The 144,179-nt window shown below is 39.1% G+C and overlaps 2 protein-coding genes and 1 pseudogene across 2 annotated transcripts in view; 2 read left to right on the forward strand and 1 right to left on the reverse strand.

Annotated features, from left to right (window-relative positions):
- Positions 1–22,924: 22,924 nt before the first annotated feature.
- Positions 22,925–55,076, forward strand: LOC122729665 (RAB3A interacting protein). The gene is given in 18 exon segments (XM_043968636.1): positions 22,925–22,973; positions 22,976–23,031; positions 23,034–23,191; positions 23,566–23,666; positions 23,669–23,710; positions 23,713–23,753; positions 23,755–23,823; positions 35,391–35,486; positions 39,161–39,197; positions 39,200–39,237; positions 39,820–39,927; positions 39,930–40,023; positions 41,323–41,324; positions 43,987–44,115; positions 45,398–45,510; positions 51,606–51,705; positions 51,803–51,875; positions 53,952–55,076. Coding segments are annotated over 18 exon segments (1,371 nt in total). The 5' UTR covers positions 22,925–22,942; the 3' UTR covers positions 54,035–55,076.
- Positions 55,077–99,656: 44,580 nt separating this feature from the next.
- MYRFL (myelin regulatory factor like) overlaps positions 99,657–144,179 on the forward strand; it is a 150,272-nt gene continuing 105,749 nt past the window's right edge. The window contains exons 1-8 of the mRNA XM_043967689.1: positions 99,657–99,717; positions 100,371–100,423; positions 101,919–102,067; positions 125,428–125,495; positions 125,780–126,008; positions 127,786–127,883; positions 135,831–135,981; positions 141,670–141,865. Coding sequence (XP_043823624.1) covers positions 99,657–99,717; positions 100,371–100,423; positions 101,919–102,067; positions 125,428–125,495; positions 125,780–126,008; positions 127,786–127,883; positions 135,831–135,981; positions 141,670–141,865 — 1,005 coding nt within the window. The remainder of the gene's footprint in view (positions 99,718–100,370; positions 100,424–101,918; positions 102,068–125,427; positions 125,496–125,779; positions 126,009–127,785; positions 127,884–135,830; positions 135,982–141,669; positions 141,866–144,179) is intronic.
- On the reverse strand, positions 106,285–106,999 carry LOC122729497 (annotated as a pseudogene).

Raw genomic sequence — 144,179 nt, forward strand, 5'->3', positions numbered from 1 at the left:
TAGTTTATGGAGAGCTTGTGTCTGCACATGGCCAGCATGTGTCCGAAGGGAGACCTGAACTGGCCGCTTTATGAGTTTCACTATATGTCAGAGATGACACCTGAAGGCAAGTTTTACAGGCTCCAAGGTGTTCCTCTCAACCCCACTGTCATAAAAGAACTTGATAGCATACGACCATATATAAATAACATTGATAGGTGCTCCAGTAGGTTTTTCATAAAGTATTTCAATATATCAGTCTGGGAACTTTATTTATGACTCTTTTTTTGAGAGTTGCGCTTATTTGGCAAGATGAAATCACTAAGGCTTAGTTAAAGGTGACTCTCCTGAGGCTTCAACGAGTAAGATTCCTGGGGGAAAAATAAAGCTTTTAATCTTAGGAAACTTTTCTGAGTGGGAGAAGGTGGGTAAAGGGGAGAAAGAACCATGGGCTTAAACTTTAGCACTAGCATTTCACCCCTGACCTGACTTTGTACGGTTTTTAAATAGGAAATTTGTAGAATGGTTTACTCTTTTTCATTTCCCATGGAGTATGATATATGATAGGTTAATACTTCAGTTTCTGAGAGCAAGGCAAATAATAGTTTGGAGGAAATTTAGCAGTTGTCATTTGCATCTACTCTACCTGTATTGACTGAATCCTTTTCTGATTGTCACCTTCTATGCAAAACGGTTACATAATTTTTAGAGAGATAATGGGATGTTCCAAACTCCTGGGTGGCTAAAAGCTTGTTTCCTCAAGGAACACCTTTGCTATTCCTTTTTATTTTGTTGCTCTTTTTTATTTTAAATTTGTTTCATTTAATTTTCATCTTAGTTTTTAAAAAAAAATGATAGCTTATTTACAAATTCAAGGAGAAAATAGCCTGAGTTTGGAGATCAGGCATAGTAAACAGTTGATACTGTTAAATATTATCCCAGTTTCATAAGGTCTGGTTATGGTAACATTTGTTCTTTATTGTACTGTGCATGTCAGTGTTGCTTGGGTATTTGTTGTATCTCAGAAACATAATGGTTTAGTAATGTGGTATGGTGCTAAATGATTCATAGAATTTGTATTAATCATTGTAATAATTATACAGTATTAGTTCAGTATTTCAGTTCCTCTAGAAGGGGAAAAAACAAAACCTCCTTGTTCTTGTTTTTGGTTATGCTACTCAAGAATGAAATAACGACACGCTCCTTTTTGGAGAAAAACTTTCTGTTATGTATCCATATGTGTGTTTTATTACCTGAGCAGTAAATAATTCACAATGTAGTGCCAAGTGACTACATTTCATTAGAAAAAAGCTGAATTTGTACAGTGTTTGAGATAACTCTGCTTCTTAAAAATCAGTGAATTTCAGATTAGGTCATACAGAAATTTGTGAATCCGTGTCCTCAATTCCTATGCTGCCTCTGGTTTATTTATGAATCACTATTGATAGATGTGGTTTCAATGCCGAATCGATCATAGGCTAATATGACTTAGAGCCACAAGAGACCTTGGAGACAATCTAGTTCAGGTCCAGTATTTTATAGTGGAAGAAAAGTGAAGCCCAGAGAGACAGAGGTAGATAGATGCTCAAGGTCATGGCAGGTGGTTAAAGAAAGAGAGCTGGAAGTCAAACCAGGTCTTTTGAGGATAAACCCTCTTTTCTTTACCTCTAAACTGTTCTTCCTTTTCCCTACAACCCTCAGGCACATTTTAAAAATTGTAAAATGAATATATTTTGGGTCTGTCCTTTTCACTTACTAACCTGTTATGTGGTTTGGGGAACAATCTATGTGATTCTTATTCATATCTTGGTGTACATTCTCCATAGAAGAGATAACCAATGTGCTAGAGATAATTCCTCTTTAAAAAAAATTCATTGATAGCAGTGTTGTGCTATGAATGTCCATATTCTTTTGTTGTCAGTACATAGGGAACTCACCTCCTATTCTAGTCACATAATAAACAGGCATCATTAAGCATGTTCTGTGTGCCAGGTGATGTCCTGGAGAAAAAACCAAAAGTGAAATAGCCTCTGCCCCCTAAGGAGCTTACATTATACTGGGGGAGACGTTTATACATATAATTATGTACAACTTACCCAATAAATACAAGGAAATTTTTGTTCTTTTTTTGGGGGGGGCCAATTTTTTCATCTGTCATCCATAAGTAGACAAAGCATTTATTAAATGGTTTCTGTTTCCCAGGCCCTGGGATAAAAATATATGCAGGCCAGGTAGCCCAGCCCTCAATGAGTTTAATTGTAATATGGGGAGAGAGTACATAAAGATGAGCCTAGTAGGGGAGAGGGATGGAGAGTGCATGTTGGAGGTCTAGTTCCCTGGTAAATTAGGTCAGCCTTCACCTATCAGAGCCAGGCTCAAGGTTTTGGTTAGGAAGTAATTAGTAATATGCTTACCTCTTAAACCTATCATGTGTTATCTGCAATTTGAGTATTTGGAGATCCTGAATTTCATGATTTTGCAGCCATATTATATAACTAGGAGAATATTAATGTTAAATAACTTTAAATCAAAGGTTCTTCACCTGTGGTCTTGGCTAGATTTCGGGGTATCGGTGAACTTGTATGGGAAAAAATTGAGTTTTATTTTAGTCTAATTGGTTTCCTTTCTAATCCTATGTATTTTATTTTATGCATTTAAAAATATTATTTTGAGGAGTCCTTAACTTTTCACCAGACTGCTGCACAACACAAAAGGTTACATGTAATTTTAAATTAATGTCAGGCTTGCAGCCTAGAAGTTAAGCCCAGCTGGTTTCACCTTTGCAAACAGCTTTTGTATATGCCACCTTCTCTCCTGTGGTCACCACCACTCTAGTGTAGGCCCTCATCACCTCACATTTGGATTATCATGAGAGCCTGCTGGTGGGCCTACCTGCTTCAAGTCTCCCCACTCCAATCCATTCTTCATTCAGGTGCCAAAGTGATTTTCCTAAAGTTATCACTTTTATTTATTGGAACATCATGTCACCCCTTTACTCAATAAACTCCATTTGGTTTCCTTTTGCTTCCAGGATCAAATACGAAATGCTCTGGCATTCAAAGCCCTTTATTTACAACCTAGCTCCTGCCTACTTTTCCAGTTTCTTTTCACCTCTCCCTCCTTGAAGAATACTCTTTGATCCAATGACACGAACTTCCTGGCTGTTCCAGGAACAAGCCATTTCATCCCTGGTTCCAGGTGTTTTCTCTAACTGCTCCCCAGGTCTGTAACACTCCCCCTCCTCTACTCTGTTTGATGACCTTCGTGATTTCTAAAAACCCTTTTAGTGGAAGCCTTCCCCAAAGCCTTTCTCCTTTGTTAGTTATTTCCTATTTATCCAGTATACAGCTTACTTTGTATGTTATCCTCTCCCTTAGATTGTGAGTTTCTTGATGGCAGGGACTGCCTTGCCTCTTTTTGTGTCCCTGACACTTAGTAGGATTCCTGGCACATAGTAGGTGCTTAATGCTTATTGATTTTCTTAGGAAAAAACTAAGAAATAGTAAAAAAAAAAAAAAAGCAAACAAACCCCTCAAAACCAGTAATATGTATGCTGATGGATTTTCCCTCCTGAACAATAACTTATATTTATATGGTGCTTCAAGGTTTATACAGTATTTTCCTTACAGTTAACTTGTGAGGTAGTCTGTATCTGTATTAATAGCTTTGTTTTATAGATGACAAGTTCTGAGTCTCAGATTAAAGGACTTGCTCACTTGTCACTCATCAGGTCTCTAACTACTAGTAAAGAGTTCTTTATAGTGTAACTTCTTCCATGGTGCCTTTCTTGAGTATTTGCTGAAATTCAAAGCATTCAAGAGCAAACATTCACAAACCTATAAATTGTTAAAGTGCAAATTAAATTGAGCATATTTAATTTTGCTTCACTTTTGAAAAGTAAAATTCTGGGGAAAAGAATATGTGCTTCACAATTTTTTGGTGATATAATCAGAATACATACATATGTAATGTAGGGACCAATTTTTAATTGGGGAGTGTTAGCTAGGGGGCTCCCCACAATGTTGGGGCAAGAAAGGAGACCGACAGCCTCCCTCAAAACAGAGCAGGATTTATTTAACAAGAACGAACTTAAAAAAACACAAACAGGATCAGTAGGATCAAGGGAAAGGAAATAAAATGGGGAAAGGGAAATTATACAACCTGAACACCACCGCCACCCAGGAATCAGCTGAGAATACACAGCAGCATCCTGTCGCTTTCCAGCTTCCAGCTAGAATGGCAGAAAAACCTCCCTACTTCCCAGCAGACCCCCAGGCTGACCACACACAGCCCCCAGCTAATGGGCTGGCCTCTCTGACAGTCACATGACTGCCCTCACTGGGCTTCTAATCATTATAATTTTGCCAGGCCCCTGTCTGGGAGTGGTGATGACGTGAGGTGCCAGCGCCGTGGCAACAGCTAAAACCAGTGGGTGGAGCACCATGCCATTTGTGGAGCCCCCAGGCAAGGCTTTTTTAAAAATTCTAGCCAAAAGATGGGACCATAAAAATCTCAAATAACAATTCTTTACAGTAAAATAATACCTTTGGCACAGTTGAAAACTGCTTTTGCTAAAAAAGTGAAATAAAAACTATTTCTAATAAAATGATGAAAGTTTGTTGCTCTTGTAATTTTTACCCAAGAAGTAATTGAAATGTAAAAGTCAGAGTCTTGTGAGTATCATTAGGTAGATTGAATTTTCTCTTATAAAATTTAGCCGTATTATAAATCACATAAGCAGATTATTTCTTCACTGCATTCCACTCCTAAACAAACATGCTTGATTAGCCCTGCATTTATTCTAGCATTCTATTCATATGGCCTTAATAAGCATCTGAAAAGAAATTCTTTGCTTACAGTGTACAAATTTTACCTTGAATTTATGGAAGAATTTCCCTTTAGAAGAGCTGAAGGAATTTTTGGGTTATCACATTTATTTATTGGAACATCCCCTGAAGGATAGTAGTATAAATATATAAAGTATGTAAACAATCTATTTTCATGGGAAAATCAAAGGAGAGGAATTAAATGAATTCCAGGAAATTACTTAATTGGTAACAGAGTTAAGGTTAGAATTCAGTTTAGAGGTAACATTTCTTTTTAGATTTGCTATTTCTGTGAACTACCTTTCAGATCAACACTTAGAAAGTTGTGTTATATAACTATCTGTAAGTACATTTGTGTTTTAAGGAGGATTGGATGTTGCCTGGGATTGATAAAGGTATACACATCTGGCTGAAGGAAGGGCCCTATGAACATTTAGAGATTGGATTGGTTCTGGCCTCGTCCCAGGAAAATCGGTCATTTTAATTCAGCATTTATTAAGTTCTTGCTGTGCTAGGAAGTAATTCTGCCCTCAGGGAGTTTATATTCCATTAGAGCTCCATGGGTCCTGATGGTTTTGCTGTCGGAAGGATCAGATTATTTATTCTCTGTCTCAGGAAGAGAATTCAGAGGTGTGTGATGATTGACTCAAGAGCATCGATTCCCCTTTAAAGTTGTACCAGGAATCAAATGACCTGGCTTCAAATGCCAATTCTGGCACTTACCAGTCATGTGGCTTTGGGAACAACCTGGCTCTGAACCAGCTTCCTAATCTCTAAAATGGAGAGGATCCTGTCATCTACTGTAGTGTTGTGTGGATAAATTGAATAATGTATGTGAAATGTCTTTGTAAAGTGTAACACACTATGCAGGGACTACCCCAGTGTAGAGTGAGAGGAGTGATTCACACCCTTCCTACTTCACTTAATGTAGTAGCAAGATGCTTTGTGCTCTGGTACCTTTATAAGTGAGAAGGCCTCTGAGTTACAGATTCAGTCAGATGTGTAAACTATGTGTGAACGTTCTCCAGACACCTCGATTTAAATCATTCAGTCACCAGTGTAAAATGGGTGTAAGGAATGAAGTACTCAAGCCTTGAGATGAAATTATTGGGATTGACTAAAAGAATTGTAAGCTGGACTTCTCAGAGTAGATAACACAAGTCAAGTGTAGCAGCTTCTTTGAGAATTAAGCTTTGGGAACATTTGGAGGGGTCAGACCCTTGCACCTTTAACTAGGGGTCATTAGGAGGGGTTGGGGGAGTGATACCAGCAGGAGTATTCAATTTCCTGTTCCCTCTTTGACAAGGTCATCAGAGAGACTGGACTAGTAACAAATAAGGAATCTAACAGGATGCCGAGTCAGGACAGACTAGTTCTGTCCTCAGGTAAGGCAGCTTCAGAGTATGGCCGCTTGGGGTGAAGAGAAGTTCAACTTCAGGATTCCCCAAGGCCTCTGACCCTTGGGGCTCAGTAGAGAAGTACACATACCTCAGGGAAACTTCACGAAGTCTCCAGGAACGGAGAAAACCTTCATTCAGCCAGTGTCTGTGAGGTATTCTTTTTTTTTTTTTTTAAGCGAGGCAATTGAGGTTAAGTGACTTGCCCAGGGTCACACAGCTAGTAAGTGTTGAGTGTCTGAGGCCGGATTTGAACTCAGGTACTCCTGAATCCAGGGCTGGTGCTCTATCCACTGTGCCACCTAGCTGCCCCCTGTGAGGTATTATTTTAACCACATGTAGTCTCTCAGCTTGAGCCCACCTTCCCCTGGATTCTCTTTGAGTTAGTAGGAGAGTATGTCACAAACCTGTGGGGGCAGCATTTTTGGTACAAACTATTATTCTAACTGCCACTTAGCTATTCCCAGCTGTTATCTTCAGGCTTATAAATTTAAGCATAGTAGAAAATGGAATTCAACATAGGAATATAGATTAATTATCTAATGAAAATATTCCTTATTCTGAAATGAAGAAGGGACCTGGAAAACAAATGCTAAAAGGACCCATAAGATAATAAGTTAAAAGACAAACCATTTAATTGCAGTTTGACCTGTCAAGAGAAAACGTTGGTGTTTGAGGTGTGTTTTGGGGGTGCCTGTTTGTCAGATGCTGGCACATCAGAAGTGCTGTGGGAAAAAGCAAACAAGGATGCCCATTTAAATGATAAAATATGTGGTTTAATAGGGACATAGGGACTGCGATTTCACTTGTGTAGAGGACACTGGCTATAGAAGCTCCCTTTGAAACTTCTCTGAAGGTTCGAGTTTTACAGACTGGCATGGCCTTGGAACTCAGACCTTAAGTGCCTTGCCCAGCGACACACAGACAGGTGTTGGAAGGTGAAATTTGAATCCAGGTCTTCTTGAATTGGAGGTCAGCTTTATCACTCCTATGCTATGTATACTGTTTCTCTAGCATGCAGTTTAATAAACATACTTGAAATTACAAATACTTTCAGGATCCTTTTAGTTTTGAAAAAGAAGTTGCATTGAAGTCAGAAGCTGTGGATGACTCTAGAGCTGTTGTAGGCTCTGATGATCCGGTGTCTGCACCAAATTTGATATCAGTAGGGCCACCAGCTTACCTTTCTAGACTAGGTTAGAAATGGGATAGGTCAAAGTTCCCAGGCCAAGCAGTAAGTAGTGGGATCAGTTCATGAATAGCCCTTGCATTACCAGCATGGGCGAGATGGAGAGACCCAGTATTTTTTTAATGTTGACAATGAAAAAATACTCATATCCTGTAATCGAAAGTATCTTTTTCTTGACTTTGCTAAACAATCAAGCTATGGTAGCACCTTCTTGTTGTATTACCTTTACTACCAAATTCCTAGAAAGAATGATTTGTACCTGGGTCCGCTTCATTGTTTATTTACTCCCTCCTCATCTTTTTACAATTTGGCTTCCATTCCTACTGCTCTACTGCAGCTGTTCTTTTCAGAGATATTAGGGATCTCCTAATGATAGTATTTAGAAGTGAAATGGGCCTTCTATTTGTGATAGGATGGTGGAATTAAGATTGGAAATGGTTTTAGAAGTCATTGAGACATGGCTTAGCATTTATATAGTGCTTTAAGTTTTATAAAGTGCTTTACAAGGATCTCATTTTCTTCTCACAAGGACCCTGGGGGAATTATCCAAACACTGAAGTAGGTGCTGTTATTATCCCTATTTTACAGATGAAGAAACTCAGGCAGACAAGTGATTTGCCTAGGGTCACACAGCTAGTAAATGAGGTCACATTTGAACTTGGTCTTCCTGACTCCATGACTAGAACTTTATACTCTATCCCAAATAGCTGCCTTATGTAGAGCTGGAAGGGACCTAAGAGGTCATTTAGTTCCGTTGAAGAAACAGAGGCCTAAAGAGGAAAAACGGTCACATAGGAAGTATGCCGGAATTTGAGTCCAGGTCTTTGTTCTTTCCATTGTGCTTTACTGCTTCTCATAACGTAGGTTTCCATGGAAGGTTAAATTGTACAAAGCATTTCCTCACAACAGTTCTGTTAAGTAGATAAAGCAAGGATCATTAGACTCATTTTACAGACGAGGAGACAGTGACATGACCAGAGTCACACAGTGAGTGACACAGCTGAGCCAGGTCCCCAGACTCTCTGGTCTTACTGCCTCATTCACAAATGAGGGGCCACCTGGGAGGATGCATCAGAGCTGGGTTTTGGTTTGGCTCCGCCAAAGCTGCCTTCTCCTTACACCATGCCAAAGGTACTTTCTCTGTCCTTTGATCATCCATGAGATTTCTCAGGCATTTGACACTTGAATAGAATGAAGGAAAGAAACAATTTGTGCAAAACGCCATTCCAGGACTAATGATACAAATGAAAAAGAAAGGCAGCCCTTGCTCTCAGGTGGCTCCCATTCTCATAGGAGGCTTCAGTTCCAAGTCAGTAGGAAGCCCCTTGGGGTCCTTCGGGTGCATTGACAAAGGAGATGGTGATGCATGGGAAGACTGCATAGATTTCCAATGCTGGGCCACTTGACAGTGCCAAGGACTTTGCTGAGGACTTTATTTTGCAGAGAAGAGCATGGGGCCCCCAGTTTCTCCACGTTTCCACATGGCTTGTGTGGGGGGCTGGATTGACCAGTGACCTGGGTTGGAGAGGAGGTGGTGCTGCTCATTCAGGGATCTGGGGCTCCAGGGACTGAGTCTGTCACTGTCTGGGTTTGAGGAGAGGTGGTGGTGGCGGCTTGACTTTGCTAGTCCTTGCCTGCCTCTGTCCATTTTCTTGATGCTTTCTCTTTCTTTGCATTCAGTAACACTCTCCTTGTTACCTCCTAAGTGTGGTAGTCCTCTGATCTTCTGTACTCCATTCTCTTCTCTCTCTACACTGTCATCTTTGATGATCTTGGTGGATCCCATAGGTTCATTTTTGACCAGTGTGCATATAATTATCAAATGTATGTCTGTCTCCTTAAACTCTCCTAAGCTCTTAATTTTTATTTCCAAAAGTTTGCTCAATATTTCTACCTGAGTTTCCCACTGGTACCTCAAACTTAGCAAGTCTAAAACTGAACTTATCACCAACTCCCCCAGAACTTGTCTCTCCTCTTTTTTGGGGGGAGGGCAGGGCAGTGAGAGTTAAGCGACTTGCCCAGGGTCACACAGTAAGTGTCAAGTGTGTGAGGCCGGATTTGAACTCAGGTCCTCCTGAATCCAGGGCTGGTGCTTTATTCGCTGTGTCACCTAGCTGCCTCCTGCCCTATCTCTTTTAAAACATTTTTATTATGAAATTGACAACAAATATGAAGGGTAGGAAAAAAGATTGGGTATGAACCACAATCTATTATCTATAGTTTATTTTTAAAAAATAATATATTTAACATGGTGATACCTATGGCTCTTTCTGAACCACATACTGCATGCTTCTGCAAATTTTAAAAATGTTTTATTAATGCTCTTTTCTTTTTCGCATCCTAGTATTCTCAGGTTCTTTGCCTCTGCCCCTTTCTAGAGCACGATACTATTTGCATTTATACATCATAATTTGTTCAACAATTCCCTAATTGTTAGGTATCTACTTTGCTGTAAAGAATATGGAAATGGCAAACCTCTTGAAGAAAACCCCATAGACAGTATTGTCCCAGGGTTCACAAAGAGTTGGGCATAACTGAATGACCAATCAATAGCTACAGATGTGCATTTTGGGGATTCTTGGGTATAGTTCCAAATTGCTTTTCTAGAGCTTTCACTCCTGCACCAGCAGTGCATTAGTGTTTCTGAGTTCCCACAGCCCTTCCCAACAATTGTTACTTTCCATTTTTGTTATCTTTCCCAACATTGGGTATGAGGCAGAACCTCAGATTGTTTTGATATGGATTTCTCTTATTAGTAATTTGGACCATTTAAAACATTTGGCTGTTGATAACTTGCATTTCTTTTGAAAACTGTTCATTTCCTTTGAAAATTTATTTCTTGGATAATGGCTCTTATTTTTATCTCTTTTTATTAATTCTCTATATCTTGGATATCAGACGTTTATTAGAGCAATTTGCTGCAGGAATTTCCTTGCCAGTCAACTCTGTGGGAAGGAATAAATAATCTAATCATAACTGGATAGATTTTGCATAATCAGAATTATCCATTTAAATTTTTTTTTCTTCTTGGTTAAATAAGGTTTTTGAGAATAGGGATGTTTCAGGGATTGTATTTGTAGCCCCAGTGCAAGAACGGTATTTGGCACATAGTAGGCACTTAATAAGCACATACTGATGGATCTTTATCCCATGTTTGTTTAGAAACTTGCCCTGGGAGATCTCCAAACTAGGGGGTGGCTTTGTATCCTGATAGATTTCTTACAAGCAGGAACTGAGATCCTCCTGGTTTGGGTGCTATTTACTGGTGATCCCTTTTGTTTCAGGCCTTCCTGGTAGGACCTTAACCAGAGCCATGTGCAGTCTTAGGCCATCTGGAAGAGTTGGCTGGTGTTTCTCTTTGGCTTTATTATTCATTCTTTCATCTGCTATTCTTTTACATCTCTGATGGGGACTTTCTTAGAAGAGCTAGGTTCATTTGTAGCCTTTCATCTCACCGTCTTTACTGGAAGTCCCAGAGATTTTTACTTTATATACAGTGTATAAGAAATGCGGCCAATGCAACTTTTATCCATATTTATTTTAAGTAAGTGTTGCTTTGCCAGTTGATACCACAAGCCATGTAAGTAATTTAAATGTGAAACAGCAGCAAAATAGAGATGGGAATAAAGATGGAAGGGCAAGTGAAAAACTGGGGGAAAGGACACGAAAGGAAGGAAGGAAGGGAAGTTTTGGTAAGTTTACTTGGCCATTGAGCTCCATCTAAGTACAAGAGAGTTGTTTTCGGACTGTAATCTTCATTCGTGTGGGAAGCGACTTAATAACCTTTTCTTACATCTACTTTTTGATTCCTTTAGTATAGAATACATAAAACCTAGTTTATAAAAGTAAAAAATGCAAATCCTGTTTTTAAATTAATTATATAAAACAAGCATATGAGAAATTTAAAAAACATTTTGAGTTAAAGCACATAAGTGTTATTATATAATTGGATTTATAACACTAGTTATATTATCTTTTGAGAAGTTTCTATAAGAAAATCCAACAGGTCATCCATTCACCAGCTCTGAGTCACTTTTTTGTCACTATTTCTTAATACCTGGTACAAGTGTCAATCAAGTGTTGATGATTTATTTGGTTCAGTAATCAGGTCATGAAGTATTGGCTAATTACTACTAGATGCTTAATATTTCATAATGCAGATATATGAGGCTAAGTAGAACCATCCAAGAGAACATTTGCTGATGAACTTCAAAAGAAAATTACATAACAAACCAAGCATTTATTAAGCACCTACTATATGCTAGGCACTGTGCTAGACTCTGGACATGAAAAGAACAGAAATGATATATCCTTGTCTTCAGAGGCTTACTTTTTTTATAAAAAACTTTTCTCAACTTAAACACAAATAAGATGGGTTATTTGCATTTACATTGTAGAACAGAAAAAATGTTTGCTTTTGAGAATTCCTAATCTCTGTCATGACAGCTTGCTTTTATTTTTAAGTGTATAATTTTTAACATTAGATAGCTTTCAAAGCTGTTCTGCTTGTCTGTGCTAATTTCTTGGCCTTCAAAAGTTGCCTCAGTGATCCTCTTTTCTTTTACCTTTGCACCTTTTTACTTACTTTGCTATCTTATGCCTTTCCCCCTATGAATTCCTGCTGTGCACTACTTTGGGTAAGAAAAAGAAAAGATAAAGTCCTCCGTCTGAAAAGTGCATGTTATTCTCTATCTTGAATCTATCACCTCTCTGGTGAGAGGTAGGGTAACACGCTGGAATCATACTTGGTTATTGTAGTTGATCAGAGTTCTCAAGCCTTTCAAACTTGTTTCAAGTGTGCCTGGTTTTCTCACGAACCCCTCTTTAACAATTGTCATTTCATATTTTTTATTATCTCTTCAAATCTGATAGTTCTGAGGCAGGAACTCAGAATTTGCTTCAAATTGCATTTCCTCTAATTATTAGAGTGAACATTTAAAAAAAAAATGCTTGTTCATAGCTTGGATTTCTTCCTTTGAAAAGAATCCCTTAGTATCCTTTAATCATTTATCTATCATGAAGCGGCTTTTGTTCTTATATATGTAAATAGTTCCTTACATTTTTTTGGATATGAGACCTTTATCAGAGAAACTTGCTGCAAAAAGCTTTTTCCCTAGTTATCTATTTTCCTTCAGTTTTAACTGCATGGCTTTGTTTTGCAGAAACTTATAACCAAAATTGCCCATTTTATCTTTTTGATCTTCTTTAGCCTTTGTTTTATCATAAACTTTTTTCCCCTATTCATGACTCAAAATTAATTTCTTCCTTACTCTAATTGTTTAAGATGTCCATTTTTTATATCTAAGTCATGTATCCATTTGGAGCTTACAATGATGTATAGTAGTAAGATCAGATTGCTTTAAAGTTAAGTAGCTTATAGTTTATTGACTTCTGAAGTGTAATAGTCTAAACCCGACCTCAGACTGCCCTTGGACCAAATGTGGGAGCCCTGTCACAAAGATGAAGAAAAAAAGTTCATCAAAATCAACTAACATCAGCCATTTCTGACAGTATATGAAATATTCCATACCCAATTCCTCCTCACCCCCCAACTTCTGCAATTAAGGTAGATGAATTACATTTTTCAACTTTCTTAGGAGCTAAGCTTGTTTATTAGAATTAAACAGCATTGATTTCATTTTATTGTTTTACTTTTTTTACATTGATGTAGTTATTGTGTATATGATATCTTGGTTCTGTTTACTTCCATCTTTATAAATTGATATGTCTTCCTGATATTTCACAGAATTCTTTATATTTTTTTACAATGCAGTAATATACTCATATGACCTTCCTATGTAATTTTATAAAAAACATAAAATAATTTAATATTTATAATAATAGCAAAAATGTAGAATTCTTCTAAGAAAAATACCTATGTTACATTAACTTATTTTGGATTACCTTAAATATTGATTAAATTTTTAGAAAGCAATTTAAAGGTTTACTATGTTCTTTGATAGTGTTATTTTAGTACAATATGGGAAATAATATCCCTAACTATTCTGATGCTCATAGAGTTTTAGAGATAGAGAGGTGATTCTAGATAAGAGTTTTGTCTAATGTTCTATTAGTTACAGATGAGAAAAAACAGGCTTATAGAAGTGGAAGTGATTTACCAAAGTCACAGAGGGTAATAATGGGTGGAGCAAAGGCTGGAACCCAGTTTCTTATGCCCAAATTTGTTGCTCTTTCTCTATAGACATGATCTCATTGTTGTTTGGAGATGATCGTTTTCCTTTGAGTTTTAATATTTTAAACGTTTTGATGATGTAAAATGTATCTTATTAATTTTGGATATGGCTATAAAATTGCTATGGAAAATGATAATAAGAATTATCAAAATAATTGCTTTCACGTGTAGTATATAGCTTTCTTTTTTTTTTTTTTTTGGATGAGGCAATTGTTGAGTGACTTGCCCTAGGGTCACACAATTAGTAAGTGTCAAGTGTCTGAGGCTGATCTAAACTCAGGTCCTCCTGACTCCCAGGGCTGTTGCTCTATCCACTTACAGCTTTCTAAAGACTGAAGAATTTTTAGATTGTGAATAAGATGTGTTTATGAGAGCACATTAAATAAGTGAACTTTTTCTAAGAAAAATTCATAGGATTATCACTTCAGAGGTCATCTAGACTAATCCTCTCATTTTTGCTGATGAGAAAACTGAGGCTTGTAGAGGTTTAACAAAGGTCGACACAGAATAGTAAACAACAGGGCTAGGATCTGATTCCATAGTCAGTTCTATTTACCAGTCCTTAACATTTTATTCTTTCTTATTTATATAGCGTTCCTGAATTTGCTTTCATTCATGTCCCTAATCATCCGAAGGATTTTTATTTAAAGAGGGAACAGTTTTTCCCCCCAGAGTTGATTAAATTCTCTTTTTTGGTGTCTTTGTCATTTTTAAATTTGAAAAATTCATCTTTATCAAAACAATATTGATGACTCAGGAATTTATTGAATATTTTCTTTCTTTATTCTTTAGTATTAAAGGCATTAAATTGTGTGAAATTAATCCATTGGTGCCACCAAAGTGCCATTCACCTAGAATTCGTGGTCTGGTGGAAAGTGTGATGGTGTGAGTTTGGAGGCTTGGCTCTGTATGAGATGATTATAGATTTGAGTCAGATTAAACTCTGAGGATGGGATCTGGAAGGTACCCAGCCCTGCCCCAGTATAGTTAGTTTAAAGTTTATACTTGTCAAATTCTCGACTGTCTCCTTTAAGGTTTTAGTGCCAATTAACAGTATTTTTACTTCTGCTCAGTCTCCCCACTTGTCAGCTACATCTTAGTTTTATCTGGAATCCATCATGTGTCAGAACCCCAGATCCCTGTTGAGTGGGTCGGGGAGTTTGCCCACCAATTCAATACTCGGGACTCAAGAAGAAAGGACGGGGCTCGGCACAGGATGCAGCAATTAAGTTGAGACCAGATGTTAAGTGACATGTCTCTTTTTCTCAGAGCAGAAACCCCTTGACCCTAGGGTCCCAACAATGGATTATTCTTTTATTCTTTATTCTATTTCTTTGATTTCCCAACTTAGCCGAAGATAAATTTTAACCCCGTCATCCTTCTAAAATTAACACGACTACAAAACAATGCTGAAACACCTGAGTGACTCTTCCTGTTATTGAAATTGAATATCTTTAGAGACAGGGGTTGGGAGAGGGGAAGGGGGAGTCAGTGGGAACTGTGAGATCTGAAACATCTGACTGTCACTCCCTCATTCCCTCTTCCTTCCGTTTGACCTTGTTCCCCCTCCCCTTTTCCCCCTTGTTCCTGGAACACGTATGCATGTCTCCATACATTGATCATGAGCTAAACACGAACCCTGGGTGAGACAGGATTGGATGTTAGATTGTGAGCTCGCCCTAGTGTGCGTGGGGACTTCCCCTCTGACCAACATTCCTATAAAAGGTCAAGGCATGTATTAGCTATCTTGACTCAGTCATTGAGTTTGCTCATTCTTGCAGAAATGTAATAAATCTGTCTCTGCTTGACTTGGTGGTCTCCTCGAGTTATTTGGGTAAACTGAGGCAGCTTGCCCCAAACAGCTCTATTTATGGGCAAGCTAGAAAGGACTTTAGAAGTCTTTGCCTTAATTTGCAGACAAGGAAACTGCTGTACAAAAAAGCCAGATGTCTTGTTCAAGAGCATGTATCTGAGATGTGAATCACCCTCATCAGAGTCACCCCCTTACTTTAATAAGGGAGAGGGATGGACTAGAGGATCCAACTAAAAAATTTCATGATTTTCTGAAATAGGGTTTACGCTTCAGCTACAGAAATGGAAGGAAAATTTCATATTTAGGGATCAGGTAGTAAGTCTTCTTAAAATAGTACATTGTTTCAGTGTATTTTTGTGGGTAAGTGTTCTCCACTTCTAATGAAGTAAACTTGATTATGCGAAGGTGAATAAACTGAGTCCTTGGGGAGTCATTTTTGAGGGCTATGTGGAGTGCAAGTTAGACTATGTGAGCAGAGTGGTAAACTGCCAGTCGCTTGCTATTTATTTACCCTGAAGGTACCCACAATCCTTTGCAAAGAGAAGCATGGAGGCACTCATATCTCTTTGGGTGCCAGGTTTGGTCCCTATAATTTCTCTCTCTCTCTTTTTTTATAACCAATTATGAACATTTCCCTATATTAATTCAGAAAAGACTGCATAAAACTCAAACCTTCCCTATGAACAGCTTGTTTTTTTAAAAGATGTATTTAACATGGTAGCTCTAGTACTTGCTACTTATTTGAATTCTCTTAGTTTTTTTTTCCATTTCACTTTTTTTTTAAGTGTCATTACCACTATGCCATACGTGGTTTTTTTTTGGCCCCCCCCCCCCCATATCTATCCATTTGGAGCTTATTGTGGTATACAGTGTGAGGTACTGATCTAAACCTAATTTTGGCTCACCTGCTCTCTAATTTTCCTAGCAGTCTTTGTTGAAGAGTTAATCCTTACCCAGACATTTGCACTGCTATCTCAACTGCTTCTGGGTCTGGCATTATTAATCTGCTCCACTGATCAACATTTCTATTTTTTAAGTAGTACCAAATAGTTTTGATCATTACTGTTTTGTAGTGTAACTATATACTAAAGATACTGCTGGTATTGGCAGGATTCCATCTTTTCCTCGACCTCTTGTTCCTCCTGATGAATATTATTTTTTCTATTTTAAGGACACCCTTTGAATACTTGTATTGGTATGGGACTGAATATGTAAGTCATTTTATTGTTATTTGTATTATATCGGTATGCCCTACTATGAATAATCTCTCTCCAATTATTTATGTCTGTATATTTTTGTAAAAGGTATTGTGTAGCTGTATTCATATACTTCCTGTGTGTGTCTTGTACTGGACCTCCCAGATTGTTTTATAAATTCTGTAGTTATTTTACATGAATTCATGTTTTTCTATCTCTTCCTGCTAGAGTTTGTTGGTATACATATATAAGGCTAATTATTTTTTGCAGGTTTATTTATATCTTGCTATGTTGCTGAAGATATTAATTCTTCTAAACCGTTATGCTTTCTGAAAGACGCAACTTTTTTCCCCTTACTTATTTTTAAATTTCTTTTTTCTTGGTTTATTGCTATTAGCTAATGGGGGCGGGGAAGGTCAGGGTGGGATTATTAGGTAAGGTTCTTGCAGAAGATGATGCCTGAGAGCTCTAGCTTAAAGAAAGGGACACACTTTCTGAGTGCCCTGAGAGGTGAGGAGAAAGTACATTTCAGGCTACTCAGGACAAAGGCAGAGAGGATGGAAGATGGAGCAGATAAGAAAAATCCCTGTGGATTAGGAGGATACTTTCTTTTAAAAAGACTCCTTAGTAATTACATACAGTCATCTTAGCGTCAATAGCAGAAAAAAAAAGAAATTCATTTAGGAAACTGCCAGATGGATCTCAGTAGTAAACCACTCCAGGTGAATTTAATTTCTTCTTGTCTTACATAACCTCATGGGTCCCTTTTCTGGTTATCCTCATGAGGTTACTATATCTTGATGGAGCAAACACCAGTCCTATTATTATAGTTGGAAGAGATTAAAGGTATTATCTAGTCCAATCCCCTTATTTTATAAATGAATACACTGAGGCCCAGAAGATAGAAGTGATTTGTCCAAGGTCACACAGCAGCTTACTAGCATAGTCAGGCCTTAAACCAGGTCTTTGTTTGTTTGTTTGTTTGTTTGTTTGTTTGTTTATTTATTTATTTACTTACTTACTATTTAGTTATTTATTTACATATTTATTTATTTATTTTTTTTTATTATTTTTATTATATCATTATAGAAAGAACATAGGATTTGTATTTAAGAGACCTGGGTTTCAAAGTGCCAGCTCAGGTGTCGTACTTTTGTGTGATTGTGGGTCTAGGCCTTAGTTTGCTCATTTTGTTAGAGAAAGACTTGAGCGAAAATGTTGGGAAAGTAAGTGATTGCAGAAGGCCTTGAATTCTAGCCAAAGGTGTTTTGAAGTTTCCTCTGTCCCCAATAAGGAGACACTAAAAGGTTTTTTGAGCAGATGAGTGCCCAGAAAAGATTATAGGCAAAAGGATGTTTCAGTCTTGGCTTTGCTGCCTCCTAGTTATGTGACCTTGGGCAATCATAATTTCCTTATCTTTATAATGAGGGGATTTCAGCTATTCTGCTATCTATAATCCTCTTATCCTTAAATTATTCCGGCCTAGGATAGGTTTGGTAATGGAAGAAGAACCAGGTAGAAAGATCTGCTACAAATAGGCTATGTATAGTCATCCAGACGTGTGGGTAAGGAGGACCAAACCAAGATTGGGACTATGTAAGGAAGTTTTGAGAGAAGTGTTTGGATGGAAAGGATATAAAGGGAGAATGGACAGGAGTTAGTGTCTCTATCAAAAGTGAGGGACATAGAAGAATTCAACATAGGAGACTTAGTGGCCACTGATAGATTTCACGAAGTCAGAAGAAGGAGCTGACTTAAGGGGAAATGTAATTGCTTGGTTTTGGATGTGTTGAGCCCAACTTAATTGAAACTTGGCAGGGAAGGGGAGGAAAAATGTAGGATGATTGAAGAGATAGCAGGGTCAAGGGAAGATTATTAAAACCTTTAGGAGATTTGGGCATCTTTATTGTCAGCAAGGAAGGAGCCAGTAAAAGGAATTGGGAGGAAAAATAATGCTTGAGGGATTATAATGGTGAAAGGTGGTTTTGTCATAGTGGCTAGAGATGAGATATTGGAGTCAGGAAGAGTTGGATTTTTAACAACTGGGTGACCTGACAGGCTAGCACAGGAAACATGGGGACATATCACTTAATTTCTTTTTAAATTTAATTTTGTTAATTAAATTTAATTTTCAGTTCTGAATTAACTCTTCCTCCTTTATTTTTAGTTCTGAATTAAAGCTCGTTAAAAATATCAATAGTAATGGCAAAATAGATTTCTGCATTAGGTGTGTCCAATAGGAATAAAAAGCAAATTTACCACAATGAACCAAAAAAACAGCCTCACAAAATAGGTAGGAAACATAATGTGGTAAACTGTTTGGGGACAAAAACTAGCAATGTAAATAGAGAGTGGGGAAAATATGACTAAAAGACCTGAGAATTTTAGCTGAACAAAACTTAGTGGTTCAACAATATAGTACCGTCATAATTCCCCAATTACAAATGTCTGATTTACCAATATGCTATATATTCAAATAGCCCATTGTAGACTACCTTTCTCTAAGGATGCTCTATTCTTCCCTCAGCACTTAGTTTGATAGTGGATAACTGGCCTTATGGGAGTAGGATACCATTCCAAATGAGGACCCCACAGTTTCAACTGACATTTTTCCCTTCCTATTTCTACAGGCTGTGGGAGCACATAAATCAAACCGTTTAAAACCATGTCAAGGTTCTTTGTGTGAAAACCAAATTATGTTTTTTGTCAGGACAGTTCACAGCACAGTGCTGTACATATAGGAGATGCTCAATAAATGGTGGTCAATTTGGATTGATCAGTAATAATGCCAATAGTGCACTGAGAGTGTATTTTGTAGATAAATATAGTTTCAAAATAAATGAACTGATTCCTTTTCATAATATTTTAAGTATAGTGAGAAAACCATGGAGTTTTTGTTTCTTCCCTTTCCAGGGCGGAAGAAAGCAGTTCTTGACGGAATTTAAACCAAAGAAACCCATTATCTGAAGGGGGTCATGGGAATGGTCTGATTGAACTCCAGTAAGTCTTTCCTAAAAGGGAAATAGAAGATGAATTAGGACATTAATTTGCAACAGTGGTACTCAAGGCCTCCTGAGTGTACAAGTGAACATTAGAGTATTGTATTTTGGATAGCCTTAGGAAAACCTCCCAAGACCCATATCCCTGATTCTATGGTTAGATTTGGGGAATCTCTAGATCAGTGGCATCAATATTGACTTAGAAAATCACAAATTAACATTATCTACGTTGTATTATATTTTTATTTATTTTTTAAACACTTTCCAATTACTTTTAATCTGTTTCTCAGCTAGGTAAGTTTGACACTTCTGCCTTTGACTATTTTTTTTTTTGGTGGGGCAATGAGGGTTAAGTGACTTGCCCAGGGTCATTTGTTAGATTTGAACTCAGGTCCTCCTGAATCCAGGGCTGGTGCTTTATCCACTGCGCCACCTAGCTGCCCCCTACCTTTGACTATTCTTATTGTATTAGTTGGTAATCAAGGGACATCAGGAACTTATGTCTTTCCTATAATTTAACCCAGTAGGGCCTTCACCAGTCTTGGAGCCACCCTTTGAAATCTCAAGGAGTATCTGAACTTGTAGTGAAATCATAAAACTATGTCTCCTATTAAGGGGTCCCTTAGGTTGATCTCCAGCAAGACTTTGAAAATTAGAGCTGGGTACTGGGCCATGATAACCTCTTCCGGTGCTTGAAGGGCTGTCTTAGGAGACTTGTTCTGATTGGCCACAGACAGCTGAGCGATGGGTGGAAGATGCAGAGAGGCTATTAGGGTCTAGATAAGGAAAATCTTGCTAACAGATGAACCGTAACCTGAAATGAGCTACCTCAAGGAGGCACAAGGTTCCTCTGCACTTGAGGTGATCAGATGAAAGCTTCTTGTTGAGATGTTTCAGAGAATTCTCCATGAGGACCTGGTTGAATTGTAGCCTTGAGCTCCCTCCCAATTCAAGATGGTTATTCTGTTCTGTCCCCTTGAGGAGTTGGCACACAGGATGGGGACGCTCTTCCCTTTTTACTCATAGCTCCATATGTGGACATGTACAGTGTCTTTAGCCTGCTTTCTGTTTGTTCCAGCTCTTGCCTTGTTTGAGGAAAATAAATGGGACCAGCATGGTACAGTGAAGGTACGTTGGAGTAGAAGTTAGGAGACCAGGGGTAGGGCATCCCCTGCCACCGTGTACCCTCGCATTACTTTCTTTGACCTTCATTTACAAAACGAGGGCATTGGACTGCTCTGGGAGCCACTCCAGTTCTGACAGATCCTATTGATGTGGGATGGATTTAGGGTCAAACTACTCATGATTTCCCCAAAAGAATTATAGAGACTCAGTGAACTCAGTTTCCCAAGTTCAATCGCAATACTGTGAGTGACCACAGGGAGAGCATCATGGAGGGGTGTCTCTTGAATAAGGAAAGGAAAGACAGTTATTTTATAGTATGGATTAAATTGATGATCAGTCTCATTATAATAATCTCCACTTTAGGGAGTACAGGGAGGGGTTTTAACCTAATTTTGGAGTTCCTGGGGGCTTAAACCAACCCCTGAGGCAGGTACCTTTTTTCCATGGAGGTGTGTTTTTGGGGTTTACTCGTCATAAGGTGAATCTGGGGACAAATTTGGCCTTTTCTGTGCATGTTACCTTTTCATTCCCATGCATAGTTTCAAAATATTTTCATTTATCAATTAGAATTTTTATACCCTGGCTGTGTATCATTGTTATAATTAAGGTTTCTGTGACCTGCCTCTTTATGTTCTTGTTATGAGTGCTGATTAATTGGGTAAAGAGAACCTAGGCCCTGACTTGTATTAATGAAGACTCAAGTCTTAAGTTATCCATTAACTGGGATCTGAATCCCTCTTAGAGATCAAATCTAAATTAGAGCTTGGGTCTTAGGTTTTTCTTTTACACCCCTTGTTTTGCCTCCTAAATCATTATGGTTTCCTAATAAAATACATGTGATACAAAAACTTGTGATCTGACTCTGGAAGGGACCTCAGGAGCTAATTATAGTTCAACCTCCTTATTTTGCCAGTGAAGAAACAAAGGCCCAGGAAATTAAGTGACTTGTCCAAGGTCACTCAAGTGTTACTGTCGGAGTGGGATTTAATCTGATTCCAGAGTTGTTGAGTACTTTTTTCACCATGTGGTTACAGCAGGCTCACGCTGACCTTTGGTCAGAAGTCGAAAAGTCTGGTTTGATTTCATGGTAAACAATTTATTGTTGATGGAATGAAAGTAAGAAAACAAAACCAAATAAAACACCTTTTAGTCAAGCTTCTCTGTTCTTTATTTATGCATATGTTGTGACTTTTCATGTCAGTGATGCATAAGGCTATTTAAAAGCAAAAACAAATTCACAAAATAGAGCATAATATAAATAAGAATTTATGGCAGTTTCTCTATACTTTGTATTTTGGACTACTGTTAATTGTTAAGAAATGCTATGCTGAACCTGAAATGAATAATGTACTGATATGTTTTTCATATGTAATAGTTTATAGTTTCTTATTATTTGATTTTTTTGTTTTTGAGACACTCAAATGACTTACTTGAAAAATTCTCCTGTCTGCCCCTTTGGGATTTTGGTTCCTCTTCTTTCCTGCTGTTGCATGTTTACTATATATTTATATGATTATATAAGGAAAATTTGATGTACCTAAATGTAAAAGACACTATTCCCACCATAACCTTGAGAAGCAAGAATCTTAAATTTGTTGAATAGCATTGCTATTATTTTTTACTTTGGATCTTTACACTAAAAACTTGTGATATACTCTTTAGTTCTCAGGAAGCTTAAAACATTTTGGTTTGGGGGCAGCTATTTTATTTTGCAGATGGGGAAACACTTGCATAATAGTTTAATTGACTTGGCCATGGTTATATATGATAGCAAAGCCAGTAGTATTCTGTTTTGTTTCTCTTTGTTTTACTCCATTAACTTATTTGGTGTTTACTTTCTTTTTCTTTTTCTTTTTCTTTGCGGGGCAATGAGGTTAAGTGACTTGCCAGGTCACACATCTAATAAGTGTCAAGTGTCTGAGGCTGGATTTGAACTCAGGTCTTCCTGAATCCACGGTTGGTGCTTATCCACTGGGCCACCTAGCTGCCCCCTTGGTATTCACTTTAGTAGGAAAATGTAGCTACCATCTCTTTCAGGTTATTGTTGCTTAAAAAAAATCAGAAAATCTTGTCTTTTATTTTTTCAATTCTTCGTAGCTTAAATATTAAGTTGAGTGTCTGTTTTTGTTTGATCTTTATAATTTTATTCAGATGAAAATGTGTATTTATTTTAATGCTAACTACCTGCTTTTTTTTTTAGGGTGTTATATAATGAGGCTTTTACTATGGCTAATGACCCCTTGGAAGGTTTCCATGAATCAACCTAGCTTCTCCTACTTCACCAGATCGTCTTAGTGTATATAGAGCCAGCAACTCAGGAGCAAAGCTACCTCACCGAAGGCGTTATCTACCGGCCATTATCCTCTATGCGCAACACCTGTTCAGCCCAACACATTAGATGTTTCTGACCTTCCTACACAGCCTGTTTATTCATCTCCTAGACATCTAAATTGTGGAGAAATATCAGGCATTAGGTAGGTAAGAAAAAACATTTTTTGTATTACAGCTTTTATAAAATACAAGGACAGTCTTTAGATAGACATTTTAGATTTGTGTTACCTAAAGCAATAGTATCAAACTCAAATAGAGAAGTGGGCTGCATATTTACTCAGAAAATAACAAATTAACATCTGGTGTACTATATTTTTATTTATTTTGTTAAATCTGGTTCTGCAGCAAACTGAATTTAATGCCAAAGTCTGATTTAAAGAATAGAGAATTATCTGGTGTAATTTACAAATTTATATGCAAATATATTAGCTGAATTCTAGTGTTACTGTATTTTACTGCTCACAATATGAGGACATGTTATTTTTGTGTGTTTAATTGTTATTTTTTTTCCTTACAGCTTCCATATTGCAGACTCAGTACCTTGTTCTGCCTCTGGAGTCACAACTGGTTCAACCAAACTGCCATTCAGAAAGGATGGCAACAGTGCCGAGAGAGAGTTTTGCAGGATGCCACGATAACAGATATTTCTGATGGCAATGATGACTTCTGGGATTGAGTACTGACAGTCTGTCTCGTTTACGGAGCCCCATCTGTTCTAGAAGTGAGGGAAAAGGGCTATGAAAGATTAAAAGAAGAACTTGCAAAAGCTCAGAGGGTAAGGAAAAAAATCTATCCTTTTTTCTTAGATAGAGTACTCTCAATTGTTTATGTTGATGAGTGGGGGGACAAGGTGACGGATGTTTCACAAAGAGAAGTCAGTATAGTCTTGTACGTATCCATTATCTTTGTACTCGGTGGACAGTATTTGGGAGGACCTCAAACCAACTTGATCTGTCAGACCTGGACGTTACAGAAAGATTACTCCCACTTGATTGAGCAAATATTCATGTGGTGTGGGCTCAGTTGGTCAGAGAATTGTAGAACTGTTTCAGTCTTAGTTCCTTAGATCTGAGGATTTTTAAAAGTTCTTTTTCAGTGTTCAAAATGATTTGAGATTTTTAGAACTTGCATGGCAACTTTCCTTAATAATCTGCTTCCATCTACTTTTACTATTTAAGATTCTTTTATGTTATGAGTAAACATTTGTTCCTAAGTTGGTTTCCATATTTTATGATTATATAGATTCAATAGATTGTCCCCATAGTTTTCATTAATGATCAGATTTAATAGTTCTAGCTTCTTTCCTCATGGACACTAATTTCTTACTTTGATTTTAGATTTTTCCCCTCCTTCCTCCCTTCCTCCATTCCTCCCTTCCTCCCCTTCCTCCCTTCCTCCCTTCCTCCCTTCCTTCCTTCCTTCCTTCCTTCCTTCCTTCCTTCCTTCCTTCCTTCCTTCCTTCCTTCCTTCCTTCCTTCCTTCCTTCCTTCCTTCCTTCCTTCCTTCCTTCCTCCCTCCCTTCCTTTCTTCCTCTCTTTCTTTCCTCTCTTTCTTTCTCTCTTTCTTTCTTTTTCTCTTTCTCTCTTCTTTCTTTCTCTCTTTCTCTTCTCTCTTTCTTCTCTTCTTTCTTCTTTCTTTCTTTCTTTTCTTTCTGTCTTCTTTCTTTTCTTTCTTTCTTTCTTCTTTGCTTTCTTTCTTTCTTTCTTTTCTTTCTTTCTTTCTTCTTTCTTTCTTCCCTTTCTTCTCCTTTCTTTCTCCCTTTCTTTCTCCCTTTCTTCTCCCTTTCTTTCTCCCTTCTTCCTCCCTTTCTTTCTCCCTTTCTTCCTCCCTTTCTGCTTTCTCCCTTTCTTTCTTTCTGTGAGGCAATTGGGGTTAAGTGACTTGCCCAGGGTCACACAGCTAGTAAGTGTCAAGGGTCTGAGGCCGGATTTGAACTCAGGTTCTCCTGAATCCAGGGCTGGTGCTCTATCCACTTTACCACCTAGTTCCCCCCCCCACCCCCAATTCTTTAAAAAAAAATGTGTGAGATAGTTGTATTTGCTATTTTCTGGAATGGTGGAAAGAACACTGGACATCTGAATTCTGTTCTCAAACTTTGTTAGCTCATGAATTGTATGATCTTAGGAAAAAAGTCTCTGAAGCTTTCTGAGCCTTAGGCTACTCTAAAACTGTCAGTTAGGATAAGGTTTCAATCCCTGTCAGAGAAGGGGGACATCCTATGCTGGTTAAATCTTAGGTCCTTCGTCTCAAGTCAATACATCATTTAGGTCCGTCTGTCTACCCACTTTGGTTGGAGGTCATGCATCGATGATATTACTAGTCCCAAATGTTGAATCCTAATATACCTAATATAAGAATATTCCTGTCCATTAGAATTCATAATCTTTTTCAGTAGCTTTATCTAAATCGATTCTTAAATACAGGGATGGAGAGAACATTTTTAAAAATTATAGAATCACAGCTTCCGAGGGTTGGAAGGTACATCAGGAGGTAATCTAGTCCAACTGTTATTGATTGAAAAAAGTCATGCCTACTCTATATCCTGTTTTTTTCTCTGGTCTTCAACACACTAATTTTTTTTCTTTTCTTTCTTTTTTTTTGCAGGCAGTGAGGGGTAAGTGACTTGCCCAGGGTCACACAGCTAGTAAGCATCAAGTGTCTTGAGGCCAGATGTGAACTCAGGTCCTCCTGAATCCAGGGCCAGTGCTTCATCCACTGCGCCACCTAGCTGCCCCCGACACACTAATTTTTACGAATAGCATATTTATGTTAATGCTTTTTAAAGTTCATGCTTCACTTATTTGAACTTCACAGCAATGCTGTGAGGTAAAAATTAGTATTCACAAATAAAATTTAATTTAAGGAAAAAAGATATTGTCCCAAAGTTGCAAACAAGGAAACTGAATGTATGAGGTTAACTGTCTTGCGCCTGGGTCACAGGACTAAGTGTCAGAGGTGGGATTTGAATCTTGGTCTTCCTGCCTCCATGCCCAGGACTTTTTACTCTGCCACTCTGTCTTCCTTCAACCGAACCTTCACTCTCCTGATGAGCTTGCTTGGGACCAACATTCAGGATTTCTCAGCATTCTTTCCAAAAGGTGACTTTGATCAGAGCATTTGATTCCAGATGTATCTGGTCAGAGCAGGGATTTCAATAGCACTTTCACATCCCTTATTCTGCATATTATTTTAACTTTTTTTTTTTGTTTTTTGGGTTTTTTTTGCCTATTGCACAACATTGTGGAATAATACTGAGTTTGTATTCTAAATCTCCTGGTCTTTTTCACATGCACGTTGGATATCAGTGCCTCCTCTTTCCTTTCCCTCTGTGGTTTGATTTTTCAACTCAGCTGTAGTACTTGATTTACGTTTGTCCCTAATTACAGTTCATCTCCTTCAATTTAGCCCATCATTATAAACTATCAAGATGTTTTTTGGATCCTGCTTCTGTCATCCAACCTGATAATTATCTCCCACCCCACCTTTGTGTCATCTGCATGTTTGATAAATATGCTCTCTGTGCCTTCATTGAAAGCACTGATAAAAATGGGCCAATTGAAGTCAGAACTGATCTCAATGCACTAGACTTGTGACTTCCTTCCAGTTGATATGAATCCATTCCTTAATCGCTACTTTTTGGATATGGTCATACCAACAGTTAGGATTCAATAACTGTGACATTATCTACCCCAATCTCTCCATTTTGTCCACAAGGTATTATTAAAGTCCTTGTCACATGCTTTGCTGAGTTACAGATGTACTATGTGGATGGCATCCCCTTGACTCACCATGTCCAGAAAAAAAGGATTTGTTTGATGTTACCCTAGTAATGATGCGTTCATGGTCAGCTCCCTGTTTTTATTCTGTTCTTCCCGGTCTAAGTATTATTCTCTTTGAAGGAGAAAGTGAAGGCCAAAAAAAAAAAAAAAAAAGAGTTGAGGAGCCATGTCCTGTCTCTCCAATATGTTATCCTTGTTCCATTCACTGAAGCTCCTACTTTTTTCTTTTCTTCTGTTCCTTCCTTGATCTTTCCCACCTTCATCATAACCTTTCCAATAACCTAAACTCTTTAATGCCTAAGACATTTTGAATATAACCTATTCTCACACTGTACACATAGGACCATGCTGCTCTTTGATGTTTATTGTCATTATCTGCCATCCCTGTCCAAGAGGCCTTTCATTGTTGTACCTTAAACATTTCATACAGTCTTTTTTTAAACTTTCTTTTTATTACTATTATTATTATTATTATTTTTGCAGGGCAATGAGGGTTAAGTGATTTGCCCAGGGTCATACAGCTAGTAAGTGTCAAATATCTGAAAGCAGGATTTGAACTCGGGTCCTCCTGAATCTGGGACCGCTGCTTTATTCCACTGTGCCACCTAGCTGCTCCCTTCATACACAGTCTTACTAGCTTGTTAACTTTTTTTTCTTTTTTTCGTTTTTTTTAGTGAGGCAGTTGGGGTTAAGTGACTTGCCCAGGGTCGCACAGCTAGTAAGTGTTAAGTGTCTGAGGCTGGATTTGAACTCAGGTCCTCCTGACTCCAGGGCCGGTGCTCTAGCCACTGCGGCTACCTAGCTGCCCCTAGGCTTGTTAACTGTTGAAGATTTTCTAGTCTGAAAACATCATTCATGCTCTAAAAATCTTTTCTTTTTTGCCCTGGGATACTGATGCATAGATAACAACTGAGGGACTGCTTAAGTAAAAATTAAAAGCGTGTCCATTATTTTACTTTCCCCTTCTCTGACAGGGAAATGTATGTCTATCTCCATTATGAAGCATTAAGAGCAATAACTATGAACTTTTATTCAACCAGTGACAAAAGAAGTGAAGTATGTTTTTTAGATGACTGGTTAAGGTAGAAAAAATCTTTATCAGTCATTGAATGCCTGCTGTGTATAAAATACTGTGCTAGATCGGTGTGTGTTATGGGGTGGATCAAAATAAGCAAAGGATACTGATTTTGTCCTGCCATAATATAATTAATGCTTTAGTAGGATAAAGGGAAAAAGAACAGGAAAGAGAAGGAGAGGAGGAGAAAAAAAGGGAGATGCTGGGATGAATAGCCATTTTGAATTAACTAAACCTACCAAATCGTTCCCTATCTTGACCTATTTCCATGAAGAGGTGACCCTTCTCCTTACCAAGGTAAATCTCTGTCCATATTCCATCCCATCTACTTCAGCACATTGCCCCCTCTATCATCCCTGCTCCCTCACTTATTTTCAATCTTTTCTTGTCTATTGGTTACTTTCCTACTGCCTATAAACATGGCCATGCCTCTCCTGTCCTCAAAAATTACTCACTTGATTTGTCTATTGCCACTAGCTCTTATCTCTTATCTCCTCTACCCATTGTGACTAAAATCCCTGAGTTGTAGGCTTCCACCAGTTGCATACGACCATGGATCAGCACCTTGAAGAGCCACAGGCCACAGTGTGGCTGTGCAGTCCAGGCTGTTTACAATAGATGCCGCCACTTCTCTTCTCAACTCTTTTAAACTATATTCTGGCTTCTGACCTCATTATTCAACTAAATCGACTGTCTCCAAAGTTACCAGTGATCTGATGATAATTTTTTCAGTCCTTAGCATCTTGATCTCTCTGCAGCCTTTGGGGAAAGACCCTTGTCCCACTGGACCCAGTGCTGGTTTGTTTTAGGATTTGGTACCTAACTGAGCCCAGAGCAGGAGAGTTCTTCTGCAGGAAGAGGAGGGAGGGGATGTACCCCAACCCCAAACCCTCGGAGCCAAGGAGATCAGTGTTGCTATACAAATATCATCCAATCTCAGTGAGTGAGGAGCTTCTTGGTGATCCCAGGTTCTTAATTCCTGCGGGAACAACTCTCACATACTTGAGAACTCTATAGTAATCAGGACTTTCTCTTTGAGATGGGAGGCTTGTTTTTCTTCTCCTTCCCTCTCGCCCTTTCCTTATTGCTTTGTCTTGGGGAAGGTAAGTACCCAGATAGTTAGTTAATCTGTCAGAACTTTATAAAATTATGTTTATTCATTAAATTGTATCATGATATATTAGAAGCATCAAAGAATGCTTATTTCTTGAATGTTTATGAAGTATGGCACCTCACTGGGAAAGGCATTCAAAGAGAGTAATGCTGAACTTCCCTGAATCACTGGCGTGCTCTTCAGAAGTTAGGTCTTTGGGGGCAGCTAGGTGGTACTGGATAAAGCCCTGCTTCAGGAAGACCTGAGTTCAAATCCAGCCTCAGACACTTGACACTTACTACCTGTGTGACCCTGAGCACTTAACCCTCATTGCCTTGTCAAAAAAAAAAAAAAGAAAGAAAAAAAAATTAGGTCTTTGAATTTTGCCAGACACCCTTCAGTAGGTTTGCTGAAGATAATAACTATTAAACTGAGGGAAAGGGCACACTGGTTAATGAAATTGACAGTGAGAACCCCCTGGATAGAGGCTCACCAACAGAGTAATAAGCACCCTTAGCCCTTCAGGGTTGTTCCAAGAACCCTGAGTGAAGAAGTATATAACTGCCCCCTGCGGACCCAAGCTGTTCAGGTTTGTGAGTCAACACTAGCACAGAGCCTTTGTTTCAGTGATTTTCAGCAGAAATAAGGAAAGTAAGTTAGTGGAATGATAACTTTTGACAGAAGGAGATTAGATAAATATGAGTTCTTTGGGGACGTATTGAGTTTGGAACACCTAAGGGATATTCAAGTGGAGGAGTTCAGTTGGCAGTAAGGTTAAGTGAGTTGGGAGAGAAATTAGGGCTCTGTACATATATTTGGGCGTAGTGATTCATTTTTACTTGTACATTTACTTGTACATATCACGCCAGCTAAAGAACCTGTCTTGAATTGTAGGGTGGAGGTTTGGAGATCAATTTACTTCTTATGCCCGTTAAAGTCCCTGGTATATTTGAGAGTGAGTGTTCAGCATGGCACCTGTTTACTTATTTAAGAATTGGAACCGGGCATAAATAACTTGAAAAATAAATCGTTGGAAGAAATGTGTTGAAGCACAAATCTTCATGAGACATTTAGGGTAATTTGATCTTTTTTCTAATATCAAGGGAGATGTTAAGGGCGGTGTTTGATTTTACACTTTAAATAAAATTCATCCATTTTGGGTGATATCCAGAGGGAGAGGGTAGAGTAAAAAGCTATCGTTTTGTGACATTAAAAAATCGGGGAAAGGAAAAGAGGGGCTAGTTCTTTTATTGTCTGACATTTAACTACTTCAGTGCTTTTTTAACCAGTGCTTTTTATTAGTGGGGCATTGTGGTACTGGAGGCAGGATAGGTCGCTTTACTTGCTGGCCCTAACACTACCAGTGTGGTGTCTCCTTGACCATGCTAATTCAGAGCAGTGTTTTAGGAGAAACAGGTCTTTTTACTTATATCGCATAAATTCCCCCGAACCTTCCTCTCTTCCTCCCAGAGAACCATCCTTTATAACAAAGACTTTTTATTTTTAAAGAGGAAGAAACACCACAGTCTTCTGCTTGCACAGAATAGTGAGACATGCTGTCTTCTCCCTCTCCTTTGGGGGCCAGCTTTCCTCTTTAATTTACAAGGTTCTGTTTCAGATGTTTTGGTTCTTTCCATTTCTTTTGTTGTGATTGTTGTGCATTTTGTTTTTCTGGCTTTGCTTCCTTAACTTTGCATCAGTTCATGCTTCTCTTTATTGTGTTCGTTGTTTCTTACAGTATGGCAATATTTCGTATCATTCATGCATCACAGTTTATTTAGCCTTTCCAAAATCAGTTGAAACTTCCCTTTGCTACCACAAAAAGACATATCCATGTTTTTGAGCATGTGGTGCAAAGGACATGGATATTTTAACCACTTTATTTGCAAAATTCCAAGTTGCTTTTTTAGATTGATTGGACCCTTTTATGGTTCCACCAACAATGCATTAGTGTTCCTATCTTTCAGCAACCCTTCCAACATTGACTAATGATCATGATATTTAACATATGACATTGGTTATGCAACTAGCAACATTTAAAGATTGCTATTGGGCTCCACACTGTAATATTCTCCCCTGCTTTTTTTTTATTAAGGGGAGGGCATAAAGTACCTCTTACTAGGGACATTTTTTGAAAAAGATCCAATGAATAACAGCTGTCTTTGAAGTCATCCTTCCTTTGATATACCAAGGTTATTCTTAAGATATATTTGATCTTTTCTTAAATATTTTCTAAGTGGGCACTTGATATCTTATATAGAATCAATATTAAAGGGTTTTTTTGGGATAAGACACTATTGCTGATTTTTGCAATCTCAAAACAAAACTTTGTGAACTATAAATGATCTATAAATGCCCCATTAACAGAGAAACTGGTATATGCTCCCTCTGGGGTATCTCATTTTACAGATGAGGGAGGCAGAGTTTAAGTGACTTGCCCAAAGTCACATAGCTAATAAGTGTCCAGGGCCAGATTGAAACTCAAGTCTTGCGGATTGCTTAGTTCAGCGCTCTGTGTATTAGTTGTCTGTCACAACATTGTTCACTGAACCATCTCTGCTTTTGTAGTCAACAGAATTTAAATGGCCACAATGAATAAACGATCAACAGTGATCACAGGTGTCTTGGAACATGTGTTCTTTGAAAGAATGGTGTATTTCAGTGGCTCTGTGGTCTCATGGAGGTGGGCACATCTGCAGTCATGTTGATTGCAAAACATGTATGTATGCCTTCTCATCCTGTGTGGCATTTCCCCCCATTTGTTGTTCAGTTATTCACTGGCATCCGACTCTTCTTCTGTAATGTGCTTAAGATCCAGAATCTCACAGTACCCCTAATTAAACTGGCTGCCCAAGCACCCTTTGAGAACCACTTTGCTGGAGGCTTTGTGTCCAGCTGCTTATAGGAATTTCCATGTTTCTCCTGCGTAGACAAGTATGCCCATCTCTTGAATGTCTATGGATTTCATGAGAAGAGAATCTTTTCTTTAACTGTTCACTTGTTCATTGCAGTTAGAAGAATGTGGTATGCAAATAGTATTTAGAGAAAGAACCTTGCCATCATTAAACAGGAATCTTTGTTTTTGGACTTGATGCAGAATGTCAGCTGTGTACTATCAGGATGATAGTGAATTTGAACATATTTCCCTCTTTAATACTTAATGCTACTCTTCAGCAGATGATTGAACAAAGTTATTTTAGTTGTGACTTCTGGTGTAGTCTTATGTGATTTTAATTTACAAGTAGGAGATGCCTGGTTTGACAAGAGCCTTTAAGACTCCATTTTGCCCTGAGGCAAATGATTTTTTAAAATTCAATAAACATAGTGGGATTTTAGATTCTCTATTGCTCTTATTCAATTATGTGATTATAAAGATATAGAAAATAGACTTTAAATCCTTGTCTCTTACTTTCTTATATCACCAATAGAGATAAATGATTTTCATAAAGATAGGAGAAAGAAGGCATGTAATTTAATAGTTGCTGATGTCTTTTAGGTCACGAGTTTTGTTTTGTTGTTTGGGATCCCTTTCATACCTTTAAAAATTGTGTTGTCTTCACCATGGATTTTTGTTGTTGTTTTGTTTTGGTGAGGCAATTGGGGTTAAGTACTTGTCCAGGGTCACACAGCTAATAAGTGTTAAGTGTCTGAGGCCGGATTTGAACTCAGGTCCTCCTGACTCCATGGCCAGTGCTCTATCCACTGTGCCACTTAGCTGCCCCCACCATGGATTTTTAAAAAATATGCATTTGATTAGTTCTTGCCCCTCTTTCTGGCATAATCTTCTGTACTATGATCCTAATCTCATATGAGCACATATATGTGTGAAGGTTCTACTCTTATTGTCCATGAGAATTGATTGCATTTTATATTTGGGTAATTCTATTTAATATTGAAGCTCATTTATGTGTAATTTGAAAATAATTGCTTTAGTTGTCCCTTATGCCAACCTTGTAGGTCTATGGGTCTAAAATTGTAGCTATACTGTCTAAAATATCTAACGAGTGGTTGCCAATAAATTATAAGCTTTAGCAATAGTTTAGACTTTTAAGTATTTATTAAGGAGAATAAGAATTTGGTGACGAGAGAGAGAAAGGCCTAGATTCATCTATGTTTTAAAGGGAGAGCGCATTTCTAGCTGCCTTCTCCACCAGAGTCCTCAGGAAAGAGAGCAAGCCAGTGTGCCAGCCTCCCCCTTCTTCCTCCCACAAGCCAAAGTCACTTCCTGATGCCCAGGAAAAGCCACATGGTCCTGCCCTCAGAGGCCCTCCTCCTCATGTTGGAGCTTTCCTACAGTAAGTCTCCAGCAGGTGGCGACATTCCAATCATTACATAGGCTAATTTTCTTTTTGTCTGACATCTTCCTTTATAGTTTCTTTCTTGCTTTTTTCTTTCTTGTTGTTTGTTTCCCTCCCTCCTTCCCTCCTTCCTTCCTTTCTTTCACAAATGAATTTATTCTCTCTCTCTCTGGGGCAGTGAGGGGTTAAGTGACTTGCCCAGGGGTCACACAGCTAGTAAGTGTCAAGTGTTTGAAGACGGATTTGAATTCAGGTCCTTCTGAATCTAGGCCTGGTGCTTTATCCACTGCACCACCTAGCTGCCCCCTGAATTTATTCTCTTAAGTCTAAATTGATTTTGACTTCTACTTTTCTACTTAGAAATGTAATGTTTGCTGGCTAAGGCAGTTTCCAAGGTCTTTCTTGTGATGAGTGTTCTGTGTCATTTAAACTTCTCTAGTAATACAGTAATAGGAATCAAAGCCTTTACTTTTTTCCTTTTCCCATTTCCTGAAGTTGACTTTGTCGTGATCAGGTTGTTTTGGTACAAATGTAGGTTGAATGCAGTGTCATCTTCTTACCTTTGTCCTTCCAATTTTTTTTTAAACTTTGACTGTTTTCAGTCAGCTAGCATTATTGATTAAGTGCCTCCTCTGCCAGGCACTATGTTAAATGTGGTTCTGATGACACACAACTGTTTCTTGTCTGACTGTTGTTTCTTTAACTAATCATTTCCTGTCTTAATTGTAGGATTCTTGATTTTATGATGATTGTGCTCTCAATCTATTACTAGGGTGTTTTCCAGTTTTCTTCCTGAAGAAATGTTCTTGGTAAATTGGATTAGGCTTCTGAGTCCTGTCAGTCATTGGCCTAATTTATTTCTTATTCCCCAAACATAATTTCCAATATAGTTTCACCACTCTTCCTTATGTCTACTATCTACTTTCACTCTGAAGTCACAGAGTATCAAAGTATATAGTGAATTAGTTTGGAGACTCTTGCTAAATTATTCAAATCAACAATTGTCTATTAAGGGCCCATTATAACCAGGCATTTGTGTTAGGCCTTCCGAGATATAAAGACAAGAATGAAACAGCTTGTCTTCATGGAGCTTGTATTCTATCAGGGAGACAATGTGTACATATTTAAGTATGCAAACAAAATGTATACAAAATAAATGCAGGATAGTTTTGGGTGGGGAGGCCATAGTCTTTAGTATTTTTCTACTACTGTAATTACTGCTTTAAATACTTTAGACGTCATACAAGCCACTTTGATAAAAGTGGTCTATTTGTTTATACTCATCATGAAGTACTCTTAAAGCCAATGACCAATATCTAGTGTTTCTTATTTCTTTGGGACACATAATATATCTGTCTTCAACCCTTCTGTTTGCATTGTATTTACAGTTTCTGATTTAATTAATTATTAATCTATTCACTTATTTATTTGTTTATTTATTCATTCATTCATTTATTTAATTTGCTGGGCAATGAGGGTTAATTGACTTGCCCAGGGTCACATAGCTAGTAAGTGTCAAGTGTCTGAGGCTGGATTTGAACTCAGGTCCTCCTGAATCCAAGACCAGTGCTTTATCCACTGTGCCACCTAGCTGTCCCTCTGATTTAATTTATATTGAAACTGGCCATCAGTATGGATGTAGTTCAGTTCATAAGGAGTATGTAGCTTGGTCATTGGACAGAAACCACACGGTAAGACCATTGAGTTAAAAATTATCAGTAAGTGCTCTATACTATTTGATTATTAGCGCCCTCTAACTCTATCACTGCAAGAGTTAGAGGAGGCTGTCTGTCACTGAAGGCCATTTTGTGCTTTTGTTTCCTTCTGCTCACTTGTTACGCAATGGCCAACCAGATTCTAGCACCAAACCCTGCTCTGAATTTGGTCTTTGGACAAGGTCATGGAGTCTGCTCACCAGTCACAGGCATAAAATCTTTTCAGCTTTAGGAGAACTTGACAGAACTTGTGTTCTGATGTTAGAACCTTGAGAATCCTCAGCTGGAGTAGAGCTTCAGCAGAGGAAATAGGGGGGAAAAATCAGAATTTCTCATGTTCAATTTCATTTCTAAGCATATGAAACTTTCTTATTTCTCATAGGAACTGAAACTAAAAGATGAAGAATGTGAGAGGCTTTCAAAAGTCCGAGATCAGCTGGGACAAGAATTGGAAGAACTCACAGCTAGTCTGTTTGAGGTTAGCCACTTTTTAGTTACTTTGTAAAAGAAATTGTATGTTCTGTTGGTTATGATGCATTTATTTGTTGGTAGAAATTTGCTCAGGAGGTAATGCTAAGAATTTACACTTCTAAAATTTACAATTTTTAAAAGTCATCATCCTTAGGTATATTAATAGACCATAACGAATGGCTGTGGCCAAAAAAATTCATCACCTTTTGCTCAGCCATCTTGTAATGGGCCTGTCTGGACTTAGCCAGACTTTTCCTCTGACAGCAAATGTCTTCTGCATTGCCAGGCTCGTATCTGTTGCCTTTCCAACTTATGAAACACTGGTACAGCCTTTGGGAAGTCCAGAAATACCTCCATGTCATTCTGTTAGAACCTATTACTACTTTTGTGGAGGATTAACCTGATAGCACTAGAGAGAGGTGTTGTCACAAGATTGTTTGACCTTCATGAGCAAAGTAGGTGGCTCCCTAGGTAGTATGGCTTGACTTAAAAAGTGTCTTCTCCATTGACATGCCACACTGGGGCAGTTAGGTGGCACAGTGGATAAAGCACCAGCCTTGGATTCAGGAGGACCTGAGTTCAAATCCGACCTCAGACACTTGACACTTGTTAGCTGTGTGACCCTGGGCAAATCACTTAACCCCCATTGCCCCGCAAAAACAAACAAAACAAAAAACCAACAACAAAACATGGCACAGTGACTCAAATTCTCAGCGTTGGAGAGACAGACAACCTTAGGGCAGGCATTATGCCTCAGTCATTATCTTTGAAATTATACTATGCTGCTATTCATTATCATTTTAGCATGAATTAGTTTATCAGATTGCCTCTATAGTTATCTTATATCATATATCATACCATTTTCTTAGGCAAGATTGTACATAATTTTTATTAAAAAACAAACAATAGTCAGCCAGGTTGAGAGACATTTCTTCTTCAGGAAGAGATTTAAAGAATCGAAATGTCTCATATACATCAACAAACTGGAAGAGAAAGCTTTAGGTACAAAAGGATCCAGATAACTAATGAGCTAGATTTATCTCCAGTGTCCGAATTTAGAGATTTTGTCATAAAACAGTGTTACTAAGATTCAATTGGCTTTAACAGTTAGTGTTTTTCTAGGCATAGGAGGATCCAATTTGGAACAGACAATAAGAGATAGTTTTTAAAATAGAGGTACTTAAGCCAGGCCATCTTGTATTACACTAGCAAGTCCTTGAAAGAACACAAGAGGCAGGTAAATTAAGTAAATAGGAAGGGAGAAGTTTAAAGTAAGGTCTATGACTATGATTTTTTTTTAATAAAAAGAGCAGCATGAAACTATTGTTATAAACAAAGTTATAATTTTTCTTTTTTTTTTTTTTCTTTGAGGGGCAATTGGGGTTAAGTGACTTGCCCAGGGTCACACAGCTAGTAAGTGTTAAGTGTCTGAGGCCGGATTTGAACTCAGGTACTCCTGAATCCAGGGCCGGTGCTCTATCCACTGCGCCATCTAGCTGCCCCAAAGTTATAATTTTGAAAAAAAAAAAAAAGTTCACCAAAGCAGATTCTACAATTGCTACCTATAAATATTGAAGAAAAAAACCAATTGGAACTATGTAATGTTAGGAAATTAAATTTTGAGACTAGCAAACTGACTTGTTCCCAGTGCTTAAAGGAACTGGTCAGTTGTGACACCTTTTTCTCAGGATTTAGGTTAGGGTGTCTTAGAAATATATGATGTTGGTGAGAGGGTGTTAGAGAAAGTGAGATGTTCCCTCTTTTTAGGTTCTCCAGAGTGACTTGGGCAGGTGTCCATGGCAGAGAAATAACAATGTGTCATCTCTGTGATTGTATTATATGCTTCTTGGCAATGAAACTCTCATAACTATTATTGTTTATCATGTGTTACTTATGGGAATTTGTAAATACCTTATATTATTTGTAATATTTATTTCTATTGTGAAGAAAATAGTATCCAAAACGCATATGAATATAAATAGATTTTTATAGATCTTTTTGGTGATCTCCTTCATTTTTTCTCTTGCTTGGAGGCTTTCTAATGTCTTTATATTTTAAAAAATGGGATCAATGAATTATTTTAATTTATTATCAAGTAGTTTGCATATATATGTACCTTATTTTAAATATTTTTATATATTCTATTTTGTCAGAAAAATTGATAGGTAATAAATTCCCTCAGAGTTTAGATAGTTGTGAACAATTGATCCATTTATGTGACTGTTTAGACTTCTTATAATGTAGACATTAGCTTCTCTCCCCCACCCTCCCAACCGCCACCCCCCATGGGGCAATGAGGATTAAGTGACTTGCCCAGCTAGTAAATAATACAGCTAGTGTCAAGTGTCTGAGGCTGGATTTAAACTAAGGTCCTCCTGAATGGAGGGCTAGTGCTTTATCCACTGCACCACCTAGCTGCCCCTTAGGCATTCGTTTTTTTGTTTTTGTTTTTGTTTTTTGCGGGGCAGTGGGGGTTAAGTGACTTGCCCAGGGTCACACAGCTAGTAAGTGTCAAGTGTCCGAGGTTGGATTTGAACTCAGGTACTCCTGAATCCAGGGCCGGTGCTATATCCACTGCACCACCTAGCTGCCCCCAGGCATTCGTTTTTTAAAGATTAATTTTTGGTATTAATATGTGTACATATATAGACATACAAAAGCAGAGAGCTAGTGTTGTAATGTTAATAAGACAGAAGGTTGTAATATACTTCCTTGAAAGCCTTAAATAGCTAGTAATTTGAATTTGTGTATTATTTTGCTATTTTCCCCTAAAGCTGTTTCTTGTTTATTATTTATCCATTCAGGAAATATTTATTGAATGCCTACTTTGTGCATCACATTATTATTTTGCCTTTATAATACCTTCTGAGGGTACGTAGAACAGTACTATGATTTTACAGGTGAAGAAACTGAAGCGTAGAGAGTTTAATTGCCTTGTCCTGGGTCTCACTCCTGGTTGTGGCATACTAGGACCAGAACCAAGGTCTTACTTTTAATGTGAGTACACTAAAGAAAGGGAGCAAATGGAGGGATTTATCTGGGGTACTAAACAAGAAGACCCTATTAATTAAAAACTAAAAAGCCTTCAGTTCCAATGCACAAAATGCATAAGTCACCTTATATAATTTTCTGAACCTGTTAGACCATAACATACTAAGGCCTTTTAAACAGATTCATATCTATAAGTACATCCTTATTCACGTGTTTGTCTTTACTTGTTCTTTGTGCATGCATATGCTACGTGCCATATGTGAAAATTAATTGAAAGTGATATAACTGCAAAATTGATGCTTGGGCCATAACATTTATGGTATATTCTCATTCCTAACATTTATTCAGTTAGTTAAATTGATCCCATAATTTTGTGCATCTATTTGTTATGCTTGTACCTTGTTATTTTTATGTGAGATGTACAAGTGGTATATTTTACTTACTAAAGGAGATACCTATTTTCATCACCAGAAATGATACCCCCGATATTGTGTACATAATTACACATTAATTCCAAAAGATGACAAAGTGTTTTCTTCCAATATACTTTTCAATATTAGTGCCTTTATCATACCATAGTTAGCATTGAGATTTTACCCTTCTTTAGGTAAAAAGTAAATTAAAAACCTTTTCAAAAAACAAATCTTAGTTTTTTTATTCAAAATTTATGCACTATATTCACATTTGTAGGAAGCTCATAAAATGGTGAGAGAAGCTAATATCAAGCAGGCACAGCTGAAAAACAATTAAAAGAAGCACAGGGAAAGGTAAGTTTTTGCTTTATTTAATGGGTAAATCAAATAATAGAAATCACCCAGGCATTTCAAGAGTAAAGTTACTCTTTTCTAGAACTACTTCATACATTTTGTATGTGTCTTTTTAAAAAAGTTTTTTTTTTAATGTTGTCTAAAAAGATTAAATAATCCAGTCTATCATGAAACTGTCTGTCAGTAAATGTGACTCTTTACATTTATTGTAAAGAGCACCTATTACGTGAAAGGTACTGTCTTGGTATTTGGTACTTTGAAAACAGGTCACCAATTTAAACAGAGACAGCAATTATTTATTTTGATATGAAGTAGAGCTGGTCTTGAGCTTTTAATCTGAAATCTTTGGAAATGGAACAAAACTAAAATTTTTTTTAAATGGTGATATTTTTCCATCCAGATTTGTTGATTTCAGTTCCTTAATCTGAATGGCAGCTGAATCTAAGCCAGAAAAAAAACAAACAAAACAAAACAAACAAAAACTAACAAAAAAGAGGGCTTATTCCTTATCCTTGAGAAGTGTGTCTATATTTGTCAAAAATGTATTAGTAGATAAGCAATTGTATTGCACTCTTTTTTAAGATTGATGTACTTCAAGCAGGAAGTTGCTGCCTTAAGACACTTGTGTTGTCCACTTCACCAACATCACCAATTCAAGGAGCTTCCGCCAAGTGGAAAGGCTCCTTTAATAAAAGGGACATGCACGAAATAAAAGTACAAGCAGTGCTATGGGTAGCAGCCATCAGGACCTCAGTGTGATGCAGCCATTGTAAAAGACGCAAAGAGGTAACTCGTCAAGGACGGTACCCCCCCGGCCCTTTTGATGTTTATTAATTGTCATCGCTGAAATTTCACTTAGGCTTTTTTGCCAACAAATTTTTTGTTACAAAATACAGTATTTATATGGGGGAGGCTTTATGTAGAGCTGACTTCTTTCAGGGATTCTCCAGTCCCCTTCTCTTCTGGCTGACCTGGAATACCAACTGGAATCTTGGTAAGTTTTCTGAATCTTGCTATTTCAGTTAGGGAAAATCTTTACATTTTGTGTTATAAGTAAATGAAGGGTGGGTACTGAAATTGTCTTGGACGATAGTAAGTTATTGCTAGTACTAAGTCTGAAGATGAAAAAGACTTGTAGAATTAAGATTTCTTCAACCTACCGAGCTGTAGTGGTTTTACATTTATTTATTTATTTTTTTAATTTGGGAGGTGTAGAATTTATATCAAAAGTTTAGGCAGGTGGGGCAGCTAGATGGCTCAGTGGATAGAGCACTGGCCCTGGATTCAGGAGTACCTGAGTTCAAATCCAAACTCAGACACTTAACACTTACTAACCGTGTACCCTGGGCAAGTCACTTAACCCCAATTGCCTCACCAAAAAAAAAAAAAAAAAGTTAAGCAGGTCACTGGAATTAGGACCTAGGACCTATAGTAGAGCTGTTATTCTCACATTAGCTGTCACATCCCCAGAAAGAGGGACTAATAGTAGATGGTTTTGTCAGTTTGAGAGATGTGCTTTTGGAGATAATGAGATAATATGAAACTATTTGGCGTTATTTGAATAAGAACTTCTTTCTAAACAGCATGTGTTGGAAAGCATGGCTCCAGCATGCCTAAATAAACCAATCCATTATTTCAAGCAACCGCTCTATATCTCATAAAGCCATAAATCAAGGTTTTTTTTTTTTAAGTGAGGCAATTGGGTTTAAGTGACTTGCCCAGGGTCACACAGCTAGTGAGTGTTAAGTGTCTGAAGCTGGATTTGAACTCAGGTACTCCTGACTCCAAGGCCGGTGCTCTATCCACGGCGCCATCTAGCTGCCCCTATAAATCAAGTTTTAAAATTCAGTCTTTAGTGGGAGTAAGGTTACCCCTTGTTTAGTTAAGTTTGCAGGCAGAGGCTAGTAGTTGAGTAACCAAAGCTGGTATAATCTCTTTTACCTTGGATAAATTTTAGGGGGAAAAAGGTGACACTAATAAGGAAAAACAGAGTACAACTTTATTATTTTTTTTTAAAATTGATAATAGGAAATGTTCTAGAAAAGTCAGCATTTGGACAAATTAAAGCATGGCATACAGCTTCAGAGGTTAAAAAGAAATATTTTGTAGAATTTGTTGCATTGGTTTCTGCTGTACATTTAAGAAATTGTTTTACATTTGTTACTCTTAATTTTGTTATATTTAGACCTAATTTTCCATTGTGTGATGCATTAACACATAGTCCTGGGAATATTTGCATTCTTCTTAATGATTTTTATAATGTTTGAAGATACCTTTTTTCTTCCATTGTTTACTTAATGTTCAAGGTTATGTTTAAGTACCATTATTTGGGTGCATTTATAAAGTTATACCTTTACTTTCTGAACGTTTTGAAATGCATGGCTAGTAAGTATGTTATAATTTAAAATAATAAGTAATAAAATAATGAAAAATTTTTATTTAGCATACTTGTTGATGTTTACAAAATTGTTAAAAGTATTAGACAAAGGAAATCTATAAATTAGATGTAAGTCTTATTATCTAGAACAGGTATACTAATCCAGTAAGTAGCATGGAACTTGTCCTTTGTCTACCAGATCTCATGATCACACTTAATTATGGGCTTCAATGGAACATGCTGTGCAAGACAAAAGAATCCCTGGTTTCATTGTGTTTATACTACTTAGTTTGAAAGCTTTTGAGGTTCTGTAACCTCACAAAATTTGTAAATTACTTTCTTAGGCCAGAAGCTTTCTCTAGGATGTGTGGTACAACTTTGGCACCGAGGTGCCTGAAGAAGGGGTCTTTTTAAAAACAAAAACAAAACAAATTTACAAGTAATTTCTCCTTCTTTTTTAAAATCGAATTCTGATCCTTCTTTGTGGTTTTGGAGTGTCTTCTGGGTCCTTGAAAGCTGTGCTAGTTGTAGCAGGCTCTACCCATGCTGAAATGCTTTTAGTACACAGGCTCAGCCCTAGGTTGTGGTTAAAGGACCACATAGCTGAGTTTCAGAAACCTCCTTGTCACAAGGTTGGCCGTACATGAGTTTGGGTGGGAGTTTGGCCCTGGCAGTGTGTGAAACAAGCCACTAAGGGATGGAAGATAGTTCCATCAGTGAAATAGTAAATCTTGTGGAATGTTGGAGGAAGCATTATTTAATTTGGGACATTTTCTACCTTTGTTTCCTTTTGTCTTTCACCCTGATCTAAAGAGTTGAGGATAGGGATGGAGAAGAAAAATTGAGTGTTGAGATCATCCTTTTAGAGCTCGAAAGAACATAGACAATCATGGCATCACTGAAATACCTGGCAGGTACAACCAGCCTTCAGCGTCTGTACAACGGATTCGCTGTAGGTTCAGGTGAACAGTCTCAAAGCCAGTATGTTCCTGATGATGTTCTCAGCGTCCTGTGCAGGATGAGAAAACCGTAGTGTGCAGGAGAGCCCTGCCTCTGGAGTCAGGACAAAGAGCTTAAATTCTGCCTCTGGCACTTACTTCTGCCTTTTGGACGTGGAGGGGGAGGGATTCACTTAACTTCTCTGGGGTTTGTATTTCTCCTTTGTAAATAATGGAGTTGGACTAGATCTTCAGGTCCTTTCCAGCTCTAACTTTGTCATTCTGTGGACAGTGTTTGTGGCCATGATATAAATGATGTAGGGAGAGCTCTTTCTTTGGAGTTAAAATATGAGTTGAGCTGAGAAGTCTGAGCATTTTTTTCAAAAACAACTCAGGTAATATCTATCAGTATTGGAGAATAAACGTAAAGTGCCAGAGGTGCCACTGATAAAGCCAAATGGCAATTACTAGGAGTGACTATGTAATAATGAACCTTAAATGAACAATAGAAATATGGTTAAAAATTCAAATGAGGAATCGCTGCTTATTAAAAATATTGCTGTTGCTCAAACCTTTTTTTTTAAAATTTTTTGTGGGGCTATGGGGGTTAAGTGACTTGCCCAGGGTCACACAGCTAGTAAGTGTCAAGTGTCTGAGGCCGGATTTGAACTCAGGTACTCCTGAATCCAGGGCCAGTGCTTTATCCACTTTGCCACCTAGCTGCCCCCCCCCCCCCCCCCCGCTCAAACCATTTTTGGTGATATCTTTTTGGAATGGCCTTATACATGAAAATAAATATCTCCCATGACTTTATAGGTATATTTTGGGGGGGGGGGCAGGACAATGAGGGTTAAGTGACTTGCCCAAGGTCACACAGCTAGTAAGTGTCAAGTGTCTGAGGCCGGATTTGAACTCAGGTCCTCCTGAATCCAGGCCAGTGCTTTATCCACTGTGCCACCTAGCTGCCCCGATATATCTTTTTTAAGTGACCAAAAAATGGTATAATAATAGCCTACATTTATATAGTTCTCTAAAATTTGCAAGAAACACTTTATGTACATTGCAAAACCCAAGCTAGATGTGGCTCTAAATTAACTTTGACAATTTCTGAAATCAGTTGTGTTGCCATAACAGCACAGATGTGGCATTTAAAACATTCAGAAGAATGGAATATAAGATCTGAAGGCAGTTCCCGAAGGAAAGGTTCTGAAAATACTTCGAGTAACTACAGAAATCTTGGAATAAATATATATGAAGGAATTAGAATTCATGTCTTTATTTGTTATGGTCTGTTTGTCGAATCCATTATGTTGCTTTATATACATGCCTTATAATGTTGATAATGAAAAGCTGCCAGTTGCTCTGGCTTTACTTATAAATAGGGATAGTTGGGGGTTTGAATTTTAAAAAATGTTTTCTGAATTTGTTTATTAGGCTGACTTATCTCTGTATAATGAGTTCAGATCTTGGAAGGATGACCCACAATGGACAGGGACATGCCCCTTCTTAGACAAAATTTATCAGGAAGATATATTTCCATGCTTAACCTTTTCCAAAAGTGAGGTAAATTTTTTTAAAAGAAATTTTGAGTATGTGGATGTGTTGTACAAATATGGGATTGTTTAAGTATTGCCTTGTGCTTTCTACATTTTTAATAGATTATTTGTATAAAACACATTTTTAATATAAACAGATAGCTGTAAGATGTTATGTATTTGTTTACAAAATTCTCTGGACTCCTTCATCCTCCTTCCATCTAACCCATACAGATCTGTCCTTCCTTATCTCTCTACATTACTCACCATCTCATGGTAAATTCTGAACACTCGAATCCTGCCCTTCTTACTAATCTTGAGCAGATGGTCATTTGCATGGAAATGTCTGTTTGAGGGATGAATTGTTAAATGTGTAATGGGGCTTAGACTGATGTCCTGAGCTTTAGGGCTGGAGAAATGTTAACTTCGATGTTTACACATCACCATCAGAAGCCTTGACTGTTTGTCTATATAAGGCCAAGAGGCTTGCATAGGTTCCTCAGCTATAAAAGAGGTACCTCCTGTCCCAATTACCTCATATGCCTCTTGGGAGGATGGTGTGGGATAGTGAATGTGAAAGTTCTTCAGATATAGAAACAGACAGATGAATGTAGGTGAGGACTGTTTGTGCCTGAAGCTAAAATGTAATGCAATGGCTGTGGTCTCCCCCCTGCCCCCCAAACCCCTATCCCCCTGATCAAAGGGATATAGTAAAAACTTAAGAGTCAACAAAGAGCAGTGATTTGTTATGGGGTTGGGTTTTGATTTGGGGTGGGTTTTTTTTTTTGGTTTGGAATTTAAATAAATCATACTCTTGCACTTTTTAAGTTTCCAAGAAGAAAAAGCATGTAGCTCTTTTACCACATCTTCTTGGGACTATTTTGCCCTGTGCATGAGGACATAGTGATTATTCTTTTATAGAATCTTGTGTACAAATATACAAGCAGAAGATATGTAGTAAAAATAAGCATCTCTTGACATTGAAAAAGGCAAAATTTTAGTCCTACTGGAGTGAGTCGAAAAGATAAGAATGTGCTATATCTGGAATGAATCAGTTGCCTTTATCTGAAAAAAAAAATGTTGAATTAATCAGTAAGCATTTTTGAGTACCTACTGTGTACTAGGTACTATTTTAGGCTTTGGAGATAAAAATACAGAAAAAAAGATCAGGGAGCTTATACTCCAGCTGTGCTTGTACCATTTCTTCCTTTTCCTTGCTTAGGACCAAGGTTATACAATTTGGGGATTGAATTTAAAAATAACTACATATCATCAAATGCTGATATCTTTCTATGGATTTTTTTTTTAAGTTGGCTTCAGCTGTTCTGGAGGCTGTGGAAAACAATACACTAAGCATTGAACCAGTGGGACTGCAACCTGTTCGATTTGTAAAAGCTTCTGCAGTTGAATGTGGAGGACCAAAGTATGTTAGTCTGGTTATATAAATTGTGAAAAATAGTGAATGCTTTTTATGTGGTACTGGTGTTTGATATGGGAGGATTTCATGTCATTCCTTCAAAATGGGCCCTGGTCACCAAATGACTCCTGTGATTACCCCAGACATGGAACCTTGTGTTTATTAAATATGATGCAAAGTAGTAGTCTTATTACTTAACACCATGAATGCATGAATAATTCCTACTGTGCCAAAGAGCAGGACCATAACTAGTGCAAAGAGGATGGGGCTTTGTTCCATCCTCTTCAATGGGGAAATAGTATATTTCCTCCCGGTTATAAGCACCATGCCCACTCCCTGCATAGTAATCCTCTGCTAGCCTGCACCACATGGCCCCATCATGCCCATGTGGTCACTTCCAGGGTCCTATCATTGATTGTCCTGTCCCTCTTGGGGACGACTTCTCATCCCCTTAATCTCCCTAGGGATAAAGGCCAGAGTCCCTGAGAGACAGCCTGCCATCTTTGCCAACACCACTGCCCCCAATAGTCTGTGTTCACCACTGCTGTCCCTCTCCTTTCCCGCATTCCCAACTATTTTTGCTCCAGTTGAAAAAAAATGGCCAGTTACAGCTCAGCTCAGTACCTCTTCCTGCTGAATCATAGAATATTAGAGCTGGAGGGGACCAGAGATCTCTTCTTCCAACCCTCTTATTTCATATGAATGTCCTAACCCTTAAAAGGAAACTTTTCTGTGGTTTTTATTACATGGGGGAAATGTCACCTTCTCTCCTTTTCTTTTTCTCCCTGCTCCAGTCCATACACAACATGGTCTTTCCATGAGGGATCAGAGATAGAAGTAGAAATGTACAGCATCACTAAGGTAGCTTCTGCTGTCCCTTGTGCCCTTTTTTTACAGGGTTGTGAGAATAGCATTTGTTTTTCTGTGTCCAGCCTGGCTTAGGGCAGCAGAACCAAAGTATCATCAGATGTTTTCCCCTTTTGTAGGACCCATTTTCAAGGTAGAAGGAGGAAATTAGATGTGTCACAGCAATTATAGGAGCTTTATTTTAAAATTGAACATGCATATAAATTGTCATAGTAGTATTTTGGTGATTGTTCATTGAGACGTTCATTCTGTATTTATGAACTTCCCTTCCACTTGAAGCCAGATGCTCAGTCTAATATTCATCTAGTGGCACTTTATATTGAATCTTGAACATAGGGGTGGATATTGCCCCCATTCAGTAGACACTAGAGAATTTTAAATTGGGCCTAATATTTCCAGTTCTGTTTCATACCTTAATGTTGTAATTATTACTGTGCGTTATAATTTAGTTTGCCTCTCCAGGGCAATGATTCAAACTTAAATAGAAATGGATCCCTATGGGTCCCATATTGACTTAGAAAACCGCACATTAAATTATCTGTGTTGTACCATATTTATTTTACTAAACATTCCAATTGCATTTTAATCTCGTTGGGGCCACATGGGAGCAGCTAAGGTTGGACACCTCTGCTACTGGGTATGTTAAGTATATGATATGTGCTAAGACAAATTCCAAATAGCAGAGAGTTAGCAGGCCAAATTTAATTTTTACTCTATTAGTCCAATAAGAATCACGGAATGTTAGAGAGCCAGGAACTTAGAAGTCATGTGGCCAACTCCCTGTTTTTACAAATGAGAAAACTGAAGTCAAGACTCCAATAGTAAGTAGGGAAGCCATGATCTGAATCCACATCCTCCAATCCAAGGTCAGGTAGTCATTCAGATACGTTTCTGCCAGTGATGTGCTTGGATCGAGGCTTCTGTCGATTTGGGGGCGTGGAATTGGAATGTGTGTTGTCTAGAAAAGATGGTGTCCCTGTTCTCCCATTTTTAGAAATCTAGGTGACAAGACAGATGGTGCTCATGCAGAGGAAGAGATAATAGAGTAAAGCAGATAATTACAGGATGGTTTTGTATTGATTGGTCCCTCGGTGCCCTCCAGCATGAGTCTCCTCTCGATACTTGATTCAATTTGTCTGCTTTTTCCCTAAAGAGAACATTTATGTTTTTTATTTATTATCATTTTACATACTTTATGCTATTTATGCTTCTCTGTAAATACCTCATGAACTGTAGTATTAGAGATGTAATATTAGTGATGGTTCCACTGTCCTTAATAGAGAAAACCGTTTGTTGTAATAATTTGCGCCCGTCTTGTCCATCTTTTGTTTTTAGTACCGTTTCATTTTTATTTGAATGCCTGTAGGATGACTTGGCTTGGTTGGTTATCTCGCTTTCTTCAGACTGTTGTTTTACCCTTCACTGCTTCTCTCTGTTTGATGAGACAGAGCTATTCATAATTATCTATCTACTTGCTTTTTAAGATTTTACAAGTAAATTTATATTCTAACCCAATGTGCCTTTGGCAGTCATCTCTCTCCATTTGGCAAGTAAGTCACATGCTGACTCAAAGCATTTTCTCCTTTCTTTTGGTCTCCTTGTTGTAGCAATTAATTTACAGTGGTTTAATGAATGTTTGGTGATGTCCAGAAACTGTGTGACTCTTAGGACTCTATGCCTCCCATTCCTCCGCTTGGCCACCATCGCCACAGAAACAGGAGGCCTTGGCCACAGGACGGGGACCATTTCATATTTTTCTTTGTTTCATTGGTTGACTTTGCCAAAAAAAAAAAAAATAAGTCATCAGGAGGTGGGTAGCATGTAGAGGATGAACTTCTCCATGATTAGCAAGGCTGGTCTTCAGTCTGTTTACTGGCCGTACTTGAATCCTTTCCAGCATGGGAGAACCTGCCAAAGTTTGCCCAGCCTTTGCTGTCATAGCCTTTGAGAAACTAGGATCACCTCCCTGTCAGATTGATGCAGCAGAGTTGGACTTGTAGAGAATACCTACATAGTATTTCATATCTTCACACCCAGAGTACCCCGGGGCTGTGAGAACATGAAATACTTACAAGGGTGTTTCTCCCTAGGGAACATAATGGAAAATCTGACCTTATCTAAAATAAGATAAATTTGGAAGGTGATGATTCACGTTACAAATTCTTGCCTTTTCAAAAAGATGCAACACAAAATCCTTTATTTAAATCTATTTGACAATTTAAGAGTTCTTATAGGTAATTAGCTACTTAAAAGGGGACTTAGGACTAGGGAGAGAGGAAGGAATACAATGGGAAATATAGCTAATGTGAAAATAATGTTGGAGTCAGTACAATTATTATATGGGTATTAAAAGATCAATTTAATTTGCAAGGTATTTAAAGGGAGGGGAAAGTGCCAAAGATGTGGGAAAAAACTCAGGGTTTATTAATTGCCAAAAATAAAAAGTGATCAAGAAAACACCCACAAGTAGTTGGGAGTAGTCCCCCATCTGTACACAGTCTTTATGAGGGTCGTGTATATATGGATTGAGGACAGCTTCAATAAGCAGATTTGTAGGGAACAAGCAGGCAAACAATATTTAATAACAGACCACATCTTTTCATCTAAGGTCCCCTTTGTATTTGTTTGTTGAGTGCAAAAAAAAGCCAAAACCAAAACAAAACCCATGCATTGGTAGAATGCAGTGGCATCTTAGGAGTTCTTTTAGAAACAGTTGTCTCCCATTTTTAGATCAATTTGCATTTCCTTGGGACATGTAACAACAGAAATAGCCCTTATTCAGTGACATCCAATAATGAACATCAGGTGGGGCATAAAAAAAAAAAAAAAGAGTGTGCTCACCAAGAGTATTTACCACTGCCATGGAGGAGATCCATCAGAGAGTCCAGGTCAAGGAAGGATTACCAACATATGTGAAAGGCCTCCTGATTGTGGCTGACATCGTGTCAATTGCACGAAGCCTTAAGACATGTCAGAACTTCTCAGAAGAGATCTAGAGTCACTCAGAGGACTTTGGTCTGTGCATCCACTCAGTGAAAAACCCCGTGGATGAAAAATCTCTTACCTAGAGGTCACTTTACTTGGATAGACACCCTATAGAGACTGTTTACATTTGGGGACAGACAATATAGACAGAGTGCACTGGGCCTAGGGTTGAAGGAAGAGATGGGCTGGATTTCTTTAAGGAAATTGCAAAGCACTTCTGCTGACCTCAGGCAAAGGTCCATCTTTTCAATACCAACATTTTAGTGTTGTGGCTCTATGTCAGCAAGACCTGGAACAGCCCTGCCTCCTAAACCACCAAAGGAGAGCTTTGTACCAGGGGTGGTGGGACTGGACAGGCCACACGGTGACAGGTGGCAGACAGGAAGATGTTAGGAAGAAGGGAGGATATGAATGGAAGTCACATGGGATGAAGAGCAGATGCGGATGGTTCGTGATCTGTGTCACTGCAGGGGACTCCTAAACTGATGGAATCGTAGATCCATTTCAATATATAGGTGCACTCTTTGGAGCAGTCGGGGAAATAGACAGGTTGTTGAGTATCTTTTTTCTTTCTTGATCATAATTTGAGATAGCTATGCATAGAGCTTTGATTACTTAATATTAATTATTAGGAGGGAGCTTGCCAGAGTGAGTGAGAGGGCTTGAAAGTGAGGTAGACCTGGTTTTGAATCCTTCCCCAGATACTGACTGACTAGCTGTGTGAACCTGGGCAAGTCACTTCATTTCTCTTAGACTCAGTTTTCTCATCTGTAAAATGGGAATTATTGTAAGAATCAGATGAGATAATATGTGAAGTGCTTTGCAGACCTTCAAGTCCTATATCAGTGTTAGCTGCTGTTGTCATATGGTTATACTTCTTTAGACTAGTCAGTATGTGGGAGCAGTTACGTGGTGTGGTAGATAGAGCAGTGGCCCTGAAGTTCGGAAGACCTGGGTTCAAATCTCATTTCAGACACTAGCTATGTGACCCTGGGCAAGTCACTTATCCCCAGTTGCCTTAACCAGGACTATCTCCAGTCATCTTTTTTTTTTTTTTTTTTTTTGTGGGGCAATGGGGGTTTAGTGACTTGCCCAAGGTCACACAGCTAGTTAAGTGTCAAGTGTCTGAGGCCATGTTTGAACTCAGGGCCTCCTGAATCCAGGGCTGGTGCTTTATCTACTGTGCCACCTAGCTGCCCCCCAGTCATGTTAATGTATATCTTGCCACTGGACCTAGATGGAGAGAGTGAGGTTGGTGACTGCACAGCCCTCCTCACTTAAATCCAGTTCACTGCAAGTTATACAGCACCTCCCTGATGTCATGGTTCTCTTCAAGAATAAAGGACAAACAACAACAAGAAGTCCAGTATGCCAAGAGTATCCTCAAAATTAAGGTAGTGGTTAGGGCACATATAATTTATTTGTAGTTATTTCTTTAAGATAACACCTAATAATGTAGCCAAATGTTTGTTTACCATCATCCAAATCCTAATTTGAAGTTCTGCTGATTAACTATTTTTTTTTTTTTGGCGGGGCAATGGGGGTAAGGTGACTTGCCCAGGGTCACACAGCTGGTAAGTGTCAAGTGTCTGAGGCCAAATTTGAACTCAGGAAACTCCTGAATCCAGGTCTGGGGCTTTATCCACTGCGCCACCTAGCTGCCCCTGATAAACTGTATTTTAACAAACATTGGAGCCATGATCAATTTTTTTATGTAAGAAAGGAGTATGGTGTAGCCCAGATGGAAATCTGAGTACTGTCCTATTTTTCTCCATGTGTTTATTTCTCATTTTTGCCCTGTAGGCAACTCTCCTGTCACTAACCAAGCAGATGGAAATCCTTTTACAGGCAGTTACTAGGTCCTTAATTCATTTCGGATGTGATAGAATTGAACTACCCACAGCATTCCTTCCCCTGAGGCCAAACATGCCACTGGCATTCTACTTCTTAACTGTCTGCAGAGTATCACCTGCCAATTAGCATTAGAGATCCATTACCTAGGAGTCTGGCCAAACACTTTAAACAATATGCACCTCACTGTTTTGTTTCAGTATTTTTCGTTTGGAGATTGTTAGAAATATAACAAAAACTACACAATTAGAGAATCATCATTATGTTGGATTTCAGGCAGTATTGGAGACATTGTTGCATTCAGCATTGTTATGCTGAACATCATGGTTTCTGTGTGCAATAGAAAGGTCGGGGTGCTCTCAGTAGTAAATAACTTAAGTGTGTAATTGTTTTTACAGGAAATGCGCTCTCAGCGGTCAGAGCAAGTCATGCAAACACAGAATTAAATTAGGAGACTCAAGCAACTACTACTACATTTCTCCTTTTTGCAGATACAGGGTATGTGACTGGCCAGAACTTTTATCCAAACTTACCTTGTATATAAATGTCCATAGAACATGCTGACCTTTTGTGATATCTTTGCTTTGGTTTCCAGATCACATCAGTGTGTAACTTTTTTACTTATATTCGATATATCCAGCAAGGACTTGTGAACAGCAGGATGGTGAGTACCTATTTAATGTTTAGCAAATGCTTGCATTCAACTATGCATCAAAAATTGAGAATATATTTTTATTAGCTAGTAATAATGCTCTAACAAGAAGGAATGCTAATGTTGGCATTTTTTATACTTACATACCAATAAACTGATATATAAGTTAGGAATTAAGTACCTAGGTTTTACATTTTGTTTTTCTTGGTATTAGTGTTTATTCACCCCATTTCAATCATTCTGCTTCTAGACAGGAGTGGTTTTTAGTGTATGATAAGTCAGTGTACATGGGAGAAGTACACAGCCATTGAATTTCTGCTTCTGAAGGAATGGAGCAGAATGTAGAAATAGTCAGATTTGTTTTAATTGGTGGTAAACCATGAAAGAGCTAACTATGCATTTTTTCTATATTTTTTACTTACATGTATGAAATTAGTAAAGCCATTGTGAGGACAGTTCTGAATGGAATAAAGATTACTGTATTCTAAATCAGGAGAGACGTGCAGATGATATACCTGGGAGAACCAAATTCAAGCAAGTGTGTTAATTTTTAATACAGTCTTCCTTGATAATTAGTAATTATTAATAGTTCTCAGATTATTCAAGTTACAAACTAAAAACTTGGATGTGGTCTCAAAACCCAAAATAAATCTTACAAATTGGACGTAATTATCTTTAAACTAGCTTGTAGCAGATGTTGGACTAGAGTAGTGCATCACCATTGCAGTCTGGCAAGGCCATGTTAATTTTATACTGGGTAAAATGCAATTTATGGCTTTTACCTGTTCATTTTTTGCTGGGGACAGAAAATCTTCCTATCCTTGAAATAAATAAATAATGATGCTTTGTCACTTTTCATCTAGATAAATCAAGGAAATTCTAATTTTATGTGAATCAAAGCATGCTAGTTCAAAACTAAACTATCCTCTCCTTGGTTTGGATATTTTCATATGTTTTTCCCATACGCTAGAATTGTAATGGCTGAACTGTGTAAATGGTATCTGTGGGATTCTCAAATTAAAAAAATTGTATTGGTATACTTCAGGCTCCTGTATGAGAGATTGTGTAGTACTACTTCTGTTGAAAGATTTATCAGATACCTATTCATAGAACTAGACTAGCAAAGACATTTAAAAGACTATTTCTAAGTTGGAGAACAAACACTTCACATAAAATTGGATAATGTTTAATTTTTTCTGTTAAAATTCTACAGTAAAATTGTTTCTTTTACAGTGAAGGATTGAAAGATGTTTTGGGTTTTTCTCATGAAAGTTGAAAGCTAGATCGGAGGTAAAATTGGGGGAAGAGGTGATACTATGTCTTGTCATAGCTCTTTCCCTCCATAACATTTCCTATAGTTCTGGACTCCCTGTGCACATATGTGTAAGAGAAATATATTAAAAATGTTAAATTCAGGTGTCATTATGGAAACAAGATGAGGATTCTGGCTTAGCTCAACTACAGAATCAACTCTTAGCCATTGTAAAATAGGAGAATATGGGTAATTTAAATCCACAGATGATTACCCTCAATTAATTTTTGTCAACAGTTTGATTCAGTAATAAACCTTTTACAAAATACTGTACTTAGGAGTAGCCAGGCTGAATTTGAGTCTTTTTTTTTTCTTGCCTCACTCTCTGATAAAGATACTTAGAAAAGACTAGGAAGTATCCAGCCAGAACAAGATTAGTAATAGCATTAATGTAATTGTTGATGATGAGAACATTTATATTACAAGTGACATTGAAGTGCCTCCTTCCTCTTGGAACAAAGTAACCTTTAACATAAGTAGTACTACAATACAAGCACAGCATTAATCTCTGATGATGTTGGATCATATTTAAAATACTATGGCATAGCTACTGTAATAACTTTTTAAATGTTAGCTGTAACCATCACAAAGTGAGTTAAAATAATGAATACTTTTTTAATGGAGAGAATCATATAGACTCAGATTTCTTGGGTACAGGACTTAGTGATGGGAGTTTAAACTAATTTTTTGTTTCAAATGTGCTTCAATGAAAGATTAAATTAGAATTGAGTATGGTCTTTCTTTAATGAATTATATGTCTTTTTTTCCTCTTCTGTGCAGTTGATCAGATGTTTTGGGAAGTTATGCAGCTGAGAAAAGAGATGTCATTGGCAAAACTGGGATATTTCAAGGAGGAACTTTAATTCCCCACACTGAATATGCACGAACTTCACTGAATAACTCAAATGGCTGAATTTTTTTATGGTCACTTGATATTTATTTCCAAGGAGTTGGGTCCAAGATCTTTTATCCTCTTTTGCAAAATTCACTAAGGAGGACCGTGATTTGTTTCAAACTGACACATGCTGTGTGTGCTTACATAAACTTTAGTTGAACAGACTAAGAAAAAGACTTGCAGGTGTACTTGTGATTGTAATTTATAGTTGCAAAAAAAAAATCTAAATAAATGTTAGATTTGAAGATGCGTGATTGCTTTCTCTTCTAGTTCTACTGTGCCACATGAGGGGTCCAAACTTGAGAATTTCACATCTCTGATACTTGCAGTAATTATTTGTTTGAAGCACTGGTTATTTGCTGTATAATGAATTAACACTGTATATTAATAGTGATTTTCTCTGAGCCAATTTCACAGACTAACTAGCTTTGAATTTTACAGATTGGTCAATAAAAGTATGCTTCATTACTCTGGAAAATGCAAGAGAAATGTCACATATGGACCCAGACTTTACAGAGTTTGGGGTTTAGATAGGAAGTCAGTCCTATAAACACAAAACAGAGAACATGAGACACTAGATGGTCCCTCAGTGCTCATAATAAGTGTAGAGCTGAGAGAGGTGAATAGGAATTGTCCTACATGGGGATTCCATCATGGAAAAGGCAAGACCGAGGCAGGATCGAATAGCCAGAGAAGAGGAGTAAATGAATAAAGGCAGGAATTAGGATGGGGCTTAACGAGAAAAGTGGTTTGACCCATGCCAAGGGGACTTTTGAATGGAATAGCAAAAAAAAAAAAAAATTAAATTTTTTTTAAAGGTTGAGTGGGGGTAGATTATTGAAGGCTTTAAATGTGGGGCAGTAGCATTTTGACTTGATGTGGGAGAAAGGAGGCACCAGTTGAAAATCTTTCCCCCCTGGGCAATGGGGGTTAAGTGACTTGCCCAGGGTCACACAGGCTAGTGTCAAGTGTCTGAGACAGGATTTGAACTCAGGTCCTCCTGAATCCAAGGCCGGTGCTTTATCCACTGCATCACCTAGCTGCCCCCCCCCCCCCCCCCGCCCCCGCCATTGAAAGTCTTTTGAGCAGAGTGGTATTAGAATGTCAGAGATGTATTGACCATCCAGTTTAACACCCCACTCCCCAGCCCCACCTCCTAATTCAGAAATTCCTTTTATAACTGATTTGACGATGACCATTTTCCATCTGAGTACTTCCAACGATGGGGAACGTCGCTACTCATTTTACTGTTGAAGAGTTTCAGTTATTAGTTTTTTTTCTCATATTGAACTATGTCTGCCTCTCTGCAGCTATTGACTATTAGACCCAGATCAACTACACATAATATTGTCTCTCCTCCATGTGATAGCCCACCAAATATTTGAAGAGAGCTCTTGTGTCTTCACATTTATCTTTCACTCAGATTAAACATTCCCACTTCCTCAAGCCATTCCTTGGAGAACATGATTTCTAGACCCTTCACTAACCAGGCTGCCATCCTGCATTCACTTTGATTTCTCAGTGACCTTAATGTACCTAGAGTTTAACATGGTGCCCCAGATATGAGGTGACCAGGGAAGAATAGGATGAGACTATTAGTTTTGTGAATGGGGCATACTTTCATAATGCTCTCCAAGATTTGTTTTAGCCTTTTTAGCAATGAAAATCAGGCTTTAGGAAAATTAATAATAATAGTATTGAGCATTTATATAGTGCCTTAAGGTTTACAAAGCAACTTATCTATTTTGTTTTGTTTTGTTTTTTTAGTGAGGCAATTGGGGTTAAGTGACTTGCCCAGGGTCACACAGCTAGTAAGTGTTAAGTGTCTGAGGCCGGATTTGAACTCAGGTACTCCTGACTCCAGGGCCGGTGCTCTATCCACTGCGCCACCTAGCTGCCCCTCAACTTATCTATTTTATGGATAAGAAACACTGAGGCTGAGAGTTCAAGTAGCTTGTCTAGGGCTCCCAGTGAGTAAGTGCCAGAGGTAGGATTTGAATTCTGGTCTATCCTGTCTCCAAGGCCAGCATTCCATCCATTATGCCACCTATCTGCTTCCTAATCTGGCAGGGCAGGATATGCAGTATAGTTCAGAGGGATAATAATAGTGCTTTGAAGTTTGCATGGTGTTACTTTAAAACTTAGTGAAAATAGGCAGAATAGATACACTCATTTTACAGATAAGGAAGTGGAAAACCAGAGGTTGTGATTTGCCAGGCTAGGAGATGTCAGAGCCAGGATTTAAACTTAGATTATCTGGATTCTGGTGGTCTTGTAGATAGATAGGTCAGCTAAGGTTTGACTAGGGTAAGTGACACGAATGGAGAAGATACTATCAAAAATTTTTTTCTTAGTTCAGTTTAAAACAGTTTTTAACATTCACTATTTTTAAGTTCTGAGTTCCAAATTCTAGCCCTCTTCTTCCCTACCATCCCACCTCCTCAAAATGGTAAGTAATCCGATATCAGTTATACGAAAGACAGCTTGTAAAACATTTCCATATTAGTCACTTTGTAGAAGAAAACTTAATAAAAAAAGAATGAAAGTAAAAAAGAGCGTGCTTCAGTGTGTATTCAGACAGTATCATATATTTCTCTGGAGGTGGCTACCATGTTTTATGATTCCTTTGGGATTGTCTTGGATCATTGTATTGCTGAGTATAGTTATGTCATTCACAGTTCTTCATAGTACAATATTGCTGTTATTGTATACAGTGTTATCTTGGCTCTGCTCACTCCACTTAGTATCAGTTCATATAAGTCCAGGTTTTTCTGAAATCATCCTGCTTGTCATTTCTTATAGCACAATAATATTCCATCACAATCATATACCACAATTTGTTGAGCCATTCCCCAATTGATGGGTGTCCCTTTGATTTCCAGTTCGTAGCCACCACCAAAAGAGCTGCTATAAATATTTTTGTACAAATAGGTCCTTTTCTCTCTTTTTTCAACTCTTTGGGATATAAACCTAGCAGTGATATTGCTGGATCAAAGGCTGTGCAGTTTTATAGCCCTTTGGGTATAGTTCCAAATTACTCCCGAGTGGTTGGATCAGTTCACAACTCCACCAACAGTGGATTAGTGTTCCAGTTTTCCCATATCCCCTCCAACATTTATCATGTTCCCTTTTTGTCATATTAGTCAATCTGATAGGTGTGAGTTGGTGCCTTAGAGTTGTTTTAATTTGCATTCCCTTAATCGATAGTGATTGAGAGTGTTTCCTTTGACCACTTATCAGTTGGGGAATGATTTATATTATGAAAAAACAGTATCAAATTTGAGAAACATTTAATTGGTAAGACAAAGGATAAGAGAGGAAAGAAATTTTAAGATGTGTAGCCCGAATCAGAGGTGTCAAACATGCAGAACATAACACTTCTCTAGTGTGGACTGGAAACCAGATTAAAATGTAATTGGGAAATAGTTAACGAATAATAATACAATAAAGCATAGATGATATTTATATGTAGTTTGCCAAGTCTATATCTGGGATCCTTATACATGGTTTAGTGGCCTCTGTTTCTATTTGAGTTTGCTACCTCTGGATTGAATAATTGGAATAGGGAAGGTGTTATAGGAATGGGAAAAATAGGTAAGGGAGCTGGATTGTTTATTTATTTATCTGAGGCAATTGGGGTTAAGTGACTTGCCCAGGGTCACACAGCTAGTAAGTGTCAAGTGTCTGAGGCCAGATTTGAACTCAGGTCTTCCTGATGCCAGGCCCAGTGCTCTATCCACCGCACTACCTAGCTGCCCCAGGGAGCTGGATTTGGGGAAGTAGGAGAGAAAATATGTGTTTGACATGATGAGGCAATCCAAGTGGAGATAGTTGGAGAGATCAGAGCACTGGGCCTGGCATCAGGAAGACCTGAGTTCACATCTCACATCAGACACTGCTAGCTGTGTGACCCTAGGCAAGTCCCCTACTTTCCAAAGTTTTTGTCAGGTAATATTTATATAGCGCTTAGCACAGTGCCTGGTACCTAGTAGGCACTAAGTGTTAGCTATTGTTACTGTTAATATTATAATTGCCATTATCATTAGTGGTTAGTGGGTAGAAGCCTCTCTTAGGGCAGCTAAGTAGCACAATGGATAGAGAGCTCAGCCTGGAGTCAGGAAAACCTGAGTTTAAATCTGGCCTGGGACACTTATTAGCTATGTGACCCTCAAATCATTTAACCCTGTTTTTCCTAGTTTCCTCATCTGGAAATGAGCTGGAGAAGGAAATGGCAAACCACTCCAGTATCTTTGCAGAGAAAACCCCAAATGGGGTCAATGAAGTGTCAGACACAACTGAAATGACTGAACAACAGCAGTGGAAGTCTCGGCCTCAGAAATAACCAATTGTAGTAAAAGTGAGTAAAGCTTTTTTAGCCATGTGTCATGATTTAGGATAGTGAAACTGACTGAGGATTGATTATAGTTACCAATTAGCATAACAGGGAAAAAGTGTCTGGGCAAAACTAACACACACATCAACTGTCTGATTTTATACTATGCCAAGAATTAAATGAACTGCTCTTGTTACGAGTTACAAGACAGCTCCAGCACATGGCCAGGTACTAGAATCTCCTTACTCCAATTTGATCTTGCCCTCTTACTAGGCTTGTGATCTGTTTACTTTAGTCATGTATTTCCTCCTTTGGTCCTGGTGCCTTGTAAATACTCCAAAAACATGACTTCTATTTCTGTCACCGTTGTTCTTCACCCAGATACTTTTCAACACGTCTTTGTATTTGAGGCTCCTTTATTTCCTCTCATGAGTATTTCTTCACCTGTTCTGTTCCTTTTGAATGAAGTTTATGCCTTTTCATAGCGATATTACAGTTGTCAAACCTACTTCACCAAAGGTTAGTAGTTACCTATTAGAGATTAACGACCTTGTGTTAAGACCTCTAGTTTGCCCCCTCATTACTTAATTCATTTGAGACTGGGTTTTTACTAATGTCTCCTTTCCTGATTTTTGGCTCCTCTGAGTTACTGGGCATCTCTGCTGTGCTGTACTTGCCCTTTTCAATGGTATCTACCTTGATAAATATATGGAAGCAGTTTTCTTCCTCCTTTTTCAATTTCACCCCTCTTTACCAGATTTGCAAGACCCCATGCATATCCCTTTTTTTTTTTTTTTTTTACCAATGGCTTGTTAGGTTCACACCATCCCTGAACAGGAGCCCATCAAACCTGTATTTTAGTCTGCAGTCTAGAAATACAAAGACAGTTTTCATTCTTTTTTGGGAGGTGGGGTGAGGCAATTGGGGTTAAGTGACTTGCCCAGGGTCACACAGCTAGTAAGTGTCAAGTGTCTGAGGTCTGATTTGAACTCAGGTCCTCCTGACTCCAGGGCTGCTGCTCTATCCATTGTGCCACCTAGCTGCCCCGACCTTTTTCATTCTTAAGCAACCATTCACTTCTCAAACCTCCCATTCTCTTCCAGTGCCCCACCTTCAAGTGGCAAACAAGGATGGACATAACACTTGTGTCCCGAATGTCTTCATTTTCTGGCTCAGTTCTAGAGCTCACAGCAATTCTTTCTGGGGCCTTTTAAACATAATTGTTTGTCTCTGCCTGAAGCACCAGTTTAGTTATTAGGTTTGACAAGTCTTGAGAGGGTGTCATATCTTGTTTCTCTGTCCCAAGAAGAAAGCCGACTTCTTTGTTAGAAAACGTTGGGTTGATAAACAGATTTTAGGACTCCTGCAGGGAGTCATCAGTGACCTCTATTTTTTTCTATTCATCTGACACTGGACTGTACCTTTTCTGATGGCATCTGTATGGTATCATTCCTTGGAGTGAGACTAGCCAGTGCTTCCTCAGAGGAGCTCATCATTCCTTGCTGCCAGTGGATCTTTTTTCCCTACTTAGCTCGAGTTATATCCTGTGGTTCACTGCACCCTCTCCTTACTCTCCTCCTTTGTCACATGCTACCATCTAACCTGCCTGACACAGGTCATAGGGTGCTCTCTGCCTCTCCAGATTCTTTCTTTGTTTTCATCTTCTTTCCCTTCTATTTCCCCCCTCCCCCCATTTTGAAATATTCCATCCTCACACACTGTTTCAGCCAAATTGAACTACAATTGAAGCTCCTTGAGAACAGGGACTGTTTTTGCCTTTCGTTGTATCTCCAGCACTTAGCACAGTCCTTAGCATACAGCAAGCGCTTAATAAATGCTTGGTGACTGACTAGATTTTTGCTTCTGGAAGGTGATGGAGGTACCTCTTTCAAATTCATCACTTCTAGAAATTAAGTGACATGTACCAGAAAGCTCCGAGAACAGAGAAACGACTAAGAATGCATGGCCTGGAGACTCTTCAAAGGAGGTTGACTCAAGAGTGCTGTGGATTTCTCAGAACAAACTTTTGGAGAACTGAGTGCAAATCGTGATAAGGAAAGTTAATATGACTGCATTCATTTTGCTTATATGAAATTTTTTTTCTCACCATTTTGGAAAGCTGGTGGTAATTAGATTATGAAGGTAGCTAAAATTTCCCATACCCTTCAACCTGGAGAACCCAATGCTAGGCATAAACCCCAACAATGTCAACAATTCTTATATCCACCAAAGTGCCAATAGTAAAGAAACAGAAGCAAAGTAGATAGATGCTCGTAGACTGAGGAAGTACTGAACACATTGTGACCCTGGACAAGTAATTTAACTGCTGTACCTCAGTTTCCTCAAATGCAAAACGAGGGGTTTGGAATTAATGATTTCTAAGACTTCTTTAAGCTGCAAAATTTGTGCTCCATAAAAAGAAATTTATCTGGGGCAGCTCCCTGGCGCAGTGGATAGAGCACTGGCCCTGGAGTCAGGAGGACTTGAGTTCAAATCCACCCTTAGACACTTGACACTTACTAGCTGTGTGACCCTGGGCAAGTCACTTAACCCCAATTGCCTCACATACACATTCAAAAAATTTTTAAAAAAATTTATCTGAACAATTAATTCTGAAAAATTCATCAGAATGGAAAGAATAACATGAAATATTCAATTCTAGAATAACAAAATATACACTTCTACGGTGTAAATAGAAGGAACAATTACCTGAAACTGAGCTCCAGTTAAAAACAAAAACTGAAAACCATGAATTGCAACCAACATGGAGGTGAGGAGATAAGAAAGAATCTACCTGTCCTAAATGAATTCCATTTCTTGAGTTTGACAAATTGCACCTTATATTACACATCAGTGAACTGAAAAATGTTGTCAAAGTATGCGACTGCTGAAGCCTCTGTTCTTTGACATAAGGTAGGAGAATAGGGCCCAGTTTGGAGGAACACAGGGACAAGAGTCACAGAATTGACAGGTATGGATGAGTTGTGAGTTATAACAGTGGAGGGAGCTCCTCATGTTGGGACCACAAATCTATTTGAACATTTGAAAGTAAATTTTCCTATGAAATCATTATAATTGTTGATGCCTGTTCCTTTATTTAGTGACCTTTTCCTCCATCCGTTTACCATTTTTCAGCATCAATAATTTGTGTAAATAGGCCAGCTTGGAATTGTTTTATTACACATTTTTGGTCTTCCTTTTATACTTTGTCCTATGTTTTCTACTGATGTCAAGCTTTGTTCTAAAAAGTCAGCCATGTAACTTCACAAATTCAGGTTATGTTTCCCATGTCACTAATGTCACATTACCTGTCTTTTTTTGGGGGGGGGGGCGGGTAATGCTTTATGGTACTCATCCTATCTAATTCTTTTTTTAAGAAGAAAACAGAGGGGCAGCTAGGTGGTGCAGCGGATAAAGCACCAGCCCTGGATTCAGGAGGACCTGAGTTCAAATTTGGCCTTTGACACTTGACACTTGACACTTACTAGCTGTGTGACCCTGGGAAAATTACTTAAACCTCATTGCCCCCCAAAAAACAAAACGAAAAGAAGAAAACATTCATGGTGCACAGGAATAATACTTCTTTCTAGTCCACAAGCCTTTGGCCAGTGCCTCCCACAGTGCTTGGCACATAATGAGCCCTTAATAAATGCCTGTTGATTGATTGATTAGTTCTTTACTCCCGAATCATGTTTTATCAGCTTTTTTTCTTTGGCTATCTTCTCCTACATTTACCTTTTTATTGAAGTCATTGAGTATTATAAAAATTAGAGCTTTATTTAATTTGGAGGTGTTTTAATCAGATTCTTCATAGAATTTCTCTATCACCTTATTCTCTGCAGCTGGTGTTGGTGCACATGCTCCAGTGATTTTTGTGGTTGTCTCTGCAGATATTTATCATGAGCCCTGCAATATGAGATGATCATATCCCATGAAATGATGTTTTCTTTTTCTTTTTGTCTTTGGATACATGATAAAATCTCTGCCAACTCCCTTATTCCCACCAGGGAAAACTTCCTTCCATTTGGCTACAACTTACTTTCACTTATGGCAAGAATATTAAGGCTAATCCTATGCAGTTTCTTCAGTCATATATCCATGAGATGGCCAGTAAACAAGAGAGTACCGATAGCTAAGTTAATGTTTACAGAGAGTTTAAAAACTACTTCTCAGCACTCTTTTATGCCTCTTTGCTACCACAACTATAGACATGGAATAGTCCTGCAAAGGACCAAGAGCCGTTTACTATTTTCTTTTTTCTATGAGTTGCCTCAGCCAGAGAGTTCATTACTAAGCAGCCTTGGAAAGCAGACATGGTCTCTTGCTAGGACCATGTTGAAACTTTTTAAAAACGATTAAAAATTTTTTTTAGTGAGGCAATTGGGGTTGAGTGACTTGCCCAGGGTCACACAGCTAGTAAGTGTCAAGTGTCTGAGGCCGGATTTGAACTCAAGTCCTCCTGAATCCAGGCCCAGTGCTTTATCCACTGTGCCACCTAGCTGCCCCCTTTTTAAAGCATTTTTAAAGAAATCCTGCGAAAGTGTGTGTTTTCCTGAGTTAGTTTTTGAGCACCCAGATCCACCTCTGTACCACTCTGAAGTATCAGAGGAGGATCTTGTGGAGGAATGAATGAGAAATTTTTACTCAACCCCGGGCATATGGGTATATAAAATAGGTATACATAACCTTTTACTGTTGCCAAATTTTTCACGACCCCCACATTCAGTTACATGACCCTATCTGGGGTCGCAACCCACAGTTTAAGAAGCTTTGTAGTAGAGTAGTAATCTCTAACATTTATATAGTGTATTAGGGTTTGCCTCAACTTTAAGGTTCTACCAAAGGGCAGTTGAAAGGAGCATGATGGGTATGAGCAACACATTATGAACAAAGGCTTCTACTTTTTGTTTTTGTTTTGTTTTGTTTTTTTGCGGGGCAATGAGGGTTAAGTGACTTGCCCAAGGTCACACAGTTAGTAAGTGTCAAGTGTCTGAGGCCGGATTTGAACTCAGGTCCTCCTGAATCCAGGGCCAGTGCTTTATCCACTGTGCCACCTAGCTGCCCCCAAGGCTTCCACTTTTACCCCCCCCCCAATCTCATGAGACCTAGAGGAAGACCCTCTTACATTGGGTGGGGCTGTCTATTGAGGATCTACATATGACATGAACAAGAATTACTGAAGATGAGTATGCTTAGATGGGTTGTGATCTGCAGTCATCCCTCAACTTTCATGGTTTTGGTGATTCATAGGTTGGCCATGAATAATTAAATGGGAATTTTTGGAGGTTTAGATCATACTGTGGAAAATCGCAGATGACGTGCATGTGTAACAGAAAAAAATAATAAGTCATAAATGCATAAATGCCACATATTAATCCATTTTCATTTATTACCATAAATATACATACATAAATTTAATATAAACAGTTAAATTTTGTTAAAAGTTTCGGTGTGCTAGAGAACTACAGGCAACACACTCTCATTGGGAATATTGCCTCTTTGTCTCTCTACCAAACAGATTCAGTCACATGATTTTCATCAGCAGTGATCATTGTATCTTGCGCTTTTCATAAGAGAAGGAAATCCGTGAAACAGTGCTGTAGCTACACCAGGGGCTGTGAAGACTGAGTAGTGTGCACAATACTAATCTGTAGAAACTGTGACTTTTCTTTATGGTTGCCATGTATTGTTTTGTGTGTTAAATATGATCAGAATTATTAAAAATAAAGTTTTATTTTAGTTGTTCATGGGTTTTCTGCATTTGTGGGGATCCTGTCCCCCTAATCCCTGTGATATGGTACAAACATTGATGAGAGCGAGAAAGTAGATCAGCTGCTCCGGAAACAACTTGGAACAATGGCTCATCAGTCACTAAACTGTTCAAGCCTTTTGCTCAGTGATACCACTGCTGAACACATATACACAATATATGTGTGTGTGTGTGTATGTATGTACATATGTGTATATATATATATATGTCTACATATATATCTGGATGTAAAAGACCCATGGTGTAGCTACAGCACTGTTTCACCATGTCTTTATGCATGTATGCATATATCTTGTATATGGTAATATATGAAAATATAAACTATATATAAATATATATACATATATGGCAAATAATGAGCATTTAACAAATGCCTGTTGATGGATTGATTGGTTCTTTACTCCTGAATCATATGCATATGCATGTTCTTTATCATTTCAGTCATGTCTAACTTTGAGACCCCATTTGGGAATTTTCTTGGCAAAGATACTGGAGTGGTTTGCCATTTCCTCCAGCTAATTTTACAAACAAGGAATCTGAGGCAAACATAGTTAAGTGACTTGCCCAGGGTCACACAGCCAGTAAGTCTGAGGGTAGATTTGTACTCAGGAAGATGTCTGGCACTCTGTGCACTATGGCGCCACCTAGCTGCCTTATGCATATGCATATATACTTATGTATGTCACAAAAATAGTCACAACGGCACTTTTGTTATAGCAAATTACTGGATATTAAGCAGATCCCCTTCAACTGGGATTGGTGGAACAAATTATGGTATATTCATATAATGAAATATTATTGCCCCATAAGAAATGACAAAAGAGGTGGATTCAGAGAGACCTAGAATTACCTGTATGAAGTAATGCAATGTGAAATGAGCAGAGCTAAAATAACTATGGTATTGGAAACCAAAACAACTCTGAAGGACTTAAGTACTTTGATGAATGCAGTGATGAACCAAGACTCTAGGGATGACCAGTAATGGCGTGTTTCCCACCTCTTGACAGAGAAGTGATTGGCTGCAGGTGTAAAACGATATATGTTTTTGGACATGGACAATGTGTGGATTTTTTGCTTGACTACAATAACTTGTTACAAAGGAGGGTTTACATTTTTTTTTGTTGCAGCATGAGAGCAAGGGGAATGATAGCAATGCCAAATTAAAAAACAAAAAGCAAAGTGTCCATGAAGCATTTTTTTAAAAGAGAGAGGAGGAGAGTTACAAAGGGGCACCACAAACAAGTGGGATAGCTTTGGAATTGCCGATCTGAATGTAATATATGCTTTTTTTTTTTTTTTTTGGTGAGGCAACTGGGGTTAAGTGACTTGCCCAGAGTCACACAGCCAGTAAGTGTTAAGTGTCTGAGGTTGGATATGAACTCAGGTCCTCCTGACTCCAGGGCCAATGCTCTATCCACTGTGCCACCTAGCTGCCCTGTCATATATACTTAAAAAAAAATACTGTTGTATATCATGAGAAAGTAAAAAGTACATTGGTGTCCAAGAAGAGGGAAGGAATGTGCTATGTGCATGGGATGTTATCTGGGCTTTTATTGGGAAGTGTCTGTTCTACCAAAACAAAATGTATAATTGATGTTTTCAAAAAGAAATTGTTGATTCCATTTAATTGTGGGTTTAGAACAACTCATTTAATAGCATTTTCTGGTTTATAAAGTGTTTTCCTTACAACAAACTTGTGAGGCTATTGGACAGTGCGACTTTTGAAATTCACATTTTATAGTTTCACAAGAGCAATATCTCTCTGTGTCTTTCCTGTCTCTCTCTCTTTCTCTGCCTCTCCATCTGTCTGTCTCCCTCTGTCTTTCTGTCTCTCCATCTCTCTCTCTGTCTCTCTGTTTCTCTTTCTCCCTGTTTCTCTGTCTCTCTGTCTCTCCATCTCTCTATTTCTCTGTCTGTGTCTCTGTGTCTGTCTCTGTCTGTGTCTCTCTGTCTCTCCATCTCTCTATCTCTGTCTCTCTTTGTCTCTCTCTCCCTCCCTCCCTTAAATGGAGGAAGCTGAGGCAGGCAGGGACTCCAGCATTTGATCAGGGCTTCCCAACAAGTAGAACTATTAAAACTCAACAATACTTTAGTGCTTTAAGATTTGTAAAGCACTTCATATATGTTATCTAATTCATTACAACTACCCTGTGAAGTAGGGGCTATCTGCTGAATAGACTAGACAAGGAAACTGAAGCTGATAGAAGTGATGTGACTTGCCCAGGGTCAACACAGCTAGGAAGTGTCTGAAGCTGGATTTGAACTCAGCCCCTCCTCACTTTAGGGCTGGTGCTCTATTCACTGCTCCTAGTTGCTGCCCCTAGAGCATTTCTTAGCTATAGCAATCTGAGCCGGGGATATGAAAGAAATGAGTTATACTCACTACTTCCTGCTCTCTTGAAACGTAGAGTCAGCTCCTCCTTCTGTCTTAACTTTACCGTGGCTAAAGAGGTCTGTCTTGTAGTGGTAGAATTATAAATGTCCTGTTCTAGAATGAGGTAGAAGATAAGGCTATATATTTATTGCCCATCTATATAATTGCATGTGTCACCAAGGCCAAAGGTCCTTAAAACAAAGAAGAAATGCAGAATAGAATGTTTTCTGTATTGAGTGGAAGATGGATTTACTCCTGCTTCCCTCCGCTACCTGTTAATTTGTGCTCAACACTTTACAATGTACCCTGCTGCTGTTAGAAGAACCAGTTAAGATCGTACATTTCTTTACGTGGATCAAGTCGCTGATCTGAAGGTCTTCACTTCTTTAGAACAACATGAGACCTTTTCAGGTTTACTGGTAGACCTCTAACAAACGGGAGGACGAGAGTCCCTACTTCCTGAAGTTCAACAAGATTCCATTTGACCAGGACCTGCGTCCTCATCATGGATGTAGTGGGAGAGAATGAAGCCTTACAGCAATTCTTTGAAGGTAAGAAAGAGCCCAGTTTTCAGCATGGCATAGTAGGTTCTGGAGAATGACGGCTCACAGCTCCCCTCCCCCACCTCGATTTATAATTTTGTTTACATGTTTTCTTCAACAAACACCTCGGAAAGAAGCGCCCATTTTAAAGGAATTCTGTTGAGAATTGATGCTTGTAGCAAGAAACTGGCGTGTGAGGAATAAGAACAGAATAAACATAATTGTTGTGTTCTAGAGTATAGTTGAAGAAAAGTTATTCCAATTGAAGCTATTGAGCCAAAGGTTTTTGAACTGAAAGGAACCTCAGAAACATTTTGTCTAATACCTTTTTTTTTTTTCGTGAGGCAATTGGGGTTAAGTGACTTGCCCAGGGTCACACAGCTATTAAGTGTTGTGTCTGAGGCCGGATTTGAACTCAGTTCCTCCTGAATGCAGGGCCGGTACTCTATCCACTGCGCCATCTAGCTGCCCCGTCTAATACCTTTTCATTTAGCAGATTATTATATTCAGGATAACCAGTTTACCATAATTTGCTGCTCTAGGGATGTATGTATGTACGTACCTGTCTGTGTATGTGTGTGTAATAATAAATATGATCAATTTTTATATACAATATATGAAAATGTGTACATGAGAATATAGGTATATAATATATTGAAATTATATGTGTGTATGTATATAAAATATGTAATATGCTTTAGCTACTGGTACATTAAATATAGGGGTATAACATGTTTAGTGTTTTATATATAATATACCTATAGCAGAAGTATGTTATATATATGCTTTGTGTATAGTCTATATGTTATAAATATGTAGAAATTGTATATTCAGTGTACTTATTGATGGAACATGACATAGTAGATGGAGAATCATCCTCATAATCAGGAAGACCTGGGTTCAAATCCTGCTTCTGAATATCAACTCCCTGCTCCCCACCCCTAGGTCCCTTAATCTTTAGTACCTTAGAAAACTCTCTAAGACAGGAGGGCTTAACCTAAGGTCCATGAACTTGTTTTTTGATAATTGTATTTCTTTTTTTTTTTTTTTTAGTGAGGCAATTGGGGTTAAGTGACTTGCCCAGGGTCACACAGCTAGTTAAGTGTTAAGTGTCTGAGGCCGGATTTGAACTCAGTTCCTCCTGACTCCAGGGCTGGTGCTCTATCCACTGCGCCACCTAGCTGCCCCTGATAATTGTATTTCAATACAATTGGTTTCCTTTATAATCCTATGTATTTTTATTTTATGTATTTAAAAACATTCTGAGAAGCGGTCTAGAATACCACAAGGGTCCATGACACACAAAAAGGTCTCAAAGCCTTATTCCTAAGACCACAAATTGTGGAACAGTTGTTGATCTACCAATAGAAGGAGAGAGATATTCCCCATGGACAGCTCCCTGCACTTATGACATCATAGATCCAGACCCCAAAATTTGTGTATGTGTATATTATACATATAGGTGGTACGTGAGTAAAGGTAGAAAGCCATTCTGTTTATTGACTTCTGTTGTTTTTCTTAACAAAAATAAAAACAAAAATTATGTTCATCTATAAAATCCCTGAATAGATAGTAAAATAAATAGCATTCAAAATGTGGTAACATTTTTTCCCTTTTTTTTTTTACCCCCTGCCCCTCTCTCTCTCTCTCCCCTCACCATTAAAAAAACCACTATACCAACAAAAGAAGAAAATCAGAAGTAAATATTTTACCTAATTTTCCCTCATCTTGATTTTTAAAAAATGAGAGTGTGAGAGCAAGAGTGCAAGAGCAAATGTGTGTGAGTGTGTGTATGTGTGTGTGCGTAAGAGAGAGAGTGAGAGAGTATATCTGTATGAGAGAGCAAGAGCAAGAGTGAGAGCGAGAGAGAGAGAGAGAGAGAGAGAGAGAGAGAGAGAGAGAGAGAGAAGAGGGCAAAGAGTGTATTTTGCCTCTTTTTTTTTTTTTTTTGGTAGTATCCCTAACATAGTGCCTGACACATAGGGGGCATTTAATACATGTTGATTTTTAGTGACTATTAGTGAAAACTTGAGAAACTTAGAGGTTTAGGGCTTTCATCCCTCTACAAACATCTTTAAAATAGTGACTGCTTCTATCTCTTAGTTAGATGATCTGTTAAAGGACTTTGTAAATTTCCAAGTGCCAGACAAATGTTAGCTCTTACTTGTTAACATGCTGATTCCCTGGGGGCAGCTAGGTGGCACAGTGGATAAAGCACCAGTCCTGGATTCAGGAGGACCTGAGTTCAAACATGGCCTCAGACACTTGACACTTACTAGCTGTGTGACCTTGGGCAAGTCACTAAACCCTCATTGTCCTGCAAAAAAAACCCCCCCAAAACCATGCTGATTCCCTGAGGTGCCTCTTATGAGAATGTCAGTAAGGACTTCTTATCCTAGAAGGCCATTTTTTCTAAAGTTCTCTATGTTGATTTAGCCACACTCAGATTTAGGATCATAAATTTTGAATTGGAAAGTATCTTAGAGGTTACTGAATCCAAGCCTTTCATTTTACAAATGAGGAAACTGAGTCTGAGAGAATTTAATTGACTTGCTCAGGGCCACACAGCTGGTCAAATGTCTGGGGCAGGATTTGAACTTAAGTCTTCCTGACTCCAAGTCCAACACGTTATTCACCACACCAACAAAGTAAAATAAAGGTGGTATTTTGCGGAAATGCTATTTTCCCTATTATTTTTAAAAATTCCATGTGAACTGATACTGACATTTAGAAATAAACTCCCTTGTGGTTCTTTATCTCACTATCATCTTAGTTTTTATTTCATTATCCCTCTAATTTCTGAAGATTATCAAAATATAAGAAACCCTCTCCCAGAGCCTCTGTTTTATTTATTCCTTCTATAACCCCTGATGACATTAGTATTCTGAGGCTACTTGTATCATCTCCTTCTATTAGCAAATAAACACTTCTTTGTATAGTCCCTTCTTGATTGCTTCTCATATTTATTTTTTACTGTTTCTCTTGACTCATTTGTATTTCAAAGTTTTATTCAGTTCTGGAATTCTTGGAAGTCTAGTTCATTAAAGGTCCATTTCCTTGCTATAACATTATATTCAGTTTTGCTGGATTACTTTTTTATTGTAAGCTATCATCTTTTTGCCTTTTAGAATATGAAATGCCATAGTCTCTGTTTCTCTGTAGGAGTAGCTGCTAAATTTTGTGTGATCCTGACTGTAGCTCTTTGGTATTTGAATTCTTTCTTTCTGGCTGTTTGCAGTATTTTTTTTTTCTTTGACCAGGAAACTCAGGACTTTGACTATGACATTCCTGCAAGTTCTCATTTTAGTGTTCCTTTAAGAAGATTACCAGTAGATTCTTTCTATTTTCACTTTGCCCTCTTATTCTAGTATGGTTAAACAGCTTTCTTTCATTATTTCTTTTTTTGTTTGTTTGGGTTTTTTTGGTGAGGCAATTGGAGTTAAGTGACTTGCCCAGGGTCACACAACTAGTAAGTGTCAAGTGTCTGAGGCTGGGTTTGAACTCAGGTCCTCCTGAATCCAGGGCTGGTGCTTTATCCACTGTGCTACCTAGCTTCCCCCTCATTATTTCTTAAAATATGAAATCTAGGCTCTTTTGTGTGTGTGTGTGTGTGTGTGTGTGTGTGTGTGTGTGTGTGTGTGTGTATGTTAGGCCATTGATTCTTTTGGGGGGGGGGCAGGGCAATGAGGATTAAGTGACTTGTCCAGGGTCACACAACTAGTAAGTGTCAAGTGTCTGAGGCTGGGTTTGAACTCAGGTCCTCCTGAATCCAGGGCTGGTGCTTTATTCACTGTGCCACCTAGCTGCCCCCTCATTAGTTCTTAAATATGAAATCTAGGCTCTTTGTGTGTGTGTGTGTGTGTGTGTGTGTGTGTGTGTGTGTGTGTGTGTATGTTAGGCCATTGATTCTTTTGGGGGGGGCAGCGTAATGAGGATTAAGTGACTTGCCCAGGGTCACACAGCTAGTAAGTGTCAAGTATCTGAGATCATATTTGAACTCAAGTCCTCCTGAATCCAGGGCCTGTGCTTTTATCTACTTTGCTACCTAGCTGCCCATGGCTATTAATTCTGAAATTATTCTTCCCTGATCTGTTTTACAGATTATTTTTGACATAACTTTGATTTACTTCTTTTTTTTTAGTCTTTTGATTTTGTTTGAGTATTTCTTGTCTTATGGAATCATTAACTTCTATTTAATCCATTGTAATTTTCAAGAAGTTGTTCTTTCAAATTTTCTTCTTCAAATATTTCATTTCTTTTCAAATTATTTTCTCTAGTGCTCTTATTGATATTATCATTTAACAATTCTGTAGTGTAATGAGCCAGCCAAGTAAGGCCATTATCGATGAATGGAGCATAATCATAAGAAAAATGAATAATTGCTGGCAATTATGTAGTGCTGGTTTTCAAAGAGGCAGAGGAACTAGAGACCATATCACCAACATTTTCTGAATTGTGGAGAAAGCAAAGGAGTTCCAGAAAAACATCATCGTCATAATCATCATCTTCTTCTTCTGAGGGTGGGGATGAGGGTTAAGTGACTTGCCCAGGCTCACACAACTAGTTAGTGTCAAGTGCCTGAGGCTGGATTTGAACTCAGGTCCTCCTGAATCCAGGGCCCGTTCTTTATCCACTGCTCCACCTAGCTGCCCCCAAAACATCTACTTCCATTTCATTGAATACACTAAAGCCTTTGACTTTGTGGATCACAACAAAATGTGGCAAGTTCTCAAAAGAGATGGGAGTACCAGATCATCTTACTTTTTTCCTGAGGAGCCTGTATGCTGGCCAGGAAGCAACTGTTAGAACTGAACATGGAACAACTGATTGGAATAAGATTGGGAAAGGAGTATAACAAGGCTTTATTTATTATTATTATTATTATTATTATTATTATTATTATTATTATTATTATTATTATTATTATTATTATTTTTGTGTGAGGCAATTGGGGTTAAGTGACTTGACCAGGGTCACATAGCTAGTAAGTGTTAAGTGTCTGAGGTCACATTTGAACTCGGGTACTCCTGAATCCAGGGCCAGTGCTCTATCCACCGCGCCACCTAGCTGCCCCTGACAAGGCTTTCTTATATGCAGAAGACACCATGTGAGATGCCAGCATGGGATGAATCAAAAGCCGGAATTAAGGTTGCTGGGAGAAATATCAGCAATCTCAGGTCTGTAGATGATACCCTTCTGAAGGCAGAAAGTGAAGAAGAATTAAGAAATACCTTGATGAGGGTGAAAGAGGAGAATGTAAAAGCTGGCATGAAGCTTACCATGAAAAAAAACAACCTAAGATTAAAAAAATTAAAAACAAAAATAATACCCCCCCTCCCAACCTAAGATCATGACAATTGGTCCCATTTCTTCCTGGCAAACAGAGGGAGAAGAAATGGAAACACTGTTAGATTTTATATTCTTGGGCTTAAAGATCACTGCAGATGGCAACTGCAGCCATGACATTAAAAGACACCTGTGGGGGCAGCTAAGTGGCACAGTGGATAAAGCACTGGCCCTGGATTCAGGAAGACCCGAGTTCAAATTCGGTCTCAGACACTTGACACTTACTAGCTGTGTGACCTTGGGCAAGTCACTTAACCCTCGTTGGATTGTAAGGAAAGCTGAGTGCTGCACAATCGATACTTTTGAGTTGAAGACTTTTGATAGGCCCTTGGACAGCATTCAATACTAAAATAATTAATTCATACTATTCACTGGAAAATCCAATACTGAAGATGAAGTTTAAATATGTTGACCACATGATGAGAAGAAACGACTCATCGGAAAAGACCCTGATGTTGGGAAAGATTGAAGGCAAAAGGAAAAGGAGGTGACAGAAGATGAGATGGATGCACAGTGTTGTGGAAGCCATGAATATGAACTTGGACAGACTTCAGAAGATAGTGGAGGGGGCAGTTAGGTGGCATAGTGGATAAAGCACCGGCCCTGGATTCAGGAGGACCTGAGTTCAAATCCAGCCTCAGACACTTGACACTTACTAGCTGTGTGACCCTGGGCAAGTCACTTAACTCCCATTGCCCTGCAAAAACAAAACAAAACAAAACAAAAAAGGAAGATAGTGGAGGATAGAAGGGGCTGGCATGCTATAATCCATGGGGTTACCAAGAGTCAGACTTGACTGAACAACTAAACAACAACATACAATGTTCTAAGGTTTGCAAAAGACTTTACACAGGGGCAGCTAGGTGGTGCAGTGGATAAAGCACCGGCCTTGGACTCAGGACCTGAGTTCAAATCTGGCCTCAGACACTTGACATTTACTAGCTGTGTGACCTTGGGCAAGTCACTTAACCTTCATTGCCCCCCCCCAAAGACTTTACCCATATCATCTCATTTGGTCCTTACAACAATCCTGAGAAGTAGGTCCTACAGGATTGCCCCCATTTTACAGATAAGGAAACTGGATCTCAAAGGGCTTAAGTGACTTGTACAACAACCACGCAGCTAGTGAATATCGGAGGTGGGATTTGAACTCATGTCTCTTCTAACTTCAAGTCCAGTGCTTTCCCCCCTAAAACAGATATAATAATAACAACTTCCTTTCAGGGTTGTTGTGAGGATAAGATGAGTAAATCCTTATAAAGCACTTTGCTAATTTTAAAGTGATATATAAATGCTAACTATTATTATCATTGTTATTCCACACTACCTCTATGACCCCCAGCTTTTTAGAACAAAGATCATGAAATCTGATTAACACTGTTATTGTTTTGAGTTAGGGATTGCTACTAGACCTGTGATTTCATTGGTATAGGGAGTTCCCAGTGATATATTTCCTCTACTAATGTAGGCCAGTCTGTGGATAAGCATCATATTAAGCACCTACTATGTGCCAGACACTGGGCTAAACATCTTTTCTTTAGGTTAGAAAGTTGTGCCAAGAAGACTGAGAAGTGACTCTCCCAGGCTCCCACAGCCAAAATTATGGAAGGGTTGGAACTTGAACCCAGCTTTTCCTGACTCTGAGGCCAGCGCTTTATCTATGTTTAGGGCTAAAATTCTAGCTAGTCTGTCTAAAATATCTAATGAGCAGTCGCCAATAAATTATAAGCTTTAACAAGAGTTAGACTTTTAAGCATTTATTAAGGAGAATAAGAATTTGGTAAAGAGAGAAGGAAAGGCCTACATTCATCCATCTATTAAAGGGAGAGTGCATTTCTAGCTCCCTTGTCCACCAGAGTCCACAGGAAAGAGCATGAATCAGAGCCCCAGGCTCCCCCTTCTTCCTCCCACAAGCAAACGTCACTTCCTGACGCCAAAGAAAAGACTCCTGGTCTTGCCCTCAGAGACCTTCACCTCATGGCGGAGCTTTTCTATAGTAAGTCTCCAGCAGGTGGCGTCATTCCAATCGTTATAGTCCCTGCTTTGTTTCTTCAAGAAACGGGGCGTTTCCTTGATGAAACATCTACTACCCCTCAGCTACCTTTCCATAGTTCTAGGTGGATATATTTAAATAAGTGTGTGCTTAAAAGAATTCTAATTGGGGAGATTTGCTTGTCCCAGTTTAAAGACATCTAGCTTTCTGAGTAAAATAGGTAGTGTATGGTGATTTCACATGTGAAACTACAGGACTCAATCAATTCTTGGTTTCTCTTGCAGTAGATATATGTCTCCTGACCATGACCTCAGAAGTATGTCACTGACACCTGAGTTGGTTTCAAGCTCCAAATGCAATTTTTTTTCTTGAAGAATTAAAAGATTATTTTTTTATTTTTTATTTTTTGTGGGGCAATGAGGGTTAAGTGACTTGCCCAGGGTCATACAGCTAGTAAGTATCAAGTATCTGAGCTCAGATTTGAACTCAGATCCTCCTGACTCCAGGGCCGGTGCTTTATCCACTGTGCCACCTTAGCTGCCCCCTAGAAGATATTTTCAAGATGCCTAATGAAAAAAAAAGTTGTTTGGGGCAAAGCCTTTATATGAATAAAATCAAAGCTACTATGGATGCAAAGTAAGAGCTAAGAGCATTGGAATAGATCAGCATCGCCTGGAAAGAGTCCAGGCTTTGGCAAGCCAGAAACCATATTAGGTATTCTGCATATACTCAGCCTTCAAGGGCTTGGCTGACAGAGTTGCTGCAGAGCAGGTCTGGTGTTCTGTCACAAAATAGACACCTGCCCACTGCCAAGATTAGCCCTGCCCTACAGTCCCATTCCTCCCATCCAGGGATTGCATAGATTTCTCAGTGGAATCGGGAAGGGGATAGTACCTATTGCCTTAAACCATCAAACATGAACATTTGGGCAACTTCCTTTTGTGCATAGAGCTGTCTCATAGTTACTTATCTTGAGACTATAGCTTAGAGAATTTAGCTGGGAAGTAATTAAAAACCAGGCTGCCTTGGCATGAGGCATTGCGTACAAAAAAATTTACTGACTTTGAGCTGCACAATCTCTTTGTCTTTCATGCTTCACATCCCTGGCTATAGTAATTTAATTGGACTTAAATGTTTTGTCATAACAAGAACAGTGTACGCTGGCCTAAGTGTTCCTGGTGTATGTTCTGTATTTCAGATCTCCAAAGGTCATTTCTGCCTCCTGGGAGTCTTGAAACTAAGCCATCCTCAGCAACCTATTCTATTCTTAAGCTCTCCTCGGAGGGAGATTTCATAGCCATCTTTGGTAATTTAAGTCTTTCAACCCCTGTGTTTAAGAACCTTATGCTGATGTGGATAGCATGCTAGACATGCCATCAGTAAATTGTTCAATGATTCAGTCATGTCTGACTCTTTATGACTCCGTGGACCATATCATGCCAATGTCCATGGGGTGTTCTTGGCAAAGATACTGGGGTGGTTTGCCATTTCTTTCTCCAGTGGATTAAGGTAAGCAGAAGTTAAGTGACTTACCCGGGGTAACACAGTTAGTATCTGAGACTGAATTTGAACCCAAGTCTTCCCGACTCCAGGTCCAGCACTCCATCCACTGAACCAGCCTGTCATCAGTAAGACCTAGGTTCAAATTCCATCCTTGACTGTCGCTAGCTCTGTGACCATGTGCAAATCACTGAACACCTCTGGGTCTTAGTTCCTCACCTATTAATGTGAAGAATAGAAGCTATAGTACCCACCCCTGGAGTTGTGTGAGAATCAAAGGAGATGATAACAGAAATGATTTCACCAAAGATTCAACAACTTAAAACTGACCTAAGCTATCTGGGACAATGTGTATATAGAGGATTTTTGTAACATTTAAAGTGCAGTGTAAGCATGAGTCATTACTATTGTGTCTTAGAAGTTTTAGGCTCTGTGCGTAAGGTTAATCTACTCTCTGACTTTGGAAAAATGACACCTTCCTGCTTTCTGCTGCGGGGAGGGGCAGAGTGAAGGCAATGGGCATATGCCCATTCTCTTTTGTGCTGAGGATCATAAGATCCTAGATTGAGGGCTCAGAGGGACTTCTGCATCATCCTCACCCAACACTTTACAGTTGGGGAATATGAATTCCATTGAGATGAAGTGACTTAACCAAGGTCACACAGTTAACATGCATTACAATTGTATTTCCCAGGATTCCTAGGGCAATCAAAGGAAAGAGAATGAATCTGGATAGTCAGATCTGGATGGAGCGGGGGAAGGGAAAGTTAGGGAAGAAACATTTATTAGGCACCTCCTATGGGCCAGGTGCTGTGCTAAGCACTTTACAAATATGATTTCATTTATTCCTTACAACAGCCCTGGGAGGTAGGTGATATCATCACCCCCATTCTACAGTTAAAGAAGGTGAGGTTAAGGGATTTGCTCAAGGTCACATAGCTAGTTAGTGTTTGAGGCTAGATTTGAATTCAAGTCCTCCTGAGTACAGCAGGAAATAATATATACTCTTAACTGTTTATCCCTCTTGGTAACCTAAATAAAGATAAAAAGCCCTCAGCACCAAGATGGAGACCTACTTTCTTTTTTTTTTTTTTACTCCTAGATATTAGTAATAAAAGATCAATCAGAAAAAGAAGTTTTATTAAACTGAAGAAGTAACTATACTGAGGACATTCTTCCTAGAAGCAGCTGGTGATACAGTGGGTAGAGCACTGGACCTAGAGTCAGGAAGACTTGAGTTCAAATCCAGCCTCTGCTTACTGGCTCTGTGACCTTGGGTAAGTCACTTAACTTCTGCCTGTTGCAGTTTCCTCAGTAAGTGCTCTAAAAGTCCTTATTCACTTCCCCGCCTCTTCTCTTCTTCCTGGGAGAGAGGAACTAAAGGTGTGGGATGTTGCATATGCTGTTTCTTTGTTACTTGGTCTTGTTTAACTATTTTTCTTTGTTACAAGGGAGGGTCTGATGGCAAGGAAGGGGTGGTATACATTGGGAACTGGTTGTGAAATAAAAGAAAACAAAAGGTCTCAATTTAAAAAAAAAGTAGGGGCAACTAGGTGGCACAGTGGATAAAGCACTGGCTCTGGATTCAGAAGGACCTGAGTTCAAATCTGGCCTCAGATACTTGACGCTTACTAGCTGTGTGACTCTGGGCAAGTCACTTAATCCTCATTGCCCCTAAAAATAAAAAAATAAAATAAAATAAAAAAAGAAGTAAGCATACAGTTGGAATTTACTTCTGAGTCTAGGAAATAGAGGAGACAGGATTCTGTAAGCTTAGAGATGAAATTGCTAGGATTTGTACCAACATGCTATCCAGGGTTGAAGCCGTTAACATTCTCCTCAATGAAGAGAGCTGGACAATGGATGTCGCTGGGGGCCATCCCATGGAGCATGGCTGGTCATGGGCCTGTGCGTTGGCCCTTTCTGGTGGGCCAGTGGTCCATGGCTCAAGGACTGGGGCTTGGGAATGATAGAGCAATATTTTATTGCTCCCCTTGACTGTGGAATGACCTTAAGGCAATGAGTGAGTGAGCCATTGTCCACTTAGAAGAGGACAATGTCCCTTACTTAGGACTCTTCAAGCTCTCCCTTCAGTTGGAGATAGGAGTTTCTCTCTTACTTATTCTGCTCCTTAGCCACAGCCAGGGTGCCTTAGATGGTAGGGAGAACATGTATTTGACTTGAGAATATGTCACCCTGAGACTGGACCTGGAGGCCTTGGCGGCCTCTTCTGTTTTGTGTTTCTTTGCCCAAGCACAAAGGGCCAAAGGCCATCCAAAGATGGATATTTCAAGCTTTGGCAACTACCTCATTGGGTGGTGACTACCCATGAGAGTCTGCCCCTCTTGATGCAGATGAGCAGTTCTGCAATTGTGAGATAAATACTGCCTCTAGGGGGATTCTGTAACTGAAGGGCTAAAGCCCAAGTGCTAGGCTAAAGAGGCAGCCAGCTGGTGCAGTGAATAGAGTGTCAGGCCTGGAATCAGGAAGATCTGAATTCAAATTTGGCCTCAGACACTTAGCTGTGTGACCCTGCGTGAGTCACTTAACCCTGTTTGCCTCAGTTTCCTCATCTATAAAATGAGCTGGTGAAGAAAATGGCAAAACACTCTAGAATTTCTTCCAAGAAAACCCCAAATGGGGTCACCAAGAGTTGAACACAAGTGAAAGGACTCAACAACAAATGTGCTGACTTGCTGCAACATCTGGAGTTGTGACTTACACAGGCGGCATGTCAGAGGTGAATGTAAAAATATCCGTTCAGCAGTCCCAACAAAGAGCTTTATATTTCGATTGTTTCTATTCATAGCACCACTGATTTAGAGCAGCAAGGCCATCTAATCCAACTCTCTCACTTTATAGATGAGTAGAACAGTGGTGTCCAAAGAAGTGACTTTTCCAAGGTACAAGTGACAGGGATAGGGCTTGTATATAAGACTTCTGTTATTAGAACCAGTCAATATTCTTTTTTGTGTCTTGATTTCTCATAAAGTCATTAGCTTCTATTTGCTCAATCCTATTTTTTTTTTTTTTTTGGTGAGGCAATGGGGGTTAAGTGACTTGCCCAGGGTCACACAGCTAGTAAGTGTTAAGTGTCTGAGGCCAGATTTGAACTCAGGTACTCCTGAATCCAGGGCCCGTGCTCTTTCGACTGTGCCACCTAGCTGCCTCTGCTCAATCCTAATTTTTTTTTTAGTTTGAATAGAATTTTATTTCCCAAAATATATGTAAAAACAAATTTTAACATCAGTTTTTAAAAAAAATTGTTCCAACTTCTCTTCCTCCTCCATTCCCACCCCCCACCCACTAGAACTCAAGCATTTCAAAATAAGTTATACATGAGTAGTCATGGAAAACATTCCCACATTAGCTAGGTTGTGAGAGAAAACAGTCAAAAAACTCCCAAAACTTCAGACTGAGGAATTGTCAAAGAGAAAAATTAAAAAAAAAAAAATGTGTTTCCAGTGGCAGCTAGGTGGTGCAGTTGACAGAGCACCGGCCCTGGAACCAGGAGCACCTGAGCCCAAATCCGGCCCCAGACACCCAACACCCACCAGCCGTGTGACCCCGGGCAAGTCACCCAACCCCAAATGCCTCACCAAAGAAAGAAAAAAAAAAGAAAAGAAAAAAAATGTGTTTCCATTTATTCTCAGATACTATCACTTCTTTCTCTGTAGATGGGTTGCCATTTTCATAAATCCTTCAGGGTTATATTGGACCATTGCTTTGCTGAAAATAACCACATGCTTCCCAGCAGATCATCTTACACTATTGTTGTTATTTTGTATACAGTGCATTTCACTCTGCTTCAGTTCATGTAGGTCTTTCCAGGTTTTTCTAATAGTATCTTGTTCATCTTTACCTAAATAAAGTACCTTAAACTTGACAAAGAATTTTCTTCATATTAGCCCAGCAAAGTCATCATAACTATTTTCCTCCATACTATTCCCTTCCCATGCTATTTACTCTGTTTTCTATCTTCTTTTAAACTATTCCTCCTCAAAAGTGTTTTACTTCTGACTATCCCCTCCCCTACTCTGCACTCCCTTTTTTTTCACCCTTCCTTCCTTATCCTCTTCCCCTCATACTTTCCTTTAGGGTTAAATAGATTATTCCTCCCAACTGGGTGTGAATGTTATTCCCTCCATGAGCCAACTCTGATGAGATTAAGGTCTTTGAGCTAATTCTATGTTCCAAATTTTCTTCCTCCCTCTCTCCTCAACCCTCTCTATGAAATCAAGCAATTCAATATTTCATACTTGTGCTGTTATGCAGAACATCTTTACCTTCCTCGAAAGTATTTTGCTTTTTACTATTCTCTCCCCGAATCTGCCCTTCCCTCCTTCCCCCCCCCCTTATCTCCCTCCCCTCCCTCAGGGCAAAAATATATTACTATACCCACTTGGGTATGTATGTTAGTCCTTCTTTGAGTCAATTCTGATGATATTAAGGTTCACTCACTCCCCAATTCCTTCCCCCTCTTCCCCTCCCCTCCATAAGCTTTTTTCTTGTTTCCTTTATGTGAACAACCTCTCCCCAGACCATCTCTCCCCTTCCCCAGTCTATTTCTCCTACACCTCAACCCTATTTTAAGGATGTCATTATGGGTTAGTTAGGTGGCACAGTGGACAATGCACCAGCCCTGGACCCAGGAGTCCCCAAGCCCAAATCTGGCCCCAGACATAAGACACCCCACACAGAACAAAACATAACATCCCTTCGTATTCAGTTCAGACCTGTGTCCTCTATTAAATCCTTACTGATATAGTTCTTATGAGTTTGAAGTATTATCTTCCCATGTAGGAATATAAAGTTTGATCTTTTAATATCCCTCATGAAGTCTTTTTCCTCTTTATCTTTTTATGCTTCTCCAGGGTCTTGTATTTGAAAGTCAAATTTTCTATTCAGTTCAGGTCTTTTCATAACAAATGCCTGAAAGTCTTTCTCCTTGAAGTTCCATGTTTGCCTCTGAAAGATGATGCTTAGTTTTGCTGGGTACGTGATTTTTGGCTGTAGTTCCAGTTCCTTTGCCCTCTGGAATATCATATTCCATGCCCTCCGGTCCTTTAATGTAGAAGCTGCTAGATCTTGCTTTATCCTTATTGGAGCTCCACAGTATTTAAATTCCTTTTTTCTAGCTGCTTGCAGTATTTTCTCCTTGACCTGGGAGTTCTGGAATTTGGCTATAATATTCCTGGAGGTTTTCCTTTTGGGATCTCTTTCAGGAGGTGATCGGTGGATTCTTTCAATTTCTATTTTAGCTTCTGCTTCTAGAATATCAGGGCAATTTTCCCTCACAATCTCTTGGAGGATGGTGTCTAAGCTCTTGTTTTGGTCATGGTTTTCAGGTAGTCCAATGATTTTCAAATTATTTCTCCTGGATTTATTTTCTAGGTCAGCTGTTTTTCCAAGGAGATATTTCACATTGCCCTCTATTTTTTCATTCTCTTGGATTTTCTTTACTGTGTCTTGGTTTCTCATAAGGTCACTAGCTTCCATTTGTTCAATCCTAATTCTTAGGCAATTATTTTCCGCAGACAGTTTTTTAATCTTTTCCATTTGGTTTTTCAAACTGTTGACTTTTTTCTCATGACTCTCCTGCATTGCTCTCATTTCTCTTTCCATTCCTTCCTCTCTTTCTCTACATCTTCATTCTATCTCTCCTATTTTCTCTTCAAAGTCCCTTTTGAGAGCTTCCATGGCCTGAGACCAGTTCATATTTTTCTTGGAAGCCTTGGATGTTGGAGCTTTGACCTTATTATTATCTTCTTCTTCTGAGGATGCATTGTGGTCTACCTTTCCCCTAAAGAAGTTTTCGATGGTCTTTTGCTTTCTCTGCCTACTCATCCTGGCTTACTGTTTCTTGGCTTTTTACTGCTTAAAGTGTAGCACTGCTTCCAGGACACACTATTCGTGCTACAGCATGGCCCAGGGGGTGATTGGGCTTCTTCTCAGTCTGCCTGGCTTGTGAGTAATCACAGCCACTTTCTCTTTGACCCGGAAACAGAAGTCTGATTGAACTCTGATTCTCTATGGTCGGAAGCTTGGCGTGCTTTTGCCCCTCCCCCACTGGGCCACCACCACTTGATTCAGCCAGTGGTTCAGACCCAGGGTGCTATGCCCCAACTCCAGTAGATACTGCCTCCACTTTACCCCGGCCTACCGCCAAACCCCGTCACCAGTCCGTGATCAGAGCCTCAGAAGCTGCTGGTGCTGAAGACTCTGACACGCTGGAAGCAGTGTCTCTGGCTAGGTCTGGATCACGCGCTGAGCTGTTCAGCCTGATCAGTAGGTGATCAGAATTGCCCTCTTTTATGGAGAAACAGTCTCACTCTGTTCCTATGTGCATTAGGCTGTTCTGGGTTTTGATTTTTGCTGCATTATTTGGGCGTGAATGGACGGGTTTATCTGGAGCTTGTGGGAGTCACAGCCTCTCCTCCGCTATCTTGGCTCTGTCCTCAATCCTAATTTTTAAGCAATGATTTTCTTCAGAGAGCTTTTGTACCTCTTTTTCCATTTGGCCAATTTGACTTTCAAGCTGTTGACTTTTTTTTTTTTCATGATCCTCCTGCATCACTCTCATTTCTCTTTCCATTTTTTTCCTTTACCTCTCTTTATCTTCAAAGTCCTTTTTGAGCACCTCTGTGGCCTGAGAACAATTCGTATTTTTCTTGGAAACTTTAGATGTAGGAGCCCTGATGTTACTATGCTCTTCTGAGGTTGCACCTTGGTCTTCCTTGTCACTAAAGAAACTTTTTATGGTCCTCAACTTTCTCTGTCTGCTCATCTTGCCTTTCTTTTACTTGCCTTTTAACTCCTTAAAGTGGGGAACTATTTCCAGGCTGCACTGTCCCAAGCTTCAGGGGGTCCCAGGTGGTATGATTTAAGGAGGGGCAGGTTCTTCATTTGCCTGGCCTGTTCTCTGGTCCGTAGATAACCCCTGGCCAACTTGCTAATTAACCAGACAGCAAAACTTTGTGTGCTGTGGTTGTTAGCTCTGATGAGCTTGCTCCCCTCCCCTACCTGGGCCACTGCTACTTAAGCCTACTTCATGGTTCTCAGCAGGGGTGAAAAACCCAAGTTCCACCTCAGCATCAGCAGAGACCCCTATAATCTCCCCCCTGCCAACCGCTCAGCTCTCTCAAAAGACCATGAACTTAGTTCCAGATGACATTGTCACTGCAGCTGATTCAGAGGCTCAGGGTGTCTCTTTCCCTGGCTCAGCCCACCTGGGACTGGATCTGTGTCACTATGACTCTGGGGTTGAGCTCCACTCCTGTCTCAGCACAGTAGCCCCCTCCTGCCAACCTTCTAAGCTATCTTTGGCTGGAAAATGATCTCAGCCCATTACTTTGTGGGTTTTGCTGCTCCAGGAATTGTCCTATGGCATTATTTCAGGGGTTTTTGGAGCAATCATGGAGCTTATTCCAGTCAATACTCTTTCTTTTTCTTTCTTTCTTTTTTTTTTTTTGGTGAGGCAATTGGGATTAAGCGACTTGCCCAGGGTCACATAGCTAGTAAGTGTTAAGTGTCTGAGGCTGGATTTGAACTCAGGTCTTCCTGACTCCAGGGCCAGTACTCTATCCACTGCACCACCTAGCTGCCCCTCAGTCAATACTCTTTCAATGCACACTTATTTCTTTTGTGAAGGAAATAAATAGCTGTCCTATACCTGATATCTGCTACTTTGCATAGAGTTCCTTTTCTAGAAGGGACCCTGTTAATCCACTTTATGAAAGACCCCAGATATGAGTCAAACCTAAGCTTTGTTTAAGATAATCAGTGGGGGCGGCTAGGTGGCACAGTGGATAAAGCACCGGCCCTGGATTCAGGAGTACCTGAGTTCAAATCCGGCCTCAGACACTTGACACTTACTAGCTGTGTGACCCTGGGCAAGTCACTTAATCCCAATTGCCTCATTAAAAAAAAAAAAAAGATAATCAGTGGGGGTAGAGGGGAGCATAATGAGTTATGTATAGGGAGAATAGTCTGACCTCCACTTTTAGAGGTCAGGCCCTCCCAAGGCTAAGTCCAGTTTCATTTGAACCTAGAGCCAAGGCCCTTTGTGGGAGCAGCATCTCTGGTCTGCAGATGACACTGGTTCTCTGTAATGATAGATCTAGTATTTATAAGCTATCAAAAGCCCTAAACTCTTACTTTTCCTTATTTTAAAGCAAGAATGAATTCAGGAAGTATCCCTGTTTGTGTGCACTTCTTTTCAAAGACATACTTCTCCCTCTCAGTAGTTGTAACTTGACTTTTACAAGTTGACATTCATTTCAGAACCTTTATAATCATAAAATCCATTTATAGCCTGTAGTTGCTAAGCAACAAAGGACAAAGTACTGAATCTTTACTTTCCCAACCAAAAAAAAAAAAAAGGCTCTGTTTCTCCATTCTAGTCTTGAAGTAATCAGTTTCTAGAAAAGTCATAGGGGAAAGATGAACTCTATAATCCCATGGTTTATTTGACATTCTTTGTTTTAGGAGGTTAAATCAAAGCTAGAAGGAATAGACTTGTGGTCATAATCCTATGACCTCATCATTCTAGAGTACTTTGGTCACATTAACCAATGTGTAAGAAGTTTTGAACTTGAAATGGCAGAAATAAACTTCAGGAAGAGAGTTGGATTTTTTTTTAACTACAGTAATTTGTATTCTTTCAACCTTCCTTTGTTTTTTTTCTCTTATTTTATTTTTTCCCTCACTTACATGTATTTAACATTGATTTTTAAAAAATGTTGAGTTCCAAATTCTCTCCCTCCTTCCTGTTCCTCCCCCCTCCCCATTGAGAAGGCAAGGAATTTGATATAGATTATAGATCTACAGTCATGCAAAACATACTCCCATATTAATCATGCTAAAAAAAAAAATCCAGGGCAGCTTGGTGGCGCAGTGGATAGAGCACCAGCCCTGGATTCAGGAGGACTCTGAGTTCAAATCTGGCCTCAGACACTTGACACTTACTAGCTGTGTGATCCTGGGCAAGTCACTTAACCCCAATTGCCTCACCAAAAAAACCCCCCAAAAAACAAAACAAGGAAAATTAAGAAAGTAAAAAAATATTCTTTGATCTACATTCAGACTCCATCAAGTCTTTCTCTGAAGGTAGACAGCATTTTCATCAAAAGTCCTTTCAGAATTGTCTTGGGTCATTTTAAGTCAGTCACAGTTGATCATCATACAATATTGTTCTTATTGTGTGCAATATTCTCCTGGTTCTGCTCATTTCACTTTACATCAGTTCGTGTAAGTCTTCTCAGGTTTTTCTGAAAGTATTCTTGCTTCTCATTTCTTATAGCACAATAGTATTCCATCCCAAATCATATACTACAACTTGTTCAGCAATTCCCCAGTTCATGGAAATCCCCTCAGTTTTCAGTTCTTTGCTACTACAAAAATTGCTGATATATATATATTTGTACATAGGAGTCCTTTTCCTTTTTCTTTGATATTTTATCTCTTTAGGATATAGACCCAGTAGTGGTATTTCTGGGTCAAAGGGTATATGCAAAGTTTTGCAGCTCTTTAGGTAGAGTACCAAATTATTCTCCAGAATGGCTGCATCAGTTCATAATCCCACCAACATTGCATTAGTGTTCCTATTTTTCCACATACCCCTCAATATTGGTCATTTTCCTTTTCTGTCATATTAGCCAATCTGATAGGTGTGAGGTGGAACCTCAGCATTGTTTTAATTTGTATTTCTCTAATTAATAGTGATTTTAGAGCATTTTTATATGACTATAGATAGCTTTGATTTCTTCTTCAAAAACTGCGTATTCATATCCTTTAACCATTTGTTAATTGGGGAATAACTTGTATTGTTATAAATTTGACTCAGTTCTTTACATATTTGAGAAATGACACTTTTATTAGAGAAACTTGCTATAAATTTCCCATTTCCTGCTTTCCTTCTAATCTTGGCGGTATTAGTTTTGTTTGTGCAACCCATTTTAAATTTAATGTAATAAAATTATCTATTTTACATCCAGTAATGCTCTCTATCTCTTGTTTGGTCATAAATTCTTCCCTTATCCATAAATCTAACCATGCTCCCCTAATTTGCTTATGATATCACTGTTTATGTGTAAACCATGTACCCATTTTGACCTCTTGTAATATGGTATGAGATGTTGGTCTATATCTAGTTTATACCAGCAATTTTTGTCAAGCAGTGAGTTCTTGCTTCAAAAGCTTGGATCTTTGGGTTTATCAAATATTATATTACTATGGTCATTTACTACAATGAATTGTGTACCTAATCTATTGCACTGATCTACCACTCTATTTCTTAGCCGCTACCAGATTATTTTGATTATTACTGCTTTATAATACACTTTGAGATCTGGTACTGCTAGGCCACCTTCCTTCACTTTTTCCCATTGATTCCCTTGATATTTTTAACCTTTTGTTCTTTTATGATTATTTTTCTAGCTTTATAAAATAATAGTTTGGGTAATTTGATTGGCATGGCGCTGAATAAGTTAAATTAGTTTAGGTAGAATTGTCACTTTTATTTTGGCTTGGCATATGCATAAGCAATTAATACTTTTCCAATTATTTACATTTGACTTTATTTGTGTGAAAAATCTGACCTCCCTTTAGAAAAACTCACCACAATAGGGTCACTATTGGCCCACTTTGTCAGTCAAGTAATTGTTGGGAAAAGTCAAGGGTGGCTTTAAAATAGATTGAAACATTTTGCTTTTGTTTTTCAAATGCCACTCAACTATAGATTGTCAATTTGGGGAAGAAATGGATTCTGAGGCACAAAACTAAATTCTTTACTAATTGAAATGGAACCAAATGAAATCCTCAACTCCTCTCTGAGGAACCAGTCAATTACTGACTTGTTATTGCAGTCAGTCCAAGAAAAGTGAGCAAGTCAACATTGAACTATCAGAAATAATTTGCTCAGATTTGGTAACAAATTTGGTAATAGATTTTGCAATAAATTTGGTAGTGCACTGCTAGGATCTCCTAAAAATCATAGAAGGCTGCAAGAACAACTTTCTTTTTATTTGACTAGTAAATTTGACATTCATAAATATGTAACATTGCATAAACAAAGTAAGGGGTTCTTTTTCCTTTAGTTCTGCTCTCTCTTGTCTTCCTTCTCTATATACACTATTATGGGCCTTTTGTTGACATATAATCACTGCTCTTACCACCCCCTCTGTACACACCCTCTCAGTGACTTATACTAATAATTTAATAATTTTTGATCAGCACTTGTGAATTCAGGAGACTTAGGAGCTCCCCAGGATTAAAATCCCTTTATCAATATAGATTTCCATCAGTTCTGCCACTGCTGTAGTTGCTTGGGGCATTGAGAGAACCAATCAATATGTGTCAGGACCAGACTTGAACTCAGTTCCTCTTGACACAAAAGTCAGCTCTCTATTGCCTACACATACTACACACCACAGACAGACAGAAAGACACACACACACACACACACACACACCACCACCACCACCACCCTGTACGTCTCATAAAAATACTCAATAGTAATAGTAGTTAATATTTATGAATGATTTTAAGATTTGCAAAGTGTTTCTCGTACTTTATCTCATTTCATTTTCACAACCAAGAGATAGGTGCTATTATTTTCTTACTTACGGATGAGGAAATTGAGGCATGTAAAGTGACTTATCTACGGTCACAGTTGTTAAGTGTTAAAAAAAAATATTAGAACTCAGGTCCTCCTGACCTCAATTCAAGGGTTGTTTCTGTTTCCACAATACCCTTCTACCTTATAAAGTTAAGTGCCTGAGACTCATGAAGATTAAGGGACACTGTATTGGGTGGGGATTTGAATTCATCTCTTCCTTATTCTACTCAAATCTAGCACTCTAGGCACTGTGATATCCTGCCTCTCTCTCACACATACACAATTTAAAAAAGGAAATGGGGGAAATGATCTTTTCTTTTCTCTAAATGAATTAAAGGAGTTATTTGCTTATTGCTCTAAAATAGGTTTGTAGTTAAGTCATTTAAGAAGCTTTCCCAGGTTTTTTTTGTTTGTTTGTTTGCTTGTTTTTGCAGGGCAATGAGGGTTAAGTGACTTGCCCAGGGTCACACAGCTAGTAAGAGTCAAGTGTCTGAGGCTGGATTTGAACTCAGGTCCTCCTGAATCCAGGGCCAGTGCTTTATCCACTCTGCCACCTAGCTGCCCCCACCTTACCAGTTTTAAGAGATAGAAAAGACACCCATAAATTACCTCTTGCAAAGTCTATAAGTTAACATCTCGCCTCTTGGAAGACATTTTCTCATGTTTCTGTACATAAATATAGGGGTCAAATCTGGGAACTGTTAAAAGGACTATACTTTTTTTGTGTGTGAGGCAATTGGGGTTAAGTGACTTGCCCAGGGTCACACAGCTAGTAAGTGTCAAGTGTCTGAAGCCGGATTTGAACTCAGGTACTCTTGAGTCCAGGGCCGGTGCTTTATCCACTGCGCCACCTAGCCGCCCCAAGGACTATACTTTTTGCAGATATAAAATTCAGTTTTTGTATCCCTAGTACTTAGCACTATGCCTGGCACATTGATTAAATATTGTATCTATGTATTCCAAGGACTATTTTGGGACCTACAGATAGAAGAGGAGGGGCAGGAACAGCAGAGCCTGTGTCCACCTTCACCCCCCCCCCCCCCCCGACTTGAGAAAGTCAGGCTCCTGGGATCAGAATCTGGTAGAAGCTGATACAGTCAGTGGCTACTGAGGCATGTTAAGGTTAGGGCAGAGTCAGCTCATTCCTCCTTCTGTGTCACATGTGCCAATAATTAGGAAAACCCTCAGTTGTGGAGGAAAGATAATTATTACCTAGGACAGAGGAGGACGAGGGGTTGAGTTGGTAGAACAGGCAGGAATCAAAAATCCAGGTCAGTCTGGTTCCCTGGATGGCTGAGATCCAAGAGACTTAAGAGAGAGAGGTTGTTGAGCAAATAACTCAGACCTGAAGGAATCTGTAGGAAATTAGGAAATGCAAAGAGTGTTAGGGAATTGAATGATTTTTCCAATTCAACATGATTTCCTACACCTCTGAAATTTATATTGTGGAAGCTTATTTGCTGAGCCCCTTTCCCAAAATCCCTCCTCATTTGCTACACAGTGGATGGAGACACATTGTACTTAAACCCACATGATCACTAATTTTTACAATTATTTTCTTTGCAGTTAATTCTTAACTCCAGACTTCCAATAATATTTTGCCACTCTTTCCTTTAGCTAGCAATACTGACTAAAATACCAGAAAGAACACTTACAAGCTTTATTCATGGTCTTCTTGTTGAGTCATTTCAGTGGTGCCTACTCTCTGTTATCCCATTTGGGGTTTTCTTGGCAAAGATATTGGAGTGGTTCACCATTTCCTTCTTCAGCTCATTTTACAGATGAGGAAACTGAGGCAAACAAGGTTAAGTGACTTGCCCAGGGTCACACAGCTAGTAAGAGTCTGAAGCTGGATTTTAACCCAGTTCATGTTTAGGGACCAACTGTATGTAAAATGCTTAGACAGGCAAAGTTTGCCTTGGGTATACTTATTCCTTAGTCTACTATCACTATGTAAGTACCACCAGGGGCTGTGTCCTCCAGGGGCTGTCCACCAGGGTTTGGCACTCTGGATGCAATATTCTCTTCCCGCATGAAGAAACATGTGACTTTTCACAATCCAGATTTTTCACAAAGCCAGACTCACATACCATGGTTTCCCTTCAATAGCCAGGGCCACCATATTTCTGATTTATTCTTGGCTTTCCTTACCCTTACCTTTATGACCTTAAGCCCTCCCTGTTCCCTATGAAAACTTTCCTGCTCAATATTTTGCATTTGTGTGTTTGTGTGTCTGTGTGTGTGTGTGTGTGTGTGTGTGAATTTGACATCTGTCTTCATACCTTACTATACTTCTGCCCTTAAGACAGCAGGATTGCTACTACTTTTGGGGAAAGGGTTGGTCAAAGTTTCTCCTATGACGTCACTTCCAAACCTACATGAATTGATAGGACAATGCCGTTAGGGGATCTTGGAGTTTTCTGCAGACCCTTTGTCACAGAATCTTTATATTTCCTCCCCTCACATGTGTTTTCTATTTGGATCTCTCCCTCTCTATGTTCCCTTGGGGACATACCCTTGGTTGGTGATTAGGGAATATCTATAGATGTTAAGGGAAAGAATCTATCTGGGAAAAATGATTCAGTCTAAATCATAATCTGGATGAGTAAATGGAAAACAGCCTGAGATCTCATTGGCTTTTTTGACTGCTATATTGCACTTTTGACTTATGTTGATGGAAGTCCACTAAACCTCTGAGTTGTTTTTCAGATGTACAATCTAGCCAAGAAGTGGATGTGTTGAACTCATGTAAAATTTATATATTCAATTCCAGTTTCATAAATTTGGCCCAGCATTCCAGCCTGTCAAGATCTTTTTGGGTCCTATTATCTAATGTGTTAGCTACTCCTCCTAGCTTCATGTCAGCTGCACATTTGGTAAGCATAGTATCTAGGTCTTTATCCAAGTAAAAAGTAAAAGGTTAGACACCACAGTTCCAATATAGATCTCTGGAAAACTCCAATAGATACCACATTCCAAACTTACACCAGACTACTAATGAATATTGTGAGTCTGGATGTCCAACCACTTCTGAATTCATCTAATTATACCAGCATCTAGCCCTTATCTTGTTCATAAGAATAGCTATCAATTCCTCATTACTGGTCAGAATCAGATCCAGAATAGATATTCCATTCATTCATTGTTTTCTCAGCTCTTTGAAGGATAAAATTATCATTAATGCAGTCATTCTTTTCCTCACCTTTTTAATACATTCTCATATTTTTATTTTATTTTATTTTATTTTGGTGAGGCAATTGGGGTTAAGTGACTTGCCCAGGGTCACACAGCTAGTAAGTGTTAAGTGTCTGAGGCTGGATTTGAACTCAGGTACTCCTGACTCCAGGGCCGGTGCTCTATCCACTGAGCCACCTAGCTGCCCCATTTTTATTTTATTTTAATTAATTTTTTCTTTTGGTGAGGCAATTGGGGTTAAGTCATTTGCCCAGGGTCACACAGCTAGTAAGTGTTAAGTGTCTGAGCAAGTCACTTACTCCTCATTGCCCCACAAAACAAACAAACAAACAAAATTATTTTCTTCCAGTTACATGTAAAAGCAATTTAAAACAATTTTTAAAAATCTTGAGTTCCAAATCCTTTTCCCCTTCCAGTCCTCCATCCTCCCTGAGATGGTAAGCAATCCAATCTGATATGCAATATACATGTGCAATCATGTAAAACATATTTCCATATTATTCATTTTGTGGAAGAAAATGCAAACCAAAAAAAAAATAGAGAAAGAAAGTGAAAAATAGCACCTTTTGATCTGCATTCAGATTCCATCAAGTCTTTCTCTGGAGGTGGATAGAATTTTTCATCATAAGTATGTGTATGTCTGGCCCTGGATTCAGAAGGACCTGAGTTCAAATCCAACCTCAGACACTTGACACTTACTAGCTGTGTGGCCCTGGGCACACTTAACCCTCATTGCCCTAACCCTCCCCCCACCCCCCCCCCAAAAAAAGTGTGTGTGTGTGTGTGTGTGTGTGTGTGTGTGTGTGTGTCAGAAGTGAGACCTACACTCAAATCTGCTGTTTTCCAAATTAGCACTTTTCCTTTATTCCAAACTGAAAACAAAAAAAAGGACAGGTAATGAAAATGATCCATTATTTAGTTCACATTTAGATTTATCACCTTCCTAACTGGGAAAGCAACGAATGCAAAATGAATTATTACAGAAATTCCTTTTGTCTTAAATTCCAGTGTTAAGAACTTGTGGCCCTGGGGCAAAATAAAATAAATCTTCTTGATTGGAACTTCTTGTCTGAGACCTGGATTTAGTCAGAGGACCTGGGTTTGAATCTTGGTCCCGTTACTACTTGTGTGGCTTTGTAGAAGTCAGTTCCCCCCAGGCTTAAAATTCCTTTTTCCATAAAATAAGGAGATGAGACTACAAGATCTCCAAGGTTTCTTTTAGCTCTTAATCCTTGGAATATATTGAGGTACATTTCAGAGAGGGAAGGAGAAGATGGTTGTTACAGTGGCAGGGGTAATATTTCAGTTGGACGGAAGCTAGTGTATTTGACTTGAGAACTTGATTTTTATCTTTCATCAGGGCTTGGGTTGTTAAGGGTTAAAAGGGTGCACTACAGCATCGTAGGGTTCCATTAAAACATTTCATTACAGCTGTGACAGCTGGGGAGGGGAGTTATTGATTATAATTCTGCAGAGTATTTGTGAGTGCCAGGAAGTAGGTAGATTGCTGGCATATGACCAAGCTTGTGGAGACTAGCCTTAATGCAGAGGTTTGTGGATAGAGTTATGGTGAATAGTTTACATTATTGAGTGTGAGAAAATTGAGTGACAGTAGGAGACATCACACATTCTATTTTACCTAGAATCTCCTTCTCTGAAACCAATGTGTCTATGTAGAGTCCTTAAAATCTTGAAGGTTTGTTGACAGTTATATTTGCATATGAAAGGAAGGCATTTAGAACAAAAGATTTGAGGTGGAGGGAAGCTGCCCAGGAACACCTTCACCCTAGCAACAGGCAGCTAGGTAATACAGTGGATAGAGTGCTAAACCTGGAGTCATAAAGATTCATTTTCTTCAGTTCAAATATGGCCTCAAACACTTACTAGCTGTGTGACCCTAGGCAAGTCACTTAACTTTGTTTGCCTCAGTTGCCTCATCTGTAAAATGAGCTGGAGAAGGAAATGGCTAACCGTTCTAGTATCTTTGCAAAGAAGATCTGAAATGGGGTCATGAAGAATCAGACATAACTGAAAAATGCTGGAACAAAAATATGCATACACAGAGTTTGAGTACAGAAATATATTTCACTTAATAGGGAAATTAAAGGTTTTGGAGAACGGGGGCAGGGAGAGTAAGAAGGGAGAGTATATTCAAGGATGGTTTGGTCATAAGCAAAAATAACCAAAAAAGTGTATGTGAGTCATGAATAGGGGCTTAAAACAAAATAAACTGTAATAATTTGTGTCTGGAGGGAAAAGAATAACAGCAGGAGAGTAGAAGCCTATTGTATCAAGCATAGAGTCCTGATGCTAAACAGACTCCTCACTTACCACCCTCTTCTTTGCTAGGAAACAAAGAAAGGAAAAAGTATAAGGGAATGGAATGGAGGAAAATACAAAATTGATGACCATAACTGTGAATGTAAATGAGATGAACTTACCCATAAAACAGAAGAGGGAAGCAGAATGGATCAGGAATAAGAATCCAACAATATTTTTTTAAATAAGAAACATATCTGAAATATAAAGATTCATATAGAGATTAGTAAGGAGCTAGAGCAAAATCTGAAATGAAAAGGATAGAGGTAGCAATCATGACAAGGCAACAGGAAAAAGAGACTTGATTAAATGAAAAGGGAAATATATTATGCTGAAAGATACCATAAGCAATAAATTAATAGCAATACTTATCATATAAGGAATGAGTTAAATGAGTTAAAGGGAAAATAGACAATGCAACTTTGATAATGGGGGGACCTCATTTATTCTTTCAGACTTAGACAAATCTAACTAAAACAACATTTAAAATGAGTTTAGGACCTTAATAGAATTTTAGAAAAGTTATAAATTATAGATGTATAGTGATGATTGAATGGGAATAGAAATGAACATACATATTTCTCTGATGTGTGGCACCTTTACAAAAATTAGTTGTGTATTTATTGTATTGAGTGTAGTGTATTTATGTATCATGTATAAAAACCTCATAGTTGTATAAAAGTAGAAATATTTTAAATGAATTTTATGATGACTGCCGTGAAATGAATGTTTTATTCAGTAAAGATTCACTGAAGAAATGACTAAAAATTAGTTAGAAACTAATAGCTTAATAGTAAATAATGGTTGGGTCAAAGAACAAATCCTAGAAACAAATATTTTTGTTAAAGATAATAACAAAGATGAAACAACATACCAAAATTTTAGGTTATATCCAAAATAGTTCTTCAGGGAAAATTTATGCCTCCAAACACTTCCAATAAAAAAGAGAGAAAGAATATATAAGTGAATTGGGCATGAAACTAGAAAATTTTAAAAAGCAACAAATTAAAAAATCTCATTTAAACAACAAAACAGATATCCTGAAAGTCTAAAAAGAGATGAACAAAAATAAAGGTTAAAAAACTCATTAAATTAGTGAATACCACTAGAGACTGGTTTTAAAAAATAAGATAGATAAATCATTGGGGGGGGGGAATTTGATTTTTTTTTTTTTAGTGAGGCAATTGGCATTAAGTGACTTGCCCAGGGTCACACAGCTAGAAAGTGTCAAGTGCCTGAGGCTGGGTTTGAACTCAGGTCCTCCTGAATCCAGGGCTGGTGCTTTATCCACTGTGCCACCTAGCCAGAGGCAGCAAGATTAACATTAAAATGCCTAGATTAACAGAACAAGAAATAGAGGAATCAGTCTAAGAAAAGGAAATTGAACAAGTGACAAGTGAATTCCCAAAGGGAGAAAAAAACAACAATCTAGGACCAGATGGATTTACCAGTGAATTCTGTCAAATGTTCAAAGGAAAAATGATTGCAATATTACATAAACTGAAAAAAAAAGGAAGAGAAGGGAGAGACAAAACAAAGGAAATTATAGACCAACATCCCTATTGATATTGATACAAATGTTTCAAATAAAATATTAGCAGAGAGACTAAACAAATCACAAAGATTATATCCAATGACCAGGTTCAATAGATATCAGGAATTCAGAATTAACTTAATGTTAGGAATATTGTTGAAATAATAGATTATATTAATGATACCACCAACAAAATCATATGATTATATCATTAAATGTAGGAACATCCATTTCTGTTAAAAAACAAACTGAAAACATAAGACCAAATGGACCTTTCTTTTATTTGATAAGTAATACATATCTGAAAACCCCAAACTCCAGCTACTAGGATAAGAATTCACTATTTGACAATACTTCTGGGAAAACTGGGAAGAAGTCTGGCAGAAAAAACACATAGGGTTTATATTTCTCTCACCATAGTTTACATATCTCTCTCACGATATTCCAAGATAAGCTCTTACTGGATATGGAACTTGGACATTAAGGGTGATATCATAAACAAATTAGAGGACCAAGGAAGAAGTTGTCTTTCAGATTAAAGATAGGGAAAGAATTCATGACCCAATGAGTACTAGAGAGAATCACAGAAGATAACATGGCAATTTTGATTAGATAAATTAAGGTGTGGGTTTTTTTTTTCACAAACAAAACTAATGCAGCTAAAAATTTGAAGCAAAACAGATACCTGGGAAAACAATCTTTGTAGCAAGTTTCTCTGATAAACTAAGAAAATATAGGGAATAAATTCAAATTAATAAGACTAAGCCATTCTTTTTTTTTTCTTTTTTTGTGGGGCAATGAGGGCTGAGTGACTTGTCCATGGTCACACAGCTAGTAAGTGTCAAGTGTCTGAGGCTGGATTTGAACTCGAGTCCTCCTGAATCTAGGGCCAGTGCTCTATCCACTGCACCACGTAGCTGCCCCTTCTAAGCCATTCTTGAATTGATAAATGGTCAGAGGATATGAATAGGTCGTTTTCTGAGGAAGAAATCCAATGTATTAATATCCATATTAAAAATGTTCCCAAATTACTAATAATTAGAAAGATGTAAATTAAAGCAACTCTGAAGTTTTACCTCACACCCATCAGATTGGTAAAATTGACCAAAAAAAAAAAAAAAAGGAAAAAGACAAATATTTGAGGGGTTCTGAGAAAACAGGCACATTAATGCATGGTTGGTGGAGCTGTGAACTACTCTAGCCCCTTTGGATATTGATTTGGGATTATACCCACAAATTTACTAAACTGTGCATGCCCTTTGACCAAAAAAAGGGAGGAAAGGACCCATATGTCCAAAAATACCTGTGGTACCTCTTTTTTTTTTTTTAGTGGTAAAGAATTGGAAAGTGAGAGAGTACCCATCAACTGGGGAAAAGGCTGAACAAGATGTGGTATATATGAATGTCATGGAATACTGTGCTGTAAGAAATTATGAAGGGGACTGTTTCAGAGAAAATTGGAAAGATTTGTATGAACTGATGCAGGGTCAAGTGAGCAGAACTAGGAGAACACCAGATACAATAACAACATTGTAAAGACACCTATGAAAGACTATATATGCATATTTGTGTATATGTGTGTGTCTATGTATGTATCTGTGTATATATCTATAGATATTGATATCGTTATATCTATCTAAATACAGGTGTGTATATGTATGTTTATATGTACAGGCATAGTACACACATACATATACACACATACATAGCGAATGTAGAGTGGGGAGGGGGGGAGTTGAGAGATAAATAAATAAACAACAACAGCAACAGCAAAATAAATAAAAAAGTGATAATCCTTCTGTAATTTCTGGTCACAATGATTTAGTCCTGGATTGCGATCATATATTCTTCCCTTTTCACAAGCCAATTCCTGTGATCTAGCCATTGGTTGCATTCCATTTTTGTTGATGTTAATGGACAGAGTTCATGTGGGATTTATTCATGGAGGGCCTTTTGATTCCATTCTTGGATTTTAGCCATTATCTTTAAATTAAGCAAATCAGATGTCACATACCTATTAGCATCTTTTGCATAATGAAACGATGTTGGCTTGTTCTGAAAGTATCTCTGAAGTTTTTTTTTTTTAAACCATGTTCTCTAAGGATGTCAAACAAACCTCTTCATTGTTAATTTTTCTATAGCTATCCTAGGGCGATGGACTTCAAGTTCTGTTAGGATTTCTTCCAGATTTATTTATTTATTTTTATTTTTTTAGTGAGGCAGTTGGGGTTAAGTGACTTGCCCAGGGTCACACAGCTAGTAAGTGTTAAGTGTCTGAGGCCGGATTTGAACTCAGGTACTCCTGACTCCAAGGCTGGTGCTCTATCCACTGCGCCACCTAGTTGCCCCTCTTCCAGATTTATAATGGTCGACTTTATAGCTCCAAAGGCATGGATTAACAGTTAAAATCTGGCCTCAGACACTTACTAACTGTGTGACCCTGGGCAAGTCACTTGACTGCTGTCTGACTCCATTTGCTCATCTGTAAAATGGGGATAATACTGGTACCTCCCTTGAAGGATTGTTGTGGATCAAATGAGATAATAATTGTGAAGTGTTTAGCACAGTGCAGTACATGCCACATCAGTGTTACTATTATTATTAACATTGTTGTGTTTGAGGTGTTAATTCCTTTAGGTGCATTCTTCCTATTGACCTTTGATTTCCTGATGTCAGCAATTTTCTTAACATATTCTGCTATAACGTAGCCTTCTCCTTGATATCTTTATGCTTGATATGTCTGACCTGGAAGAGTCCACCATATTTGTGGGTATTGCCAAGCCTTCAGTCTCTATCATTCCTTGAAGTACTTAAAGAATTTTACACTAATCATATCTAAATGCCATTTTGATATTGTTATTATTATTATCATTATGCAAGTCATTACTGGAAATGTTCTACTTAAATAGAACCTACTTAAGTATATAAACCTACTTAAGTATATAAATATATGAATGCAAATAGATTCATGTAAATAGATTTTATATAAAAGTGAATTTATATACAATTTATATTTTATAGAAAAGTTTATATATAATGTACAAAAGTATGAATATAAATTCATCAAATGGTTTGGTTTTGTTTCCTTTTGGTTTTGGGGTCCCTCAGAAACCCTGATTTTTCTGAGATGATGAAATTCCATTACAGAATCATTAGGAAAATATTGCTGTTAGAGAGATGTGTTTTTGTAACTTGGGATCATCAGAAGTACAACATAATCCCTAGCTTTGGCCTCTTCTGGTGGCTTAAAGGAAGGCATTTACCTCAGCATTTTTTTGTTTGGGGGGGGGTGTCTCTTTCTCCTTACACATAATTCCTTTTTTTGTTTGTTTGTTTGTTTTGTTCAAGGCAATGAGGGTTAAGTGACTTGCCCAGGGTCACACAGCTAGTAAGTGTCTGAGGCCAGATTTGAACTCAGGTCCTCCTGAATCCAGGGCTGGTGCTTTATCCACTGCGCCACCTAGCTGCCCCCACACATAATTCCTGAAAGGGGTTGGCGCCACTCTATGCTGTGGCCCTGATAGAATCCAAATATATGTTGGTGATCACACTGGTTTCAGGCCTCATACAAGATGTCCTGGTGCTTCTGCCTGGTTTTTGAGAGGGTCCCGTCTCTTGCTGCAGGTTTGAGGGGTGCATTGCCCTCTCTCCTTGCACACTGATTTAGGGGGATTGGCTCCGTGCTCCCACTGCCTTGCTGTGGACAGGCCAGAACTCCCCAGGCCTCAGACCCTGATTACTGCAACCTGTAATGGTTTCCCCCTTCCCCCTGGTCTGTCCTGCCAGGAGCACCCTCAAAATTCTAGCCTCAAGAGATCAGATTATGCCTATGTCTCCCTACCTACAGGTATACAAACTCCCTTGGCCCATCTCTGCTCAGAGACCAGTTTCCGACCATTGACCATAACTCATGTTGGTTTCCATCTGCCTTCATGTGACTGGGATGAATGGGCTTATTTATTGTAATTTCCTTTGATGCTCTTGACCATTTTTTTTTCTGGTGCCCCTTTTAGATATATTTGCTGGAGTGTATGTAAAATAACTGAGTTCCTTCCTCTTTTTTTTTTTTTTTTGGGCAGGGCCATGGGGATTAAGTGACTTGCCCAGGGTCATACAGCTTGTAAGTGTCAAGTGTCTGAGGCTGGATTTGAACTCAGGTCCTCCTGAATCCAGGGCCGGTGCTTTATCCACTGCACCACCTAGCTGCCCTGAGTTCCTTCCTCTTAAACTTTTCACATTGCTATCTGAACTGGAAGCCTCCTCACAATGTCAAATTCCTTTTTCTTATTGGAACCCATCTCTTCAACACCCATGTTCTTCTGGTGATATCTTAGATGCTAATAAAAGATGGTGCAGTGGATAGAGCACTGTACTCAGAGTTAGGAAGACCTCAGTTAAATTCCTGCTTCAGACACCTTCTTGCTGTGTGACCCTGGGTAAGTCACTTAATATTTCTCAGACTCAGTTTCCCCAGTGAGGATAACAATAGCACTTATATCAAGGGTTGTTGTGAGGATCAAATGAAATAATGTATATAAAGTGCTTTATCAACCTTAAGGTGCTGTATAAATATTAGCTATTATTATCAATAACAATTAATTACATTTTCCAAAGTGCTTTCCCATGTATTTTCTTCTTTGATTCTCACAATAAGCCCTCTGAAGTATAGGTATTATTCCCATTTTACAGATGATGAAACTGAGGCTACAAAAAATAAAGTGACTCGCTCAGGGACACCTACCTCTTTGGTATTTGAAGCAGATTGCAATCTCTTGACTCCAAGGGTAATGTTCTATGCACTAGAGAATCCACTAAGATATTAGAAGAATTAGAAACACCAATAGTCGAAGGACAATGGAAAGAGCCATCATGGGTCCGAGCATGTTGTTGAAGCATGTTTATTATTACTTACCTGGGAAAAGCTGCATATAAAGAATATTATAGGGAGGACATGCCTGACTTGAAAAGGAAGCAGACTGTTCATTTGGTGAGAATGAGAGACAAGAGGTCGAGATGCAGAGTGTTGCACTGTTGACCACGTGGTATTAAAGAAGAAGAAGAACGTTGATGGTGCATCAGATGGAACCTCTGCAGATGCATGGGAAAACATGGACAAGAATTTCACGGGGTGAGAAGATGTGTTAGGGTCACAATCTATATCAGTGAACAGGGCGACCAACATGAAAAGTACCAACTCTTCTGTCCTCAGACATTTCTATTCTAGCCAGGGGTGAGCTGCTTTAACAACCTCTCTCTGAAAAAAAAAAATGTATGCACAGTGGGCAGCTCGGTGGCACAGTGGATAAAACTCCAGCCCTGGATTCAGGAGGACTTGAGTTCAGATCCGGCCTCAGACACTTGACGCTTACTAGCTGTGTGACTCTGGGCAAGTCACTTAACCTTCATCACCCCATCCCCCAAAAAAGTATGCACAACACAATTTTTAGTTTAATCTGTATTATTAACATATTTTCCTTCATGTTCTTAAGTCTAGGCAATCAGAAAATAATAAATCAAGCCCTGATTTGTAATGTTTGTCAATTTCCAAGGAGAAAATGCTTGCACTGAAAATTTAACAATCGGCTCTTAGAGCTGATTGAACCTGGCTCCAGCACACCTCTGTTTCTATCCTTCCCTCTCCCCTGTTTGCCTGAAACAGTCTAGACAAATCTTTGCAGTCAAGTGGAAGCAGAATTGGATTTGGAATCACTTGGGTTATAATCCTGGCTCCCACCCTTCCTACCTGCATGATTTTGACTAATTCGCTTCCTTTCTCTGAAGCTGCTATGGCCTCCCATGTAAAGAGCGGGGATGGGAGGGCTGCCTTGTGCTGGGTAATTTGTGAGATCCTTTTTCTTACTCACACCTGCTACAGAGGAAATGGAAATTTTAGCATCTCTCTAGTGTGTTTTATCTATGCAGTATGTGTCATAAAAAGGGTCCAAAGCCTTGAGTTATATTTCAGTGTGAACCAGATGGATTTCCTTTAAGGAGAAAAAAAAATTGCGAAGGGTCTATTAGCACACTTGCCTGTAATCAAATGCTTATTACATGCATTGTAGTGCAAATAAAATTGTTGTGGTTGGTCCCTCTTTTGAAGAGGATCAATGACATCACAAGGGTGATGTCTTGACTTGTGGGTGAATTGGATTTAAGTGGGGCAGAGGGGCAAAGTGGTCAGCTTCACTCTCTCCTTCAGAATAAAATGCAATTTTGGGGGGGTGGGGTAATGAGGGTCAAGTGACTTGCCCAGAGTCACACAGCTAGTAAGTGTCAAGTGTCTGAGGTCAGATTTGAACTCAGGTCCTCCTGAATCCAGGGCTAGTGCTTTATCCACTGGACCACCTAGCTGCCCCCTAAAATGCAATTTTAAGGATAGAATTGAATTTTTCAGAGCTATAATTAGGGTAGGGGCATCTAGGTGGTGTAGTAGATTGAGTGCCAGGCCTAGAATTGGGAAGAGTAATATTCCTGAATTCCTATCTGGCTTCAGACACTTACTAGCTGTGTGACCCTGGGCAAGTCACTTAGCCTTGTTTGCCTCAATTTCTTCATCAATAAAGTGAGCTGGAGAAGTAAATGGCAAACCACTCCAGCATCTTTGCCAAGAAAACCCCAAATGGGGACATGAAGAGTCAGATAAGACTGAAAAACAACAAACAACTAGGGTGATGCCATCAGGATTTTGTACCAGGGTATCAAACTTAGAAGGTGCTAAAAGCACTTGTATTCAATCAGTAAACATTTATAAAGTGCCTACTGTGTGTCAATTACTGTGCTAAGAACCTGGGATACCAAAAGAGGCAAAAGACTGTTCCTTGCCCTCAATGAACCTATAACAACAACAAAGATTAGTGCTTAGGTATCGTTGTTTGGTCCTTTTTAAATTATGTCTGACTCTTCGTGACCCCATTTGGGGTTTTCTTGGCAAAGATACTGGAGTGATTTGCCATTTTCTTCTCCAGCTCATTAGACAGATGAGAAAACTGAGTTAAACAGGGTGAAGTGACTTGCTGAGGGTAGTAAGTATCTGAGGCCAGATTTGAACTGGGAAAGATGAGTCTTCTTGACTCCAGGCCTGGCACTCTGTGTACTATGGTGCCACCTCGATGCCCAGTGCTCAGGTAGCAGCAAGAAGAATGAATTCAAATGGGAAGCTATTGGATGGTCTACCATCTTACCTCCCTGCCCGTACTCCCTGCTGCACTGGGATGCTCCAGGATCTTTCCCCTCTTCTCCAAGGCCTTCCCAGCAGTTACCTGGAAACTCCACTGAATCTCTAACCCCTCCTATAGCCGCTGACCCGAGGGGACCCTCATCCCTTAGTAGCCGAAGTCATTTGTCACTACTCTTGCTGCAATTGTTCTGTCTTTGCTTGCTTTTTCAGCACACGGGACTAATGAGACGCAGGGGAACCTGATATGGGATCCAAATCTGCTGGAAGAGTTCCTAGGAAGTGACTTTGGTTTGGGAGCCTTGTGAGTACTGGATGCTGTTCCAACTTATTATCTTTAGACCTCTGGGGATCGGGGCTAGAGTCCGTCTGTATGTATTACTGGTGTATGAACCATTCTTGATGTCCCTTTGAGGGAGTCCAGTATCACAGAATCCTGTAGCCAGTGCTTACTTTCTGTAAACAGAGCTTGCTTATGTGCTCAATCAGCAGTAGGAATTTCGTTCTTGGGTTTTGTTAAAGGGTTAAATCCACAGGAGGGAGCTGTATTGTCTTGGGTTTTAAGGATGACTTATTTTTTGCAGGATCAAGAAATCATTGCCTTTTAATTTTTGAAATTTTGCCATATAACTTCAAATTGATAGTGGCTAAGACGTAGCAAACACATTGTTGTTGTTTGTCCATCATTCTTCTTCTTCTTTTTTTTTTTTTTGGCAGGGCAATGAGGGTTAAGTGACTTGCCCAGGGTCACACAGCTAGTAAGTGTCAAGTGTCTGAGGCTGGATTTGAACTCAGGTCCTCCTGAATCCAGGGCCAGTGATCTATCCACTGTGCCACCTAGCTGCCCCTTGTCCATCATTCTTTTTTTTTTTTTTTTTGTGAGGCAATTGGGGTTAAGTAACTTGCCCAGGGTCACACAGCTAGTAAGTGTTAAGTGTCTGAGGTTGGATTTGAACTCAGGTACTCCTGACTCCAGGGCTGGTGCTCTATCCACTGCGCCATCTAGCTGCCCCCCTTGTCCATCATTCTTGAAGAGGATCATGTCATCAGGGTGATGTTATGACTTTCACTGAATTGGATTTTAAGTGAGGAGGGCTGTGCAAGGTCACCAACCTCATCTCTCCTCCAGAGCCATCTGGGTCTAGTGGCAAGATATATATATATATATATATATATATATATATATATATATATATATATACACACACACATATATATACATGTATATATATATACACACATATATATACATATATATATATATATATATATATGTATATGTTTCCATATACCCAAACCCACACATACATATCTCAGAATGACTGGAGATAGCCCTGGATGTTTAAGGCAATTGGGATTATGTGTCTTGCCCAGGATCATATAGCAAGTAAGTGTCTGGGGTGAGATTTGAACTCAGGTCCTCCTGACTTCAAGGTCAGTGCTCTATCCACTGTGCCACCTAGCTGCCCCATAATAAATGCTTATTGACTCTTAACTGATTTTTAAGTGAGTTGCTATGTTTCATTCCTACAGGAAAGAATCCTTTGTTTTTCTATTCCACTCCCACTCACCCCCCCCCCAAGTCCAATCTTAACGATGCCTTTATTGAGGTAGGGGTAGAAAAATTTCAAAGTGGAGATACAAAATGTTTTAACTCACTTTAAACACACACACATACACACCTCTGTCTTTAATATTAATTTTCTTTTTTGAAATTACTGAATAGGTCACTTGAAAAAAAATTCAGGAATAAATATACTGAAATAGTGCAGGAACCATGAACCCATTGAAAACTTACCCTTAAATAGACCCTTAAGTAGTAATCTTGGTGCCAAGAACACAGTCAACAGAATGCATTTGGGCATCAGGATAGAAAAGGCTGCTGCTGAATTCTACCAGATGGAATAAAGGGGGAGCAGCCTTGGGAGAGACTCACCTAGTATGCAGTTTCAATAGGGAGGAAGTAGTAGTAGTCCTCTTACATACTATAATATTATATATAATTATAATTAGCTAATTATTCTTGCTACCTGGATTGTAATCTTAATTGGTTCTACGGGATGAAGCAGTACAAATACTATGAGTGCCTTCTAAATTTGGCACCCTAGGACAAAGGTCTAGTTGCCCTGCCCTAGGCACACCTCTGCCTTTTAGCTAGTTCATCCTATGTTATGTATTGCATATCTAGGCTCCAAAGTATTTCCAGTCATCTGAGAACAGTATTTAGATGTCTGTGATATCCTTGAATTGAGGCTGGTTCTCAGGCATGCCTGCCTTGTTTAATTAGGTTTTAGCTCCATGAGGAATCATTCACCTACCTACCAGGAAAATCAGTAACACGAAAAAGCAGAGTAGCCACTTCTTGGAAATCCCCAAACCACACAAGAAATATGCCTGGCACCTTCTCGGCTTTGTTGTTATTGAAATTTGTTTGTTTGTTTGTTTGTTTTTTTTGGGGGGGTCTCCTTTACTTCTTTTTTTTTTGTGTGTATTTTTTTTCTGGGGCAATGGGGGTTAAGTGAAGTCACTTAACCAGGGTCACACAGCTAGTGTCAAGTGTCTGCGGCCGGACTGGAACTCAGGTCCTCCTGATCCAGGGCCAGTGCTTTATCCACTGCACCACTTAGCTGCCCCTGGGTCTCCTTTACTCTTGCTGAAGAGATGCCTAAAGCCCCAATTCTGCATGATTCCCCTTCCTTAGACTTTTGCCTGCTGCTCTCAAATCAGTTGCTGACCTTGAGCTTTCTGCCCTAATTGGCTTCTGGCCTCAGCTTCCTTATTTTTGACTGCTCATCTATGGCAATGGGCTGGGAATGGTGGATCAGTGTTCCTTGTGACAAGTGGATGCCTACCATCAGAAACAGATTACAAAGTAAAATTAAGGGATATGTGATTTTGATCAGGGAACAGAAGGACTTGAAAGCACTGGTATTGTTTTCATCTCTTCTTCCAATCAAAGGTCAGGTCTTTGGAAGAGAAAGAAAGATATAGGAAATGAAGAGCCATCTAAGGGAATGATTTTGAAGAATGAGAATTGGTTGGGGTTTTTTTGTTTTTTTGTTTTTTTGTTTTTTTTTTTGGTGAGGCAATTGGGGTTAAGTGACTTGGCCAGGGTCACACAGCTAGTAAATGTTAAGTATCTGAGGTCAGATTTGAACTCAGGTCCTCCTAAATCCAGGACCGGTGCTCTATCTACTGGGCCACCTAGCTTCCCCGAGAATTGGTTTTCTTTATCACCCACCAAGATGTCAGAATGGTAAACTAAGGACTGAACTTCATGAATCCCTGGGACTTGGTCTGTCAGTAAGAGGGAGAAAGTTTGTGTCAGGGATTAGTAAGAGATTAACAGGTGCCTTTCACAGCAGATGAGTGTGATGTCTCAATAAGCCTGGAGGAAATACAGGCAGGCATGGTTTAAGTACAATGGTCCAGCTAGGGAAACAGCAGATGAAGCAACGTGTCCGTCCAAGCACAGAGTCAAGCATCCAGTGAGAAGGAAGAGACCAGATGTAAGAGGCAGCTTGGTCTGAGCTGGAGTCAGGTTTGACACCTCACTCTGACACTTGTTTTGTGGCCTTGTGTCAAATGAGATCATAACTGTATGCCTGGCACAATATAAATATGAGCTGCTGATATTATTATTACTTAACCTTCCCAGTTTTTGTTTCCACGATGCCAATCGAGTGTAAGCTCTGGCAGGTTCTCCCAACCTTGAAAGGTTGTGAGTACGGACCTGGTGATTGGGTGTCCATTGTCTGAGGACCAGTGCAGATAAGTTTGGAGAGGCTCATCACCAGGTTGGTAGCAGTATGATGAATTTTTGGTCAATAAAGCCTGGCTAGTAAAGGTGATATGTGCTCTCTAAGCTCATTTTCCTCTGGACCCTGTATGTACTTGTGGGAGGTAATGTCATAAACTTTTGGGGGAATATTTTGTACCAGCTGTTCTTACTACTGTTGATGTTCAGTCATTTTTTCAGTCATGGCTGATTCTTTGTGACCCCATTTGGGCTTTTCTTGGCAGAGATATTGTAGTGGTTTACCATTTCCTTCTCCAACTCATTTTACAGATGAGGAAACTGAGGCAAATGGTGACTTGCTCAGGGTCATACAGCTAGTAAAGGTCTGAGGCCATATTTGAACTCACAAAGAAGTCTTCCTGACTTTAGGCACAGAATGTTATGCACTGCACTACCTAGGCGCCCAAAGTATAGTTAGTAATGTAATATATTCTTTTTGGGGGTAATTTTTTTTTTTTTTGTGAATGAAATTCAATTAAATCTTTATTGCTAACGTTGGGGTAAATTCACTAATACCAAAGAACCTGAAAGGTTGTACATTTTAACTTGCTGTTTACTAACTATATAGGCATTTTCTGCTTAAAAAAAATAAAAAGGATCTTGCACTGATAAACAAGCTATATGACAACAGATAACGTTTCAACTAGCTTTCTCAAGCCATAGCAAATATTTCCATTTTCTTTAGCCAATGGTTGTAATTGTATCACATTACTTAGGTCCAAGTTCTTTCTTCAAAGAGCCATCAGAATAACATGGATTGAAGAGATTTTCGAACACTTGCCATTTCTTGCTGCTGAGTGTCCATCATAATTGTCTTTTGTAACGTGGCCATTTCTTTTCTAAGTTCATTTTGTGCACCTGTAAGGAGGCTTTCATGATTCTTCTCCAAGTCTTCCAATCGTTTTCAGTCTCTGGCTCTGAACTATTCTGGCTCGTTGCAAAACCTTTTGCTGTTGTCGAAACATATTAGCCAGCTTTTCTTCCTGTTCTTCTGCTTTCTGAACATCCACATCCCACTGCTGAAATAATGTCAGGAACTGCTGAGAATATTCCTGGTTGAGTTTTTGCCTTTGCTCTTGCTGTGTTTTCCAAACATGCTCAATTTTCTGATTACTAGTTTTAAGAGAAGCCTTAGTATACATTTCCAGTCTTTTCCTCTTTGCAAGAAGAGCTTTGTTAATACCACCTCCAAATCTTTCCAACATGTTCTGTGCTTCACCCCCCATATCTTCTTCGACTGTTCCATGAGTAATGACTGTAAGAAGATCTTTTTTTCCCATGCTTTTCAATTACTGGAGTCTCTCCTTCCCTGGCATCTTCCTCAGAACCATTCAGATCTTTCTTGTCATCTTTGTCAAAGTCATAAGCTCGGCTCCCCTGAGCTTCCACTGCTGGTTTCCCCGATTTCCCTGTATGTTTTCTTCCTGAAGGTGCCATAATTAGGCAATTTCTGACTCAGCCGCTGGTGGGGGGAACCTCCCCTGTTCTCAGCTTGGGCCCTGGTCGGGCAGCGGCCTCTCACGCCGGACCTCAAGCTGCGCCTCAGGCCCCGGAGCTAGGAGGAGGTCCTGGGGGTAATTTTTTTAAATTTTAGAATTAAATACCAAATGAGAAAAGAAAAAAAACCATACCATTGCCATGTACACAGCAGAAGATAGGAAAGGATTCAATGTAAAACAATAAATTTCCATTTTATGAAAACCTATATTATAAATATTATATATTATTTTCAAATCTGCCCAGTTTTTCTTTGCTTATTGGTTTTCTTTTGTTCTCTGCTGTGTATTTTTTACTTTATTATTTCCCCCCCATTCCTCCTTCCTAAAGAAGGCTACAATTGAGCGTGGATATGTATGTATATATGCATATATACATATATGTATACAGATATCTATATACCTCCACATATATACACCTTTACATTCATACACATATATGTAATACTATACTATTCTTATTTCCCCTCATCATCTATTTTTCTGAAGGTGGATAGCATCTTCCTTCACGAATCCAAATCTTTCCATGTTTTTCCAAGTCAACCAGCTCATAATCTCCTACACCACAGCAATATTGCAACCCAATAATATCCTATCTGGGAGATGGTTCATGAAAGTTTTCCCCCAATTTTCTACATTCCTTCTATTCTTGTTTACATAAGTTTTATTTACACAAGAAAAATTTAATTTAAAATAACTGAAATTACCCATTTTACACTTCAACAATGCTCTTAACTTATAATATAGTTTAAAGTCTGATACTGCTGAAAATATTTTCTTTACATCTTTTTTTCCTGGTTTCTTTGAATTTCCCGATCTTTTGTTATTAGTTTTTTCTAACTCAGTAAAATAATTTAAACAATAACATAATTGGGATGACTTTGAGTCCATGGATTAGTTAGGTAAAATTATATTTAAAAAATGATATTGTCTTTACCTACCCTTTTTATAATATTTCCTGAAAGAAATATTGCTTGAATTCAAATTTTTATTCTACTGTTTCTGTTTTATGGGTAAATTCATCCCATTCACATTCTAAACTACAATTACTTGCTGTGCATTTTCCTCCTTCCTATTTTTCCTCACTATGAGAAGGTGAGAAGTCACCCTATTTATCCTATACTTCCTCACTCCTCTACTTTACTTATACCTGCCACCTTGCCCTATCCACCCTCCCTCATCCTCTCTCCACTCTGTGCCCCCCACCCCCACCTTGGGCAGCTAGGTGGAGCAGTAGATAAAGCATTGGCCCTGAAGTTGGGAGGATCTGAGTTCAAATTTCACCTCAGACACTTATTAGCTGTGTGACTCTGAGCAAATCACTTAACCCCAATTGCCTCAAACATCTGGGGCCATCTCCAGTCATTCTGATATATATATCTTGCCACTGGACCCAGATAGCTGTGGTGGAGAGAGTGAGGTTGGTTACCTTGCACAGCCCTCCCTCACTTAAATCCAATTCACTACAAGTCATGACATCACCTTGATGTCATGATCCTCTTCAGGATGAAGGACAGACAACAACAAGAACAAGAACAAGAACAATAACAATCCTCTCCCCATTCCCTATCCCCTTTTAACCTATTCATGATGAGAGTAGGTTCCGTCATTACCTGCCCTCCCTGCTACTAGCTTCTTCTATATCAATTTTTCTTTTTGTACCTCATTTGTATGAGGTAATTACTCCTTTTCATCTCTCCCTACAGAGTTTTACTTTTTTTTTTTTTAGAATCACCCCATCATACTTGGGTCAGCCAAAGCATTTCTTTCCTTCTTTCTTTTTTCTTTTTCAGCCAAAACATTTCTATCAAACTACCCAAATAATAATGACAGTCATAAAGGTACTGCTAATATTTTCACATAAAAGAAGGAAACACTTTGTATTTATTGAATCCCTTATAATTGGTCTTTAATGTTTACCTTATATTTCTCCTGGATGTTATATGTTGAATTTTCCCTTAACTTCTGGGTTGTTTTTTGTTTTTGTTTTTTTTTGTCACAAAAACCCGAAAATCTTTCAATTTGTTGAATGTCCAATTTTTTTTCCCCATTCAGGATTATTCTTAAATTTGCTGGATAAGGTACTCTTTGTCATAACCTTCACTCTTTTGCTCTAAGGCATATAGTATTCCAACACCTAGGATGATTCAGAGTACTAGCTGATAGGTCTTGTGTAATCCTTATTGTAGCTTCATGATATTTAAATTGTTTTTGTTGTTGTTGTTGTTGCTTCCAATATTCCAATATTCCTGTAGGTTTTTCTCCTGGGATCTCTTTCAGGTGGTGATTAGTAGTTTTTTTTCTTATTTCTTCTTTGCCTTCTTGTTCTTGAACTTCAGGGCAATTTTCCTTGATAATTTCTTGAATCATTGTATCAATATTCTTTTTTTAATTGTGATTTTCAGGTACTTCAATTATTCTTATATTCTTTCTCCTCAATCTGTTCTCCAGATCGATTATTTTTCTAATGAAAGGTTTCACTTTCTCTCCTATTTTTTTCATTCTTTTGGTTTTGTTTTGATTTCTTGTTGTCTTAGAATGTCATTATCTTCCCCTTGCCAAATTCTAGTTTTCAAGGAATTATTTTCTTCCTTAAGTTTTTGGTTCTGTATTTCAAAGTTGGTTGACTTTCTTTTCATAATTTTCTTGATTTTTTTGGATTGCTCTTTTTTTTCCTAATTTTTTTCTTAATCTTCCTTATTTGGTTTTTAAAGTACTTTTAAAGTTCTTCCAACAACTCTTTCTGTGCTTAGGACCATTTGACATTTTTCATTGAGAAAGGAGTGGCTTTTTTAGCTCCATTATCTTTCTCTAAATATGAACCCAGATTTTCTCTATCCCTGTAGTAACCATCTACATTTGGGTTCTTTCTCCTTTGCTCTCTCATATTTATTTATTTATCTATCCAGCCATCCATTTATTTATTTACTTATTCATTCATTAATTTATTTATTTAGCCATCCACCCATCCATCCATTCATTCATTTATTTAACTATTTATTAACTTATTCATTCATTTATTCATCTATTTATGTATCTGTGTATGTATGTATGTATGTTTTGTTTTTTTTTTTTTTTGCGGGGCAATGGAGGTTAAGTGACTTGCCCAGGGTCACACAGCTAGTAAGTGTCAAGTGTCTGAGGCTGGATTTGAACTCATGTACTTCTGAATCCAGGGCCGGTGCTTAATCCACTGTGCCACCTAGCTGCTCCTGTTTTGTTTTTTAGTAGTTATTTTCTGAGATCTGTCTTAGGGCTCAACCTTAGGCTCTCCTCTTCACTCCTAAGCTCTGGCTAAACCTCCAACCACACTGTCCCACAAATGATCTTAATCCCTGCAGTCCTTCTGGTGGCTACAAACGACAGCTGTCTTTTCTTCCCTGGAACTGAGACCAAGGACTGCTCTCCTGTACATGTCCACAGCACACAGACTCCCTACCCCTTGATACTGTACTCACCAGTGTACTAGTTCCTTCTCTCTGCAGTCACAGCCTGGGACACTTCTGGTCAGCACAGCTGTGACTGGCATCTCTCAACAGTGAAAGGCCTTTCAATCTTCTCCTACTCAACCATCAGACAGCTAGGTGGCACAATAGATAGAGTACTAGCCCTGAAGTTGGGAGGATCTGAATTCAAATCTCACCTCAGACACATACTAGCTGTGTGACCCTGGGCAAGTCACTTAACCCCAATTGCCTTAAAACATCTGGGGCTGGGGCAGCTAGGTGGTACAGTGGATAAAGCCCCGGCCCTGGATTCAGGAGGACCTGAGTTCGAATCTGGCCTCAGACACTTAACACTTACTAGCTGTGTGACCTTGGGCAAATCACTTAACCCCAATTGCTCAGCAAAAAAAAAGAAAAAAGAAAAGAAAAAAGAAAGAAAGAAAGAAAACATCTGGGGCCATCTCTCGTCATCCTGATGTATATCTTGCCACTGGACCCAGATGGCTCTGGAGGAGAGAATGAGGTTGGTGATCTTTCACAGCCACCTGTCATGGCCCTCTTTGAGAACAAAGGACAAACAACTCCAGCCACTCAATCCATCAGACCCCCACATAGTCTGTGAGATGAAAGTTTCTAAGGCTGAGGCTTCCTCTCAACCTAGCTGCCTCCAGGGCTAGTTGTTTGTTGATTCTGCAGAGTTAACATGGAGGTGCTTGCACTTCATTCAGGATGAACTTCTGCTCCTGGAGGTCAGGTCTTTCTTACAGTCTTCTCAAATTGTTTTAGGAGAACATGTACTTTACTCCGAGTTTATTTCTCCTGTTCTGTGGCTATGTTCTGTCTTTTTGTGTGTGTGTGTGTGTGTGGAGGAAATTTGAAGGGCAGAAAGTTTTCTGACCTACTCTGCTATTTTCTCAGCATCCTCTTGTAATGTAATATATTCTTTTTTTTTTTTTTTTTTTGGTGAGGCAATGAGGGTTAAGTGACTTGTCCAGGGTCACACAGCTAGTAATGCGTTAAGTGACTGAGGCTGGATTTGAACTCAGGTCCTCCTGAATCCAGGGCCGGTGCTTTATCCACTGCGCTGCCTAGCTGCCCCAATGTAATATATTCTTGACTAGCTGTGTGACCCTGGGTAAGTCACTTAACCCTCATTGCCCTGCCCCTCCAAATGCTAGTGGGGTTTAAATTGAGTTCGTGATCCCAGGCTATATCTGGCATATTGATTCACCAGAAAAATAAAGAATATTATTTAGAGTATCACTAATTACATTTTTTAAAAAAAATCTTTGAGCCCTGAAAAATCTGCCATTTCCTTCTCCAGCTCATTTTACAGATGAGGAAACTGAGGCAAACAAGGTTAAGTGACTTGCTCAGGGTCACACAGCTAGTAAGTGTCCAAGGCCAGATTTGAAATCAGGAAGATGGGTCTTTCTTCATCTGTAAAATGAGCTGGAGAAGGAAATGGCAAATGACTCTAGTATCTCTGCCAAGAAAATCCCAAATGCGACCACAAAGTCAGGCACTACTGAAATGACTGAATAACAACCAAGTTTTTTTCATCTCTAAATCTGTGATCTCATGATTTGTCCAGAAGGTTGTTCCCTTTTTCTTTTTCTTCCACTCTCATGGCATTGGGGGTGGAGCTAAAGGATCTTCAAGAATGAAGTGATTCAAACATTCATCTAGCAGATTTCAGAATGGACCTGGGTCACAGTTCACAAGGATTGTTAGAGTTCAGGGTCATTTAAACAGATAATTGGGTTGGGATCAGATAATCTGCACTTAACTTTGATAACATTTGTTCAAGTATATGCTGTTAGATAGAAGAGCAATAATAATCCAGGGGAGCAAAGAAAAATGTGTTCAGTACTAGATGCCAAGGAAGTTGATAACAGGATGATACTGTTCAATGACTCTGCTCCACCCAAAGGCAACATCCTTTTATAAAGCAGAAAAAACCCAGAATGAGTTCTGCATGTGTGATACCTGCTTGTTCATGAGATCCAAGAAACAGAGCTAGGCTGGAGGCCCAGAAAAAGATTCATTTTGAGATTCTACTGGCAGATTTTTTCAGGGCTCAAAGATTTTTTAAAAAATGTAATTAGTGATCCTCTAAATAATATTTTTTTTTCTGGTGAATCAATATGCCAGATAGAACCTAGGATCATGAACTCAGTTTAAACCCCACTACCATTTTTTTTGGGGGGGGCAGGGCAATGAGGGTTAAGTGACTTGCCCAGGGTCACACAGCTAGTAAGTGTCAAGTGTCTTAAGTCAGATTTGAACTCAGGTCCTCCGGAACCCAGGGCTGGTGCTTTATCCACTATACCACCTAGCTGCCCCCAACCTTTCTGCCGTCTCCATAATTATCTTCTTTCCTGCACCTCCTTGTACCTTCTTCCCTCTAAAAGAATCTTCCCATCTTAGTTCTATGTAGTCTCATTGCCTTATCATGATTATTATGATGAAAGTTTATTACTATAATACAAAGACTACCAAAGATGATTAATATATTGAACTGTTATCAATGATTAATATTTTAGGTCAAATAACTTCTTCAGATTAGCTGACCAGCAGGTTCTCAAACATTTTGGTTTCAGGACCACTTTATTCTCTTGAAAATTATTGGGGACCCCAAAGCATTTTTGTTTATGGGGTTTTATTTATTGATATTTATGTATCAGAAATTAGAACTGACCATTTAAAAGGTTAATTGATTAATTTAAAAATAATGATAAACCATCAAAGGTTAACATACATAACATTTTTTTAAATGAAAGTAACTACATTTTCTAAAAAAAGTTTAGTGAAAGGAACAGCATTGTTTTGTATATTTTTGAAAATTTTTTCAATGTCTGCCTTAATAGAAGACAGCTGGAATCTCATATCTGTTTCTTCATTCAATCTGTTGTAATATTTTGTTTTAGTTGAAGTATCTAAAGAAAATTCAGCCTCATAAAGATATGTAGTTAGGAAAGGGAAGAGTATTTTTTTTTTTGGTGGGGCAATGAGGGTTAAGTTACTTGCCCAGGGTCACATAGCTAGTGTCAAGTGTCTGAGGCCAGATTAGAACTCAGGTCCTCCTGAATCCAGGGCTGGTGCTTTATCTACTGTGCCACCTAGCTGCCCTGGGAAGAGTATTTTTTTTTTTTAATTCATATCAGTCACATTGTAAACGAAAACAGACAAAAAAAACCCCAAGAAAAAGAAAGAAAATAAAAAAGTATTCTTTGATTTGTATTTAGACACTACTGGTTCTTTCTCTGGGGATAAATAGCATTTTTTATCATGTCAGAAGAGTATTTTTAATAGCCACATAATGACTTAGTATTATTATGAAAATAGTTTTGACCTCATGGGCCCCCTGACATTTTGAAAACTGCTGAATTGGACTAATAGAACCTTAGGAAAAGAGACACAGGAGAGGTCAGTTTTTATGAGGGAAGAAAAGAGTTTCAGGAAAGATTCAGAACACAGGGTAGTCCTGGATATAATGGGTTTGGATTGGGAGGGGCTACCATATTGTTACTAGTAGACAATAAGAGATGCTGAAAAGGGAAGAGAGGAGTCCAAAGACTAACTCTCTACTACTTTGCTCCCTATGATATTGCTTCCTTCCTTTGAACCATGGGGGTCTTAACCTGGGATCTGTTAACTTATTAGATAGAGAGATAGATAGGTGGATATAGAGATAGATGATAGATAGATCGATAAATAAACTGTATTTAATATAACTGGCTTTCTTTATTTGCTTCTTTATTTCTTTATTTGCTCATTCATTTATTTCTTTATTCATTCATTCATTTATTTCTTTATTTGTTTGTTTATTGCGGGGCAATGAGGGTTAAGTGACTTGCCCAGGGTCACACAGCTAGTAAGTGTCAAGTGTCTGAGGTCAGATTTGAACTCAGGTCCTCCTGAATCCAAGGCCAGTGCTTTATCCACTGCGTCACCTAGCTGCCCCCTTCCTTTATAATCCTAAGCAAAATGCTTAGTTTATTCATTAAAAACACTCAGAACAGTTCCAGAGTCTTTACCAGATTGCCCAAAGGGTCCATGATACAGAGAAGTTAAAGAAACCCTACATTAGACATCGTGAAGATAAATATCCAAGAAATTCACTGTGCCCAGTAGACAGTAGAAGTTGTAACAGGCTCTTGAGATCCTTAGTTGTGAGATGGAAGAGAGTCAGAGGCATAACTGCAAATTGGAAGAGAGAGTTTGGACTATCCTTTACCAGAAGGCAAAGCTGTAACTGGTACAGGGAAACTGGGGTTTTACTAACCCCAGGATACTGAATTTAGGGGTTGCCAAATTTTGAGGGCACTGAAGCCAGCAGAGCTTAGGCTTTAATTAGCAAGAATAATTAGTTGCACTGGAATCTACGACATAGCATCTTCTTTACTTTCCCTACTTCCAAATGAGGGTGTGTTTCACACAACTTGTGCTGAATACAATTTATGGCATTTGCTTCAGGTGCAAACATTCCTAGTTATCCCTCTGCCAGAAGGTGGCCATCTGTGAGACATGGGCTGGGGGAGGTGGTGGGAGGAGGACCAGGAAGCCAAGAGCTTCTGGTTTTCTTCTGTGTACCAAACAGTCTGAGCGTGACATAAAGCTAGGTTTAATGGGTTTAGAATGATTCTTGTGTTGCAAAATCATTTTAGATCCTAAGCAAATTGATTGCCAGCTGTGTATTTCATGTCCTCAGCCTATAAGCAAAGGACTGATAAGGCATTCCCATGGACATTATGAAAATCAGAGAAGCAATTAATGTGGGTAGTCCTTTGAGAAACAAGTCCAATGGGTCCGAAGTAAAGGGGAGGGTGTGTGGGGGGAATGATAAAAACAAAACAATTTGATTCCTTTCTCAATTTATTTAGACACAATCACTTACATAGTCTTAAGGATTGAGTTAGTTAAGATCTTCAAAGCCCCCTTTCTTATGTTGACTAAAGAACATACTATTTTTAGCCATTAAAAACAGTTGAACAAAATCACTTCAGAAAACAGGAGTGGCAGATGTTTTGAGATTTGAGAAGTAAACTGTACCAAATCTCAAAATTGATTGAAAGTCTAATCTTTTAAGGCTCTTTTCTCTGTTATCTTCAATTTCCTCCTCTGTCCCTAAAGATTCCATGGCTCTTTTATCTTAGTATCTTTTTTTTGTCTACTTTCTGTCTTTATTTCATATTTCTATTTTTTTTAAACATCACTATCATTTTTCAGTGACTCTCCCTGCATCTTTGCAATAGAAACACTCTTGTAAAAATTAAGTGCAGTTAAGCAAAGCAAATCAGTACATTGGTAATGTCTAAAAATGTATGGCTCATTCTGTGTACCACCTATCTCTCTTTAAATTAAAAAAAAATTCCGACAACAAATACCAAATAAAATGAGTATTCCCACACACAAAGTAGAACAGAAAAGAAGTTTGTACATAAATTTGTTCATCTATCACATAACTTTCTTTTTTATTATCTTAAAAAATTCTGAACTTTAATGTTCAATGATCATTTCCATGTAAAAAGAAAAAAACATGAATTTCTATTACATACAACAGTTTTTCTTTTAAGTATTTGCTAAATTCAATGTCATTTTCAAAGCTGTTTAGCTCATTTATATTTCTTTCATACCTTCCTTTTATTATCTTCTGTGCACTATAAAAGTTACTTTAATGACCTCTCTTCCCTTCACCTCTGACTCTATTACTAGTTCCCCTCTCCCTTGGTCCTCTTATTCCTCTGGGAAAAAAAAGTAAAACAAAATTCCTGTTGAAGATATGCATATTCAAACCAAATAAAATGCCATATTTTTCATGTCTCAAAATGCATCTCATTCTATACCTAGAATCTATAACCTCTCTGGCAGGAGGTAAATAATATGCTTCATCATTGGTCATCTGGAATTGGGGTTGACCATTTCATGGACACAGTTCTTAAGTCTTTCTAAGTTATTTTTCTTTAACATTTTGTTTTTATTTTATAAATCATTCCTCTGCTTCTGTTCACTTCATTCTTTATCAGTTCATATACATTTTCCTATATTTTGTTAAAACTACCCCTTTCATCATTTCTCATGGCAAAATACTATTCCATTACATTCATATGCCATAATTTGTTCAGTTTTTACCCAGTCGATTGGTTTCTACTTTCCTTTTACCTTAAAAAAAACTATAAAAATTGATTATGTAAATATATGTGTATGTATACTGTGTTGTGTGTGTGTGTGTATATATATATATATAATCCTTCTCTGTGTGTGTGTGTGTGTGTGTGTATATATATATATATATATAATATATATATATCTCCTTCTTTCTTTAACTGCCTTGGGGCATATGTCTAGAAAGAGTTTTAATGGGTAAAAATATATGCAAATATGTGTATGTATATATTTCTCCCCTTTTTTGGCTGCCTTGGGGCATGTCTAGAACGAGTTTCACTGGGTTAAAAATATATATGTGTATATATACATATACATATATATGAGTGGATTTTAAAATATAATTCCAAATGGGTAGACCAATTCACAGTTCCACCAACAGCAACTGGTGTTGAAGAATTCCTTCCATTTGCACGCCCCCAACGTTTACCATTTTCATCTGTCATATTTGCCAATCTGATGGGTGTGAAGTGATACCTCAGAGTTGTTTTCATTTGCATTTCATTTATTAGTGACTTAGAGCATTGTTTCATATAGTTGTTGATTGACCCCATTTCTTCTTTTGAAAAACCGCTGTTTCATTTCTCAAGAAGCTCCTCAAAGTCTGGAATTAAATCTTCTGTACATTATATGCAATTCTGAAAGTGTCCAGTAGAGGGAAGTGTAGTCAGTAAATGATTGGTGAGTGTGAACTGTGAACTGCAAGTGACATCTTTTCTGGATGGTGTCTACTGAATAATGCCATCAAAGCAACAATAATACTGGAAATTTATGGTAGCTAGGTGGTGCAGTGGATAGAGCACTGGCCCTAAAGTTGGGGGAAATCTAAGTTCAAATGTCACCTCAGACACTTACTAGCTGTGTGACCCTCGACAAGTCACTTAATCCCAATTGCCTTAAACATCAGGGGCCATCTCTTGCTACTGGCCTCTGGAGGAGAGAGTGAGTTTGGTGACCTTGCACAGCCCTCTCAATTCACTGAAAGTCATGACATCATCCTGATATCATGGTCCTCTTCCGGAATGATGGAAAAACAACAATACTGGATATTTGCCTGGCACTTAAGAATCCAAGAGGAGGGGGCCAGCTAGGTGGTGCAGTGGATAGAGCACTGGTCTTGGGTTCTGGAGGACCTGAGTTCAAATCTGGCCTCAGACACTTGACATGGACTAGCTGTGTGACCGTGGGCAAGTCACTTAACCCCAACTGCCTCACCAACCAACCAACCAAACAAACAAACAAAAAGAATCTAAGGGGAGAATTTCCTTGGAGTGAAAAGAAATGCTGGTGAATTTTGGAATTTGTTTTGTACTAGAAATGTGGGAATTTAAGGGGTCTTTTATAAGATTTGGGCCAGTCAAAGGTGAAGCAGGTCTTTATTACCTCACATTTTAACTCACACAAGGGGAAGGCTCAATATTTAAAATAATTACAGCCAGGAAAAGGGCATGGGGGAAATTGTCCAAAATAAGAGGAATTTTGGCGAAGGATACAATTAAATTTCTGTCTTTAGAGGTCAATCACCAGGTGCTATAGTCTTTAGGCCACAATAGAAAGGGGAATGGGAGTCAATGATGGTCTTTTGGAGAGGCTGCCTTTGGGTTTGACCAAAATTTTTCCAGTTCTCTTATTGATCTGTAGTATTTTTTTTTTTTAGTGAGGCAATTGGGGTTAAGTGACTTGCCCAGGGTCACACAGCTAGTAAGTGTTAAGTATCTGAGGCCGGATTTGAACTCAGGTACTCCTTACTCCAGGGCTGGTGCTCTATCCACTGTGACACCTAGCTGCCCCGATCTGTAGCATTTCTAAGACCTTTAGCTTCTCAGGTTGCTAAGGAGGCAAGGGCCAAGGGTTTCATAGAGAGGAAATGGATACTCAGGAATCTCTAATTACCTTCATACCTCTGAGATGATAGGTGTCTTTCAGACAAAGCCTTGGAATATACAAGCATGGGGCATGGAAGTTTCCATTAAATAGTAGGGTGAGGGCCATTAGACAGGGGAAGGGGGCATGTCTAGGGTAGAGTAGCCTGTTCCAAGTGAGTCTTATGGGCACCAGGGACAGGGAGTATGGCATAGACACTGGACCTGTGATTTCATGGGTATAGGAAATTTCTGCATGAGGAAGCTCATTCTGCCAATGCAAATCAATATCTTCCCTGCAGTTTATGATCTTAGATAGTTCCTAGAACATCAAGAGGGTAAGTGATTTGGCCAGGATCACAGACGATAAATGTGAGAGTAAAACCTGGTTCTTCTGGTTTTAAGGCCAATGATCTATTATTTCATAGCAGCCTCTTTGGTCCCTTTGGGAGTCAGAGAAATGCAAAAAACCAGAGAGCATTTGCAGATCATCATATATTCAAACACCAGGAACCCATCTTTAAACTCAAACCATGCAATAAAAGTCAACTGAGGTCCTCTTGTACCCCTTTATTTTGTTTCTTATGGCTTTAGACTGTTAGAAGGAAAGTTCTCATGATCAGGCCTTCCAGAAGTAGCACACACAAGCTGACAGAAGCAATTTGTGTGTGTGTGTGTGTGTGTGTGTGTGTGTGTGTGTATGTGGGGAAACGTCATTGTGAGATGAAGAACTTATGGGGTATTTGTGCCAAGTGGGAACCACTTTCCCAATTACTTCATTCTTCTGCTAGGAGCTGCCTGCCCCCTGATTCTTATAACTCCCTCAGAACTTGAGCTGAAGACAGAGATGGCCATTCAAGGAATGAGTGACTCATGACGTCAGGCTTTTTCTCTAGAGCCAAAGAAAACAGAAGCAACTTTCAATTGGTGGAAATTCCTTTTGCCTGATGGACATAAGTTTGGCATGAGGGTTTAGCGCAAACCGGTGAATGTTAGCAAGATTCTCGAGCTTTTGATGGCGGGACTGCATTAGAAAGCCAACTTAAGAACTTCTAGCATGTGAGATTTAGGATAGAATGAAAGCTTTCACTTTTTGTGAAAGAACTAGAAACAAAATGAATGCCCATCAGTCAGGAGACAGTTAAACAAATTGTGGCAGGCACAGGAACATAATGAAATATTACCACACTGTGAGAAATGATGAGTATGAAGAATATAGGAAAGCTGGGATGATGTAGGGGAACCATTATCAAATGAGGTAGCAGGACCTGGAAAACAATTTAAAATGACGTGCTGTTCATTTGTTTCAGTTGTGTTCCACTCTTCATGACCTCATTTGGGGTTTTCTTGGCAGAGATACTGGAGTGTTTTGCCATTTCCTCCTCTAGCTCATTTTACAGATGAGGAACTGAAGCAAACAGGGTCACACAGTCAATAAGTGAAAACAGATTTGAACTCAGGAAGATGTCTTCCTGACTCCAGGCCCAGCACTCCATCTAATTAACTTGCTTAAAGTGACTACAAAAAAAATAAAAGGAAAGGAAAAAAAAAGCTAAGACTGAAAACTGTGGCATTATAATGTTAAGTTTTTCTCTAAAGAAGAGAGAAGAAAATGAAACCTCCCTCCTTTCTTTGCAGGGGTTGGGGAAAGTATGGGTATGGAACATTGTATATACTGTTAGTTGTCAGACCTGGTTAGCTTTGTTGAACTTCTTTTTTGTACTCTTTTTTTTTAATTCATTGGGGATGGCTCCCTGGCTAGGGGAGGGGGAGATATATATTTGGAAATAAAGGTGATATAAAAATAAAAGATAGCAATAAAATTTTTTAAAAGAATTGTCTCTGAGTAGTGGAAAAATAATAAAGATTTTAAGCAATCTTCTCTAGGTAATTTTTGGCTTTCTTTGGTGCAGTGGATGGAGTGCCACACCTGGAGTCAAGAAAACTCATCTTCCTGAGTTCAAATCTAGCCCCAGACATTTACTAGCTGTGTGACTCTGGGCAAGTCACTTAACTTTGTTTGCCTTGGTTTCCTGACCTGTAAAATGAGTTGGAGAAGGAAACGACAAGTTATCCACTTTCTTTGCCAAGAAAACTCCCCCAAATGGGGTTCTGAAGAGTCAGATATGACTAAAAAAGGACTGAACATCTGGCATGGATTGGTTGAAGGTGGGGGATAGATTAGAGTCATAGCATAGAGTTGGATCTGGAAAGGGCCTTCCTAGGTTTAGAATTAGAAGGGATCATCTAGCCCCAGATCATTCATTTTATGCATGAAGACACTGAGGTCTAAGAAAATGAAGTGATTTGTTTAAGGTCACCTAATTGTAAGCAGCAGAACTGGGTTATAAAACTAGGTCTTCTGGGGCAGCTAGATGGCACAGTGGTTAAAGCACCGGCCCTGAATCCAGGAGTACCTGAGTTCAAATCCAGCCTCAGACACTTGACACTTACTAGCTGTGTGACCCTGGGCAAGTCACTTAACCCCCATTGCCTGCAAAAAACAAAAAAACCAAAAAAACAACAAAAAAAAATAAAACTAGGTCTTCTGACTCTGAATTCGATGTTTTTCAAGCTGCTAGGAAACTGATTATCAAAAATGTTTGTATCAATGATAAAAAAATAATAGTACCCTCCTAGTGCAGTTAGCCAATAGAACCTCTCCTTTTGAACTTAAGAGAGCCTGATCCTTAGACTTGGTGAATCTGGATGTGATATGAAAGGCAGCCAAAGAGAACCAAAAAGATGAAATTGTAAGATCCTGTGGTCCTTAAATCAGGTATGTCTTTCCCAGAGGATGGAAAAGTAAATGCTTCCTGGGCTAATCTAAAATGACCACTACAAGTTGCTGTAGATCAGTCCCGTGGACCAGTGATGGTTCATGGAGATTCTTGATGTATTTGGTGTGTTTATAATACAATCTGTTAGTATTTGAAAGACAGTGTGGCATAATGGATAGAAGACCAGACTTGGAGTCAGGAAGATATAGGCTTAAGTTGTTTCTCTAACACATTCTATCTGAGTGACCGTGGCTATGTTGAATAACTTTTCAGTGCCCCTGGCAATTCATTAAGACTTTATAAGTTATAGAAAACCAGTGCCAACCAGTGTTGGTGGTGAATGTTCCCCATACTCATGAAATCATGGGATGTTACCACCCCCCCCAAAACATTGATACTTTTATTTCTTGTGGGAATTATTAATTTTCTTGTGACATTAGTCTTCTCTTAAATATTGTAGTCATAGTATCTGAGCCCTGGAAGTAGTCATGTTCCTTTGTACCAACAGTGATATATGTGTGTGTGCATGTGTAGATGCACGTATACCTGTGTGCACCATTATAAACCTATCAATCAATCGACAAGCACTTATTAAGTGCCTACTAAATGTTAGGCATAGCATGAGGCTCTGTGGAAAGAAAAATAAAAATGGAACAGTCTCTAGTCTCCTGAGTTTATATTTGATCAGAGAGGATGACAACAATAGTGTGCCTGTCACTATTCTGAGCACTTTGCAAATATTATCTCATTTGCTCATCTCAACAACCCCAAGCATACATAAACATATACAAAATAAGTACAAAAAATGAGGGTGAGGAAGGACATTAGCAGCTCAGAGTTTAGTCTGACCTCAGTTATCATCTGGAATATTGTGTTTGCTACTGAGCCCCATGATTCCTTCCTCCTTCCCTTCCTTCCTTTCTTCCTTAATGAGGCAATCAGGGGCAGCTAGGTGGCACAGTAGATAAAGCAATGGCCCTGGATTCAGGAGGACCTGAGTTCAAATATGACCTCTGACACTTGACACTTACTAGCTGTGTGACCCTGGGCAAGTCACTTAACCCTTATTGCCCTGCAAAAAAAATATAATGAGGCAATCAGGGTTAAGTAAGTTTCTGAAGGCAGGATTTGAACTCAGGTCCTTCTGACTCCAGGGCCAGTGCTTTATCCACTGTGCCACCCGCAGCCCCACAATTTAAGAAAAACATTGATAAGTGGAGAGTGTCCAGAGAAGAGTAAGTAGGATGGTGAAAGGCCTTGCATCCAGACATATGAGGTCTGATGGAAAGAACGGGGGATATCCAGCTTGGAGACAGTTGTGTTCAAATATTTGAAAGGTTGTCATGTGGAGGCCTGAGAATACAAAAGTAGGACCAAGGGGTAGAAATTTTCAGTTTGATGTCAAGAAAAAATTCTCCAACATTTGAGAGGTATCCGAAAGGGGAATGGACTGCCTTGAGAAGTGATGGGCTCCCTTTTCTTGGAGACTCTCAAAATGAGACTGAGCTAGGGCAGCTAGGTGGCACAGTGGATAGAGTACTGGCCCTGGATTCAGGAGGACCTGAGTTCAAATCTGGCCTCAGACACTTGACACTTACTAGCTGTGTGACCCTGGGCAAGTCACTTAACTCCAATTGCCTCCAAAAAAAAAAAGAGGCTGAGCAATGACGTGTTGGGGATATTATATAGCAGGAATTCTATTTGGTTATGAGTTAGACCATCAGATGGTAACTGAGGTCCTTTTCAACTCTTAAATTTTGTGATTCTAGGAATCAGAAGATGCTTCATGTAGAAGGTGGCTTTTGAGAAACTCAGCTAGTGCTAAGATATAGAGATGGGAGATAGAGTATTGTATATGAATAATAATAGTAATAACTTTTATGTCATGTTATATAGTTAGATATAGTTACATAATGTTAAATGATAATGTACATGTTGTTATATGATTATACATGATCATATAATGTTAAATAATAATGAAAAATGTACATGATGTCATATGATTATATAGTCATATAATATTAAATAACTAAAATTTACATAATGTTATATGATTATATATAGTCATATGATGTTAAATAATAGCTAAAATTTACATCATATGATTATATATGGTTATGTGATAGATAATAACTAACATCTGCATAATGCTGTTATATAATTATATGTAGTTCTATATAATGTTAAATAATAACTCACATTTACATAATGTAGATAATTCATTTATAACAATAGTAGTAGTAGTGCCTAACATTTATATAGTCCCTACTATGTTCCAGGTATTGTACAGGTCACTGTGTGACCCTTGAGTGACTAGGTAAGTCACTTAACCTTTTTTGCCTCACTTTTCTTATTTGTAAAATGAATTGAAGAAAGAAATGGCAAACTGCTCCCGTATCTGTTCCAAGAAAATCCCAAATGGGATCCCAAAGAGTTGGACATGATTGAAAATTGACTGAACAACTAGTAAGAGAGAATCAATATAGTAACATGATCCAAAAACGATACCAACCAGGAATAGGCTCTGAATGTCAAAATCAGAAATCCATGAGATCCAGGGTTCTAGGCAGGACAGCATGGTCTGAGTCCATGAGCAATGAGGTCAAAGATAAGTTAGGGTCATACTGAAGAGGATTGAAGAAGAATAGGGAGGGAGGATGTCAGTGATCCATATAGATAGGTAGGTGGGTAGATAGATAGTGCCTAAAACTGCACTAAGACTTTTGGGACATCCTGTCCAAGCCCTGCCCCCCCCCCCAAAAAGACAGTCCCTACTCTTAAAGAGCTTACTTTTTTGGGGGGTGGGGTGGGGTAATGGGAGTTAAGTGACTTGCCCTTGGTCACACAGCTAGTAAGTGTCAAGTGTCTGAGGCTGGATTTGAACTCAGGTCCTCCTGAATCCAGGGCCGGTGCTCTATCCACTGTGGCACTTAGCTGCCCCCAAAAGCTTACATTTTAATGGGGAAAGACAACATGTAAAATAGGATTTATGAAATGATGCTCCAGACTGGGTAGTCACCAATCAGAAGAGAGGGCTTTAGGGACAGAGAAATCTCCAATGCGATAAAGCTACAGGAAAAGGGATGAAAACATCTGGAGGGTTGGGAGTAGAGTTGGGAATGGAAATCAGTAGCATTCTATGCCTGAAGAGTACTAGTCATTCCCTCCACCCCCGCTCTTGTTTACCATCCCCAACCAAGCTGCAGACAATGCTGTTGTGGGCTCACCCAGAAGGGCAATGGCAACATCTTAGAGATTTCATTTTCTCTCACCTTATCCAAAATAAAGCTATAGATTCCATTTTTCCTGGTTGGTTTTTGGAGGTGATAAATAGAAGTAGTTATGACCTGATTCTTTTGTCTCCTTTGAAATGGTCTGAAGATTGCTACAGCTGCCACCCTCTTCGTGCCGTCCCCGATTGTAACAAAGCTTAAATCCATTTTTGGATCTTGGGACAATTCTCTTAATTGTGGGTGAGGGGAGCAGGAAACATTTAGGGATGGGCCAAAGAGAAGCTCATCCTGGGGTGAAGAAGCTTCTAGTCTCTACCATCTGATTGCTTTCCATTTTAAGTCTTCATTCTTGCTAATATTATAGGAGTTTGAGAACTGAATGGTATCCTGGGATATGTAATTCATCGGAATAACCATTCCCTTGTAGCCCATCATCCGAACTAAATACTGAGTTCAGTTGCTTTTTTTTTGTGTGTGAGGCAATTGGGGTTAAGTGACTTGCCCAGGGTCACACAGCTAGTAAGTGTCAAGTGTCTGAGGCCGGATTTGAACTCAGGTCCTCCTGAATCCAGGGCCGGTGCTTTATCCACTGTGCCACCTAGCTGCCCCGTTCAGTTGCTTCTAACAGCAGACAGAATGTCAATGCTATCAGCACCCCCTAAATTTCAGTGCCCTGGAGAAAAACTCCAACCTCCCCACCCTAGTTAGAGTTCTGTTTAATTATATTTATTCAGTTATATTTGAGGTACTATGTCAGGTGCTAGGAATACAAAGGAGAAAACAAGACCGTCAATGCCATCAGGAAGCTTGAACTGGGGCAGGGAAACCCCTTACTGAAGAACGAGGTGGGAAAAAAAGAAATCATGTGTCTGATTCCTAGGCAGAACCAGTTCCCTGACACTCCACCCTACTCTGGATCTGATCCGAGCTCTCCTCCCCAGGTCAAAGGTGAGTCAAATCTTTTCAAATCCGTGACATCTTTTTTTTTTTTTTTTTTTAGTGAGGCAATGGGGGTTAAGTGACTTGCCCAGGGTCACACAACTAGTAAGTGTTAAGTGTCTGAGGTCGGATTTGAACTCAGGTCCTCCTGACTCCAGGGCCGGTGCTCTATCCACTGCGCCACCTAGCTGCCCCCGTGACATCTTTTACTATCATGGTTCTTTTTTTTTCCTTTCTTTCATTTTACTGGGCCCTGGCTTGTGAGAAATTCTCTCATCTGTTCCTTCTTCCAGGTGCCGGTGCTAGACCTCTTCCTATGTTACAGAACTCTGCACCTGGGAAGATGCTTCCCAACCCACCTGAGGACAAATATGAAGTGAACCCCACTGGATACCCACCAAATGGGCTCCATGACTGTTGTCTGAAGATCAGTAACCCTGAGCATTCCTGGGATCAACCTACACCCTCTTACTTGGCCTCAGATTGTTCTTATCCCCAACCAAGACTGCACCACAGCCCACGGTAAATGGCCAGATAATTTTTACAATAGGCTTAACAGCAGAAACAATGCCCAAAGCGATCGTGATTCTTAAAAGCAGTAACTCTAGAGCAGTGATTCATAACTTGTGGGGTACCATGGGCCCCTTTGGCAAATGCCTAGGGACTCTTTCTTGGAATAGTGTTTTTAAATGCATCAAATAAAATACATAGGATTGGGGGCGACTAGGTGGCGCAGTGGATAAAGCACCGGCCCTGGATTCAGGAGTTCCTGAGTTCAAATCCGGCCTCAGACACTTGATACTTACTGGCTGTGTGACCCTGGGCAAGTCACTTAACCCCCATTGCCCCGCAAAAAAACCCCAAAACAAACCAAAAATACATAGGATTACAAAAGAAACCAATTATATGGAAATGCAGTTATCAATAGATATGCATACATGTGTACATATGTATATAAATATGTGTATATATGCACGTGTGTATGTATATACATGTGTATATCTGTGTGTGCATATACATATACACATACATATGCACACACACACACACATATATATCTATATCTATATACACACATTTATTTCAGGGGGTCCATGAAATTGAATGGGAAAAATTTTATCTTTTATTTTCACTAACTAATTGAAATTTTGATTTGATATATTTCGGGGGGGTGTCTGTGAACTTGGATGGGAAACATTTTATATCGTCATTTCAATATAACTGGTTTCCTTTGTAATCCAACTCTTTTCTTTTATTCGCTTAAAAACACTGTTCTGAGAAGGGATTTGTTGACTTCATCATACCACCAGAGGGATCCATCACACACAAAAAGGTTAAGAATCCCTGGTTGAGAAAATAATGGGCGTAAGCCTTGCCAGAAGATGGCACTGTTGAGACATCTATGAGACATTGTATTGGTCCATTGTTCTTGGCTGTGAGAATTTTTGAATAAAAGTCTCAATAAACCCCCAAAAGTCTCTAATTTAATGAAAAGGTAAAAGGTCAGAAAAACATAAGGGGATTCTGTAAGCCCAGGGAAGCATTGTTTATTTGACTTCAGCCAGGATGCTTTTGGGATTCAAAAAAACGAAAACCCAACCAAACAACAAAAAAGCAACTCTCTTGAAAAAGCAATTAACATTAAGCATTAAATCATCCCTGCCCCCAACCTACTTAAAACAACAACAACACACCAACAAGCAGGAATATAAATTTTTAATCAGATTTTTTTCAAATTAAATTACCTTTTTTCAATATGATTGATTTACTTTGTAGTCCTATAGGTTATATTTTATTCATTTAAAAACATTCTGAAATGGGATCCATAGACTTTTCCAGTTTGCCCATTACACAAGGAATGTTAAGAACCCTCAGTCTATAGGGTGATGATAAGATTAAAAGGCATCAGAAATGATACTCAAACTCCCAAAGAGGAAATGGTTATTTACAAATAGTTAAACAACACTGAGGTTAAGTCCATGTTATTTTTCTCTAAGTGAGTTCTTGGAACTTGGCATCTATATGATGTATGTATGTATATGTATATATATATATACACACACACACGTGTATATATACACACACACATACACGTATGACACACACATCTACGTCTTGCTATATCTATACTTCCTTTTTGGAGAAGAGCTAGAGAAGTAGAGGTTCAGGTCCAAGGTCTCCTCCCTAGAGGAGATTGCAGTTAGACATAAAGGTTAGACCTGACTAATTAAGCTTGGCTTGATAAAATATGAATGGAGTGGAAGAGACAGACTAACAGATTACATCGTTTTCATTTCAGGGTCTTACTGTCCCCAACCAAAAAGAGGAAGCATTCTCAGGTGCTAGAGGAGGAGGAGGAAGAGAACTGTCTGTTGTGGGCTAAAGACTACAAAACAAGTGAGTAAAATACAGATGAGAAAAGAACTCCTTAGCCTTAGCAAACAAACAGGTGCTTTCTCCTGCTGGTGGATAACTCTGGAAAATGCTTTTGCTCTTGACAATGGGCTGCAATTACATGCTTCTATCTCTTAGATGTAATGTTTTCATCCGCAATCTCAGATGGGGGTCATGTTTGCTTTCCCAGGAAGTGGTATTGTTCTTTGAGGCTTCCCCCACCCCCCATTTTGGTGGAGTGAAACCTCAAAGCCTGTGTTTGGAGAGTTGGTCATTGTCAGGGACAAAACTTGCTGTTCAGTTTGCTTAATGAGGATTTCCCTAGTATAGATGGGAGGAAGGCTTTCCAGTTCTTCTTTGAAGCTTTTTTTTTTTTTTTCTGTGAAGCAATTAGGGTTAAGTGACTTGCCCAGGGTCACACAGCTAGTAAGTGTCTGAGATCGGATTTGAACTCAGGTCCTCCTGACTTCAGGGCCAGTGCTCTATCCACTGCGCCACCTAGCTGCCCCTTTCCAGTTCTTCTTAATACTTGGTCTAAATCACCAGATTGCCAAGACCTATTTTTATCATAATAAAAGCAATCCTTTGGGAATTCAGAATTCCTCTATACAAACCAGCATCTACCTCTCCTTCCTTACCCAAAAGTTGTTGTTCTTCCTTTATTCTTCAAGAGGACCAAGGACATCTGGAGGGGGATGTCTTGATTTGCAAGTGAATTGGATTTAAGTGAGGCAGAGCTGGGAAAAGTCATCAGCCCCACTCTCTCCCCCAGCTGCTCAATAGTGGTGGTCTAGTGGATGGAATGCTGGCCTTGTAGGTGAGAAGGCCTGGGTTCAAATCCCAACTCTGATGCTCACCAGCTATGTGGCCCTGGGCATTAGCTTTCCTCAGTCGCAGTTTACTTATCTGTAAAATGGAGTTAATAACAACTATAGCACTTACCTCATAGAATTGTAATAGGGATAACTTCTATAAACATTATCTAAATGTCAGTTATTATTTTTTAAAAGCAACAAGAATTTTGTACTTAAAGAATTAGTAAAATTAGAGCTAATTAATTTAATGCAATAACAATAAATTCTGGAGTAGGGCTTCTTAACCTGGGGTTAGTAAAACTGTTTAAAAAATATGTTGGTGGGATTGGGGCAGCTAGGTGGCGCAGTAGATAAAGCACCGGCCCTGGATTCAGGAGGACCTGAGTTCAAATTCGGTCTCAGACACTTAACACTTACTAGCTGTGTGACCCTGGGCAAGTCACTTAACCCTCATTGCCCCACAGCAAATAAAAAAAAAGAAGTTGGTAACAATGAAAAAACATTGTTTAAGCATGTAATTTATTTTATATGACATGTAACTAATATATTTTATATAATACATAAACATGTAATTATATCATGTAGAAAATATATATACACAAAATGATATAATATATTATAATCCTATATATTCTGGCTCCTCGGTGGCACAGTGGGCAGCTAGTATGCTGTGCCTGAAATCAGAAAGGATCATCCTGAGTTCAAATTTGACCTCAGACACCTAATGTCTGTGTGACCCTGGGCAAGTGACTTTACCCTGTTTGCTAAAGCTACCTTATCTATAAAATGAGCTGGAAAAGGAAATGGCAAAACACTCCAGGATCCCTGTCAAGAAAACCCCAAATGGGGTCATGAAGAAACGGACATGACTGAAAATGACTGAACAATAGCAAACAGTGGGAATGGGCTACTTTGGTCATGTCCTGTCTCACTAGGAGTCTTCACAAAGAGGGAGAATTAACAGGATTGTCTTAGAGGGGAATTCCTGTTTAGGTAATAGTAATAGTAATAGTAATAGTAATAGTAATAGTAATAGTAATAGTAATAGTAATAGTAATAGTAATAGTAATAGTAATAATAATAGTAATAGTAATAGTAATAGTAATAATAGTTAACTTTTATGTAACACTTCAAGGTTGACCTATATTATCTCTTTTTATTTGATGCTTACAATAACCCTGTGAGGTAGGTGCTCTTATTATCCCTATTTGACAGTTGAGGAAACTGAGGCTCAGAGATTAAGTGACTTCCCATTAGAATGTAAGCTCCTTGAAGGTAGGGACTGTCTTTTTGTTTGTATTTGTTTCCTGAGCCCTTATCACAGTGCCAGAAACATAGTAAGTACTTTATCCTTCCTTCCTCCCTTCCTCCCTTCCTCCCTCCCTCCCTCCTTTCCTTCCTTCCTTCCTTCCTTCCTTCCTTCCTTCCTTCCTTCCTTCCTTCCTTCCTTCCTTCCTTCCTTCCTTCCTTCCTTCCTCCCTCCCTCCCTCCCTCCCTCCCTCCCTTCCTTCCCTCTATTCCCTCCCTCCTTCCTTCTCTTCTTCCCTCCCTCTCTTTTCCTTCCTTTCTTCCCTTCCCTCCCTCTTTTTCCTCCCTCCTTTCCATTACTCTTTTCCCTCTCTCCTTTTCTCTCTTCCTCCCTTCCCCTTCTTTCTCTCCTTCTTCCTCTCCCTTCTTGCCTCTTTTCTCTCTTTTTTCTCCTTCCATCCCTCTATCCCTCGCTTCCTTCCTTCCTTCCTTCCTTCCTTCCTTCCTTCCTTCCTTCCTTCCTTCCTTCCTTCCTTCCTTCCTTCCTTCCTTCCTTCCTTCCTTCCTTCCTTCCTTCCTTCCTCCCTCCCTCCCTCCCTCCTTCCCTTCCTCCCTTCCCTCCCTCACCTTCCTCCCTCTCTCCCCCCCTCCTTCCTAACATAGCTAGCAAGTGTCTGAAGCAGTATTCACACAGAGGTCTTCCTGCCTCCTACTCCATCGCTTGGGTACAGGCTGGACTAGGGAGACTGACCTTCTCCAAGGTCACATAACAAACTGGTGGCTGAGCTGGGACTAGACCCCTAGTCTGGCACTTTTTCCATCACATGGTGCTGTATCCTGTATATGAAGGCATTTCCTTTCCCCACCCCCATGGAAATACATTCCTGATTTTAAAATAGAAGTCCACAGAATTCTCTTTATAGACAGATTAGCTGAAATGGATTCATTCCATTAAACCATTCCCTTATAATGATAATAATAGTATATAGTATTATAATATATCATATTATAGTATACAGTATTACAGTATGGAATATTATAATAGTAAGACTATAATAGTAACTACAATAGTAGTACTATAATTACTGTATGCTAGTGGTACTGTGTAGGAAATGCCCGTGTGTCTGAAGAGGGGGGCCTGCTGATCATGAGGGAGTGAGAAGCGTGAGAAATCCAGCCAAGTCCCACTGGCCTGGGTGTGACCAGCTCATCCCTCCACAAGGCTTCCCTTTCTGTTAGCCAGTGTTTGTGGTTCAGGGACAGGATACTCAGACCTGACGTATTTTATAAAATCCGCCTGCTCCTTCTGATTAATAGCTCATTCTTTCCATAGAGTTCTGGGGCCTGTCCCTCCCGCCCTCCCTCCCTCCCTCCTTCCCTCCTTTCTTCTCTCCTTCCTTTCCTCTCTCTCCCTCTCCCTCCCTCCTCTCCTCTTTCTCTCCTTCCCTCCCCACCTCCTTCCTACTCCCATTGCTTTTCATAGTCTCCTGAGACCTAGAAGTTTCACAGCCAACAGGAAATCCTGAGATACCTCCTTGGAAGTTTTCTTTAAATGTCTGTTCCAGGTCACCGAAAAGGTCTCCGGGAATAATTGCTCCCAGAAAACAATGGGAATACTAAAATGAGCAGGTCAGGTGCTCAGATTCTAAAGAAAGACAGTCAGAAAAGAAAAGAGACACTGAGTAACTAAGACCTGTCTCTTCCTTTGATGGCCCTTTTGTGGGAGAATTTATATATGTGGGCGAACTACTGTGGCACATTTTCTCAGCCTGAAACCTTTCCTGAGGCAGAGGAAAGGGAGGCGGAGCCTAGCAGCGGGCTTGGGAAAGGGCAGCCTGTGTCACTGTGGGCAAATGTGGGTGGGTTGACGCTTTGGGATATTTTTTAAAAAATTAATTCAGTGGGGCAGCTAGGTGGTGCAGTGGATAAAGCACCGGCCCTGGATTCAGGAGGACCTGAGTTCAAATCCGACCTTGGACACTTGACACTTACTAGCTGTGTGACCCTGGGCAAGTCACTTAACCCCATTGCACTGCATAAAAAAAAAAGTCATTCAGCTAGGAGTTTTCAAGTGATCTGTTTTTGCTGTGCCAGGCTTATTGCCCCACCAAACTTAGAGAATTCAAGCTTTACAATTGTTAGGTGGGATGGCAAATGCAACATTCATCCTGGGGGAGGGGTCAGGGTGGATGATGGAAATAAGAGGTGACCTGACATTTTGCAGTTTGAACCCTAGGCCAGGGTTCCAAAATCTCAGAGTTGGAAGGAACCTCAGAGGTGGCTTCTCCGTTATTGGCACTGCTCCTACTGTACTTGGAGACCCTTGGTGAGGGGCAGCACATCCCACTTTGGACAACTCTGATTGTTAGGAAGGTATGTTGACCAGAGAGCTGCCTCTCTGAAGTTGCTCCCTGTGACTTCAGTTTTGTCCTATAGAGCCTTTAAATTTAATTCCTTTTTAACGTGTCTTTCAGAATCCTCCAAAGACAACCGTCATGCCTCCCCCAAGTCTCTTCTCCTCCCCTCCTCTCTTCCTCTTCTTTCCCTCCTCCTTTTCCATCTTCCTTTCTCTCTTCCTCATCTTCTCTCCCTTTCCTGCTTCCTTTCATGTCTCTCTCTACCCCTGTCCTCCTCTTTCTCCTTCCCCCCTCCCTCTGCCTTTTTTTTTTTTTTTGGCGGGGCAATGAGGGTTAAGTGACTTGCCCAGAGTCACACAGCTAGTAAGTGTCAAGTGTCTGAGGCTGGATTTGAACTCAGGTCCTCCTGAATCCAGGGCTGGTGCCTTTCTTCTTCCTTTTCCTCTCCTTTCTCTTTCCTAGTTTCACTTCCTTCCCCTCTTTGAGGTTCACTTTCTTTCCCCTTAGTAAAACAGGGTGACAATTGTACTTTACTCACATGTTTGTGAGGATCAAATGAGGTAATGTGTAGGAATCCCTTTACAAATCTCACAACTCGTTTTGTTAAATGCCAGCTATTTCACATCCTAATTGTTATTTTTATTCAACGTATCTTGGTGTTATTCAAAAGTAGAATGGGCTACCTTTTTAGGTAGGGGAGTCTTGGAGGGTCTTCCAGCAAAAGGTTGGATGGTCATATGTCAGGTTTCTTGGAGAGTGAATTCTTGTTCTGATTTGGGTTGGACTCAATGACCCCTGAGGTCCATACCCACCCTGAGATTCCTTGACTGTGGAGTAGTCCCAGGTCTATAGGTAGGTGGGATCTAAGGAGGAAAGGGCTTTAAATGACAAAAAGAGGACTTAGTATTAGACCCCAGAAAACACCTGTGGGCACAGTGATAGAGCACCAGCCCTGCAGTTAGGAGGACCTGAGTTCAAAGTGGCCTCATGCACTTACTAGGTGTGTGACCCTGGACATTTTTTTTTTGAGGCAATTAAGGTTAAGTGACTTGCCCAGGGTCACACAGGTACTAAGTATCAAGTGGCTGAGGCTAGATTTGAACTCAGGTCCTTCTGACTCCAGGGCTGGTATTCTATCTACTGTGCCACCTAGCTGGCTCTGAGATGGTATATATTTTTCTTTTTCTTTTTCTTTTTTTTTGAGGGGAAATGAGGATTAAATGACTTGCCCAGGGTCACACAGCTAGTAAGTGTCAAATGTCTGAGGCCGTATTTGAATTCAGGTCCTCCTGAATCTAGGACTGGTGTTTTATCCACTGTGCCACCTAGCTGCCCCCGATGGTATATATTGTTAATATAACTTTCATTTTATGTACTTTTTCAATTAACAAGCATTTGTTTTCTTTCCCTTCCACTTCCCTCTACTTGAAAAAGAAAAAAGAAATCCTCTTTTGTTTTTCATATTTTGGGGCAACCCCATGGTAAGACTCTTTCTCCCTCTCTAATCTTCCCTCCCTCATTGGAGAAAAAAAGAAAACCCAAACCCTTATTTTATGTGTATATAATATATACACATATTTATATAGATAGATAGATATACTCACATATGTTTATATACACATATTCATGCAAAACAAATTCCCCCCATTGACCACATCCAAAAATGTATATTATGCAGAAATGTAAGTGTCTGAGGCTAGATTTGAACTCAGGTCATCCTGATTGGAGCCTACCACTTCCCACGAAGGAGTCGGGTAGCATGTTTCATAATAAGTCCTCTGGAATAGTGTTTGGTCATTGCATTGATCAGAGTTCCTTAGTCTTTCAAAGTTGTTTGTCTTTACAATATTGTTGTTATTATTATATTTATAATTTTCTTGGTTCTGCTCATGCCACTCTGCATCATTCGATACAAGTCTTCCCAGGTTTCTCTGAAACTGGCTTTTTCACAGTTACTTACAGTATGATAATAATTCCATTACAGTCATTAGTGATACTTTGTTCAGCCATTCTCTCAATTGAAAGGCACCTCTTTAGTTCCCAGTTTTTGCTACAATAGAATGAGCTGTCAAAAATCTTTTCTGTATATAGAGGTCCTTTTTCTCTTTCTTTGATCTTTCTGGGACATAGGCCTGGTAGTGGTATCACTGTGTCAAAGGCTGTACCCAGTTTGGTGAAATATTATCTTTTAAAAAAGTCAACTTTGTGCTTAGTTGACAGGTAATAACATTGTTTCCAGCAAAAACACATTTTGAACATCTCAGGGGGACAAAGCATCTCAAAACAGCTGCTTTTCTTTAGGAAGTTATGACAGAATTACTAGTAAGGGGAAAAATCAGATGAATAAGGGAAAAATAAAACATTTTCAAATCTGCTGCAGGTTAACTATATTTTCGGTATAAAGCACCTCTAAAATGAAGCCTATATTCTTTCCCCAGTTCTGCATCTTCACCATTTTTTGATGTACACTTCTGTTATAAGGGGTTTGGGTCAATGAGGGAGGTTGAAGGGAATAAATAGAGAAGGGAAAAGTTGAGATGATAAGGACAGGCTAGTACAGTGGGCCAAATCTAGTAGGATGAAATGTAATAGAAATAAATGCAAAGTTGTAATTCAGCTCAAGAAACCAACTATACAAAGTTGGGATGAGGAAAGTATGAAAAGACCGCAGTTTGGGTTCAAAAGATTTAAAGGCCTTCAGGGGTTGAAAATCCAGTATGAATCAATAATATGTATCTTCTTTGAAAAGCTTATATTAAGGGGCAGCTAGGTGGCACAGTGGATAAAGCACTGGCCCTGGACTCAGGAGGACGTGAGTTCAAATCTGGCCTCAGACACTTGGCACTAGCTGTATGACCTTGGGCAAGTCACTTAACCCTAATTGCCTCACCAAAAAAAAGAAAAGGAAAAACTTATATTATTTTAACCTAGATTAAGAGAGAGGAATGATGTCCAGAACCACAGTTGGAACTAGAAGGTGTCTCAGAGGTCATCTAGCCTGACCCACTCATTTTATTTTGAATTAATTAATAATTTTTTTGTCTCACTTTTGGACAACTTTTTTCTATTATTATCCTCATTTTATAGATGAGGAAGCTGAGACAAACAAAGATCAAGTCACTTATTCAGGCTCTTTGTTGTCGTCATTGAGTAATTTTCACTTGTGTCCAGTTCTTTGTGACCCCATTTGAGGTTTTCTTGGCAAAGATATTGGAGTGGTTTGCCTGTTTCCTTCTCCAACTCATTTTACAGATGATGAAACTGAGGCAAAGAAGGTTAAGTGACTCATCCAGGGTCACATATCAATTAAGTGTCTGAGGCCACATTTGAACTCAGGAAGATGAGTCTTCTTGTCTCCAGGCCTGGTGTTCTATCCATTGCACTACCTCAGCTAGTAAGTGTCTGAAGCTAGATTTGAATTCAGGTCTTCTTGATTCCAGGGCCTGGGCTCTACCTATTAAATTCTATGAATTTAAATGCGGTTCTTGGAAAAATCCTGGTGGTGATCTAATGTGCCTCTTTCTCTGCAGTGGTGGGCAGGGATTATGCGGCAGAAGCTCATGAAAATGGTGGTGATGGACAGAATGCAGCCTCTTTGGATAAGGGTTGTCCTTCCCTGAAATGGCGGCCATATCAAGCTACTCCCTGGCACACCTTACTCAACGGTCATTATGAAAAACTGTAAGTGTTTCTTGTGAAACTCCGTGATTCTCTTCTGAAGCTATTGAGCTGGAAACTGAAAGGGGGAAGATTGTAGAGATAAGAAAACCTCCCTTTTTAATCTGTTTCTGAGCAGTGAGATTGGAGAAAATATTAACTCTGAACTCAAATGGGAATGCTATGCCCAGATTGAAGTCCTAGATTTAGGCAGAGGTCGTTGTTAGGATCTCAGATTTTTTTCCTTTGATTTGTTTTCCACCCTCCCTTATTGCTGCTGGACCGTGGACTGTCTATGATTTAGCCAAGAATTCTTCAGAACCAAGTCTATTGTACATACCTCTTTTATATCTCTTCCAAGACTTAGCACTGTGTCTTGTGAACAGTAGGTGCTTAATCAATGCTTACTGAATGATCAAATGTTTGAATTTAACTCTGAGGCCATCCTTGGTTGAGTAGTAAAGTATTCATTCCATCTCTAAGTTTTTTGGAGCACTTGTTCTTTTTTTTGTTGTTGTTTTTGTTTTTGGTGAGGCAATTGGGTTAAGTGACTTGCCCAGGGTTGCATAGCTAGTAAGTGTTAAGTGTCTGAGGCTAGATTTGAACTCAGGTCCTCCTGAATCCAGGGCTGGTGCTTTATCCACTGCGCCACCTAGCTGCCCAGAGGAGCACTTGTTCTTAATAAAGATCTGGGGGTTTTAGCTACTGAACTATATTTGATATGTGTCATCATTGTGATGTGGCAGCCAAAAGAAAAAAAAAAGCTAATTTGATCTTGTTGTGCATTAGGATGGGCAGAAATTCCAGGAATTGGGAAGTGTTGGTCCCAGTGTGCTCTGCCCAGGTCACTCTCCATTTGGATCATTGTGTTTATTTCTAGGCATCATAGTTAAAGGACATTGATAAGCTATAGAGTGCTCACAGACGGGTAACGAAAATGGTGAAAGGCCTTGAATCTACACAGACCCCCTCATCCTCATACCTGCAGGAGGGAACAAAGAGTCCCCACCCTACTCCAACCATGAATCCATTTCCCACTTATCCCTTCCCCCAGCATGCCAGGCAGACATGGCTACTCATACCACTTGGCTGATTAAGGAGTAACCTGTATTTCTTTTTCCTCCTGAGGTCTAGTATGGCCGTTTGTTTTTTTATGTCAGATTCAAGTCCCTTTAAACCTCCTATCCGGCCACTATTGGACCTTTTCTTGGACAAAGACTCTTGTCTGGTCTGTAGAGGAAGTTGGCATTCCGACAGAGTTGGGGGTATTCCAAAAAGCTCGTGATACAGACCTTTTAATTTCAGCTTGACCTTTAGTTTCCAAGCCCATTTCTATCTTAAATGTAGCCATCTGACTTGTCAGAGGGATATTAGGAGGCTTTAAAACTCTCCAACAGTACAGTTAAGACACTGAACAGAAATATGTTTAAATTCTAAAGACCTTTTCCTGATTTCTAAAACATACATATTAAGTTCACCCCTTTTTTTCTTTTTTTCCTGTTTTTTTTTTTTTTTTTTTTTGGTGAGGCAATTGGGGTTAAGTGACTTGCCCAGGGTCACACAGCTAGTAAGTGTCAAGGGTCTGAGGCTGGATTTGAACCCAGGTCTTCCTGAATCCAGGGCTGATGCTTTATCCACTGTGCCACCTAGCTGCTCCTTTAAGTTCACTCTTTTGCAAAACTTCTGCTATACAGAGCTGCCTTGCCATTCTGTGCCAATAATGCTAATCTGTAGACTCAAAAATGGCTATTCATTTCAGAACAATGATCAAAAGAGTGATCTGAGAGCCACAATCTGATTTAGAAATTGTTAGTCTGACCTCCCCAATTTACAGAAGAGAAAATTGAGACCCAGAGAAGTGATGCGTGTCTCCAGGTCATATATATAGTAATTGATCAAGCCAGGATTGAACCCAGACCTTCTGATTACCAATCAGTTGTTCCCTCTGCCCTGTGTCCAATATCTTTATTCTAGACTAAATCTATCCCTTCTTTCCCACTGCTGTGAAGCCTCTAACCAGTGCTCTTTTGAAGCTTCCCTTTAAACAGAATCAGTTCTGTCATTTTTGTTTCCTTGACGGAAAAGCACTGATTAAGGTTATCACAAAGGGATTTTTCCTTGATTGAAGTCCCTTTGAATGCTGTTATTAAAACTATACAATCCAGTGCCCCTAGTCTTAAAGTGAACAAATGAACAGATTAGTTCAGAAAACCTGAGTCAATAGATAGTTCCCAGATGATGTAAGACAAGTGTTCATTATCATTCTTTTCATTGATGGATTTTTCTTCCTCTGGCTTCTACTATAATTACGACTCCTTATAACGACCTGCTAAGGTTACTCAATGGATCTGGGATTAGAAACATTTGATAGCATAGGTATACTTTTTTTTCTCAAGGATGTTAAAACACTTTCTTCACAAGAGATGTATTAAAGCCTTCTGCTTTTGAATTATGGAGAAAAACATTTAAAAAACCCTTTTCCATTTCTTCTCTATTAAAGAATTTTAAAATGGACTTTATAGATCACAATACCCCAAGACATACTATGCACTTGAATGTTTGTTGAGCTGATTTGAATCGATTTGACACTGGTCTCCTTGCTATTCCTCTATTACTCAGACTGGAGATTTTCCAAGTCCTTTGTGCCTGGAATTCTCTCCTTCTTTTTCTTTGCCTCCTTGTTTCCTTGGGTTCCTTCCAGCCTGAGCTAAATTCTTACCTTCTACAAGAAGCCTTACCCAGTCCTTCTTAATCTTAGTCCTACCCTCTGAGGCCACCTTCAATTTATCCTTTTTTTTTTTTTTGGTGAGGCAATTTGGGTTAAGTGACTTGTCCAGGGTCTGAGGCCAGATTTGAACTCAGGTCCTCCTGAATCCAGGGCCAGTGCTCTATCGACTGTGCCACCTAGCTGCCCCTCCAATTTATCCTTTATACATTTTATTTGTATGTTTTCTTTTCTATTAGACAGTGAGCTCCTTGAGGGCAGGGACTTTTTTTTTTTAACCTTTCTTTTTATCTCCTGCTCTTAGCATAGTGCCTAGCACATAGTAAATACTTAATAAATGCTTGCGGACTTGATTGAATCACTTAGAGCAACATTCTCATTTTACAGATGAAGGCCAAAAAGGTAAAGTATCTTACTCAAGTTACTAACTTAATGGTAGAGTCAGTAATAGAACTCAGAGACTGTCAGTTCTATACTTTTTTTTTCCCTTAACGTTTATTATTAACTTTTGTTTCTATATCAGATTCAATTCCCCTCAGACCTCTCATCCCACCACAATTGAATCCCCCCTTGTAAACAAGAATAAATAAGAAAGCATCTATTAAGTGCCTACTGTGAGCTAAGCATTGAAATACAAAGTGCCTACTGTAAGCTAAGCATCGAAATACAAAGACAAAAATGAGACAATCCCTCAAGTCACAGATGACTACAAAGTTGTAAACTCAGGTGTAGTAGTCTTTTTTTTTTTTTGGTGAGGCAATTGGGGTTAAGTGACTTGTCCAGGGTCACACAGCTAGTAAGTGTTAAGTGTCTGAGGCCAGATTTGAACTCAGATCCTCCTGACTCCAGGGCTGGTGCTCTATACACTGTGCCACCTAGCTGCCCCTCCAGGTGTAGTACTCTTGACAGAAGTAGGGAAGTTCTGTAGAGGGGTGAGTTTTGAGAGAAAGATGTTGAGTTCTGCCTTAGACATGGTGAATTTGGGATGCCTATGGTACATATGGTTTGAAATGTCCAATAGGAAGTTGGTGATACAGGACTGGAGCTCTGGAGGAGGGAATCTAGGGTTACCTATGTAGATCTGGGAGCTATCTGCATGGTTAATTGCATGCATGGGAACTGATGAATTTACAAGGAAAAGAAGAGAAGAAGCCCCAGGACAAAACTTTTGGGAACATCCATAGTTCGGGGGCATGCTAGAGATGATAAGCAAAAGCAAGGGAGGTGGGAAGTGAACTAAAAGTATCATGAAACCCAGAGAGGAGGAGAAAGCAGTCAACAATATCGAATGTTGGGGCAGCTAGATGGCGCAGTGGATAGAGCACCTGACCCTGGAGTCAGGAGGACCTGAGTTCAAATCCGGCCTCAGACACTTAACACCTACTGGCTGTGTGATCCTGGGCAAGTCACTTAACCCCAATTGCCTCACCAAAAAACCAAAAAAACCCAAACCATTGAATGTTGCAGAGAGGTTAAAAAAAAAGAGGACCAGAAAAAGAAACTCAGAGACAAAGATTGCTTCTATCAGCATCTACCACACTCTGCATGTGAAGGCATTCACTTCTCTATAGAGGGGAAGAAACCAAGCTTTGGTTGTCAGGGCCTGTGAGATTGGTCATTACAGTTAATTAGAGTCTGGCCACCTCTTAATCTTGTGTTCATTTATATTGTCATAGGCATTTTGCATATTGTTTTCTTTGTTCTGATTACTTTGTTCCGCATGAGTTCCTACAAAAGGGAAGCCACACTCTGGATCCTTCATGTTCATAATTTTTAACGCCCTAATAATATCCCATGATATTCATGGGCCACCATGTGTTCAATTATTTCCCTAATCAGTGGGAATCCACTTTTCTCTTGGTTCTTTGTTATCACAAAAAATGTGGTTACCAATGTTTTGGTATGTATGTTTGGGGATTTTTGTAGTGTCATTGACCTCCTTGGGGTATATGCCTTATAGTGGAATCACTAGGCCAAAGGTCGTGAACAATTTAGAGACTTTTATTGGCCAGGGCTTTTACCATTACAGTTTATTGAGATGTTCGCCCATTCTGCAAGGAAATCCATGGAGACAGAGAATATACAAAAAGAAGAAAAAGTTGGTATTCTAATACCACTGAATGGTCTAACGGAAAGGATGCTGTATTTGGAATCAGAAGACTGGGTTCTAATTCTGACTGTCATTTGCCTAGGGCAAGTTGTCTTCTCTCTCTGGATCTGTTTCCTCTACTGTAAGTTAAGGGGGTTGGATGAGATGACCTCTAGGTTTCATTCCAGCTTGATGATCCTATGAATATGGGCAAAAACTACCAAAGGGATTTCCCGGTCTTTACATTCCCTCCCACTCTTGGTGTGTAGCTACAATATGCAATCGTAGATATGGGCTAGATATGAACTCATGATGGGGAAGATGGAAAAGATTTTAGAGTGCTCATTCTCTAGTGAGAAAGGGAATTCAGTAAATGGTATGGATAAGCTCACTCAATTTCAAGCCATTCTTGGTAACAGTCACTTCTGAAGAGCTTGTGGTCTTGATTGAAATTTAGGGGCATTCTTCTATAGACGAGAAGGAGACGAATTCTTCCCACATGGCTGAGTTCTGCAGTGAGTTTTAACTTCTAGCCTCTGTGTAGGGCTTTTCTGTGTGTGTGTCCAGTCACAACTAACTCAAAATGAGTTTATTCAGCCTATAGAATGTACAAAGGGCATTGAACATAGCAACTATCTTTCCATTTGGCAGGGGTTTACACTTTTTGCCTCTAAGAAGGTAAAAAGCAAACATGGACTTCTGCCAGCTGTGATTTGAGAAATCATTTTCATTTCCTCAGGGGGTGAAAAATTAAGTCGATTAAACATAACAAAAGGTGATTCTCACAATTTGTTTTTTTCTTGAAATGTTGTTTTTTTTTTTAAACCAATATTGTTAGGGAAATGAAACGTGAAGGAAATATTTCCCCAACTGTTCTCTCGCCTCTTCTTTGTCCTAGCCCCGATGTAGGCTACAGTGTGGTCACAGACAAAGGATTTAACTTCTCTGTGGCAGATGAGGCTTTTGTTTGTCAGAAGAAGAATCATTTCCAGATCACTACCCACATCCAGGTTTGGGGGAGTCCACAATTTGTCAAAACCCAAATGGGGCTAAAGCCGATAGAAATGTTTTACTTGAAAGCTTTTGGAGTTAAGGTGAGTTTTCTCTTATTATTTGTATCCTCTCTGTATTTGAATGGACTTTGTTGACACTATACATAAGTAATGTGTTTTAACTCTGGTCTCACTGTCTGAAGGCCAGGTGTATTCATTTTACCCTACCCCTCCTCTTCTCTGGAGCCTGTTTGCCTGCCATGGGCTTGAGGCCCCTGCTGGTTGTCATCCCCTCATTTTTATTTATTTATTTATTTTTAAATTTTAAATTAAAAAATTTTTTTAGGACAATGAGGTTTAAGTGACTTGCCCAGGGTCACACAGCTAGTAAGTGTCTGAGGCTGGGTTTGAACTCAGGTCCCCTTGAATCCAAGGCTAGTGCCTTATCCACTGCGCCACCTAGCTGCCCCCTGATCCCCTCATTTTTTTTTTTTTTTTGCGGGGCAATTGGGGTTAAGTGACTTGCCCAGGGTCACACAGCTAGTAAGTGTCAAGTGTCTGAGGCTGGATTTGAACTCAGGTACTCCTGACTCCAGGGCTGGTGCTTTATCCACTGTGCCACCTAGCTGCCCTGATCCCCTCATTTTTAAAAGCCCAGGTCCAGTTCCACTGAACCATTTAACAATCAATAAACATCAGATTAGCTTCTGAAAGGATATTTACTTCAAAAAAAGATTAAGAACAAATGTATAAACATCTCCCCCTTCAATTCCTTGGGGGCATAAATCCCTCTATACCAATTCAGTCTTTAGGGATTGGAAATGGATTAGCCTCACTGTTTAACTCAGTTCCTATAAAGCATGAGTCCCACCAAATTCCAGTCAAAAGCCTCGGTGGGTTGAAATCCAGGACCCTTGCTTTTCCAGGGTCTCATTCCTGGGGTAGTTACAACACCTGGTCTGGATTCCTGGGCTCCTAGGTCCCTATCCTCATGCCCCTGGGCCAGAGACTCCCCTCCCTGCCCCTAGAATAGAAAAGGACAAAGGAAAACACACTTCTCAGGGTCATGTGGCTTGCCCCCCTGCCATGTAATTCCAGCCATCATCTCTGTCTCCAAACTCTAGTATCCCTGATATATTTCATAAGCTACACTTTCATACTCCAATTTAACAAGGATTTATCAAGTACCTACTATATATAGGACACTGTGCTGGGTACCTTTAACTTAATATGCTGGCCACTTATACTGATTTGGTTTACCATTACCTCAGACTCAATAAGTCTGTTTAAAATCAAGCTCACTTGGAGCAGCTAGGTGGCACAGTGGATAGAGCACTGGCCCTGGATTCAGGAGGACCTGAGTTCAAATCCAGCCTCAAACACTTGACACTTACTAGCTGTGTAACCTTGAGCAAGTCACTTAACCCCAATTGCCTCACTAAAACAAATCAAGCTCACTTGGGGCAGTTTGGTGATGCAGTGGATAGAGCAATGGCCCTGGAGGCAGGAGGACCTGAGTTCAAATTTGACCTCAAACACCTACTAGTTGTATGACCTGATTGCCTCCCCTCAAAAAACCCACACAAAAAAAATCAAACTCACCATTTCATCCATAAAGCCAATCTGTCCTCCTGAGCTTCCTGTGTGTGTTAATGGTTCTATTATTTTCTTAGTCATCCTGTCCCAGTGCCATCTTTGGCTCTTCCCCCTTCCACACTCTGTTCCATTTAGCCACTCATCAAGTCTACTCGATCCTTCCTTTTAGCTTTCTTGGTAGCTATTACTTCCTTTCCATTTCCATCCCCACCACCCTGGCTCATTATCTCTCACCTTGACTATTTCAATAGGCTCCTAATTAGTCTTGCTTCTAAGTCTCTTTCTTTAGTTGGATTCTGTATTCCACTGCCAGATTTCTAAATACGGGCTTTGATCATGTCATTTCCCTGCTTATAAAAATCTTCCAAGTGCTCCCCATTTTCCTCTAGGATGGCTGTTTATGGTCCTTTACAATCTGACCCCTTTCTACCATTTCAGCTTCATCTCCCTCTATTTCCCTTCCTAAACTCTGCAATGCAGCTAAACTGATTTATTCAACTACCCCATAAGTATCCTTTCCATACTTTTGCTCATGACTTTTCCTTAGGTCCACCCAAGAAGGCCTTGCCATTTACATCTACCATTGTTACTTAACCATTCATATATTTGTTTCTTTTCTCAACAGGTAGAGTTTAAGTTCTTTGAGGGCAGAGATTATTTTTGTTTCTGCCTTTGGATCCCCAATGCCATGTATAGAGCCTTGCTCATAGAATGTCCTTAATAAACGATTGTTGAAATTAATTGGATAACTAGATGGTGACTTGGAGACTTTGGTATTTTCCCCATAGTTTCTGGCATATAACAAGCACTGAATAATTAT

The sequence above is a fragment of the Dromiciops gliroides genome, chromosome 5 (assembly GCF_019393635.1).
Source record: "Dromiciops gliroides isolate mDroGli1 chromosome 5, mDroGli1.pri, whole genome shotgun sequence".
Lineage (NCBI taxonomy): Eukaryota > Metazoa > Chordata > Mammalia > Microbiotheria > Microbiotheriidae > Dromiciops > Dromiciops gliroides.